At 30.9% G+C, this 141,300-nt stretch overlaps 16 protein-coding genes and 1 pseudogene across 32 annotated transcripts; 8 read left to right on the forward strand and 9 right to left on the reverse strand.

Moving 5' to 3' along the window:
- Nucleotides 1-13,350: 13,350 nt before the first annotated feature.
- Nucleotides 13,351-21,613, forward strand: LOC113853307 (serine/threonine-protein kinase PBL27). 2 transcript variants are annotated; one of them, XM_027483884.1, is made up of 6 exons: nt 13,351-13,459; nt 13,625-13,996; nt 14,786-14,988; nt 15,206-15,395; nt 19,862-20,253; nt 20,407-21,514. In XM_027483884.1, the coding sequence occupies exons 2-6, from the start codon at nt 13,861-13,863 to the stop codon at nt 21,016-21,018; spliced, it is 1,533 nt and encodes a 510-aa protein (XP_027339685.1). In that variant the 5' UTR covers nt 13,351-13,459; nt 13,625-13,860; the 3' UTR covers nt 21,019-21,514. The 2 variants fall into 2 exon arrangements, with proteins under 2 accessions (XP_027339685.1, XP_027339684.1); XM_027483883.1 differs by having other exon boundaries at nt 13,442-13,996; nt 20,407-21,613.
- Nucleotides 21,614-22,239: 626 nt separating this feature from the next.
- Nucleotides 22,240-31,493, reverse strand: LOC113863513 (ISWI chromatin-remodeling complex ATPase CHR11). 2 transcript variants are annotated; one of them, XM_027497120.1, is made up of 25 exons: nt 31,051-31,493; nt 30,634-30,762; nt 30,445-30,551; nt 29,739-29,842; nt 29,446-29,543; nt 29,082-29,261; nt 28,765-28,986; nt 26,650-26,784; nt 26,284-26,566; nt 26,114-26,187; nt 25,768-25,988; nt 25,586-25,673; nt 25,407-25,500; nt 25,133-25,321; nt 24,982-25,013; nt 24,779-24,855; nt 24,586-24,675; nt 24,438-24,507; nt 24,290-24,344; nt 24,145-24,203; nt 23,888-24,053; nt 23,383-23,561; nt 23,053-23,268; nt 22,875-22,970; nt 22,240-22,779 (listed from the first exon to the last, which is right to left on the reverse strand). In XM_027497120.1, the coding sequence occupies exons 1-25, from the start codon at nt 31,285-31,287 to the stop codon at nt 22,762-22,764; spliced, it is 3,219 nt and encodes a 1,072-aa protein (XP_027352921.1). In that variant the 5' UTR covers nt 31,288-31,493; the 3' UTR covers nt 22,240-22,761. The 2 variants fall into 2 exon arrangements, with proteins under 2 accessions (XP_027352921.1, XP_027352929.1); XM_027497128.1 differs by having other exon boundaries at nt 22,340-22,779; nt 22,884-22,970; nt 31,051-31,350.
- Nucleotides 31,494-37,164: 5,671 nt separating this feature from the next.
- Nucleotides 37,165-43,785, forward strand: LOC113872383 (lipase-like). 4 transcript variants are annotated; one of them, XM_027509922.1, is made up of 11 exons: nt 37,166-37,353; nt 37,534-37,605; nt 38,380-38,459; nt 39,069-39,134; nt 39,279-39,326; nt 39,546-39,613; nt 40,375-40,447; nt 40,528-40,689; nt 42,085-42,279; nt 42,954-43,042; nt 43,201-43,785. In XM_027509922.1, exons 2-11 carry the CDS (start codon nt 37,539-37,541, stop codon nt 43,421-43,423), a joined length of 1,071 nt encoding a protein of 356 aa, XP_027365723.1. In that variant the 5' UTR covers nt 37,166-37,353; nt 37,534-37,538; the 3' UTR covers nt 43,424-43,785. The 4 variants fall into 4 exon arrangements, with proteins under 4 accessions (XP_027365731.1, XP_027365723.1, XP_027365714.1 ...); XM_027509913.1 differs by having other exon boundaries at nt 37,166-37,387; nt 43,201-43,694; XM_027509905.1 differs by having other exon boundaries at nt 37,166-37,328; nt 43,201-43,694.
- A 1,052-nt stretch (nt 43,786-44,837) lies between these two features.
- LOC113852142 (FK506-binding protein 5) lies at nt 44,838-46,438 on the reverse strand. The gene is made up of 3 exons (XM_027482390.1): nt 45,748-46,438; nt 45,525-45,610; nt 44,838-44,903 (listed from the first exon to the last, which is right to left on the reverse strand). Exons 1-3 carry the CDS (start codon nt 46,436-46,438, stop codon nt 44,838-44,840), a joined length of 843 nt encoding a protein of 280 aa, XP_027338191.1.
- A 4,029-nt stretch (nt 46,439-50,467) lies between these two features.
- Nucleotides 50,468-54,458, forward strand: LOC113873654 (E3 ubiquitin-protein ligase MIEL1). Of its 2 annotated transcripts, XM_027511874.1 has the most exons (12): nt 50,468-50,606; nt 50,680-50,767; nt 50,869-50,925; nt 51,029-51,061; nt 51,140-51,217; nt 51,552-51,595; nt 51,683-51,723; nt 53,073-53,155; nt 53,273-53,364; nt 53,456-53,525; nt 53,648-53,689; nt 54,038-54,458. In XM_027511874.1, the coding sequence occupies exons 1-12, from the start codon at nt 50,557-50,559 to the stop codon at nt 54,161-54,163; spliced, it is 804 nt and encodes a 267-aa protein (XP_027367675.1). In that variant the 5' UTR covers nt 50,468-50,556; the 3' UTR covers nt 54,164-54,458. The 2 variants fall into 2 exon arrangements, with proteins under 2 accessions (XP_027367675.1, XP_027367685.1); XM_027511884.1 differs by lacking the exon at nt 51,029-51,061 and having other exon boundaries at nt 50,487-50,606.
- Nucleotides 54,459-55,597: 1,139 nt separating this feature from the next.
- LOC113852143 (CASP-like protein 1E2) lies at nt 55,598-59,243 on the reverse strand. Its single transcript, XM_027482391.1, has 2 exons — nt 59,005-59,243; nt 55,598-55,937 (listed from the first exon to the last, which is right to left on the reverse strand). The coding sequence occupies exons 1-2, from the start codon at nt 59,241-59,243 to the stop codon at nt 55,598-55,600; spliced, it is 579 nt and encodes a 192-aa protein (XP_027338192.1).
- A 10,332-nt stretch (nt 59,244-69,575) lies between these two features.
- Nucleotides 69,576-71,470, forward strand: LOC113874660 (CASP-like protein 1D1). Its single transcript, XM_027512875.1, has 3 exons — nt 69,576-69,793; nt 70,833-70,959; nt 71,245-71,470. Exons 1-3 carry the CDS (start codon nt 69,576-69,578, stop codon nt 71,467-71,469), a joined length of 570 nt encoding a protein of 189 aa, XP_027368676.1. The 3' UTR covers nt 71,470.
- Nucleotides 71,471-73,054: 1,584 nt separating this feature from the next.
- Nucleotides 73,055-74,766, reverse strand: LOC113874649 (divinyl chlorophyllide a 8-vinyl-reductase, chloroplastic). The gene has a single exon (XM_027512867.1). The coding sequence runs from the start codon at nt 74,601-74,603 to the stop codon at nt 73,347-73,349; it is 1,257 nt and encodes a 418-aa protein (XP_027368668.1). The 5' UTR covers nt 74,604-74,766; the 3' UTR covers nt 73,055-73,346.
- Nucleotides 74,767-76,541: 1,775 nt separating this feature from the next.
- On the reverse strand, nt 76,542-80,198 carry LOC113852578. The gene is made up of 8 exons (XM_027482891.1): nt 79,802-80,198; nt 79,304-79,476; nt 78,941-79,034; nt 77,919-78,029; nt 77,702-77,791; nt 77,262-77,347; nt 77,074-77,138; nt 76,542-76,822 (listed from the first exon to the last, which is right to left on the reverse strand). The coding sequence occupies exons 1-8, from the start codon at nt 80,123-80,125 to the stop codon at nt 76,716-76,718; spliced, it is 1,050 nt and encodes a 349-aa protein (XP_027338692.1). The 5' UTR covers nt 80,126-80,198; the 3' UTR covers nt 76,542-76,715.
- Nucleotides 80,199-89,127: 8,929 nt separating this feature from the next.
- LOC113852144 (uncharacterized mitochondrial protein AtMg00810-like) lies at nt 89,128-90,135 on the forward strand. Its single transcript, XM_027482392.1, has one exon. It carries the CDS (start codon nt 89,128-89,130, stop codon nt 90,133-90,135), a length of 1,008 nt encoding a protein of 335 aa, XP_027338193.1.
- Nucleotides 90,136-96,825: 6,690 nt separating this feature from the next.
- LOC113869152 (inactive beta-amylase 9) lies at nt 96,826-100,003 on the forward strand. The gene is made up of 3 exons (XM_027505333.1): nt 96,826-97,590; nt 98,276-98,761; nt 98,852-100,003. Exons 1-3 carry the CDS (start codon nt 97,354-97,356, stop codon nt 99,734-99,736), a joined length of 1,608 nt encoding a protein of 535 aa, XP_027361134.1. The 5' UTR covers nt 96,826-97,353; the 3' UTR covers nt 99,737-100,003.
- A 2,174-nt stretch (nt 100,004-102,177) lies between these two features.
- Nucleotides 102,178-106,263, reverse strand: LOC113869739 (tubby-like F-box protein 3). The gene is made up of 6 exons (XM_027506200.1): nt 105,824-106,263; nt 104,494-104,581; nt 104,213-104,342; nt 103,951-104,130; nt 103,238-103,722; nt 102,178-102,913 (listed from the first exon to the last, which is right to left on the reverse strand). The coding sequence occupies exons 1-5, from the start codon at nt 106,118-106,120 to the stop codon at nt 103,251-103,253; spliced, it is 1,167 nt and encodes a 388-aa protein (XP_027362001.1). The 5' UTR covers nt 106,121-106,263; the 3' UTR covers nt 102,178-102,913; nt 103,238-103,250.
- A 7,156-nt stretch (nt 106,264-113,419) lies between these two features.
- Nucleotides 113,420-120,233, reverse strand: LOC113867635. Of its 9 annotated transcripts, none has more exons than XM_027503079.1 (13): nt 119,825-120,233; nt 119,521-119,623; nt 119,233-119,319; nt 118,799-118,845; nt 118,272-118,329; nt 117,901-118,014; nt 117,497-117,619; nt 116,740-116,851; nt 116,103-116,191; nt 115,162-115,260; nt 114,785-114,999; nt 114,252-114,444; nt 113,420-113,792 (listed from the first exon to the last, which is right to left on the reverse strand). In XM_027503079.1, exons 2-13 carry the CDS (start codon nt 119,600-119,602, stop codon nt 113,740-113,742), a joined length of 1,272 nt encoding a protein of 423 aa, XP_027358880.1. In that variant the 5' UTR covers nt 119,603-119,623; nt 119,825-120,233; the 3' UTR covers nt 113,420-113,739. The 9 variants fall into 9 exon arrangements, with proteins under 9 accessions (XP_027358880.1, XP_027358900.1, XP_027358860.1 ...); XM_027503099.1 differs by having other exon boundaries at nt 113,564-113,792; nt 114,252-114,380; XM_027503059.1 differs by having other exon boundaries at nt 113,566-113,792; nt 116,740-116,827; nt 117,479-117,619.
- A 1,254-nt stretch (nt 120,234-121,487) lies between these two features.
- Nucleotides 121,488-124,502, reverse strand: LOC113852655 (vesicle-associated protein 2-2-like). 3 transcript variants are annotated; one of them, XM_027482985.1, is made up of 7 exons: nt 124,281-124,502; nt 124,063-124,215; nt 123,878-123,993; nt 123,658-123,777; nt 123,048-123,227; nt 122,398-122,475; nt 121,488-121,713 (listed from the first exon to the last, which is right to left on the reverse strand). In XM_027482985.1, exons 1-7 carry the CDS (start codon nt 124,327-124,329, stop codon nt 121,600-121,602), a joined length of 810 nt encoding a protein of 269 aa, XP_027338786.1. In that variant the 5' UTR covers nt 124,330-124,502; the 3' UTR covers nt 121,488-121,599. The 3 variants fall into 3 exon arrangements, with proteins under 3 accessions (XP_027338786.1, XP_027338788.1, XP_027338787.1); XM_027482987.1 differs by having other exon boundaries at nt 123,048-123,215; nt 124,281-124,448; XM_027482986.1 differs by having other exon boundaries at nt 121,488-121,710; nt 124,281-124,448.
- A 1,836-nt stretch (nt 124,503-126,338) lies between these two features.
- Nucleotides 126,339-128,294, forward strand: LOC113852145 (annotated as a pseudogene).
- Nucleotides 128,295-133,099: 4,805 nt separating this feature from the next.
- On the forward strand, nt 133,100-135,404 carry LOC113869638 (acyl carrier protein 1, chloroplastic-like). Its single transcript, XM_027506072.1, has 4 exons — nt 133,100-133,256; nt 134,005-134,118; nt 134,375-134,497; nt 135,067-135,404. The coding sequence occupies exons 1-4, from the start codon at nt 133,200-133,202 to the stop codon at nt 135,193-135,195; spliced, it is 423 nt and encodes a 140-aa protein (XP_027361873.1). The 5' UTR covers nt 133,100-133,199; the 3' UTR covers nt 135,196-135,404.
- A 2,249-nt stretch (nt 135,405-137,653) lies between these two features.
- On the reverse strand, nt 137,654-139,610 carry LOC113852146 (sugar carrier protein C-like). Its single transcript, XM_027482393.1, has 4 exons — nt 139,475-139,610; nt 138,983-139,308; nt 138,201-138,830; nt 137,654-138,091 (listed from the first exon to the last, which is right to left on the reverse strand). The coding sequence occupies exons 1-4, from the start codon at nt 139,608-139,610 to the stop codon at nt 137,654-137,656; spliced, it is 1,530 nt and encodes a 509-aa protein (XP_027338194.1).
- Nucleotides 139,611-141,300: the final 1,690 nt, after the last annotated feature.

Genomic DNA, 141,300 nt, shown 5'->3' on the forward strand with positions numbered 1-141,300 from the left:
ATATTTTGAAGTTTCACGTTGGATAGAGTTAAAGATAAAAATAGTTTATAAACATTTAATCAAACTTTTAAAAGGTGCTTTGTACGTTATCTCATCCAACTCACCTTTCAAAGTATTTTTCAAGAGAAAAAAAAAGCATAAAAATCTTAGAAATTATTTTAAACATGAAATATATATATATATATATATATATTCGATTTTTATTAGTATATTATAGCAATTAACAACTAATTATTTACTATCAATTTGTTAAATAATAAATTTAATACATAGCCTATAAATATTTTAAAAATAGAACAAGATATTCAAGCACTACTCTGAAAAATATCATTAACGATATTATAAAAATTAACAATATTAATACAAATTCAAAGTTATACACGCTTTTAAAGGTCCCATTGTTAACTTCATGACAAAAATTACAACGTCTATGAATGTCAATTTTTTAAAAAAATACAATTAATCAAATTCCAACACTTAAAATTTATTGAACCTAAATTAACATTAGAGTTTATTTATAGAATGATATTTGCGAAAATTCTACCATTTATTAGTAATTACAAATATTTCATCTTTCAAAGTCTCACGTCAGATAATAAGAGATGAAATTAAAAATAATTTATAAACATCCACCTTTTTTAATTTTTATTAGTACCTTATAACAACTTATTCAACTAACTATGTACTATCGATTTATAAAATAATAAATTTAAAATAATATAATCTATAGATTTCAAAAAATTAAAATGTTATCCTAACACTACTTTGAAATCATCATTAAAGATATCATAATAATTAACAATATCAATACAAATTAAAAGTTATACAAGCTTTTAAAGTTCTATTTTCAACTTAATTATAAAAACACAAAGTCCAAGAGTGTCATTCTTTAAAAAAAAAAAAAAAAATACAAAACAGGAGAAGTATTCAAATTCCAATTCTTAGAGGTTGTTGTCCAGAATCAACGTTATGGAAGCAGAATGTTTATGGATATTTCATCATATATTAATAGTTATAAATTTTTTATCTTTCAAAATCCAACTTCAACAAGAATTGAAGTTTAAAATAGTTTATAAACATTCATCCAACACACCCACCGAGGCACCTTTAAGAATAAATTCTGAGGTCCGTGAGTTAAGTTCAAATCATTATTTAAAAAAATACATAAAAACCCTAAAAATTATTTAAAATAGGAGAAAATTAAAAAAATTATTTTTTATCAATACCTTACAAAAACTTATACAATTAACTATGTACTATCAATTGTAAAATAACAAATTTAACACAGATAGTCTATACATTTTTAAAACAGAGTACAAGATATCTAAGCACTATTTTAAAATCATCATTAAAGATATGATAATGATTAACAATATCAATACAAATTCAAAGCTATAAAAAGCTTTTAAAAGTATAATTTTCATCTTAAAAATAAAATACATTGTTTAAGAGTGTCAACCTTGAAACAAAATACAAGAGAAATGTGAAAGAACAATAAAAGAAGAGAAAATTGAATTTAAAAAATGAATTTGTCCTGATTAGAAAACACAATACAAGAGTATTTATATATAAGCAAAAAAAGTAAATTAACTAACTTAGACAATAACAGTTATGATGCCAACTCATTCACATTGAAATAATATACTATAACGGTTACAACAGAATGATGACTTGATATCCTTTTTATCCCCCTTCAAACTCAGTGTGGATTGTTTTTCTACAATGAGTTTGGCTATTAGATCTAGGAAGATAGTTGAACTTGGAGACTTAGTCAATAGATATGCAACTTGGAACTTGTCAATAGATCTGTAACTTGGAACCTTGCTGGAATATGACTGACTTGAATTTGTCCCTGAGCCACTCTTTCTCTAACAAACTACAAATCTAATTCAAAGTGCTTAGTTTTAGTATACAAAACTAGGTTGGCAGATAGAAGAATTGTCCCTTGATTATCACACCAAATTAGAGGTTACTTTTTACTTCTGATATAAAGCTCTAAAAGAATATTTTGAATATATTGAATTTCTACAACCAGACTTGCCAAACTTCTGAATTATGTCTTTGTGCTAGACCTAGATACAACTCTTTGTTTCTTTGCCATCCAAGATACTATATTAGATCCTAGATACACACAATTCCCTAATGTTGATCTCATATCTTCTTGATCACTTACTCAATTTGAATCACAATAAGTATGAATTTCAGTATCACTTGATTTCTTTTAGTGTAAACCATGTTGTATAGTACCTGTAAGATGCCTTAGCAATCTCTTTATTGCTTTCCAGTGAATCTCAAGAGGATTGTGCATGAATTGACACAACTTATTTACTGTGTAAATAATGTCTGGTCTAGTAATTGTTAGGTACTACAGAGCACCAAGTACTGACCTATAAAGACTAGAATCCTAACAAACTTTAGTGCTATCATTTGTTAGCTTTGAGGAAGATGCCATTGGTGTTTTGATAGGCTTGGCATTAGACATGTTGAGTTTGTCAAGGATATCGGTAAGATATTTGGTTTGAGAAAGATGCATGCCATCAGAATCATCTAAGTTGACTTATATTCCTAGGAAATGATGGAGTCTACCAAGGTCTTTGAGAGGAAAGGATTGATGGAGATTCTGAATTAGATTTTGTATGGCTATAGATGAATTGTTGGTGATGATAATATCATCAATATATATAAGAATGTATATGGCAGTGGTTTTAGATGTAAAGATAAAAAATGAGTGATCTGATCTAGCTTGTATAAATCTTAACTGGAGTAATGTTATAGTGAGTTTCTTGAACCAAACTCTTGGAGCTTACTTAAAACTATAGATTGTTTTTCTCAATTTGCAAACAATATCTGAATTCCCTTTATGAAATTCCTATGGCTAATGCATGTATATTTCTTCCTTTAGATCACCATTTAGAAAGGCATTATCCACATTTATTTGGTGGATTGACTAGCCTTTCAAGATTGCTAGAGCAAGAACCACTTTGATGCTGACAGGTCTGATGATAGGACTGAAAGTATTTGCATAATCTAGCCCTTGCTGTTGATTGAAACTTTTTGCCACTAATTAAGCTTTGTGTCTGAGAATTGAGCCATCTAATTTATACTTGTTCTTGAATATCTATTTACAGGTTATTGCTTTTCTTTGTGGTGATAAAGGGACTAAATCTCATGTATAATTCTTCATCAAAGCATTGTACTCATCTTGCATAGCTTGTTTCCACTGTTTGGTTTCAAGAGCTTGGATGGCATTTTGTTGGTTTAGATGTAGCCAGGAGGGTTTTAGGTTTTCAAAATGTCAGCTTTAGCTCTAGTGGTCATAGGGTGTTGATTTGTCAAAGGTTGATTTGTTGCTTATATTTCAATTTGTGTTTGAGCTTATATTGTTGTGGTAGTTGATGGTGGATTGGAATGAGGAAGAGGTGTGATAGGGTCAACATTTGGAATATTAGTAGTAAAAGTAGTTTGGGCATTTTGAAGAAATTCACAAGGTTGAGAAGATGATTGAGCTGTATTGGATGAATTAGGTGGAACAAGTAATTGAGATGGCAGAATAGGTATACTTGACACTCCTTGTGGTATTTGAGATGTAGACTTTCCTTCAATGTTGTTAATACTAGAAAAAGATGTACCAAGAAATATGTTTTCATCAAATAGCACATTCCTAGATATAAATAACTTTGCCATTAATTGTAAAACATTTGTACCCTTTATGTTGCATGCTATAGCCAATAAAAATGTACTGAGATGATCTGAAATTCATTTTACAACTATTAAAAGGTCTTAAGTGAGGATAGCAGACACAACTAAATGTTTTTAATAACAGATAATGTGACAGATTCTTAAATAGAACTTTATATGGAGGTTTTTGTTCAAGAGTAGGTGTAGGAAGCCTATTTATGACATGAATGGCAATATTAAAAGCATCTGACCAAAACATATGTGGAAGACCAGAAGAGGATAAAAGAGTTAAACCAACCTCTGTGATATGTCTATGTTTCCTCTCAATTATCCCATTTTGTTAGTGAATATGAGGACATCTGAGTCTGTGTATGATGTCACTTTCATTAAAAACCTTTATAAGACAAGTGAATTATTTTCCTCCATCAAATTGGAACATTTGGATCTTTCTTCCAAATTGATTTTCAACCATAGTTTTAAAATGATTGAAATGATGTGCAGTTTTAGATTTATTATGCATAAAATAGATCCATGTATACTTTGATAGGCATCAATAAAATGAACATGGTAGCTAAAACCTTCTTTAGAGACATAGTGAGAAGGTCCCCAAACATCATTATAAACAAGTTCAAGAGGAGAATTATACACAGTAGATGAATTAGGAAAAGGAAGAACATATGATTTGCCAATGTAACAAGATTTACAAATAAAGATCTTTATGATTATTAACAGACATAGGAACATTATTATGTCATACATCTTCTACTATTTTTCTAGAGGCATGAGCAAGTCTATTGTGTCATGCATCATAAGATTTTGTAGATCTTTGAACATTCAGAATAGTAGCATTGATTGGAACATAAGCAACAGTATTCATATAAGCATCAGGTTTTAGAAATTGCACTTCATTAAAGACATATAAGTCATTTTTAAGATTCCCTTGCAGAATAGTTTCCTTCAAATCCTGAGATTTAACAAGATAATAATTGGGGTAGAATTCAACATATACTTCATTATCTCTACAGAATTTAGATACACTTAACAGGTTTTTGGTTATTTGAGGAACATGTAGAAAATCTTTTAAAGTAAACACTTTATAAGACATAGGAGTATGAAAGAATGAAGTGCTTGTATGATTGATCCCTATTGATTGGCCATTTCTCATATGAATCTTATTTTGGCCTGTATAGTCAGTTCTTTAACCAAGATTATTCAAGTCTAGCATAAGAAGATTAGTGGCTCCTAAATTTGGATACCACTGATCATCATACACCATATTTTGAGAACCAACAAACATAGCTTGCATCTGTTGTTGGTTTCCTGAGTTGTAAGAGTTAGTATTATTATTGAAATTGGGTTCATTATATTGTTGATCATACTTATGTCAGCAGTGAAAGGCTATATGGCCAAACTTACCACAAACTTAACATTGTTGCTTGTTGCCTCTACCAGAATTCTAATTGAATCTACCACAACCTCTTCCTCTTTGAGAATCTCTTCCATTATTGTCATTGTTATTGAAACCTCTTCCTTGATTGTTAGGTTGTTTTCTTGTTTGGAAATTACCTTGCTTGAAGAGGGACATTTGTCACTTCTTTTGTGTTTTTCTAATCTTTCCTCTAAAGCCATTAACAGAGCTTTAATTTGTTCAACAAAATATTTTTTAGTTCTTGTAAGAACAAAAGTGATGAAAGGATCATATTCTTCTAGCAGTCCATCGAAAATAGCATCTATGTGCTCAGTTACATCAAGAGGTGACTCAATTGCTGCAAAAGTGTCCACAATCTTCTTAATTTCAAGAATATACTAATTTATGGTTGTGGATTTTTTTGTTGCTCTTAGTTAAATCTTTAGTTGTTTCACATAAGCTTTGGTTTAAGAGGCAAAATATGTCTCTAGATTGCTCTATATCTTATGACCCCACTCATATCCAACCATTCTTACCAGCAGATTATCTTGTTGATCAAAATTTTCATATTCTGAACTAAGAATTCTTTTTGCTTCTTCGAACTAATACTTGATGGAACATGAATGGCTCCATGAATATGCTTCTTTAGATGGTATCCTCTAATTGTAGATTCATCTTATTTCCTCCATGTGAGAAAGTTATCCTCACTGAGTTTAGATGAAATAGGAGTTAAGAAAGCTTGAGGGATGAACTGTTTGGTGGTTGTGGAAGCCATGAAATTTTCCGAGAGAAAAATTAGAAGCTCATGACACCATGTGAGAGAACAATCAAAGAAGAGAAAGAATTAAATCGAAAAAATGAATATGTGCTAATTAGGAAACACAATACAAGAGTATTTATATATAAACAAAAAAGGCAAATTAACTAACTTAGAGAATAACAGCTATGATGCCAACTCATTCACATTGAGATAGCAGATTATAACAATTACAACAGAATGATGACTTGATATCATTTTTAAGAAATAATCAAATTGCAATGCTTTGAGGGTGTTATCACGAAATAGCATTAGAATCGATTTATATAAAAAAGATATTTATGAAAATTTTATCATATATTTATAATGTTGAATATTTTCTTTCAAAATCTCACATCGAATATAAGTTAAAGTTAGAAATAATTTATAAATATCCATTCTCTTTAACTCATAGAAGCTAACTATATACCAAGGTGCTTTTTCTAATAAATTATTTAAAATATAAGATAATTTTAACAAATAATATTTTTTTTTACTTCCAAATTTTATTAATACCTTATTATAACTTATATTGTATTGTCAATTTGTAAAATAATTGATTTAACACAATATAATATATAAATTTTTAAAAATTGAAACAAGATATTCAAGCAATACTCTAAAATCATCCCTAAAAATATCATAATAATTAATAATATCAAGACAAATTTAAAATTTATCATGTTGATGCTTTAATGAATTATTTTTTATTCTATATTCCTTTTTTAATATACAAATAAGTGAAATACAATCATTGACTATTCAATCAATGGAACAATGAGCAACACCATAATAATAAGCAATTTAATAGAAGGAAATAACCAAAATAACATAAAAGAAAAAGGATACTTTGCTAATAAAAATGATGCAAACACCAAATAGAAATGCATTGGATCATCCGAACATAACATAGTAATTGAATAGGAGATGTACTAAATCAATTGAAAAAATATTTTTTATTATAATTAATTCTTAAACTTTATTATTTTAACAATTAACTATTTTGACACATTTATTTGGTTAACTTACTATGGAAGAGTTATTCTAACAATTCATTTACTTTAAATTTTAATTAATATTTTTTATTATTTAGTTTTTGTCACTAGCCTTTTTTGTAAATGATGAAGAATATAAGTATAAAAGTCATTTTTTATTCAAAATAAACATAATACCTTATGACAAATATCCAAAAAAATAACATAATATTACATTTACTTCATAATACTCAAAATACATAAAAATTTTACTACATCACTCCTATATGTGGTCTCAAAATATAAGGAAAAAGAACTTTAATGCAAAATTACTCGACTCTAGCTTCTAACATTTCTCTACTGGCCTCTCAGCCTGTGAAGTAGATATAACATTTGCTACATTTGTTCACGTACTATCGTACGATCATCGCAGTACACACGCACACAACAACATAGACAGAAATGCAAGGGTGAACTTACAAAAATAAAATAAATTCATATATATATAACAAAATATTACTCACAGTAACAGCCCTATGCATTTTCAACCTATCTAATGCACAACATGAAAACAGTTTCTAATTGGTTTCACAGCCTAAGTAATCCAGAAGAAACTGAGCCGGTTCGGGAGCAACCTATTATGGTATCTTGATCCAGACAGCACAACACAACACAGTTCAGCATGTTCCATCATTACACGTCTACCCATCTAAACGTGTAACTCGGCTTTATAATGATGCAAGATATATATCTCAACATGATGCAACACAGTTAAAATCATTTCAACAGCTCAGTTAAGACAAATTTATAATAAATCAGCCAAATTTCAGTGTTATTAAATCAATTACCAGCAGTTACAATATAGAAAAATAACTTTCAAATATTAAATCTTTTATATCTCAGTTTTTATCAAAGAGATCTAATAAAACCAACTCAAACCTTTGTTTAATAGCATATCAAACCGTTCAAAACATAGTTCATAGGCTAAAGTAAGCTCCTCTTACCTTAGAATGATAATTCACACCAGATCTACCGAATATTACTTGTTTTAACGCAATATTTACCAAAGATTTAGCTTTAGAACGAAGTCTCTCCTAAGAACACCATAAACTTCTATGAGAAAGAGAAGGAGAGAAATGAACGGTGAAACTAACTTCAAACTTAAAGAAACTTACTTCAAATCCCTTAGAACATACGCAAAATCACAAATCTGGAGAAAAATATAAGTTTAGGAGGGTTTAATATGAGAGAAAATGGTGGTATATGGCCTTAGAACCTTTGAGAAGTGTGAAGAAGTGAAAATTTTTTGCAAGGACCCCTATTTATAGAAAAAAAAAATTTGGCACTATTCACGCCAAAGTACTATTCACAATGTTTTACTGTTCGCCGACACTATTTACGCATTTTACACTGTTCATGCGTACTGTTCACTTTTTTTTATATATAAATTTTTAAAACTCTATCTAAATTTATTTCAATACCAAATAATCCTTCAATTAATATTTAGTTAGTACAAAATATTACAAATTTTCTCAATAATATATTACAGGCTTGACAATTTTTCAAATATTAAAATAAACTTTTGAATAAAAAATAAAACCAAAAGAAGATAAACGAATAAAAGAAATTTACATAACAATATTAACACCCATTTTGATTTTTTTTTTCTCTTTTTATGATGTTGCTTTTCTTGAATTTATAATTTAATTATGCTTAATGTTTGAAAAAACAATGAATATGAGAAAAGTATTGAATGATTGAATTCTAAAGCAAATAGTTGAAATCACTTCTACGTCAATAATTTAAACTCAACTTAACTGAAATGATTAATTTTTAAAGTATAGAGTTTAAGAATTAATTTAGAATGGCAAAATTAGTCTTTTTATCCCTTAATTTTAAAGTAAAATTTACTTTAGTCGTCTAACTTTTTTTTATTCAATTTAGTCCTTAAAGTTTTTTTTTCCTAAGTTAGTCTTTTCATTAACTCTATTACATGGCCTAACAGAGATGTCCTAGGTAGCACTGAGATGGTCTAACGCCATTTATTTAATCTAACATGAATTTTTTTAAAAAAAAATATTTAAAAATAGTGAGATTTGTCTAGATGGTACTGACTCCCCACTTTCGCTTCCCGTCTCCTCTTTTCTCCTCCCACATTAGCTCTTCCTCCTTTCTCCCACTACAGTTCCTCCTCCAGCTGTTGTAGCTCCTCTACCCCTTTCTCCCAAACCCACCAGCCTTGTCTTTCCCTCTTATAACCTCCATTTCCCTTTTCCGAAGCCCCCTCCCCTCCCTTTCCTCCTCTTGTAGCTCCTTTATCCTTTTTCTCCCAACCCACTAGCTAGCAACCTCTATTTCCTCTTCCCACAGTCTCCTTTCCTTTTCTTTTTATTAAAAAAAAATACTAAACAATAAATTAATTTCTTATTTCTCCTTTTGTTTCGTTTCTTCTTTAATATACTTTTTATCTTTTTATTCCTATTATTTTTTTAAGTCTGGATCAGCCAATAATGCTCCTGCATTTTTTAATGTAAAACCAATCCTCACTTAAATTTCTAAGAACATTCCAATGGAACATTCTTTTGTGGTAATGTTAGTTTCTATATCCTCTATTACAAATAAAGTTTCTTAATATAATTTTAAGTTTTTTTTCTAAATTGCACATATTTTTTATTAGAGGGCATAACTTTCTTATTATTATCTAATCTCATATAAATAATTCTTTTAATGATTGTGATTATGTTAGTATTTACAAATGACTTCAGACTTATTAAATTATGAGTCAAATTTTTGTGCTGATTTTTATTTGTGATAACTATTGAAAGCCTTCAGATTAATTTGCTTTTAATTATGGGCTTTTATCTCATTTTGTGTCATTAGTATATTTTATAGAAGATAATCAAAATTGGTCAACAATTTTCAACAAACTTCATCTCTTGGTCCTACCTGAATAAAGATGGGCAAAACCTCTCATTAGTATACCAACAAAGTCACTCCATGATTTTGGTCAAATAGAGTGAGATTTTTATTCATTGGGCAAGTAATAAGGTCAGCTATTTCCCTGAAAGCAATAGCTAAGCCCAGGCCCAGTTCATAAGTAAATATGGAGCCGAAAATGCAAGTGCTCTCTGATGGGTTTGTGTTTGGGCCTTCCCTGGCCCGTTGTATTTTCACCCACCACCAAGAAAAGAACCGTATAATTTTGTTTGTAATAAATATATTTTTAGTTCATCTAAAATTACTGAAATTTATTTTAATTTTTATAAATATTATTTAAGTCACTCATGAATATAATAATATATTTATAATTAATCATTTTTATTACACAGTTTTTATTAATCATTGATTTAATTAAGGAAACTTTATACTGAACTGTTTAAAATTGTTAAATATATTTTTAATCAATATAAAATTATTAAAATTTAATTTTAGTTTCTGTAAAAGATTTATACTTTAATTTTTACTTAATTGAAATATAAAATATTTATAATACCAAATTTTTTAACAGTTTGTTTATTTTAAAATATATTATTAAGACATATGTATATTGAAAATATATAAAATTATATATAATATAAAGTTTACATATATTGAAAGAAAAGAAAGATTATTTAAATAACACAAAAAGAATTTATATTACTCATACAAAATATTAATTTTGCACGATATACTCCAGAGCTCTGCTTTTAAGAACAACAATAGAAGGCTTACTTTGTAAAGGTCTAGATAATATCAAACTAGATACTGACTTTCCGCCGTCAAACTTTGAAAAAGTACACTGTCAACGGTTTATTTTCATTTTCTTTTTTGGATTTTGATTTTCCCCTTTTTTTCTACTTGTCTCGTTGAATTTTTTAGCTTAACATTTTTTACAAAGGTTGGGTGAAACACAAATTTGAAAAACTCTTACGAATTAAAACATTGTTTTAATAAAAGAAAAATATAAAATGAGTTTCTAAATTAGATTAACTTATAGGAATTAAAATATTGTTTTAAAGTAATTTTTAATGTTAACTTTAATTTAAAATAATTTTTTAAAGCAAATATAAAATAACGTGACGCTACCGCAATACCCGACTTTAGTCAAAGAAAATGAATGTGTTTACGAAGTGCGAATGGAATTGGACTTAATATTGTGATATATGTATTCTTCATTTGGTTTTTGAAAACGAAAGCCCAAGTTTGACCTCAAAATAGTAATGGTAGACATGTAGGCCTCGTCTTGGGCTTAAGACCTTGTTTGGTGTGACTGTTTTATTTTGAGCTCAGGTGTTTTTTTGTCTTTTTGTTCTTTATTGTATCTCCATTATTTATCCGTGTTTATTATTTTGTATTCAATTTATTAGTTAGAGTTAGTACTTTTACAAGAATATATTTTTAAGATGTGCAACTCACTATTTTAGTTAACATAAAAATAAAAAATGAGATGATTTGATTGCTCCAATTTAAACAAGTTATCATTTTGAAGAAGACAATTGAATATTATACTATAAGCAATTCAAAATATTTTTTTATATATTTCTTACAAAAAGGTGATGCTTAATTGTTTTCTTCAGAATCTGGGTATGTAGAACACCTAAAGTTCTCAGAAAATACATTGTGATGTTATATTTGGAAATTTTGAAGAATTAAATATTTAATTAAGATTGAAAGTAAAAAAATGAAATGCAAGGTGGGGTGAAAATGGAGTTTTCTTTGATAACAAAACAATTGAAATCATTTACTAATTAAGATGAATTCTATCCCATCAATTTTCAATCTGAATAAAACAATTGAAAGAAAAACTTTGTGCAGGTTTGCTAATTATATGTATCATCGAAATCGGCATCCCAACTAACTAAAGCGACGTATTATAGCTCAAAGGAAAGTCTTCCATCATAATAATGATAATGATATTTATTTGGTTGACATGAATTCGCCTCCATACGCAACTATCTCATATCAACTTATAATGCAATACAAATACAGGTGTATATATACACCTTTATTACTATTATCCAACAATGTTTATACCATACGTGTGTACAAAACATATTAAAGTTTTATTAAATCTTCATAAAAAAAGTTAATTATAAGAATTATATAAAAAACAAAAGAAGGGAAAAGGGAAGTAGTTGTGTATGTGAAATTCACAGCTATGTTCAGTAAACAACTCCGTGATTCACGTGTGAACTTGTAATGGAACATAAATAATGAATACGCGTGAACAAAATTACAAATTAGAAAAGGATGACAAATTGTTAATAAAACAAAAAGGATATATAGCATCGCATGAAAAGAATAATGGGGGCAAAGGGAAAGAAAGAAAAAAGAAATTTATAGAACAAATTAGGTGACCCACTCATAGTAACAAAAGGAAAAAGGTGTGAATAAAAAAGTAATTCCAATTTCTTAATTAACATTGTGAGCATATATAGGCCCATTCATGCTCACCACTAAGCATTTCAAACCTTGAGGACTGGTCAACAACTTAGCAAAAATTCCTCTGTTTCAAATCACATAACATTTTTAATATCTATAGTAACAGTAATATTGAAATTTGAAAAAACATGGGGTATTTATTTGGAGAAAGTTTACATCGAGTTTCTTATATTTTGTTAACATTTTTGTTCAATAAAAAAAATAACATATAGGTATTAATTTTAAATTCTGAAATGTATATTTAATAAAAATTGTTTTGTTGTTAAAAAAATCTACATTTTATAATTTAAATAAAAATTTGACAGAAAAAAATTTAAGGAAGTTATTTTAAGCGAGTCATAAATGCATGACTTAATAGCTAATATATCACTTAGGGTGCAAGTGAGTCATAAAAGCATGACAAGAGCCAAACTCTTTGCTTTTTCTAATTGCTCTGAAGAAAACGCATATGTTTTTTGGCACCGAAAATATTTAGGCAAGTGGCCAAAATAATTCAGAAATTAGCTATAGATCGGTGACTCTTAAAATGAATTAGAAGGGTAATTCTAAATTTTGAAACGGTAATTTATTTTTTAAAATGTATCTCACTTTTTAAGTTAAAATATATTATCTCTTTAGTTTGTTTTTTTTTTTTTCAAATGTTTATTGATTTTTAAGAAAATCTATGCAATTTACCGAAACACATTAGCATCATATAATTTGGCCTAGTCGGTAGATCAACCATCACCAATTGGCCCCATCCTTTTCCTTCCCATTGTCAGTGGCTATTCTTGCGAAGAAATCTGAGATCAAATTTTCTCTATCCTTACAATCAGAAATATAAATCAAATAGTGATGCATAAATTATTGTAATTTTAAATACATTATTGAATTTAAAATGTGTACATATTATTGTTCAACTTACAAATTCAATGATAAAAATATAAAAAAGTTAATATAAGTTTTATGCTGTTGCTATTGTTGAACATGTGTTAGCAATGTCCATCACACATCGAAGGGGTGGGACCCGGTTCCCGACCACGATGATGATTATTAAAAACTACAAATGTACATGTACATGTTTGTAATTATTGAGAATTGCAGGGTGAAAGTGAAACTTCGTAGCAACTCGGAAAATCCAATGGCAACCTCGTAATAGAGATTGTGTAACGCAATTGTAATCGTGCTAGCGTTCCCTAATTAGTAATTACCCCCTTAATGACAAGTCTTCATTTCCACTTGAAAGTTCCAAATTTGAAATTCCTACATTTTTATTTTATTTTATTTGCCTTTCTTCTATTTTAGTTATTTATTTATTTATTTATTTATTTTTCTTGCTTTACCTTGTGTTGTCTTTCACCACACCAGTTTCTTCGATTGGTTGATCTGCTTCTGGGGCATGTTGGTGTCGATGAGGATCATGTTCAGACACATCAACAGTGAGTTATAGAAGCAAAAAGGGAAGTGCTTGGTGGTGATTTCTGAGATGGGTATGTGACTGACATAAAACTGTGTTGGAGGCTTTGTGAGTTTGAGGGGTTTGTTATGAGAGCCATTCCTTGCTGGGTTTTGTGAGGGGTGGCTTTGATTTGCTTGGATTTGATATGGGTGGGTGTTTTCCTTGTTTTGGATCATCCAACAAGGACAATAATGGGGTGAAGGAAGTGCCAAACAAGGATTCTTTCAAAGAAACTGCTTCTGTTGTTCCTCAGTCTCACCACCCCAGCCGGGTTAGCTCAGGTCAGACTCCAAATTTTGCAACTTTTTTTCTCAAATTTCCTTTGCCCTCTTTCATTAGTGCGTTGTCTTGCTTTTAATTGTCCTCAATTTTCACTTTTCTGGGCGTTTTCTTAGTTTTTCTGGCCATGTTTTTCCGTCTAAGTTGTTGGTTGCTTTGATCTGGTTCATGTGAGGGTGTGCTTCTACTGGTTCAGCTTGTGAAGTGATTTGATGGGTAGTGGATATGTTTTTGCTTCACTTCATTGAATTTCATTTTTACTAAGAGCTTCTAGTAACATCGTTGGAGATCTGTCCTTGCCTTTGGATATGACAACCACATCACATTGCTTCATGGCGTTTTCCATTTTTTCATAATTTTGGGGTGCAAAACAGATGCAGGGTTCAATCCAATAGCTGCATTTTTGGGGAACTTTTCAATTTAGTAGATAAAATTATATAATTTTAACCAAGATGATAGAATGCCCATATCCAGTGTAACATTTAGTTTGTGTAGAAGATAGATACTGAATACTTTACAATCCAAGCCTGGTAGTGTGGATGGTTTTATGATTTAACAATTAAAAACTAGTCAATGATCAATTTAATATTAAGATAGTTGCTGGTTCACTTTACAATAAACCAGCATACCTCACGCTGTTTATACTATTACGTGTAATTACACCTACACACCTAATGCGAGTGCATACTGATTAAGAGTATCAACATCATGGTATCACCTTCTCTACATATCTTTTTATCTAATTTATCCCGTGTGATTTCACTCTTACTTTTCTTCAATTATCCATTTAGATAAATTAAAATCTTCACGAAGTGGCTCGGATACTAAGAAGGAAGCGCCAGTTCCAAAGGATGGGCCAACGGCCCATATTGCTGCACAAACATTTACATTCCGAGAGCTTGCAGCTGCTACAAAGAATTTTAGGCCGGAATGTTTATTAGGTGAAGGAGGTTTTGGGCGTGTTTACAAAGGTCGCCTTGAGAGCACAGGACAAGTAAGTTGTGATTGATGCTATGAAAATTTTGGATTTATCATATACTGAAGTTCAGTTTAATGCCTGTTGTATGGAAGGGATTTATAATTTCCACTCTACATTTTTCAGCTTGGAAAATTTATCTGACTGCAGTCAATTATCCATTTGATTATGGTTCTTTTACCATAACTCTGCCTCTCCATCTTAATCTTTGAGCATGAAATCATTTTCTTTGCAGGTAGTTGCTGTAAAACAGCTTGACCGAAATGGTCTTCAAGGAAATCGAGAGTTTTTGGTGGAAGTTCTCATGCTCAGCCTCTTACATCATCCAAATCTTGTAAACTTAATTGGTTATTGTGCTGATGGTGATCAGCGGCTGCTTGTTTATGAATTTATGCCATTGGGATCTTTGGAGGATCATTTACACGGTCAGACTGCATTCCTTTTTAACTGAAACCCTTACTTCCTGAATTATTGTGCCTTCATATTATTATAAAACTATAAACATTAAATGTCACACCGATTCTAATATACTGTTTCTTTGGCATCAAGTGTATGTGAGAGAGAGAATGCATCACATTTTTGTCCTTTTACAAATCAATTTTTCTTCTCCTTTGGCTAGTCAAAGTGTGTTGTTTTTTAGAAGATCATATAATCTTCGAATAACCATCATAGTTTCCAATTAAATTATAAAATTCCCATGAAAATAGATAAATATTATCAATGGTTACTTTGAACTATTAGATGGTGGATGGTTATTCTTTATCTTGTTTACATGATATTGCATTGTTAAAAAGATGGCATGGCACTAGACTGTTATTGTAAGATGAGCTGGGCATCTAGGATTCAAGGAGTAACATGAAGTTTTGAGAGTATAACTATTGTAGATACGCATACATAATTATGATTTACAATATTGTAGCTGGGTATCAAGGATTCAATGATATATAATTGTGATTTTTGACAGATGGTAATATTCTTGGTCGTTGGAGCACCAAAATCATTATGTGACTGTTGTTGAAATCTGTTAAATAGACACAGTTCAATTTTATATTATACAATTTTCTTATTACTTTGGATCATTATTACCTTCCATGAGAAAATCATGTATCATTTGGATAGGAAGTTGACAGCTGAGGATTGGTTCTTGATTATTGAGTTTTGATTGGCCATTTCATTTGGATTTATACTTTTTTTCACTTTGTTTATCTAGGTGGTGAGATAGAAAGGAAATTTAATAGTGTGACTGATATTCATTTTTTTCCAAAACTAATCGGCAATGATATATTATATATGTAGCCTTTGGAACCTACAATATTAAAAATAATATTATATGTAAACACCAATTAATTATATAGTGATTTTTGTAGTCAAAATAACTCAAAATAATTTTCTATTATATAGTGGTTTAAATAATATTTGTTACATACAATGATTTGTATGATATTATTAAAATAATAATATTTGTTATCTATAGTGATTTGTTTTAAAATTAAATCTACAAGTGGGTATGAGGTGGGTCAGGTAGTAAGGTCCCTACAACCATCCACATCAATTTGTGGGTAAAATTACCTAGACCTAAACAACTAAACCTAGACTCATTTAGTGAATAGTTGCCATCCCCATTATGGGCATTTTTTTGGGGGTACACATAGGGTTTGGGTTCAATAGTTGCCATCTCCATTATGGGCATTCTTATCCCATATGATATAAAAGCATTTGTTAAGGTTTCTGAATAGTCTGTCAGACATTCATTCTCAGCTCCAGCTTTTAGCTTCATGGGATGTGTAGGTTTGCAACTTTTCATGGGGTGACTGCTAGTGAAGACCATAAGTTGTCCTGACCTACATTCCTTGGGTATGCGAGTAATTCACATTGAGGCATAGACACACATGCTTTCAGCTAAATACATATAATTTGTTTCTGATCAGCGAAGTTTTTTAATGCATAGATGGTTATTGAAGTCGGAAAACCATTAGGTTTAATGCCTTTCTCATTGCAGAGCAAAAATCTTGGATGAATGGCTCTCATCCTAGAACTAGATTGTCAATGCAGACTTGATATAGTAGCAGTTAGTTCTAGTTATTAGAAGCAGAGTCTTAAATTGATATATAGAACTGTAGGAGTGGTGATGCTTTTAGTTGAATTTAGCTTCAATGATGGTAGGAATGAACTTAACTGATAGGATTTACTTATTCTGGGCTGGCAACAATAGATGATTAAGAATGGTATTTAACTATGCATTGTCATGGTGACCTCATGGCAGTCCCCAAAACTTGTTAATAAATGAAGAGTGGACAATTTCGAAATTTGATTGCTCAGAAAGTATTACCCTATTCCCATCTTTGGAAGATGCCTAAACAAGAGATTATTAGGGGCAGCCCTCATATTCATCTATTCAGAAACATCGTAGCATTGTTGTCAATCATGCTAAAAGTTATTGCTTGCTACATGTCCTACCACTATTTTATTTCTGAATTTAACTCATCTAAAGTGAAGAAATGTATAAAGTGAAAGTGGAAACCTATCTACCATTGATTTAAATTCAATATTTTGTAAACACAACTAACTTTAAATCAATAGTGGATAGACTATCACTTTCTTACTTTACATATCTCACTTTATAGGAGTCAAATCCTTTATTTCTATTATTTTAAATTTTCATGCCTTGTTTGGTATGCTTTCTGGGATTTTTGAACAAAATAACAAATAAATTCCTTCACAACTCTTTACCAATACTCTTAGAATTCTATTTTCATAAAACAGTTATTAGTAAGATGACATTATGACAATCACATTGTATGATAACTCCAGTCACTCTAGCTTAATGCACCATTAATCCTGCCGTTGCCTTGCCTTCACCTGTTCACTATCACCGACTGCCACTCTTTGCCATAAATATCACTATCATTGTTGTTTTTCCCTTCCTCCACTGTTGTCACTAATGTCACCACTTTCCATTTTTACCACCATTGATATTACTGTTAAAATGTGCTACATTGGTTAAGAATAGAGTTAGAATACTCTTTATAAAAGATAAGGTAGTCCTTTTAGGAGTGAGTTAGGTCCAAGTTTTTTAACATAGTATCAAAGCCTATTTGGAAAGACACACAAGTTACGCTCACCTACTTTGAGAGATTAATGTGTTATATTTCAGTCCATTTTAATATGAATGAGCCTTCTTGGGTCATTTTTCTTAGTATCATTGGCTACTAGTCAATTACATGAAGATTTTGGGTCAAGTTTGAAAGCCAATAGTAGGGATGTTTAAAACTTCATTTCATTCTCTAGTTGTAAAAATGATAATATATACAATGTTCAAAATTGTTGTTGGTGACACTGAAAGTTGCAAAGAGATAAATAATGGCTCTGATAGGTTTATTCTCCATTGCTCATCATTGCTAAAAGGTTCATTTACATTAAAAGAAACTGAAATATGGTACACTTCATCTCTTGGGAAGATAGTGTTACTTTTTAAAAGTAGAGAGTAGTGAAGTGTAGCATCTCTTTGGAGAAAGTAGTGTAATTTAACCTACAGATTATAATTTCATCTTCTAATTTATTGTGCAGTCCAAACAAAATTTTAGATTCTGATCTAAGTCCAACTTTGTAGAATTAGAGTTGAAATCTATAATTCTAAACATCAATCTCAATTCTGATTGGCAAACCATTTCTATTGAAATCCACTTTTTACCTCAGTCCCTAGAAATCTCTATTTTATTCACTTGTCATGGAAAAAAATTTCCTCCTCCCTTTTTATAAATTGGCCTTAGAGGAGTAGTTAACTTGTATAGTTCCTGAATTTGCTATTTTTTCTTGGCTATCTTGAGTGTGTCTTGGCATCTTATCCTTAGGTTATTACTTGGACTACTCCCTTGCAGAAATTTATTTCAAGCCGCTGAATTTGATATTTCTGTAGGTTGCCAAATAAATATATTCCCATATGGATCTATGTTTTCTCTTACATCTATAACTGGATAGCCAAGGAAAGTTCCACCAAAAGTTGATGTATGAGGATAACGATTAGATCATGGGTGAACTGTTACAGCTGGAACCACCGTGAAGTTCTGGGGCTTTATCAGCATCAGCTATACTTTATGCTACTAAATTAGCATTGTGTAATAAACTGGCATTAGGAAGCTGAATCCAAGGAATGTTAGGAAAAGGATTCAATTAAAACCCCTGTGAAAAGTAATAAACAGATTGGGATCAACCCCACTTATGTATAACTTAACACACCAAATAACTCCTTAAAGGATGTTTCTCACTGACCTAACTGGTGAATCATGAGATATAATTATTGTGATTATACATTTCAAATTTCAGGTAAATTTCATGAGATATTATTATGTTAATTTACTACAATTTTTATAAGTATATTGTATGCAAAAGTAAAAGATAATACTTTGATTTTGTCAGCATAATCTGCATAATGGGAACTATTCGTGAAAAATTAATTTGAAGTAATGCTGGCCTTGATCATTGCTAACTTTGTGGGTGTGTTCGTGTGAATGATGAACTCATGTGAATCCTCAACAACCTTACTGCCAAAAACTTCAAACCCTTATGTTAATGGCACCTAGGGATTAGTAAAGCTACTAACTAATGATTCAAGATAAGGTGTATTACCTATTACTTGCTTGATATAATCCCTGATGGTTTATATTACTGCAAATATGATTATTTACATCTAAAAACTGGCTAGGTGCCGTAAATTCTGCTAATCTTTTAGAAAGCCTATCATCCATATAAGTTCTTTAGAAAGCCATTTTAATGTTGGTTTGCAATTTGCACATCAATAGACATTGGTTTCAGTTGTATGCCATTATTAGAAACCCATATAAGGTTTCATTCTATACACTGGAGAAATTTCTGATTCTGAATCTCATTCCAGATCTTCCTCCTGACAAAGAACCTCTGGACTGGAACACTAGGATGAAAATAGCAGCTGGAGCAGCAAAGGGATTGGAATATTTGCATGACAAGGCAAATCCCCCTGTGATATATAGAGATTTAAAATCATCCAACATCCTCCTAGATGAGGGTTACCATCCCAAGTTATCAGATTTTGGGCTGGCAAAACTTGGTCCAGTTGGTGACAAGACTCATGTATCCACACGAGTAATGGGAACATATGGCTATTGTGCCCCAGAATATGCTATGACTGGTCAGTTAACTCTGAAATCAGATGTCTACAGTTTTGGAGTTGTCTTCCTTGAACTTATTACTGGACGTAAGGCTATTGACAATACACGTGCACATGGAGAGCATAATCTCGTTGCTTGGGTAAGTACCTCACTTGATCATCCTTGTGTTAGTTTTTGGGCCATACATCATGTAAATTGGTTTGTATATTGATATTTTGACTGCCATCTAAATTAGCACAAACTGAATTTACAATCATTTATCTTCATTTTCTTGGGCCACGGAACCTTGTAGGCACGGCCTCTTTTCAAAGACCGTAGAAAGTTCCCCAAAATGGCTGATCCTCTACTGCAAGGCCGGTATCCAATGCGAGGACTGTACCAAGCACTAGCAGTTGCAGCAATGTGTCTGCAGGAACAAGCTGCTACAAGGCCTCTTATTGGGGATGTCGTGACTGCTCTCACGTATCTGGCCTCTCAGACATATGACCCAAATGCAGCCAGTCAATCCAACAGGGTAGGTCCATCAACCCCTAGGAACAGGGATGACAGAAGAGGCATGGCAGATGGTGTGGATAGCCCAGACCGTGGACGGCTTGGCTCTCCTTCCACTCACAGAAACTCACCTGACTTCAGAAAGAGAGACAGCAGAGATCCAATTGTGGGAACAGAGTTAGGCAGGAGTGAAACTGGTGGTGGATCAGGGAGAAAATGGGGATTGGATGATTTAGAAAGGCAGGAATCTCATAGAGACAGCCCTGAAAATACTGGAAGAACGAGGGAGACTCCATGGAACCGTGACCTGGACAGAGAACGTGCAGTTGCAGAAGCCAAAGTGTGGGGTGAGAATTGGAGAGAGAAGAAGAGAGCAAATGCCATGGGTAGCTTTGATGCCACAAATGAGTGAATAGACACCAGAACACCAAATGAGCTTGCAGCTTGTTATTCATCTTCTAGTGAAGAGATGTATGATTGAGTCACAGGAGAGAATATCTTGGTTTTCATGTCTATCAAGTGTCTTGAATCCAACTTTGACTGTTCTCCCACATCATTCTGGTAGGTAGTCATCATGTGAAGGAAACAGTACACAGTTAAAAAAAACAAAAAACAAAAAAATAGAGGTTGGGGGCCTTGGGGAGGGTAGTGTGGATTGGCTATTTAAATGTAATGATGCTGCAGAATGTGAATTCAACATCCTCGTCTATGTACTAACGGTTTCTAGGTTCATGTGTTGCACAGAGCAGCAAAGGCGTCTAATTTTTGGCCCCTCATATTTGCTTGTATGATGAGGGTAGCTTAGTGGATTTGGTGTGGGTGTCATTGCTGTCACATGTTGTACTCCTACAGTATCTGTTGTATGTCTGAGTCTATGTTTCCGGCTTATACCAAAAAAAAAAAAGTTATTTTCCGCATGATTCCTATCTCTTGCACGTGCAATGGCGAATGTATGCACGTAAGTATACATATTTCAATGAATAAATGTTTTCTACTAGGGAATTTGTCCACAGTACAGTTCAATTACAGCAAAAACATTCCCGAGCGAGAATTAACCTCAATCAAATGTGCAAGCACTCGTGAGGCGCGACAAAATTTGAGAAACGGTTTCCCTTAATAGAGGCGACTTTGAAGATAACAAGACACCGAACGGGCAAAACTGAATACTCTTTGTTCAGACGGGGAAATTGGCTCTATCAAACAATTTGAAGAAACACACAAAACGAGCGAAGGTGGAAAACTCGAATGTCAAATGACAACTTGCCAATTTTCTTGATCCAATTGGTTTCAGTTGAATCAGACCTCCATTATCGTAAGCCAACCTGAGTTTGTCTGCTGACTGATCATAAACTCCACAATTGAACAAGATAAATTTATTCTTATTATCATTTACTAATATCTGATTACGCATGCCATCCAAGAATACAGTTAATTTCTTTAATGTGAGGGATTTATACCAGCTTTGAACATATCGAGTTCTAGTAAAGACCATTACAACAGAGAAAGCAGCCGGTAACTTTCGTGCTGCCATGTTGCCCTCATTTACTGAAGTACAAAACAATTGGTTTAATTTTCAAACGTATTGGTGCTTGTTTATCAATAAATGAAGTTCAAGTTGCTTATGCGCAGTGATGGAAGCCAACTACTTTCACATTCATACCACACTTGTCCCAGTTCAAATTGCAATTTGCAACCATGGTATAGATATATTCATACAACCAATATTTCTCTCCAGAATTTCACTTACATAATCATGTAACTCATAATACAAAACCTCATTTTGACCTCAAAATCTCGAGGCTTTCCCCTTACAAATTCAATGGCCAACCCAATTATCGAAACATTAGCCTAATACATGTCTACTTCAAAGTAGGATAAAGTTAGAATTACATATTAATTTTGAGCTAACTGTTAAAATCTACGGATATGTTATCAGATTTACATACTTTCAACATCCGATTTCTGCATGATATTCTCTAACTAGCCATTCAAACTGAGATTTGGAGCCTACACAGATCTAAAAAGGGAGTTGGTAGCACGGTCTTTGGAAAGTAAGCCTGACCATCAATCATAATGTCTGGAGTCTGGACCACATCAAAATGAACGAGACTATTTAAACCCCTTATCCTATGCAAAATTCAGAGCATATGTTCATTTATTTTCTCCTCTTTCCCTGCCACAACAGCATGAACAGCTTCAATAAAAACACAGCAAGAAACCTTCTACATAATCAAGAAGGAATATAAAACATTTAAGAAGTATGCATACCGTGTTAGCATAATCATCCATGGTTAACTGCTTGCGTTTCTTCAAAGACGGACTCTCAGTCTGTCTTGCCAAGGCACGCTTTGATGGGGTCATGCTCTGAAAGATTAGTCAAATTTGAGTGTGAGAAAAATTAATATATAAATGCAATATTAACCCAAAAAAATGGAGAGAAACTAACTTTGGCAAGTTTCTTTTCCTTGCGAGCCTGCCTTTCCCTCTCATCATACTCTTGGTTTTCCTTTTCTACCAAACGAATGAGGGTGTCACACCTCCTTGCAAGTTCCTGAGTTGTGCGAGACTTAACAAACCAATCAAATCGAAACAAGGGTGATGTTCGAAATGCTGCCTTTAATTCATCCCAGTTCCCATAGCCAAGTTTGTGAACCATGCATATCTGTAAATTTATAGCAAAATAAAAAAAAATAGTTTTGATTTTAAAAGCATAAAAGACCAGTGGAGCTAGACCTAGAAAAAAAAAATTTGAAAAATCAATGGATAAAAATTGTACCATGAATCTGTCACATTCTTCATTGTATAACTTCCCTTTGTTTTGTCCATACTGTATCTTCAATTCTAGCCAAGGATTCTTGTAGCGGTCCAACTTCTTCCCAATAGCTTTCATGATCTCATCTTTCCGAGAAATTCTTGCTTCCCCCCTTTCGATGTTTTTAATAATTCTATCATAATCTGCAGACAATGATTCAAAATGTGTGATCAAGGAAGAACCATGACATTTTAAAGAGAAATTAATTCGAAGCTAAAATTATAAGTCAACACCAACGTGCATAATTAAAGGACCCAATACAGAAATGTGTGGCATTTTAGCTCAACACATCATAAAATAAGTGCAAAAGAAAATATCTATTACTCAAGTTGTTGGTTATATGAAACAACCAAATTAATTTTTTGAAAAAGATTACTGCAAGCTGACAGACAAAAACATTCAATTGACATTGACCAACTATTTGCTTCCATACTCATATGTTTAACAGAAGATTGTTTTTATAACATACCATTTAGTTCCTTGTATCTTTCTTTGAAGACCTTTGCATATCTTTCAACCTCCTCCTCAGTTTTCCCTTCCATTTCAGAAGCAATACTTTTTATATCGTTTCGGCCATATTTTTCACAGGCCCTAATGAAAGTATTAAAATCCCTTCGGCTCCATGATGAAAATCCCTATATTAAACAAATAAAAATAAATAAAGGTCCCCATAAAAACCTACTTTGCCAAAATAAGTTTGGTGGGGGGGGGGGGGGTAGTGTTCACCTCTTCTAGTAAGCGTTCCTTTTCTTCCAATTCCTCAGCAGTCAGTGGGTCTCCCACCTCTAAATATTTAATACATCATTATTAAAATTAAGAATATATATGTGGAAAAGAAGTCAAAATACTAGTCTGGTGAGTACTCATGTACCTTCTGGTTCATCAACATCTATCGAGTCCTTTATCTGATTCTTCTGGTGTGTTTGCTGCAATTTTATAAAATAATAAGCACTAAATAACAATTTATTGAGCTAAACCTTGCAAACATGAACAAGCAAATTCATTTTTCCTACACCCACCATGAGGTAACGTACTTCCTTTTCATATAGCTCACTCAACCTTTGTGTGTTAAAAAACTGGAAATCATGCCTGCAGGTTTAAGAACGAAAATCAATAAGTTAACAATACCAGAAGCACAATGTTAAAAAATGAAGTGTACAAACTTACAACTGGGGCATCCTGGGAATACGGGGCTCTTTCGGTTTGGTAGGACCACCTTGGCGCATTGTTTGCTTGAAGTATTCAGATTCTGAGTAACTATGAGCAAGAAGCCACAGAAAAAAGAAAACCAGCACATCATGTCATAAACACAAAATAGTGAATCAATCTGGACGTAGAAAGTGTAAAGAGCAAAGCTTACTTGCGCTTCCGCTCCCTTTTTGGTGGTTCAATCCAGTTTTCACTCACAATTTTTTTGAAATCAAATTTGTTCTCATCCTTTATTTAAAAAGAGAAAAATGATATGCCAATGTCAGTTCAATAGATGAAAAGGAGGCAGGGAGAAAGTTGGCGCAAAGCAATAAAAGAAAGTTTCCCAAGATACATAAAAAATGTCATCTTTACCTTTTCATCATCAAAATCATACAACTCAGCAGCTACAAAAAGATCAAGTATCAGTATAAGTAACTCTAAACAATAAACAGAAGATAGCATAAAATTTGGAAAGATCAAGCCAATACAGTTTTCAATTCTAGAACAGTCATAGGTTACATACTGTCATCCATCTTAAATTTGATTGCATCTTCAGTAAATTTCTTCATCTTGGCATCAAGCTCTGCAGTTGCCTCCTCTCCCTTAGCAATAATTCTATCAATATCTTCATCCGTAATTGTACTATCCTTGGAACTGAAAACCATTTCAGCCCCAAATCTAACCATTTGAAGCAACTCATCTTTATTTACCGCTGCACATAACAGCCAATGGAACCATATTAGACAATCCATACATCTTGCAGCAAAGAAACGAAAAACCATTCATCGAATCCTTACTCTTCTGCTCGGCCAATCGGCCTTGCTGAATCACCAGAGCATCAAGTGCAAGTTTTTTGTAAGCCCTTTCAATGACTTTCTCCTCAATTGTATACTGTACCATAACCATGGGTGATGAGATACTAACGTACATAGTGAACAATGAATTGAAAAGTGAACTACAGTTTAGAATAGCAAACCTCGGTACAAAAACGGAAAACTTGCACTTCTTTCTTTTGACCAATCCTATGAGCACGATCCTGAGCCTGTAAGTCAACTTGTGGGTTCCTGTTGTAAAATCAACATCCATTAACAAATAATAATAACTATGGTTATAGATAAAAATCAGACAGCTGTGTCCACAACTATTTGAAATACTGACCAGTCACTATCATACAGAATGACAACATCAGCAGTAGCAAGATTAATACCAAGACCTCCAGCTCGGGTTGATAACAAGAAGACAAATTTCTCACTTCCTGGTTTGTTGAAAGCATCAATGGAAGCATCTCGATCATCCCCACCAGTATTGCCATCTATGCGACAATATTGATATCCACGAAACATTAAATAATCTTCAAGTATGTCCAGCAGCCTAGTCATCTGGAGGGAAATCACACAAATTAGGCAAAGACGGAAGAAATAAATGAGAATAAAAAATCACAGGTTGCAAAATATTCATAATCATCATTCATCAATGCCAAGAATCACATTGTGACAGCACTGACCTGTGAAAATATAAGGACCCTAGAATCCCGCTCTTTCAATTTAGGAAGTAACTTATCCAAAAGAACCATTTTACCTGGAAATGATTTTTTAAAACGTGAAATACCCTCAAGATTTTACTGATCAACCTAAAAAAACTTCTGCAGAATCTCTGAATGTAAATAGAATTTACCAGCATTTGTAATGAGATGATCTCCTGTTGTGTAGGGAGGACCAGGTTCAGCACCTTGAAAAAGATATGGATGGTTACAACACTTGCGTAGTTGCATAGCTATGTTAAGGAGGCGTTTTCGTTCACCACCAGCATTTACAACCTCAAGATCCTTCTGCAACAGTGCTCTATAATACTGTTTCTGCATTTGGGACATGCCTACTTTAAGAATGGTTTCCTTTTTCGGTGGCAACCCTTTTTCAACATCTGACTTCAACCTCCGAAGGAGAAATGGGCGGAGAACCTTAATATATGTGGAAAATGTCACTTACGTATCAGGTTAGCATAAAAGGCTCTCAACAGTGAAAAGAAGGTTCTGTAATTTACCTTGTGTAATTGTTGAACAACCTCCTGCTGGTCATTGTCACCAGATATTTGAAACCACTCATCGAAAGTTTCAGCAGAACTAAAAATTTCAGGCAAAAGAAAGTTGAGAAGAGACCAGAGTTCATGAAGATTATTCTGCACCATTAACAGAGATAACAGACACCAGTAAATACTTGAGGATGCATACAACCAAAAAAAATATTATAATTCAGATTTCAAAATAAACCAGAAAAGCAGATAGTTTAGAAATTTTAGCTGCAAACAAAACAAGTGAAAACCAACAATAAAATCAAACAATACTAAAATTTTACCCAATGCAAACTTACAAGCCCTCAAACACCTCAGTCAGCTTAATCAACCTTAATTGACTATTAATGAAAATTCTCAACAGAAACAAATAATGTGCAATGTCTCATCTCTAATGAAGTTTTGTTCCACACTTCCACATAGTAAAGGTTCCCCAGAAAAATAGCTAATTGATTTTAAATACCCTCTCCTTAACCTAACAGCAATTTCCACAGTTAATGCTATTCATTTCTAGCCTCCCCAAAAGAGAAAGAAGTAAAAATTCAAAATTGGTCTAACCAACTACATCTAATGAAGATAATTAAAAACACAAATATAGAAATTCATCAATGCAGACCAACCCTTCATCACTACTAACAGTTTCTTAATTTGAAGATTCACTGAGATTAGTATAAAATATAGATGAGATGTAGGTTGTCAGTAGTGCGCGATTGTGCTGCTATAGTAGCTTTGCTTGTGTCACATTGGCTGGGTGCTATTCTCAGGCTGTTGCATTGCATTTCAGTGTCATGGCTGTTGCAGTAGCTATAGCAGCAAAAATCATGGTGTCTAAAACTCAAATATGGCCTAAATTTTTAAAGTTAGTTTGGAAGTATTTTGGGGTTTTCAGGTCATAATAAAATGGGTTTCAAAAGGGTTTGGGAGAAATGTCAAAATTCTTTGTTCCTCTTCTGATTTTTGCGGTCTCCCTTCCCTCCATCGCTTTGTTACTGTGCAGTTCATCAGCCCATTGCTCTCCAACAACCTTCCAGCCATGACCTGGTATTTTCTGGTTGGCTCTTGTGTGTTCTGGTGAACCCATGCTCTGTTCACTGACTGCATTTTTTACCAAGAGCCCTGCTTTCCCTTTTTGTTCTCACTGTCCTCCTGGCTGCTGTTCTTCTCTACTTGTCCTCTTTTTTTTTATTATTCTCTTTTTGTTGCAAACCACACAAACGCGAATACAAATATAGAGAACAGAAACGAAAAAAAGGGCTGCAAATATAGGAAGAATATTATTTATAATAAGTAACGGACAAACAGAATAAAATGCACTAGGTGAGCAATATCTCCTAATGCCCCAGAGCTAGGCTCCTAATAGAGAGCAATCGCTGCTCTATCCTGCAATACCGAAAGAACAGAATCAACATAACCTCCTACCCCTGTCTCATCATGCCTAAATAATGGAATATTATTCTTTCTCCCTAACTAACTCTGCCAGCACAGCATTTCATTTGTCATTTTTTGATTTCTTCTTTCTTCTCACATAGACAAGCCATTCTTTGGGCCGTGTAACTGCTTCCTGGACAAACATTTCCTCTGGCCCAACATTGCCTTTTGGGTCCCCATCACTTTTTCTTTGTGTTTTGTTGGTTACTGACTTGCTATTCTTTTTGTGTTCTCTCAAGTCTGCGGGTTTTTGGTCATCTGCCTCCCAAAGATCCAAACTCTGTATTTGTCTAAGCTCTTTCCTTGCTATTTAGTATTTACTTGTATGTTTTGCTTAAGATTATAACTTTTTATTGTTAATTATGAATGTCATGAATTTAGAACTTTAAGCATTAATAAGTATACAGTATAAATTATGCAATCTGTATAAAAAAAAATAAATTAGAATAACAGCTTTCCTACTATGCACTATACTGCTATAGCATTTTTAGAGTCGGCTCAGCGACTGTCTGAGATTGATAACTATGGATGAGATCACACTATTTGAATTAAAATTAGCATGGCACCACTTCCATGTTTAGAATAGACCAATAATTAAGCTAAAAATTATAAAAGAAATTCTTAAGCTGACTACTCTATTGTGGATAATACAAGTCATACCTGAAGGGGTGTGCCAGTTATAAGGAGTCGATAGTTTGTACTGTAGAGTCTCATTGTTTTGGACAGCAACGAATTCTCATTCTTGATTCGATGAGCTTCATCAATAATTATGTAGCGCCAACTAAACCGACGCAAAGCAGACTTCTCCTTGATTGCCATTTCAAAACTTGTAACACAAACATCAAACTTCCCAGCAACCAACAATTCCTCTCTTATATGTCTCTGCATAAATTTGAATCCATTAGGACAAAACAGTCAAATTAAGCATTAATTGGAACCTTTGCCAACCTAATCCAATCCAGCAAAGCTGGTCTTACCCTTTCATCAGGGTTGCCAAGAAACTTTATTGCACGAAGAATAGGGCAAAAGCGTCGAATCTCATTCATCCAATTTCCAAGAGTAGATTTTGGAGCAACCACCATATGAGGACCTTTGATTCCTCTGAACTCATGCAGATAACCCAATAAAGATATAGTTTGCAATGTTTTACCGAGCCCCTGCAAATCACACAAATTTGTCATGACATATCCAGAAAACAACCATCAATGTCATCTAAGACGCACCCTTGGAGTGAGGCATCTAAATAAGTTCAGTTTATCAAATTACACATGATGAAGCAATTGCATCCACATGCAGTTAATTCAATTAGACACAACTGCAAGCGCACCATCAGACACCTACCATTTCATCAGCCAGAATTCCATTTATTCCATTTTCATACAATCGTATGAGCCAGTTTAGTCCAGCCAGCTGGTAATCCCTCAACTTCCCTTGGATACCTGCAAAGAATTACAAGCCAACAGTTCACATTATCATTCAAAAGTTTGAATATATTAACCATGAATAGAAAGATCCCCATATTTTATACATACAGAGGGAAGATCTAGTGGCAAAACTGCAGAATGTGAGATGCTAAAAATAGAGTCCAGTAATCCATGCAAACAAGCATATGCACACAGAGATTGAACACTTACATGATGGTTGTGTCACCAGGCGTGTGTTTGCTACACCATCTTCTTCTTCTTTTAGGTATTCTTCGTCTTCTTCTTCCTCAGTCACTTTTGATGCATGGCGGCCCCTAAAATAGACAACATCAAATACTAGGATAAGTTCTTTTATACAGAACAAAGTCAGTGTGACCTCTTAGTACTTGCTGAAATTAGAATCTTATAGAACTACAAGTAGAAATAGCTACAACATTAAAATAAAAGACCAATGTTTACACTGCACTATCTTTGACACTAAAGAGTATATCAGAACTGACTGTTTATCAATTATTCAGTTAATTGATGCTACTTTACTTCTATGATTTCTGTAAGAAATAGGAAAAGCTATATCTTTGTAATAATGGTAATTAAATAATTGTATATTCTTATATTTAATTAGTGTATTAATGATTCCTATTATAAATATATGCTACGTTGTATAGGTAAACACAGTGATTCATCTATGTCTCTCATTCCTTTTCCTTCTCAACAATTTCCTTGACCGCTTGGTGTATATAAGAATTTATATATCCCTTTAAAAGAACTTTCAACTTTGACAGTATAATTTAGGATATAATCTGGATGACAAATGTAATAAAATTCAGAGCAAGAGCAAAGACAAAACAAAGGGATGGAGAATTATCAATTTGTCATAGCATAGTATGCATGAAGCTTAGGAATGTTCTGAATGTACCTTCCCCTCGACTTCTTTTGAGATGAAGATTGATCACCTTTTGCAAAATGTGCAAACAGCTCAGTCTGCTGCAAGAGATACTTCAGGCGCCCCTTTCCTCTGTTGTTCTGCATTAAATGCGGTATCATTTACTTACCAATCATATCAGTAGATCATAGTACTAAGTAGAGTTATCACAACTACACCCACCATGTCGGCATCGATAGCCGCATTTTGCGCATCTAGTATCTCCTGAATCTTCTGCTTCTTCATTTTTTGCATTTCTCTTAGCCTAGCCTTCTCTCGTTTGCTAACTTCGGGATCAACATTATCCCTGCCCTGAAGTCAGACAACAAGAGCTTTTGCTTTCAACTAAATTCTTTGTTCTTAAAAACAAAAATACATGCCAACTAAAAACGAGTTAATTCATTCGTGAGCACGTTGCTTCTCACTGTCCCTCTTCATTATGCACCACATTCTCACACACTTACAAGGCAAGTCAACTAAACGCAACTTCGAATGCATACCACAGTCTCGATAACCACTCATGCGCGACCAGAGAAGCAGCAAAGTATAAACCCTAAGCAAAAAAGGAGTACAAACAACAAAATAAACGGTGACTTTGACCTGGTCATCGTCAGCATCTTCGGCGGCAGCAGGATCTTCATCCGAATCCGGCGGATTGTCATCGGCGACTTCGTCGTCGTCGTCGTCGGAACTGGCGGAGCGCCCCACCGCCTCAAGCTCTTCCTCGTCTTCCTCTTCGTTGATCTGTTCATTGACCGGCTCTTCCTCCGACGACGAACTTGAAGCATTGGAAAGAGCTTCGTCAGAAGAGAGTTGTGGCTTGGAAGGTCTCGCCATGGATTCTGGATTCAAGCGAAGGTTTGATTGAGAGATAATTCGAAAGGGGGTTTGTGCTTTGCAATCACTTGCAAAATTGGGAAAGTTAGGTAGTTTCAGGTTTGTGTGTTTATAGCCGTCCGATTACGGCCATAGATGTGCGGTTACGACGTCGAATGGACATGGATTTTCCCGCCATTCGTGCAGAAATGGATTTTCCCGGCTTTGTATGGACTTGGGCCGTTCATGACTGGCTCTTTAGCCCAAATAATGAATACGAAGCTCACTGAAGGAAAGAGCAGGTGACGGACAATTTTTTTTTATTATTATTTTTCATCGTCTATTTAAATTTTAAATTTTAATAATGCATTTATTATTTTAAATTATAAAAAAATATAATAAATATTTGTGTTCATACTTAGTATACATCCTTAAGTTTTAGACTAATCATATATCCGTGTGATCAAATAAAAATTTATAATTTTAAAAATTTAATACTCTTAATATGAGTTAGAAGCAGAAAGAAATAATAACTTTAAACGAAAGTTTTCAATGATCAATTTATTTTTTTTTATGACGATAAACTAAAACTTTTTCTTCATCTTCCTATTTGCATAGTGTCTCTAATAAAACTAATAGAAAATGTGTTTCAGAGAAAAAAAAGTATGGAAGAATTTTACTAAATTGAATGAGAAATATTTAAGCTATAAATAACCATACAAAGCAAAAGTAAACAGGAAATACGATAAATAAAAAGTCCACTACCAACATACTTTCAAATAGTGAAGACTCGTTATAAAACAAAAAGATCTCAAATAAAGTGAAATTTCATTTACTCGCTAATATTGACAAAATCCTAACAATTTCTATCATACTTGCCTGTAAGAGTTCTCAAAGGGAATAGAAACGAATATTTATATGCTTGCTATTACTATGGATTACTGGGTTTCTTAAGAGCTTGATTGCAGAACTACTTATAACAAGCACACACAACAACAATAATAAATCCAGCTTCAGTAGTAGACAAACTCACAATAGGTTATTTATTAGAAAATCATGATACAACTCCTAAACCAAAGAGAAAAACAAATCCTGATACATTTTTTTCTATCATTTAAGTCACTTGCATAATCACTATCAATGTATGTTATAAAACCATCATTTTCTCCCTTTTATAGAAAATTCCATACTCTTGTTCCTTGCAAATACCTTATCACTCTATTTACTAGTTATAAATGAAGCTAAGTAGGATTCTCTATATATCTCAAGAGACTTACTACAAATATCATTTGGATAAGTGCAGTAAGATACATAAGACAACCAACAATTTGTTTGAAGTGAGTCTTGTCCACCTTAATTCCCTCTTCATCCTTGCAAAGCTTGAAACCAAGAACCATTGGAGTTTGAACAAAATTGCTTTAATTCATTTTAAAATGTGTAAACATCTCCTAAGCATACTTTCTTTGACCAATAAAAATTTCACTTGATTTCTACAAGACTTTGAGACCCAAAAAAATATTTCATTTTATCAAGATCAGTCATATCAAACTTGTGCTTCATCGAGTTCTTAAACTTAATAAACATCAACTCATCATTTTATGTGAAAAGAATATCATCAACATATAAACTAAACTTATGATGAGCATGTTCTCCTCAGTGTTTCGTTTAACAAAAAAGGTATGCTCATATTCACATTTTTAAAAACATTCCTTCATGAAATATGGTTACCAAGCACGTAGAGTTTGTTTAAGCCCATAAAGAACTTTCTTTAGCTTATACATTTTCTCATCCTTTCCTTTTTGAATGTAACCACAAGGTTGCTCAACAAAAACATCTTCAACTAGTTCTCCTTGCAAAAAGGTAGACTTCACATCTAATTGATGAATAATCCACCCTTTTTGTGTTGTTAAAGCAATCACCAATCGAACAGTCTTCATACAAGCCATCGAAGCAAACACTTACGTATAATCTATACCATATTTATTAGCATATCCTTTTACAACCAACCTCACTTTAAACTTGTCGACTTCTCCCTTTTCATTGAGTTTAGTCTTGTAAACCTACTTTACTCCAACTGTTTTGACTCTTTTGGGTCGATGGATTAATTCCCATGTGCCATTTTTCTCAATAACCTCAATCTCACCATCCATGGTACTTTCCATCTTTCACTCTTCACAGCTTCTTCATAATCAAGTGGATCAACGACCTCTGTACATGAAGAAAAAATGTTATTGCCTCTTTATCAGATAAACCTTCACCTAATACATAATCTTCAACCAAGTTGATTGCTTCCTCCCTTCCACATAATCTGGAGAAGTTTCTTGATTAGTGGCAAAAGACTTCTTTGATTGTGTATCAACAACAACTTCTTCTACAAGAGATTCTTCAATCACATCCTTGTCATCATTTTTGCATTCCAGCTAGCAAAAAATGACTAATTCATGTTACTTATCCCATTCTCATTCTTCACTTTCTTCAAAAACTATATCTCTGTTCACTAAAATCCTTTTTGAGATAGGAAGCCTATAAGCCTTTGATTCCTCACTAATTTTGAGTAAAACACACCTTATGCTTTTCTAATCTAGTTTTGTTCTTGAATTATCAGGCATGTGAGCATTAGAGACGTAACTAAAAATTCTAAAATGTTGAAGTGATAGCTTGATTCCACTCTAGGTTTCTTCAGGTGTTTTGTCTTTTACAACCAGCATTGGACTACAATTTAAAATGTGCACAATCTAATTTACTGCATTTGGCCATAGAGTTTTGGACACTTTCTTTTCAAATAGTATGCAACAGATCAAATTCATGATAGTTTAATTCTTTTGTTTCGTAACGCTATTTTGTTGCGGTGAATATGCAACTGTCAATTATCTTTGCACTCCATGTTCATTGCAAAAATTATTGAATTCTTGAGATGTAAACTCTCTACCATGATCCCATCCCTTTTAGAGATATATATGTTGCTCTCTCGACATGTATCTTAAAGCTCTTAAAAATAGTAAAAGCTTCTAAGTTTTCTATATACTCATATTTTTGGGCTAAAATCATAAGAAAAATAATCAAATACCTTTTATTGGTATTCGAGGTTGGCTTAATCAATCTACAAATATTGGCATGAATGAGCTACAAAACCTTTGATGCTCTCTAAGTACTCTTCAATGGAAATGAGTCTCGACGTTGTTTCCCCACAAAGCAATCTTTGCAGAGCTTTAAGGGCGGCTTAAGTAATGGTAAACCTTTCACCATTTGTTTTTGCTACAAAGTTTGTAAGCCTTTGAAGCTTAAATGCCCAAATCTGCAATGCCACACCTATGTCACATCTTTTGTGACTCTGTTAAAACAAGTGGGTGCTATAGGCAAATAGATGACATGCAAGATAAACATTCAATTTGCAAACATATTAGCTTTCATGGTCAAACTTTTATCAGAATGTTATATTTTGCATTGCCCTTGTTGAAACAAAATGCTCAGCCCCTTCTCTTGCAATTGTCCCAGACTCAGTAAATTATTCTTCAATTCCAGAACATAAAAGACTCCTGAGATGATGCTAACAACTCCATTAATTTCCAGCCTTATTTTACCCTTCCCATTGACCACTATGTTTGAATTATTTTCCAACTTCACCAAATATGTAAATTTTTCATCAAAATTCAAAAAAATTCTCTTTTTCCACACATGTGATTATTGTACCCAGAGTCAAGAAACCATGTCTGTTATGTATTGCTCCTTTTCTTCAACATAAGCCATCAACATGTGTTCTTCACTCTCTACTTGACTCTCTGAAAAATTGGCCACTCCTTTGTTGCATTCCCATTGAAATTGACCAAGCTATTGGCAAGCATAACATTCCATTGTTGCTTTGTCAAAGCTTTGTCTTCTTCTTCTACATGTATAGTGTTACTCATGCGTTGTTTGTGCACGAGCAAATTGCTTTGCAGCTCATCAATTAACAACATACTTGTATTCTTGGATTCTTCAATTGAACACACGACATAATTAAACTTAGGTATTATTGACCTCAAAATCTTTTCCACAACAACAACATCTTTCAAATCCTCACCATTTGCTTTCATCTTGTTGGTGATGATAAGAACACGAGCAACGTATTTGTTCGCAAATTCTCCTTTGTTCATGTGAATAATTTCATACTCCTTTCACAAAGCCTGTAGATGAGCACGCTTTACTCGCATTGGTCCCTAATATTTCTACTTTATGGAGTCTTAAATTCTCTTTGACGTGTCTTTGTTAATGATTGTCTCCAAAATAGAGCAATCTAATGTCTAAAATAGATGTTTCTTAACTTTTAGATGCTTCAACTTTTGCTCTTTACAAATTTTTTTTGGGCATCAGTTAGAGTCACACTTTTCTGCTGTTGCAAAAACTTCATTTTCTACCACACCCCAGTCTTCTTTTGATTGAAGAAAATTTTTCATAAGTACCACCCAATGATCGTAGTGACCATCAAACTTCGACATTGCTGGTTGAATAAAGGCACCCTTTATTTCCATTTTTATTGTCTAATTTTTTTTTAGAAGATTGCTTCTACATAGTCTTGCAAACAAAATAATAAAAGTATTTTTCTAAAGCAAAGAATTCTAAATAAAGTACAATTTTATTTACGGGTTAATATTGAATAAATCCTATCTTTCTATGATTCTCCTTAGCTTAAGCTATTTCAATGCAACGTTATGCATTTATACATTGTTGTTGTTCTTCGAAAGCTTTAGCATGGAAGAGTAAAATTAATAAGAAATTTGGAATTTGAGTGCAAGAATTTGAAACGTGCCAGAAGTTGCGTGAAAGAGAAAACAAAAGAGAAAATGTAACGTAGATGAGGAAGCAATTGCTGCAATTGAAAGAAAAAGTCAAAAAAGAGAGTCACATTATCAAGCAAAACAAATTATGAATAAACGATAGTTCAAATAATAAAGTAATATTTCAAGATGATCTAGATCAATAGGAGCAACACAGTAATTTCACAGGAAAAAGGTCAAACTCCAACTTTAAAATGTTAACATAGATTTCCAATAATATTCATTAAGTATTAGTTGGTCCAATGGTGCAACCATGTTATTCCTGAAGTAATTATTGTTTTTTAATTTTTTTAAGAAATAGTTTTTTTGTTTATTCTAAGCATGCGTAACTACATTAATTTAAATAGTTATAAATTTTAAAAATATTGAGTAATTTTTCAAGAAAAAAATATTATTTTATAATTTAAATTTGTAAAAATTATTTTTTATAAAAAAATTCATATAATTATCTTCTTTAAGCAAAATAAACCAAAAGAAAAAAAATAATAAAACACTTCATCTAAAATATTACCAATTTATTTAACAAAGAAAATTGTATAACAATTAGTCTCTTTATAAATATGATAAAAATTAATAATTTTACTGACTTAAATTAATATACTGGAATTTTTCTAATAATTTTTAATTACACGACAACAACTTTGAAATTTATTTTTATGATTATTTATTGTAAAATTTTGGGTTAGTTTTGATTCATTTAGTTTATATTTTCATTATATATATTTAGTCGTATAAATAATAAAAAAATTTAAATTTAATTTAGTCTCATGTATTACTTTTAATAATTATTTTTTCTTTTTATAAATTTATAAAAAATATTAAATATTTAAAAATACATATAATAATTTTAATTTTTATTTAAAAAATTATTTCAATTTAATAATACTCAATGCAAAAGAATATATTAATATTTAAAATATAATTATAAAATTTAATCTCTAAAAATTTTTACTAAATCCAATTTAATAAAAACAGAACGAACAGTAAAACACGCAATCTTATCTTTCCACGTGGCAAATACGCGACAGATGAGCCCCGAGAGCTCGAATACGGCAAAGTAATGACGAAAACAACCCGTGCGACGTCGTATTTGCCCCAGCTCTTTCTTCCCTCTTTCTTCCTCTCTTTTCTCCAAAACCCCAATTATTGTTATGACTCGTTGACTTGTCCTTCCTCTCTTCTCGCCGGAAAAACCCTTTCACCGGAAAACTCACCGTGCAAACTTTGCGGCTCAGGCTTCAGATCCTCTTTACGCCCTTCTCCTTTTGCACATGTATTTTACTCAACTATGCAATTTCCCGCTAAATGTTGTTTCCTTTTGGAACGTGTTCCTTTGTTTTTGTTTATTTTTAATTCGACGAGTACCTATTTTGGGTGTTGAAGTAATTGATCTTTTCTTTTTATAAAATTGACTTACTTCGTTTTTCCTTTGATTTCTGTACTTCAATTGCAGAGTATATGGGGAAAACTAGGTGGTTGATATTGGTTACCTTTCTATGCCTGTTTGCCTTTTCTGATAGTAGAGGTAAGAGTTGAACTTGTGTGTTAATGTTTTTCGATTTACAATATTGCATGCTTTATCACTTATGCTTCTCTGCTGTTTTCATATTCGTTGGATTATTTAGTTTTATGTGTCTATCAATGATGTTGAATAGGATGCAGAGGCAGGTGCTTAGGGTTTTGTCTTGAAAGAGATCAGAAAAGGAAATAAAACCAATAGGGTAATAGGAAATAAAGCCCAATTAGCTTGATGGTGGTTGTTGGATTAATGTCAGAAAAATTATGGGAAAATCTGCACAGTAGTGGGCTGAGACCTCCAGGATGTTCACTATCAGTTACCCTAGGCTAGGCATGGTGTTATTTTGCTTCCATTTTTTGGGACTCACAAAACAAAACATGGGGCAATGAATTTATCTGTATCTAATTCAATAGCAGAATACCCAATTTAAAAGGTATGACCTGGAAGTGGATCATGTTGTGTGGCATTCTAAGGTATGCCCTTTTATTTTTACTGGTGTAGATAATGGATGCGTGATGCGTATTTGGGAGCATTGTCTGATCCGTGGTAATTATTTGGGGGCATTATCTGATCTTTTATGCATGCCACAAACACAATCAACAGGATCTTTCTTTCTTTTTTTTGTTTTTGAAAAAGCTAATGAATGGTTTGCATTTGCTGATGAGTCTTTTGCAGAGATGACCAAATATGAAGTCGTGAGACACAAAGAAATTATATTTTGAATCATAGTTTTGTGGATCATTTACACTTGTAATTTGCTAATGTCTTTTCCATTTTCAGAATTCAAGGTTAGGCATAGAAGGAATTATTACGAGTACAATCATACACTTGCTACAATATTAGTGGAATATGCTTCTGCGGTGAGTTCTACTTCTATGAAAATTTTATATGCTCAACCTTTACAATGTGTAGGCAGAGGATTTGTAATTATTTATGTGTATTATTTGTTTTCCAATCTTATCGTCGAGGACTGGTCATGAGTTTGGGATTGTAATGAAACTTTCGAGTTTCAACTGTCTCTTGTTTAAGCAATTTTTGATAATATGGCTTTAATTATAAGTCTGATTCTGATATATAGTTTTTCATGTTTATAAGAATTCCAAAATAAGTACTCAGGAAGGCTTTAAGTAGGCCACTTTAAACCATATCCTCTGTCTTTTACTGATAGAGGAAGTCAATGAATTTATACATGCTTTGCAGAACTAAACTGATTTAACAATTGAGGAATTTCTAATATGCCAATCCTGATGGAGAGACTACACATCCTGGTCAGACTTTGGTCAAAATAAGTCAACATGGGATTTATTGAAGTGTATCATAATAACTTGAGTTTAGCTAATTTCAGTAGCCTGATGCAGTGAATCTGAAATCGCATTACATGAATTAGCCTAGCTCCTGTTTGTTCAGGGTTCTGTGTGAAAATTCTGTATGAATTATATAAAGGACTGATGTAGGTTTGGTTCTTGCAGGTATACTTGTCAGATTTGACAGAACTTTTTACTTGGACTTGCTCTAGGTGTTATGACTTGACCAAGGTGCTGAAATTGTGAATGTTGTTTTTAACTTTACATGTTCACTTCAATCATGAATGAGCTTGAAATTATTTACATTATAGTGTTTGATTAACTTGTCTCTCCTTTTAAGATAGTTTGGTCTAATATTCTTTAAAATGGAAACAGGGTTTTGAAATTATAGAGTTGGTTGTTGACGTTGAGCATTGCTTACAGGTGGGTGAACTCTCACTATAGAAGCATTCCTGTAAAGTTTTAATTATAAAACTGATGATTACTAAGTCTCTTAATTTTTTCTCTTTTACTCATTAATTACTTCTATTGGGGCCCGGTGTATAGAAAGGGGACCTCGCCATATTAAAAACCAACCATAGAAATGGTAGAAGCTTTGTAATAATGTACTCTATTTTTATGTAATTATCTCTCCTATTCTAGGCGTTTGTTGGAGTGGCTGAGGATCCTCATGCCATTATCATTGCATTCAGAGGAACAAATGAACGCAGGTGGATTTACTTACTGGCTTAGCTCTTTTTTGTTGCATTTTGGTCACATAATAGTATAGGTGCCCTTAAAATGGATCTATTCTAATGTATTGTTCAATGTGATGCCTAGACACAGATGCCAACTGATTTTAGAAACCAGAAAGAATGTTTTACTTATGCGTTTCAGTTTTATATGATGCTCATGTGCAAGCATATGTAATTGTAAGCTAAGAAAATGCATTTAATTTGATTCACTGTGTATGCAATGTATTATTGGCATAACTGCATCTTGAATATTTAAAGCATTGGTGGCTGAGTAATATGTCTTGTTTCCATATTAATGTGCGCCAGGCATGCCATTTCTTTCATCCAAATTGATCAGCAACTTTCTTCAGCTTTGAAATGCTGTAGATGGCTTATCCACGTGTCCAATTATATTTGAGACCTAGTACATTGTAGATTGTTGTGTTTAGGACACAGCATATGTCCTCATTTATTGGCATTTGAGAGAGTCAGAGCATAATTATCTGTATATGAAGAAAGCATGTTTTGCCAGCCATGATTTAGAACTTGTAAATTGTAGATTTTTGTGTTTCGTAGGAGAACATAAGTTCTCTTATATGGTGACATTTGAGTGAGCCAATTATTTTCCTATGGAGAAAACATTTTGTTCATAAATACATGGTAAGAAGGAACAGTTCAAGTCTATCAGATGTATGGCTCACCTTTGACACAACTTGAGTTTTATTCTGAGATAATTTGTTTGTAACCATTTTTAACAGCTTACAGAATTGGATTGAAGATTTATATTGGAAGCAGCATGAAATAAATTATCCTGGCATGGATGATGCAATGGTGTGTGCTGTGAAATGTTTAGCCTCAGTTTATGCTCTGTGTTGGTGTTATTTCTGATATATTATTATCATTGTCTCCAGGTACACCGTGGTTTTTATACTGCCTACCACAATACAACAATTCGACCTGCAATTTTAGATGCCGTTGAAAGAGCAAAAAAGTTTTATGGAGATATTCAAATTATAGCAACAGGACATTCAATGGGAGGGGCAATGGCTTCATTTTGTGGACTTGATTTAACAGTAATTATATTTTAGCTGTCTGAAATTCTGACTTCTTTGCATAAGTGTTGTCTATAATTTGCCTCAGGCAGGGGATTTGGATTTCTTCTGGAAGTATCATATTTGATCACCATTTTTTTTTAATTTTTGAAATTTATTTAGCTGGTCACGGGCTTGGGTAAAAGTGGTATTACGTAAATGGTGGCTAATATAAAATCTTGTCAAATCATTTGTTATGGATTGACAATGTTGGAGTAGCAACACTTGAGGAGAAAATAATGGAAACTTCCCTAAGATAGTCCTAGTTTGGTCATGTGAGAAGGAGACCAGCAGAAGATCTAGTGATAAAGCGGATCAGATGGAAGATAGTTTAAAAGGGGTAGAAGCCTAAAATTTTCAGGAAAACCATTATAAAAAGACTTTACTGTGGAACTGATTTTTCTGGAAATTTGGTGTTTTGATAGAGTTCAATGGCATTATAATCATTTAAGTGATTGATGGATAAGTAGGTGTTTATTGAACTTAATTAATCAAACTGATTAATCTAAGTGAAACTGTCACATTGTTTCCATCACATTCAAGAATTGGGTTGGTTCAGTTTGTTTTGAAAAAATAACTTCTAGTTCATGTCATTGTTTTAGGACAATCCCTTTGGTCGGAAATAGAACCACATCTAAACAGAGTTTAAACTCTTTCTTTGACATTCGTTCAACAGTTTTTATGTATTTTCTATATTTTTGTGTTATTTGTGCTGAGGGATTATTCAAACATTTTGTATTTTCTATAATTACACATTTAGGCCCAATTAATTTAAACTACTAGATAAGTCCTTATAAAAGAAGAAAATCAATATAAAAAATGAATATAACTTTTCTCATAAGTTAAAAGTAACTTATACTTCATAAGTTTTAGAAAAGTTAAATGAGAGAGCTTTTAAAAAATAGAAAAGCACAAGTTGATTTTAACTTATGAGAGAAGTTTGATTCATTTTACTACTTGATTTTTTACTTTTATTAGTACTTATCAAGAAGTTTATCTAAATTGGCCTTAGTAATGAACCATAGTGTGGGACAAGTAATCTGGGAAAAATAATGGGTTGTTTGGTCTGTTCCATGGGTTCTTCATTTAAATCTGACTTGTGTATTTTGGAATTGGTGGAAGCATATAAGTTCAAAATTCAAAGTTAAAGTTGAAATTGAACTGACTTGGTGCTTTAACACCCAATTCATTAAAGATTTTTTTTGGATGTTTTTCAATCTTTATAAACCTGTTCCAAGTAATGTCCAAAGTCCAAATTGCAAACTTCTATTATTTTTTCTGTAAAGATCACTATTTAAGTTTGTATTTAGTCATTTCAAGATTTTTCTATTTTCTAAGGATGAAATAGTTACTTGCTTTGATTTTACATTCTTGCAGGTAAATCAACATGCAAAAAATGTTCAGGTTATGACATTTGGACAACCTCGTATTGGCAATGCTGCTTTTGCATCTCTCTATCACAAACTAGTTCCAAATACATTCCGAATCACAAATGACCATGATGTGGTTCCCCATTTGCCTCCATACTACTATTATTTACCACAAAAGACATACCGCCACTTCCCGAGAGAGGTAAGGGATGGCATCATGAAATGATGAAATTTGAATATTATACCTATTATATTATGCTTAAATTAAAATAAGTTTGCATGCTTTTATGTGGAAAGTTATGACTGGCCATGTCATCTGCTATTTCTCCATTGGTGGGGATTAGATATTTTTTGTGTACACTGAACAATTTTTGCACATCTGTTTTAATACATTAAATTGCACCTATTTGTATTACAAATTACAACTTGCTTCTCTATATTCATAATAAGTTAATAACTCTCATTGCCTTCATTGCAGCCATATTATCCCTACTTATTCAAATTCTGTGTTTATTTGTTACTAAAATAAAATCACTTTTCATCACTTCTAATAGTTTTGAAAGCAAGTTTTAAAAAACTTTAGAAATAATGGTTGAGCTAATTTGCAGTGACAATTGTAGTTTGGTATTGGTGTATCATTTTGGTGTGACCTAATTTAAGATACCATCTCTCTCTTCTACAAGCCCACCAATGTGATTGAAGTTCCTATTTCCAAGCTCTTAATACATCTATTTCATGCCTTGTCTGTTAGCTTATTTGTTGATTGGACAACACAAGAACTTTTGGTTTATTTATATAGTTAGGAATATGCAATCCTGTGGTACTTATTTAATTTGTTTCTAGTTGTTCAGGAACCTAAGAAATTGTGTACTGCAGGTATGGCTTTACAACATTGGATTTGGTAGTCTTGTGTACAGCGTTGAGAAGATTTGTGATGGATCTGGTGAGGATCCAACTTGCAGCAGGTTAGTGTATCTGTTCTGTCATAATGCCACAGTAAATTTAGACTTCATTGAAAATTTTGCCACTGCACGAGTGTTGTGAAATTTAGAGTTTCCCTTAATTTTGGTATTAACTATTATGATGGAATGCTACTGAAATTTGATTTGGTTATCTTATGCAGGTCGGTGAGTGGGAATAGCATTACTGATCACTTAACCTATTATGGCGTTGACATGGGATCAGATACACCAGGATCATGCAGAATTGTTATGGATCCTCATATTCAGAATACTAGCATAAAAGATTCAAGAGGAAACTTTATCTTGTCCAGAGATCCTGCAACTCCCCTCATCAAATTGAGTAGAGAGATCGACAATCAGGAAAATCCCATTAATGTTGATTGAAGTGGGATGGGATATATCTTGCATGATAGGTTCCAGAGATTTGCTGTGGGACCGTTATACTAAAGATTTTTACTTTCTTCACGGTCCTTCCAAATGGCGTGGACCATACAGTTGAAATTTTTTATTGAAATTGGCTTCGAGGTGGAAGGAATTTGTATAGTCTTGAACTCTTGTATATGCCCATCCTTGTGTATATGATTAATAATTCTTGATACTGTGTTAAGTGTACAATTCACTTTCCAATTCTACTGAATTCCACACGACATTTGGGGTAATAATTCTTCTACCCATTTGACATTTCCATAGTTTTATTTTATTTTTTTGTTTCTCTTATATTTAAACTTATTTGGATTTTTTGTCCTCACTCTTTCCTTCTATTTTAGGCTAATTATTTTTCTTTTTAAATGTTGTTTGGAAATAGTCTTTACATTATCAATTCAAATATTTTGTGGATTTATTTGAGATTGGCAAAACAATATCGCAACATAAAACATGTTGAGTCACAAAATGGATGAAATGGAAATAGATTCTCTCGTGCATGATAGTGCAAGGTTCGTACCTATTTTTCTCTTCTTTAATTTATATGATTTTGTTTTTTATAATAATGTCGATATAAAATTTGCACATTGCTTCTTTGGATGGGGATTGTATATGTTGATTTTAATGGGGCTGCGTGGGGGTTGGGAATCAACGTAAGAATATTCACTCCTTGGATGAAATAGATTCCATACATATCATAAAGACAATTGCCTCAAATTTGTTCAAAATAAAATAAATCTTGTAAGCTTACATTAGGACTCTGAGAAATGCCTCCCTTCAGAAAGTATAGTTCAAATTGGCACAAGAAATTAAAATGACTAGGGTTATTAACTCATTAAAATCGTATTGATCGATAATGGGCCTGTTTTGATGTTTGTATTTGATTTTAAATAAATCAATTTACATTTTTATGTCATGACAAAAAAAATATAAATTAAATTTCACGTAAGAGTTTATTATTTCTTTCTACCAAATTGATCACACAAATCATTGAGTAAAATAATAATGAACAGTTTTGTTATATTAACTGAGTTAATTTTAAGTATAAAAAATAATTTTTCATTTAAAAAATATTAATTATACTTTTATATTTACAATAAAGTAAATATTTATTTTTTAATAATATTTTACCATTTTTAGATACTGAAAATCAATTTAAGAGGGTAATATTAACATGTTTTTAAAAAACTAATAAGAAATTTGATGGTACAACTACTAATTGCTAAGGGTTATAGAGCCCCCATCCTCCTTGATGACACTGCAATTTTTTTTTTTGGTGGGTAGGATCTTATTTTTGTTCATAAATTATTTATAGTAAAGGGGTCGATTTTTTAATTGTCTTTCTCTTGAAATTTTTAATAGAAATTTCATTTATTTATCTGATTTCACAAGTGATGAAAGATATGCCAATGACATTGTTGTTGGTTGCACCGTGACTATGCTTTCAATGATACAGAATATCCAAAATAGAATAACCACTTTTTAGGTCCCCATAAGAAAAGAACGAAGGATGGAAATGAAAGTACTATAACTGTTCCAACTTTTCATTATATAATGGAAGATCAAGATCAACATAGATGAACAAAGCTTATCACTTTAAGTACATGCATACATAACACTTCAACTTAGCTATTTCCAACTTTGCATGGAAACAACATTAATTTTCAAAACAACCAAAATGGTTTCTGACTTTCTGTATTTACTCCAACTTTCCTTAATATCATATTTTCTTCATCTCTTTGCTGCTTGTTGGATTCTCTATTGTCTCTGCAGCACAAACACCTTTCCATTAATTCCCTTGTTAAAAACAATTATCACTTGACTAATTATTAAAGACCAATAATACATTTTTTCAAACACACTTTTTAATACACTTTATGATTAATTTTAAAAAAAATGTTAAAATACTTATCTAATAAATATTGAGTACTTTTTAAAAATTATTTTAAATTTTTAAAAAAATTAGTCAATTACAAAAATTGTATTGATGAGTTAAAAAAATATGTTTAATTAGCATTCGCGATTGTTTATTAACATGGGCGCTTTTGTTTACACCACATACCTCAGCTTTCAAATCCTTCTCCTCGCCTTCAGATTCAGTGGTTGTAACGTTTGTGTCTTTTTTGTCTTCTTCCTTCACACTGACGTCTGTGCACATATAAAAGCAAATTAAAATTTTAGTCAACAACTTATTCTTAACATCTTTGAAGATTTTTTTTTTCTTTCAAAAATAACAAAAGGGTTCAAGGGAATAATTATTAAGGTTCATTTTATCCTTTCTAAACCTTTTTCATTTTCTGCTGGTATTTTCTCTTCTGTAGCAACAGGAGTATCAGCATCATTGATTTTCTGATCATTCTCTTTCAATGAATCATCTTTTCCTCCTACAGATTCCTCAGACTGTTCCTCAGCAGCAACAGTTTCCTGTGTCTTTCCCTCTTCAGCCTGATCAGCTTCTTTCTCTTCTTGCACATTTGTTTTATCAGCTTCACCTTGGACATTATTAACTTCATCAACTTGCACATTTGTTTTCTCAGCTTCTTCTTTTACATCGTTAACTTCATCTACTTGAACATTTGTTTTCTCAGCTTCACCTTTGACATCATTAACTTCATCAACTTGCACATTTGTTTTCCCAGCTTCTCCTTTTACATCATTAACTTCATCCATTTGCACATTTGTTTTCTCAGCTTCACCTTTGATATCATTGACTTCATCTTGCACATTTGTTTTCTCAGCTTCGTCTTTGACATCATTAACTTCATCACCCTTACCTTCAACACCAAACTTTTTGACACTTTCACTTTCCTTCCGTTCCACTTGCACCCCAGAACTTACATTGTCAACATTGTTGTTGCTTTTGTCTTTACTTTCTGTCCCATTTTCGTGGGTTGCCTTGGATTTGGCACTGGATTTCTTGCGTTGGAGGACAGCGTTTCCTGAGGCCACATCATGTTTGGATTTCCCACAACCCATTTCTTTTATTTATTTATTGTTTCTACTTGTGTTAAATGTTTGAGGTAAGGTAAACACAGAGAAATAGAAGGAAACTTGAATGTTGGAATGATTAACTTTCTCTTTTATAGGAAAAAAAAATATGCAAAGATGAAAGGGGTTTGTGTTGTTATGGTTTAACGTTGGAACTATGGCTTGCATGGGTGTAATTAGGTGTCATTGGAATCAGCTATTTTTTTCTCTATGCTATAATTGGAGCTTTGTGTTGGCAACTAGTTGCCTTCATTGATGGAAAAAGACAATACGAATTGGTTGTAACTAGGCCTAGGCATGTAACGTTGTTATCTGTTTTTCGGTTCCCTTCTTTCTAAAATTGGCAATTTTGAGATTTTGTAGGTTCACTAAAATCATGAGAGAAAATAATTAGGCTGTTATATGCTTATGTTTGATTTTGATTATTTCTTAGGCCGTTATGAAGATTTTGCTTATGAGCTATTTTGTATTGAAGATTTAGCTTATACAACAAATTTCAATTGAAAGTTTGCTTGCGTGATCGTTACTACCGTTCATGAATTGCTCCAAGAGCACATTATTTTTATTTTTAGTAAATAGTTACGTTGTTGTTTTAGCACAACAGAGAAATAAGATTACTGCTGAACACATGGATTGCACACACCATTTTCAAGAAGAGTTAAGGAATCTTGCTAACTAGTGTTCGAAGCTGATTAAGAAATAAAAAAAAAATTATTAAAATTATGTTAAGAATACATTAGAAGTGTATTTATAATATTTTTATAAAAGAATTCTCTTTTAATTTTTCAACTAGTATCTTTAAGACTCTGGGCAACAGTAACCAAGATTAAGACTTAATGGTAACGAAAATTTTACCAAATGGTGCAGACATTCAGCTGTTGCGACACACCTGCAAGAGTTAAAATCATAAGTTTATTATTATGATCGAATTATGAAAAGGATAATATAATGTCCAAAGTTGGTGGAATTCTTCTTAATGGCATTTGGTACAACTATGCAAGCTCGGAGAGTTTTAAGGGTAGGAAGACATATTTTTTGCGATGATGATGTTGAATAACAAATAAAATATAAAAAAAAAATATATATGTATAACTGCACATAACATATTGAATGTATATTTCCTTCCAAGTTTTCTCCTGAAAACTTTCATCAAACTAAACATGATAAAGTATAAGATGAGTCTCCCTATTCAAACTAAGGATGGCAAAGTGAACTTTAATCCATTGGATCAGCTCGTATATTCTACTAAAAATAGTGGGCAAATGTAGGCCAATAACGGGTCAGCATAGGTCAATAAATATAATATAATTATTTAGTAGTTAAATATTAGTTTTTATTAATATAAAAAAATATTATTTAGCTATTTTTTAGTAATTTTTATGTTATTAATATAAAATATTGTTACTCATCCTTAAAGAAGTTTGGATAGAATATTGAGTCTAACTACTTTGAAAAATAGACATAACATATTAACTCGCTTTATCATCTCTAATTCAAACATTAAAAAAGTACATCAAATTAAATTGAGTAGTTGGTAAAGAATGATAAACATGACTTTTTTAGAATCTTTTAAATAAGTCGTGCTACGGCTGATTCATCTAAATCTTCAGTAATTTTGGAGAGAACTGTAGCCTGCAGTTAAAATTCGTTTAAATAAATTTAACAAAAAAATAATTTTATCTTAAGTTAAAAAAATTTACATAAATGTGATCACATGATTTTACACAAATTTTTTTTAACTTTTTTGCAATTTTGAAAAAAAATTTAAAATTTTTCGTAATTTTAACTTAAGCTAATTTTTTAACTTAAGTAAAAATTACTTTTTAACTAAATTTGATTAAGCAAATTATTTTGTTTAAGTTAAAATTATTTTTGTTAAATTTACTTAAATAAATTTTATTTCACTCATTTTTCAAAACTGCATAGTATGCGGATCCATTCATACATGCATTGAACTTGGGCGGAAACTTTAATTATTTCATCTATGATCAAGTTCCAATGCAAAATTATTTTGGGATGAGATGCTTGTAATACAGCATGATTACTCATGTGGACGTGGAAATGGTATTATTTGGGTGACACATTCTGTCATGAGTACAGTGCATGGTTGAAAGAAAGAGAGAATCGTGAGATAAGACAAGTGATACATCAGACAAATAAAATAAAAAATGTGTACCAATTATTATAAAAATTTATTTTACTAATAAACCACATGGTATCTTCAATATTTATTGATATATGGTTTAAGGTGTGACCAAATCAAACAATTTTACAAGAACTGATATCAAAACCCGTGCTGTAGTACATGTTGCACAATTAAATAATCTCGAGTGAATTTTTTTTTTAAAATATTGACATATGTAATAGTCATTCAACCTTTCATTGGAAAGAGCCAATATTTAAAATTAAAACAATTAAATAATAGAATAAATTTATATTTCTCTATATTTTAGAAATTCTCTATTTTAACTTATGCAAAATTTTGAAAATATAAATTATTTTTTAATTTATAAAAAAAGTTATTCACTTTTTATATTAATTTTTTTTCTTATAAGTACTTTTTCAAGAGCTTGCCTAAATTATACTTTATTTTATTTTATTCTATAGTTCTATATTAAAATCAATTATCAACAAAACCCAATGGATAGGGTTTAGAAAATAAAAGTAGATCAAAATTCATGAAATTTTTAAAGTAATTTTGCCATTATTTAACATTCCAAACATAAGCAATTTTTTCAACATTCACAATACAATATAATTACGCAGGAATTAACATTTAGTGCTCATTTCACTGACTTTTTATTTAACCATTTATCTTAATACATCAGAGTGTGGGACTTTGGCTCAACTGGGAAGAGAAAAGAAACAAAATGGAGTTGTTGATAATAATAAAGATGGGTTCCAAATTTTTGAAAGAGGGATTATTGGTTGCCTCTATTCAAACCAGAAAAGGATATAAACTAAAAAGCCATTGGAACAGAGTGCAAACCAGAAAGTAAATTAGAGAGAGAGAATCCATGTCACAACGTTTCTCAACAAATGAACAATTAAACAAATAAATAAACAATTTCTTAATATATGTCTGAAGACATACAATAAAAAGTAATGTATAGTAAAATTTTATTAAAAAATATTATAGAATTAATGTATTATTAACATTAAATGTTATAAATTTTAATGAAAAATTATAAGTTTAAATTTCTTAATGTATGGGTTCTTAATAACACATAAAAATTTGATAAATAAATAAAAAAATCCATGATGGGGTGCTACTTGATCATAAACTTGCCGTGATGGCTTGTGGATCACGACGCCCAACAATAAGCAAGTAAACAAACACGGCAGAACCCATAGTAATTTTTATTTTCTCCCTAAAAAAATTAATAAATGAATAATTGATCAAATGACCCTTGAGATCTTGTGGGGTCATGATGACGTGGGATCACATTATTCGTAGTCCACCCAAACAATTCAGTCGCTTACTTGTTTTATAAGGATTTCTTTAAGTTTTTATATATATATTTTAATTTGTAGTCAAATAATACGCATTACTCTGCAGCGTATAGACAATACCTTACATCAAGGTAACTATTTTTTTCAAGAAAGAAAAAAAAGTGCCATCTTTTGGAATTTTCTCAATAGAAAAAGAAAAGCTTTGGATTCAGGCACATTTCAGACCTTAGTTGGGAACAACATATCATGGTACTGCCACAACTGCTCAGTTAAATTGTCTTAGAAGACAGTGAAACACAACACAACAGAAGGGTTTAGTTGTGACGGTTGGTGGGCTTCTGTCACATCTCAAATCTCATTCTTCATCCAACGGTCATACCTCTGTCTGTTAATTATTGCTGAAATTCATCACACCCTCTTCTGCCATGCCAATCCATTCCCACCACCACCTTATCCTCTTTCTTTCTCTCTCCTCCCAAGTGGGTAACAATAACATTCTATTTCATTATCATTTTTTGTAAAAAACTATATAATAATAGTAATAATAATAATGACTTCCTCATACTTTCCCTTTGTGGATCAACATAAACCAATTCCAACGAAATCTTCCCAATTCAGGAAACTCCCTTCCTTCCCTCTCTCTTCCACAACTCATGGAAGGCTCTTTCCTTGAACGTCTTGATTTTGGGAAGATGGGATATGGGTACCCCTTATTCTTATTCTTCCATGCCCTTCATGGGGTTCCAATTCCTTGGTTTGATGATGACCTTTTGTAGGTGCAAGCATTACAGGAGAAGATGCAGGATTCGAGCTCCATGCTGCAATGAGGTTTACTCCTGTCGTCATTGCCATAACGAGGCAACGGTATTTCTTTTTCTCTCCCTTTGTTTTTATCTGTGTTTCACCTCAAAAATCTTGTCTTTTTGCTTTTATCTGATATGGGTATGTGTTATTACCCTCATTAGAGTGTACTTACCAACCCTTTTGATCGACATGAACTCGTTCGCCAGGATGTTCAACAAGTAAGAATAATTATTATATGTTCCACCTTGAATTTCATTTTCCGCACTGTTCCATATTAACATGAGATGATATTATGGTTTTTGCAATTTTTTGCTGTTTCAGGTTGTTTGTGCAGTTTGTGACACAGAGCAGCCAGTGCGTATCTTTTCCCAATTTGATTTGAATTTATGTTATGATCTTATATCTGGTTTTTTCTTATTGTTTCTTTTGAAGGTTGCTCAAGTTTGCACAAACTGTGGCGTCAGAATGGGAGAATATTTCTGCAACATTTGCAAATTCTTCGATGATGATGTAATGGTTCACTGAATAAATCTGCAGTATCTGATTAGATTTTGCCTCTTCAATATGACTGTATTACTCAGCATGTGTGGTTCAGTTTAAGCCTTAAATTTAGAAAAACAATTGTACTTATTTTTTAAAAGCTCAGTCGAGAAACTGAAAGAAATAAGCGATTATTTCTCCAAAATAAGTTGAACCAAACATGAATGAACTACTTGGGTTCTTCATACATCGTGGAGATGAACTAGACTGAGAATTTGACATTTGAATTTTGATGCTGGCTTGTGACTCTGTTAAATCTTATTGTTTTCTATTTGATGCTGACTATTGGTTATCCATTATGTAGACGGGGAAACAACAGTTTCATTGTGATGATTGTGGGATCTGCAGGTGTGTTGGCTGTGTGTTTGAGTAAATCCTTCCTTAAGTTAACCAACTTAATGAGATGCTAATAATTTTGGTGTTATTTGGAAACAGAGTTGGGGGTCGTGATAATTTTTTCCACTGCAATAAGTGCGGTATGCATTAATCATCACCATATTGTATCTATCGTTGCTTCAGTATAAGATTCCATTTTTTTTTCCAAATTAAGTTATGCTGCACATTGTTAGTTTCGAATTGTTAGCAGATTCAATTTTTTCCTTCCTTTGCATTTCTCGAACTTAGTACCACTTCATATATCTCTCTAAGGTACTGAAGTTCATATTTGATAGAATTAAATAATAATCAGTAGTTTGCATGGTAAGTGTATATTCCATGATCTGAAAGAATTAAAAAAACATGCTATTAGCCTCCTAGTGACATCAGAAGATCAAGAGCACTGCTGTGTATCAATTAACCCTGCCATTTTTCCTGTAACCATTGATTTATTATGATTCTTTTTCTAAGGTATTAATTTGTTTTATTTTTATAGCTTTCAGAGTCAACTTTTTGTCTATGGAATGGAACCTTGGTTTGTTATTAGTGTATGCTGGTTTAGTCCTACATATTGTTCCTATACTTCCTAGCTTTATATTTGTTTGTGATTTCTAATTTCACGTGCTTGCTAATGCAATGGAACTCATTGCCGTTTGATTTGGATCACTAAGTATGAAGAGTGTTTTGCTGCCCATTTTTTCCATGTAAGTGTAACCAATTTCACTAAGTGGGATAAGGTTTGATTGTTGTTGGTTCTCATTAATCATTACAACTCTTTGGAATTCATTTTGAGTAGCCAAAAGTGGCCCCTCAAATGCAAAGCATTCAGGGTTTTGTTTGCCAAAAGAATATTTTTGAAAGTCAGTTCTTGATCCATGGCGTCTTATAAACAGTGTGTTTTAATTGGGATATAATTTCTGCTGAATTTCTCGATGATAGATTGTTCTGTTACCAGAATCTGGAGTCATATCTAATGTTCCTGTTATGGAAACACTAGTCTTAAGTCTAAAACGGTGACGTCTTTCTGATTGTCGCTGATGTAGGGAGGATACATGTAAAAGGCACTCCGATGTTGAAGTCAGGATTCGGTTCTGAGTAATAAATACTATTTTAATAATGAAAAGTCAACCCTTTACCTGTATTTCCTATCTTCCTTTTATAAGCATCGTTATGGACTAATAGGTCTGCTGAGTCAGCCTTAATCTTGGCCCTTTATTTTAAAGTAAATAATGTTCTGATTATTACTCTTAATTGGATTAATTACCTTCTAATCATAACAAAAAGTATTCGGCCAAACTGGATCGAATAGGTACTCGGTTTCCTTATCCTATATATAGGACCGAGCAGTTCCCTATCCAGTATCCAGTACATCTAATAATTTATAACATCAGTTGTTGAAATAAACTATTTTTTTTTTTCTGTTAACAAATCAGTTGGTGAATAATGACAGGGTCTTGCTATTCAATTGGTCTGCGCGATAATCATTTGTGTGTGGAGAACTCCATGAGACATCACTGTCCCATTTGTTATGAGGTGTGTGCTTTATTCATTTCCTTTCTCTGTCTCCGTTTTCAATCTAACGAATAATTTCTAGCTTTCTGTCCTTTGGAAACATGAGTATTCTGATATGATTTCATTATGTCGGTGTAGTACCTTTTTGACTCATTGAAAGACACTACTGTTATGAAATGTGGCCACACAATGCATTGTGAATGTTACCAAGAGATGATAATGCGTGACAAGTGAGTATGTTAACTATTTGAGAGTTCCTTGGTCTATATAAAACTTTGTTATCTTTGCTTTAATATTAACTTGAATTTGTATATGGCTTAGATACTGTTGTCCCATATGCTCCAAGTCAGTGATTGACATGACAAGGACATGGAAGAGAATTGATGAAGAGGTAGCTGGTTAAATTATAACGTCTAGATTTTTATACTGAGCAATTATTTGGTCAAGATTATTACTGGCAGATATGTTCTGCTACAATTATGATTTCTCACTTATTTATTTATGCTTTATTAGATTGAAGCAACTGTCATGCCTGATGATTATCGGCATAGAAAGGTAAAATTTTATTCTTAGAAATCTTTGGTTAATACATGCTACCTTTATTTATCTCCATTTCATTTCCTTCTGCGAAAGCCTAAAGATTGGACATGAAATGTGCTTTTGAAGTATGAATGCACCTTTTGTAGAGCAATGAACAACATGCAGATTTTATATGGAATGAAAAATGTGGATGAGTTTGACTTTTTTTGTCTAAAAAATGATTATTGAATGTTTGGTTATGCTCTTCAATTATATAATTTTAGGATGGTTGAAATGTTTAGGAATCCTGCTTTTTACATCAATGACATAATATATCATGGTTCTATCAGAAGATTTCAGAAAACTAAGCAAGATCCATTGCAGGTTTGGATACTCTGCAATGATTGTAATGATACAACCGAAGTTTACTTCCACATTATTGGACATAAATGTAGTCATTGCAGTTCATATAATACTCGTGCTATAGCTCCTCCTGTTCTTCCTCAGTGACCAGATTCTTGCGGTTCTGGAGACAGATCTTGTTACCAAATCTTGTAGAGCCTTATTTAATTCATCATCAAGATTAATGATGTATTATGCAATGAAACTTCTCTTAGGTTATTCTTCCTCCACCATTTGGAGTGAACTAGTGGTGTTGTTATGAGCCATTAGGCTGATAGAAACGTGTATACTGTAATATAGGGAAAACTGTTTACCCATCATGAGCTACTGGTAATTGTGTTTGCTAGATTTGTATTGATATTTCCATTGAATCTATTAAACAAACTCACTGATTTCTTCCTTGCATAAATCAGACATATGCTGTTCTCGCCTTCATAGGAATTCTTTGTGATTGTTTTATTATGTTGCTTCATATTTTTGTTCCAATGTGTTTATGTGAAAATACCATTCCATTTATCTTTCGGAACAATCTCCTTCACCTTTGCTCACTGCCATAAGTTTATCAGCATAATCTAAACCACGCAGCTTTTGGTGGTTTTACTTTTGAGATCATACGGTTCCTTGACCTGGTAAAGTTTTGCTGCTTCTGCACGCAATGCTATATATGAGTATGACACTTCTTTTTCTTCAAGAAACGTGGGTTATGAGAACTATGATACATGGATGCCATTTGAATCTTGGATGCTCCTTGTACTGTTTTACATATACAATTTTTAGCAGTAAGAAAGCGAATCATTCGAAACAGGTACAAGGACATGCCGGCATAACATATGAAAAACGAAGCAGCAGAACAACCTATATGTATATAGTAAATTTAGAATGACTTAGTTTGACTTGTATTGGTCAGTGACATGAAGATGGAAATATAAAAGACAAATGTTAAGGGCATTGATTAAGGAATTAAATTAGAAAGCTTTTGTCAGAAAATGACATTGTTCCTCTTCCCTCTACCCAACCACCCCCAAAAACAGGCTGCAGTTGTACTTATATATAATCATTATGAAATTTAAATGAGTAAAAATGACATTTGAATATGATTAGATGGCTGCCTTTGTTAGAACAACATCTCTTTTCATCTTGTTACTACGAGTTGTGTAGAAAACTTGTTAAAGGGGGCTGGAGGGGGATTATTGAGCAAATGTGAAGGTTCATATGCCGAAATATTGAACTACTTAATTTCTTTGAATTAAATGCCCCTCTCAATCCCTTAAAATGCAACTTGAGAGAGAAAACCGAAACATAAAGAGTTCCACCATGCATATAGAAAGTTATGATGTATAATAACGTGCATACATGTATAATAATTAATAAGCAATAGCGTGCATTATTATGCTTCAATCCAAACCAATCACACATTTTCCTGAATAAATAGCTCTCACATATTAGGATTAAATCTATGACTTGGGGTGCCACCGCAGCAACATTAATTCTCAGACATAACAAGGTTGTGTGACACGAAACTAATTGATAATCCAAAGCAACTTAGGCTGTCGGCTTAGGTGTGATAACATGAGGAAGAACCACGAGCAAAAGGAATGCTATTGATCCAAGAAGTGAGATAAAAAGGGAAGCTGCAGCTTGGTCACAAAAATTTGCAAAAACATTGCAAACTTTGTTCCAATGCACATGTGAGTTTCCTTGCAAGCCAAGAACACCAACCGCTATGGCAGCACCGTCGCTAGAGAAAAGCAAAGCTACCATTGTTGCGTCAAGTACAGTGATCATTGTCCCCATACCTTTGCTTTTACGCCTATATGCAAGAGTAAGCAGCAGAGACACTGTTGCATACGCACATGCTATTGCATTTGCCACCACAAAATACCTAGTACATCAATTATTTCATTTTATGTTAGTCATCCTGTCAAAAGTATTCCCTTTTATTTATTTATTTATTTATTTATGGATTTTATTTAAATATTTTAATTGATAATTTTGTAATGGTTAATATAAAAATCATATCTATAGTGTATTTAATTAATTGACAATGTAAAAATATTTACACTAGTGCACCAAAATTAAACATTTTATTTATTTACATATCTATTTAAAAGTTTAAGAAAATATTATTTATTATTTTTTAACTATTTTATTAAAATAATTTCTTAGAGTTGACTTTCAATAAATAGGATTAGTTAAAAAAAAAGTGTTTACAATAAAAAATAAATTTAATAAAATTTTATTTTTAATTAAAATTTACTATTTTTATATGCTTAAAATTAACTTTAAAGAAAGACAAATGTTGTATATTATTTTTATTTAATGTTTTCATATTTTATACACTTATTATAAATAACAGAAAAATACTAATGAACGTAATAATATAGAAAGTTAATTTCTTTTCAAGAAAATGCTAACAAGTATTATTAATATATTAGTTAAAATGTTAAAAGTGACTTTTCTTTTCAATGACAAATTGTTGCCAATGTACTCTTACTTTGATTTTTTATGCACCTTCACCATAATTTTCATATTTTTTTATGTATTAAATTTTTATTTAATGTGTTCAAGACTCTTATTAGTTAGACCCACAGTTTTCATATAAATGCAAATATTAATTATATTTCTTAATCTATGTCCTACTTTTAAAAATAAATAAATAAAAATAAACCATAAAAATTTATTGATAATATCAAATATTATATTTAATTTTGATATTACAAATGAGATTACTCTACTTATTAAGTGAAACTATTCTTTTACCGGTTATCACATGTATTTTTAAGATTAAAATTGTTTTAAAATTTATAATACCTAATGTAATTTTCTTAAATCTTTATTATTTTAAATATATATTATTTATAGTTATAAAGTTAAATTAAAATAATTTTAAAAAATATTTCAAATGATTTTATTATATATTGTATATAACACATGTTACCAACTAGTTTTTAATAACTTTTTAGTTATTATATTTAAAATAATAGATAACAAAACGTAAATAAACATAGGTAGAGCTATCAATTTTCAGTTCTTTTAATGCTATAATGCCTACGTCGAAAAAAAATCATAAATAAAAAGTTGTAATAAAAGGAGCGTGTATATTTTACATAAATGCACAGTGCATTCTGTTTTTTTAAGAAGAATAATCATTTATAACTTAAGATAAAAATAAGTTTGCTCACAGCTTAATAACATTAGTTAAAACAAACGTGTTATAGAACACGTGTTTTAAAGTTTTAACCTTAATATTTTTTTTTTTTGTCTAATTATTTAAGTTCAAAAATCATCTTTGCTAAGCTAAAAAAAGAAAGAAGATTAAAAAAATTATTTAATTTTTTTAAAAAATATACATTTATGGATTTTGGAGAATTTATTAAAAATTCTCCTTAACCTTTAAAAACTTTTAACAAGAGTTATCATCAAATAATATTTTATTTTATTTTATTTTAAATCAATTTCCAAATAACAACTAATCTTTGCTCACAATTCAATAAGTAAGTTTTGCTGACTCAAAATTTGACACAATTTTTTTATTAAATAGATCAAATATATTTATATAGATATATATAATACTTTAAAAATATAAAAACATTTCATATTATTATTTAACAATTAGAAAGATTGTTACGGCATATATAGTTATTTTGGTAACATGATTTAAAATTATTCATAATGTGGTATTGGAATATTTTTAATCCTAGAAAAAGAAATTCACAATAATAACATAAACATGGTTGGATGAAATAATAGATCGGCAACGGTGAGTATAATGCCTGCATTTATGGTGATAACTTGTTTTTGCCGAATGATTGGAAAATTATTATTTTTTATGACAAGATTCCATCCACAGCCACTATGGTCCTCTTTAATGTATGAAACACGTAAATTTTATTGTAAAACTGTTCCCCTATATTTTAATTGCAGTGTTCGGTGTATAGAAAACATTTTTTACTTAGTGTAATGATAAATATGTACATTATATATTTTGGCTACTCCAAAATAGCAATTTAAAAATAAACCAACACTAATGAGCTTTTAACCATTATCAAAATTGAGAATAGAAATCATTCAAGTTGCTTGAGGACTTACGGTGTAACTCAAGTTATGTTAAAAGTGTTTTAAATTAAAAGAGTCAAACTTTCTTAAAAACAAACTTTTAAACTTAATAATTGATTTTTTATGTAAATAATAATAACATTCTTATTCTTATTATTATTTTAGACTTGTAATGATTTAAAAAAATTTTAGACTAAGTCAAGTTTTTAAACATATCAAGTCAAGCCTTATGAAAAAAAAAGAGACTTACATTGTAAATAAGTTTTAAGAAATGAAATAACTCAAATCTCCTAAAATCAAAAGCAACTTAAACCATTAATTCCACCACATGTTACCCAACAACAATATATATAACAAGACTTTTTCATTTCATTATAATTTTTGTTCTATTCCATGTTTTCAAATCTCCCTCATAATAAAAGTAAAATATTTTTGAATAATCAGTGAGGATAATTAAAGATATTTTATTTATATCTGAATTATATATTTATATAAACCAAATATAAGTGAAAAATAAATTAATATATAATACACGTGTAAGATTAATTTTTAATATTTTAGAAAATAAATTAAGAAAACTGTGTTCAAAGCAAGGGAAAATCCTTCATATAATTAACACCACGTGGACAAAGATCAGCTAACTTATGGGGGCTTAATATGATATAGGTTTTCTGATTTCCCTATATATGAATACAAGAGCCAATAGCTAGGTAGAAGAGAACTTACACTAATGCTGTCATTTAAATAAATGAATAATTCTGTTATTTAAATTATTAAAAATTAATATTATATGTACGTATATGAAAATATATATATAAAAAACTAAAATTGTTCTGAAAAGTAATTCAAAAAACATTTTCTTAATGAAAAGCACACTGTAGAAGAGAACTTACAGTAATGCAGACAAGTAATGCCACTTAGCTGTAACAGAAACATTGAAAGGCGACATAGAATCGACGAGCTTGAATGGAACAATGGTGGTTTGCTTATCTGCCCCAATGACTACAGCAGCCACAAGTGTTAGTACAAAGGCCAAAAGCCTTAGAACCAAATCATAAGTTCCACACTTTGGCACCACAAATTCTCTTCTCTCTTCCATCACATTAAAACTTCCCTTACTCTCGCCCTCCATTCTAATAACCAAGGAGCACACAAAACTGTGTTGATGCTGAGATGAAGAGTTTGCAAAAGGAAAGGTTTTTATATAGTAATTAGTGGGCAAAAGAACTTGGCAATGTTAACGAACTTGTCTCCATACTGTCTGTGTGGAATGGCATTTAAGGCGGGGAAAAGCATGCACATCTGACACCAGTTGTTGTTGGAAAGTTAATTAGGATGGAGGAATCACCAAGCTATGTATGAAAGAAATTAATAAAGTTATTTTGCAAACCAAATAATAAAGAGTTTATAAATTTTAACGGATAAACTATAACTTTTAAAAGTAAGTTTATAAAAAAAACATTTTAAGTAGTTCATTTAACATTTTCTATTTAATTATATAACGATTTTATCAAACAACTATAATTTAATTAACTAATTATAGACTATAAGATTTTAGTTCATTTATAATTACATGTTATAAACTTTTAACTAGTTTTACAAATCAGGCTAAGCGGATTAATAAAATTGAAATATTATATTAAAATTTGTATAAAATTTATAGAGAAATTTCGTTAATTCACTTAAAATAAAGTTATGTATCTCACAAAGTAACTTAGATAAACCCACTATAGACAAGATTGTTTAATGTAAAATGTACAATACTTATGAAGACAGCCTTATGAAGAATATCGTAAGAATGTGTGCTAATTAGTGACTAATTCTCCCGAAGAAGGGAAGATTTTGCTTGGGTCTCTAAGCAAAATGAGTATGAATCTGTTTAATCCGTTATTTTTTATTTTTTTATTGGTTGAGTTAATGTATATTGATTCACTGTCATCATGACTCTTCCTAGATAAATCGACTCGTGGCAGATCGAGTGGGATAGATTCCTAGTTGATTTTTTTAGGCCAAACTCAAACTTTATTATTATTATTATTATTTAATCTTTACTTCCACTTATCATTTTCATTTCTTATATTCACTTCTTATTTGTATTTTTTAGTGTTTATTATTAAATAGATTGATCCACCAATTAACCGGTCAATTTAAGTGGGTACTTATTTTTCTTTTTGTTGTTTGGACAAGTTGAATTCATAGCGTGTCTTTTGACTTATATTTTTGTAGAAAGATTATGCAAGTTGACAGATGTAAATGGAAGGCTAGTTACGATTCAGCAAGTTTTGATTATTGCTGTGTGCTACGCTGTTTATCATTGCTTTAATTTCTCTTTCTCTCGGTTGTGAGTCCTCGGAGAAATTGTATTTGTTTAACTCATTTTATAAAATTTGTTTACAAATTAGGAGAGAGATGCAGAGAAAGAAGTATGTAAGATGAGTTATATGATAAAAATAAATAATGAAAACATTGTTGTTAATTGAAAAACTGATCAACAATGCAATTGCAAGCTGTGCCAATTACATTCTTCTTAATTTTACATGACAAATGCTAACTGATCAATATTCTTAGAATAATGAAAACCAAATTGTTAAAAATAGTATAATTTTTTTAATTTTTTTTAATATCAATCCTTAAGACTGAGATTAAGTATATATAAATTATAAAAAAATACATATATATTATATTAAAGTTATAAATGTATAATAAATATTTTAAAAAATAAATATTTACTATTATTAGTTGTTTAAATTCAACCCTAAAAACTGATTAACAAAACTTTTTTTTATAATACTTTTATGTATTTTTTTAATAAAAGTAATTTATTAAGCACAAAATAATGGGGAATTTCTGGAGCTCTAAACATGCATGTCAGTGTCTCACCTCTACAAATTAAATTCGGTGTCATAGTATTCAGATAGCAAATCTCTGGGAAGATATGCTCTTCCACACAAACAATATTGCAATCCTATTCTTTTTGCTAATATAATCAAAAGCATTTATGATCATGAACTCTGGTGGATGAAGTCTCATGATGTCATCCATTAATCTAACACATTTCATGTTAGATTCTAAATGATATAAAGACAGAGAGATCGAGGGAGAGAGATCTAGAAACATTTATGATCCAAACTTCCCAATTTAAGCATAGTGCATAAGAGCATGACTTTATAGGCATGCAATGTAACAATAGAACAAGCCGCGGTGTTAATAATTATATAAAACTAGTGATGGTGTTTTACAGGAAACGAAAACATGCAGAAAATTATATAAGCAAGTACTTTGAAGTTGAAGCATGGATAATATATATACTAGTTATCTCAAATAGCTCTGCAATAGTTTATACAAACACTTTTTTAATTTTAAAAATGTTATAGATTGTATACAAATCAATTTTGTTATATATTAATGTTTTAATTTAATAATATTTTTTACTCTTTAATCACGAAAGTAATATTATTTATCTAGTAGATTTTCAATGAGCTCAACCTATAACTAGCTCCTAATGCCTTCTTCAAGTCAATAAAGTAGGTTGGTGATATATATTTTGAATAAGAAATGGTGAGGATATATTTCTATATAGCACTCTTAACACTCAAACAAATAGTAATAGTAGTAAATTAATGACATCCCTTATATAAAACTTGGATGTGAATAATTTACAGTGAAGGAATAGAAATATGTTTGCATAGTCAATTTAACTTGGTGCAGACGTCAAAATATCATAGAGAGGTTGGTGCAAGAGATGCTACCTGTATACTATAATTTCTTACTACACATAATGGAGCGTTAACGTAGTAAGTTGAGGTGCTTAAATAAACCTGACATAGTATATTTGACTCAATTTAAAAGCAAGTCATTCAAACTTTGGCTGTTAATCAATTTGGACTAACTTTCTTAATTAGCTAAGTTTAACTGTAGACTATTAAATTAAAACATTTTGTATTTGCCACGCCATTATTTCAATTAAATATTTTGACTACAGATTAAGATAGTCTATTCATGATATACTAAAATAACTGGTATTGAATTTAACTCAGTTAAAAAGTTAATTAAGATAGTATTTAGGTAATCTTTTACCGGACTTTGGTTTATTTTAAAATATTTTTTCATAATTAACATAAAAAATTAAAAAAAAATAGATTTAAAGTTAAATTGATTGGTAATTTTATAAACTTTTAAGATTAAAAATTTTACAGTGATATGTTCTCAGATTTTACGATTTGAAATAAAAAGAAAAAATATATCAAACTAAAAATTTAAAGTTGTTTGGAAGTCTAGAGGAAGAAAGAAAAAGAAGATTTAAAGAGTAAGAAATGAAAGGAAAACGAACGAGAATAAAAAATCTTTTAATTTGACAAAATTTAAAATATAAATTTAAAAGAGCTTATCAAAACTTTTTCTGACATTTAAAAAATTCCAAACAAAAATTTTAATAAAATAAACCTTTATCTTTCCTTACTTCTTAATCTAAAATAACTTCAAAATAAAGAATAATTTTAAAAAATTTCTTATAAAAACAAAATATATTTAACTTAACTTCTCTATTTTTTCAAAGGATTCCAAAATAACTTTTTATATATATATAATCTAAAAGCTACGATTTCAATGATAAAAGTGTAGGAATTCAATTTTTTCATTATACAGTCGGGAGTTCACTAACAGAAAAGAATTATTAAACATAATTAAAATAGACTTAAGTTAGTATATTGATTTATTAAACTTTGATTTTTTTTATATTTTAATTTATAAAAATATTTTTAAAAAATTTAATTTATTTTAACAAATTTTTCAATTATTTTTTTTCTTCTATTTTCTTTTTCTGCATTCTTTTATCTCTTATCTACGTCTTGAGGATCCATTTTTCTCTCTTTTTGAACTCTAATTTTTTTTTTCTCGTTTCTTTTCATATTTTTCTTCCTTCTTTTACCTTTCATCTATACCTTTTTTTTCCTTTTAAATTCTAACAAAAAGAATTTCTTTTTTCTTCCTCCTCTTATCCCTATTCACAATGTTTTTCACTCCCTTTGAACTTCAATAAAAATAAAAAATTTGTATGTTATAGAAGAAGATGAAGAGTAAGACAACAAAGGTGATATCAAGTACACATGAGATACCATCTTTGATGTTGTAATCATTGCCTGTATATCTTTTTTATCTTCTTTTATAATTCAATTGAAAAACTAATAAAAAAGAAAAATTTAAATTTAAAGGGAATAAGAAACGAGTTATAGAACTATGAATGAGTGAGGGAGTAAGAGAATGAAAAAAAAAAATAAATTATTATAGTTCAGAGAAAAAGAGATGTAAATAAAACGTATGAAGAAAAAAAAATAGAAAGATAAAGAATTTTTTTTTTTTACAAAGTTCAAAGGAGAAAAATATAGACTGCGAAGACATATGAGAAGTAAAAGAAAAAAAATTATAAATATATTATATTTTTACTTAGAGTTTAAAGAGAAGAATACAGAGTTAACATTTTCTTTTAAAAAAATATTTAAAATAGTTTTATAAGTTACACTAAAATAATAAAAAATATAAAATCAAGTTAAAACAGAATTAAAGGTAAAATAACCAATTTATTAATTTAGTTATTAAAATATTACATCTTTTTCTTACTTTTCATTTTTGAGGTAGGATGTAAATTGTAAAATATTTCTCAAGAAACATCACAGGAGTCCAAAGAAAATAAAAAACCAAAATATGCTTAATGATATAGATTCAATTTAGGTAAATTTTGCAGAAATTTTTATAGAAAAAATATAAAATTGAATATAACATATTTTATAAGTTAAAAATAAAAAAAAAATTCAATTTTTAAAAATATTTTTCATTTAATTTCTCTAAAATTTAATGAAATAAGTTATTTTTAACAGAAAAATTTTATTTATTTTGTATACTGTTCTTTTATAAGAATTTCTTTAATAATTTACCCAAACTGAGTGACAGTGTTTATTATGCATACCAATATTTTTACTTACCTATATGGTTGTTTAAATTATTTACTTACTCATCGATCATATGTACATCTAATTAATCAGCTTTGACAACAATTTCATATTCAAAATAACTACAAAGCTGTAGGTATAAATTAACAGTAATAATCTTATATGATCTTAACAATTAGTGCGTGATCCATTAGAAGTTTCATTCTAGAGGTCACCACCATTTTACCAAAAAAATTAATTTTAATCAACATCGCACTTTTCTCACTTTATAGTATACATGCGTTGATGCATCACCATTCATGAAGAAAAAGACGAAGATAATTTTTATGTGTGGCTGAAGTGAGCACATCCATGATTGAGCACTTGAATTTAGCCAACAAAATCCAAAATTCATGATTAAATTAAGTACACCTTTGACTATGAGCATCATGTTACTGGAAGCTAAGTCCTGTAATAGGTGATGGAAACCAAATAGATAATGAACCTAACTTCAAATACCATGCGAAGCATTTCAAAGTAAATTTTCAACAAGTAAAACGCTAAAAAGAAAGAAAGAAAAAAAATCCCTTGTCATCGTCCTTCTTGTCCATCACCATGCATGTGTAAAATAAATGATCGACTTGTAGCCATGAAATGATTGTCGACCTTCTATTGATTTTCCTTTTTAAAAGTTTTTAATTCTTATTTTCCTTTTAAAATTCACATGAATTAAGCTAATTAAATTATGTTAAACTCTTTCCTACTTAAGACATACCAATCAAAACATTACATTTTGCCTAAAATCAGAAAAATTAAATGTTTATCATCTTTAAAATCTTAACATCGCATACTATATAAATGCATTCAATTTTCTTACTTGAGAATCCTTTAAATTATTTTCTATATCAAACATGACCTAAATCTTTATTTTTTTTTGAATAAAAAATAAGAATGTGAGAGTTTTGGGTAAAAAAAAAGTTGAGAATTTGATTGTAATAATTAAAGGACTATTCATAAAAAAAAAATAGAAGACTAAATTTGAATAAAAGATTATTAAGCAACAAAAACTTCACATCAATCTTATAAGGAAGATAGGGAAAAAATTGTTAACCTAAGCTTTTAGTATTAAATTTAGACAACTAGTAATAGTAATATTTTATTAAAAATAAGTATTCATTAAAATTTTATAATTTTAATATAATAAATGTGTTTTTTTAATAATTTTTTATGCATAGATTTAAGCATAACTGAGGTTAACAAAGAAAAAAATGCAACTAAACTTATTTACTTAACTTAATTAGTTTGATAATATTTTATCTATTTAGCCACTCCAAAAAAAATAATTTCTAGCTATGCCCTAGTTGAAATCACTCGTTCACAAGGATAAGTTGGTTAGTACGTAAATGATCATTATTGATCCGTAAACACAACCTTTGATTTCATGAAGGTTCATTTTGCTTTTGAAAGTCTACGAATAATGTAGGAAAGGGTGTTATGTTTTATAATAATCCAAACTGAAAGTTGATCAAGATTAGCAAATTTGGAATTACATTTACTATTGGACTCTTTCTTGATGGGTCAAATAATTTCAAAATAGAGGGATTAGATAAAAGATAAAACAAAATGGTTTTTCAATTATTTCTTTAAAAAAGGAAGAAAAAAAAAACCTTCTACTATACACAACCAAAAGGGGAAGAACTATAAAACAACTAGAATTAGTGGAACGTGGACTAGCCACACTCATTTTTATTGGAGTCCACAAGTGAATATAATGTCTTTGAGTCTAAATTGACCAGCTTAATTTAACAATGCACATCCCAATAACACTAAAATTTTAAAATATGTTAACACATTTTACATCGTTTTCCTAAGTTATTTTCGAACAGAAGTGGAAGGTGTGAGAGCATAACACAAGTAGAGTCAACATAGTTATCCATTGTTACTTAGTCTTTAATGCTTTCCATGGAGAGCACTAAATTTGAAGTAGCATTCAAATTTTCATCAAAACAGTAAAGAAATAGACATGTCAAATTGGTTCATTTAATTCAACACAATCTTAATCTATTTGGGTTAGGGTTAAAATAATCTACTGCCCTAAAAGTTCACCCATATAAAGTTCAGAGAACTAAAAAGCCATTAAACCTTATGAGCTTGGGCCAACCTACAGTTTTAAAATTTTAAAAATAACTTATTAACATTCAAATGATTCAACTATGCTCATCCAACGGGTTATCGCACTCTATGGGTTGATTGGCTAACTCTAAAGCCTATTTAATTAATTTTAATATTTTCTCTCTGAATTATTATTTCTTATTGAAATTTTCTTTCTCTTTTTTTTTCTTCCTCTCTATAAATTGTTTCTCTATCTCTATTTTTTTTTTGTTTTATTACAAAAAAAAACCTGTCCTCTTTTAATTGTTTTTTAAATTATCTCTCTCATTTTAAATTCTCTCTATATTTTAATTCTTTTATATAAACTATTTTTCTCATCTTATTTTTCCTTAATCCTCTCCCTGTTTTTTCTTTATCTCTCAAATTGTCTATTTTCCTCTCAGTTTTTTTTTTCTCTCCAATTAATTTATTTTTATCTTCTTTTCTCTCTCTTTAAAAATCAGAGAGAGAAAATTTATAGAGAATAAAGTATTAAGACAAAGAAAAAATTTATAATAGAAAATAAATTAAAGAGAGAAAAGAGAAAGATAAATAAGTTAGAGAGAGAAATGATTTTTAAAGAGAGATTTTCAGAAAAAAATAAACTTTTGGTGAGAGAAAAATTAAATAACTTTGTTCTTTCTCTCTCTTTTCAAAATTGTGTTCTCTCTCTATATTTTTTTATTTTTCTGAATTTTTTTCTCTCAAATATTTCTTTTTCTCAAACTCCATCTACCTTTTAGTATAATTTTTATTTTATTTTTTTGTCATTATTTCATTTTTTATTAATTTTTATATTTTAATTATGATGTAATATATTTACAATTTTAAAATCAATATAAATAATTTAAAGAGAAAAATTTTCAATAAAACTTTTCACTCTTTAGTTGTAACCTCCAGTATAATATTCGGTAAACAAATTTAACACAATTCAACTTACTATATTAATTATCTTTTCTTTTAATCATAAAATTAAAAATCCAAAAATATCATTTATTATAAATTATTAAGAATATGAGTTTTAAAAACATGGCAAGATTTACAAATTTCAAAATACAATGCATATTTGAATAATTGCACTTTTTATTTGTAGGTTGATCCATGGATGAGCCTTATTTGTGGGTGGAGGCTTAAAAGCTCTTGCAATATTATGAACTAAAAAAATAGGGTTGTGATATGTGACATGAGTCATGGACTAAGCGCTTAATTGACAAGTCTATTAAGAAAAGATGTGAATACTCATTATTTCTTTTGTTCATCTTCATTATTCAAGTCCAAAAGTAATTGTAAGGTTGAAGAAGTTACTTGCATTTATTTTATAATTTTAAAATCAACTTATAATATTTATTTTTTCTTTCAAAAGTCATTCTTTTACGTAAAGATCACACAATATTATTTGACTATAACATATTTCCTTTAATTTTTGTCAAACATTGAATCAAATTTACACGGAAATTGTTAACATGATTCATGTTTCAAAAATTTTTTTAATACTTACGCTGGCAACTTTTATTTCAATTGGAATTACGAAAGTTGAAATGAGAAGAAACCATCTCATTTTCTACTAATTTTTAATCATAATTAACGTTGAGTAAACAAAAAGTAAACAAAACAAGATGTGTGGTACTCTAAAAAAAATTTAAGATACCGTATCCAAAAAATTTATACCAATAAAAAAAAGACACATGTCAAGTTAATTTTTTTATTATATATAATTTATTTAAAGTTATATTATTTATATTATTTGCTACATAGTCATATATATATATATATATATATATATATTATATTTAATTTCTTATTTTATTTTTTTATCATTTTTTATAAATTTTTAATTTTAAATAAAATATAATTTATATTTAAGTAATTTTTATTTATTATAAATAAAAATAAATATAATATAATATATTAATAGAATAATTAAATAATTGAATATTAATAATAACAGAATTAATAATATAAAAAATATATTAATATAATATATATTTTTTAATTTTAGTTTATTTTGTTTTGATTGCATTTTATTTTTGTCTAAAAACTTAATCACTCTCTAACTTGTTTAAATATAACAAATATAATAATTTATTATTAAATAAATGTATTATTTAAACATGTCTATAAATATTTTAGTTTCAAATAAAATATAATTTCTATTTATTATAAATAAAAAAATTATAACATAATATATTAATATAATAATTAAATATTAATAATAATAAAACTAAAAATATATTAATATAATATCATTATTTTATTTTTTATTTTTAGTTTATTTAATTTTAATTAGATCTAATCCTATTCGAAGACTTAATCACTCTTCAACTTATTTAAATATAATAAATATAATAATTTATTATTAAATAAATTTATTATTAAAACACGTGTTTAAATATTATTTGTTAAATTTTTCATGTACAGTGCCCTAAATTCTTTTAACGATACCAAAGAATTTACTATGAAACAAAGCAACACAAACATACACACTAAAATGCGGCCAGAAAAATAAAGAGAATAAATTTGTCTATGCATAAGACATATGAAACTCATTGTGTCTAGACACGCATTTATAATATTAGCTTCTTTTTATCTCTTCATTTTCTCCTCTACCATATCATTCTTAAATATCTATTTATTCAATTATATATCTTATCAATATTGTACAAATGATAAAGAGGACAAAAACCATGTAATGATTGTTATATATATATATACTAAAGAGGATTTTTTTATACAAGTGTAAATCTAAAAACTCTTATATTTGATCTAAATTTTTTATTTACAGATTATAATTTATTATTTTATTAGCCGTTATATTATATTAAAAAATATAGTACCATTTAATCTATTAGTGGCCAACCTCAAGTCAACAACAAATTGAGCAAGAAAATAATTACAAGAGACTATTATAGGACCATAGCTTAGTGACGGATTTAACACTAGTAACAATTATATACATGTCTCTCCTCCTGGTCTTGTAACACAGTGACATCTTGTTACACAACTTGTAATAACCATGCAATAACTAAATACAATAATCAGAATCCAATAACGGCTAAGTAATTGAGCTGACAAAAAATGTCTTCAGTGAGAACCTTGAGCCAAGGCATATCCAAAATTCTAAGGTACAATATAGGTCATTAGCAATATGACACATGAAACTGTTGAAACCAGATAACTTAACCGGCAGGGAACTCCAATTAATTTGTTTTTACATCTTTTTTGGTTCAATTAGCCCCCCACAAAGTTCAAATCCAACTATTAGTATAGAATAAGCAAATAGATTACTGCTTAACTATCTGTATCTTGCAACTTGCTAGTCCCACTAAGTCTAGTACTAGAACCATCCGTTCAAATCAAATTCACTAGCTACCTTGCAAAAGACTTCATTCATGGCTTCTACAGATACTGAGTACAAATCATCTTCAACTCCACCACCTCCGGCCGCCGTGGATTACTTTAAATTTGATGTGATCCTCAGATTTGTGTTGTTGGCGGCATCAGTGGTGGTGATTGCAGTGATTGTCTCTAGTGATCAAACAGAGGTAGTGCTTTTCCAAAATACGCTTGAGCCACATCCAGTAAAGTTCAAATACTCACCAGCTTTTGTGTAAGATAGAATCATTCAAATTATTTGCAGATTTACTACGTTTACTGCAATTCTCTTCTTTCTATTTTCTGGCAAAACTGCTAACTCTCAATTTTTGCCTTTTGCTTCTCTATATTTGTTCAGTTGCAGTATGAATTAAGATATCTTGATACAAAGAAGAATCAAGGGTGAAAATGTGGAAAATCACTATGATTATGAAGCCTGCTGATAAAAATTTTCCTTTAACTGCTTTCAATTCTTTTTTTTTTTTCCTTTAGTGATTATGTTTTCTGAGATCTAATTAGGGATGTAGAAGTATTGAACATAGTATTTCTTCTTCTTCCTGCCATGTGAAAATCCCTTTGAAATTTACCTCTTAGCTTGACTACTCTAAAAAATCAAGGATGTAATGTGCTGGCCTTTCTTTGGTTATATTTTACCAGCATGATTCCATTAATTGCTTTGCAAGTAAAGGTAAAATCCATGACGGCTGTGCTACTGCATAGGCCAAAATTCTTTTTTCTTTCTTGGTGTATACTTTGTTTCCCTCTGTTCTATATTCCTGATGTCATGCTCCTCAAGTATTTTTTTTGTTCACGTACATTTACTATAAGAAAAATATAACATAAATGTTCAGAGTTAACTTTAAGATTTATTAGTAATAAGTTTTTGTTAAAAGAAATATTTATTGCACTTATATATTTATAATATAATGATACTTTTTTCAATAAAAATTAAACACTTCTATATGCTTAAAATCAGTCTAAGTTAGGACCTTGTTGTGGTAGTGCCATGAAGATGGTGGAAACTATTCCTGCTGAGTTATTTTTACTTCTTCAACCACATGAGGCAGGAACCTTGTTCCTAAGGATGTAATTTTATTTTTCTGTTTTTTCGTTTTTGTTTCCATCTTACATTACCAAAAAAAATCAGTCTTAAGATAACAACGCTGTTGTTTTAAAGCCTCATTCTCGTTGGTTCCTTTTTCCTTGTCAAATCGATCCTCTTAATATCACTTGTTAAGAATTTTAACTTCACATATAATATGATATGCATGCAGATATTTTGTGGCTGCATTCAGTGTTTCTGGCCTTTATGCTCTCATTTCAGCCCTTGCATCAATCTCTGTCATCCAGAAGCCAGAATTCAAATTGAAGTTCCTCCTCCACTTTCTTTTCTGGGATGCGGTAATTAATCAATAGAAAATGCTAACAAGTATCCTTAGGACACTGATCAAGAAATATATAATTGTTCTATTGAAAAATGTAATAGTGCACTTACCTGATTTTCAATGCATCCTAATGTGATTTTAAATAAAAAGTTTATCGATTCTTTAACCAAGGGTGCTCGTTAGCAAGATCCTTCATCAATTATCCTTTCCTTCCACCTTGTTATTCATCTTCTCTTCTCAACTTTCGTGCTTTATATATCAAAGCAACTTATGATATATTATTTACCATGACTTTATGCAGCTGATATTGGGGATAACAGCCTCAGCAACAGGAGCAGCTGGGAGTATAGCATATCTTGGATTAAAGGGCAACGACCATGTGGGTTGGATCAAAGTTTGCAATGTCTATGACAAGTTCTGCAGGCACCTTGCTGGCTCCATAGCAGTGGCTTTGTTTGGAAGCATTGTAACTGTCTTGCTCGTCTGGCTTTCAGCTTTCACCATTCACAATTGGGTCCCCAAATAAATGGAAGCAATATGGATCATTCAGCACACACATGAACTCAACTAGAGTCGCATCGTTCACAAAATCATTCAGTGTGTCAAGTTAATATTCATAGATTGACATGAATAACTTCTGTTTTTATGAGTGTTTCTTTAGAGGTGTTGACTATATATAATGAGAAATGTTAGCAACACAGAATTTGATACACATTCTTTATGGTTGGATGAAATCCATGTGGATCTAAATGATGTAAGCTTACTAAAGTGAGCTTAACATGGGAATTTCATCTAATAATAAAGAGTATATTGAAAAATATGCGTCAGGTAATGTGTTCCTGGTATTTCTCATGTGTAAACGATGTCCTCCATGGAACCCAGTTCTATTTGCATTCTACTCATGTTGAAAATTATTCTGTAATTACACGGTTCTATCAAAAATTAAAAAAAAAACACTTTTAATTATGTAATCAGGATAAGTTATATGATTAATACGTTATATTTTGTGCAAATTCTACCACCCCTACCTTCCTTTGGGAAGTATGGTTCGAGAGCATTTGCCCAGGAAGAGCACTCCTAAATCGGCTAACACTACTTAAACAAAGATTGATATTGAAGAAGATAGGGAATGTTTCATGTCCAGTTTTGAGAATCGGCTAACACTACTTAAACAAAGATTGATATTGAAGAAGATAGGGAATGTTTCATGTCCAGTTTTGAGGATAGTTTAGAGGTGCGAGCCTAAGGCCCAAGCTTAAAAGAGAGCCCAAAGTAAAAATTGTATTATACTTTTACTTGAAAAAAAATTTCAGCTCTTATAATTTGCAGTTAGAAAAAATAAAAAAGACCTTTTAATTCCTCGCATCTCACTTGCTATAAACGTTCGACTCATTGATTTCTGTAAACTCAAAACTTCATTTAATTCTAAAATTTTACTATTCTTAACATTAAAGCTCATGGAGAATTTTAATTTTTCCTAAAAAATTAAACAGTTATTGAGTTTGTCAAATCTGCAGATTATTATTTAAATGTTTTAATCACTTATAGAATTTATTTTACGGTCCCAGTGATTATATCATCAACTGAAAGAAGTTTTTTAGAATTAAAGTTAATCAAAACTTACCTAAAGTCATCAATGTCACAAGAACCGTTGAATGGTCTCACAATTTTATCAATCAATAAAGAATTTTTTAAAAATATTAATGTTAATGTTATCATTAATGATTTTACATCTAAGAAAGCTTTTAGAACTTATTTTTTTATGATTTTTTGTATTTTTGTAGTTAATTATAACATAGAAGTTGTTTGAATGAAAAATATTTTTTTATAATTTTATTAGAAAAAATTATAGCCACTTAAAAAAAACGTATTATTTTAATAAAATTATTAATATATACTTTTATTTTATTTATTATATTTTATAATTTTTTTAAAGGGTCCTAATCTCCTATTTTGTCTGGGTGTCAAAAAGGTTAAGAATGCCTTCCTTACGGTTTATGAACTTAGTAGGTCAAGTTGGCACATTTAGCTCTACGAGATGTTTTATTCGGAATAATCTGAATATGTTCTCATTTTGAGTAACCAGTTTACAATGGAAACTAGGCCTGTGAAAATTTATGGAATAGTATATTCAAGAAAATATCAACAATACACTCTTATACATTCTTCCATTTCTTTTTCAGCTGCCAGCTGCCAATAAGCAATTTAACAGGGGAATGACAGTGGTACGAAATTGAAAAATGAATCCTCAATAATTTATTTCCAGAGACTTGAATTTCTTTCAACAATGTCTTTACTTAGTGTAAATGTTACAGTGACTCTGTTGAACACATGCATTTCCAGAAACAAAACTGGTTGCTCTATTTGACCTATTGGATTCATACATATTTAAACACAACCATCTTAAAATATCGTTTGCTCACCTAGCTCCTGACCAGCCATCCCTTCCCTAAGAACCCTGGCAAAAAACTCTTCTAATGTATCATTCCCATAGCTAGGTGTCTTCTCAGCACTATACTCTCCAGTCTCAGGATCCAAAAGCAACATACTTTCGGCCGCATAATACCTTCCAATTTTTCCAAACTCAGCAGCATCTTCCAGTGAAGGAAATATCTTAACCATAAAGTCAAGAACCCCGATGACAAAATCCATAATCCCTATTGGAACTTTCAAGAACTTAGGCTCTTTCCCCAAAAGTTTAAACAGCATTTCCCCTTGTTCCAACGGTGTCAATGACTTCCCTGGCCCTCCAATTGGTAAGATCTTGTTAATTTTATCCTCACTCAGCACACAATCCACAATGAAAGAAGCCAAATCTTGCTCACTTATGGGCTTACAAGCACACAACTTTCCATCTCCAAACATCACATAAGGCTTCCCATCTTTCACCAACTCAACCTGACCACCCAAGCTCTTAAAAAATGCTGTTGGCCTCACAATGCTATAAGTGAAGCCATCATCCTCAGCCTCCTTGATTAGCTCAGCCTCAAATTTCAACTTGGCACGCTGAAATTCAAGAAGAGGCTTTTGCACACATATTGCTGAAAGCAACACAAAATGAGAAGCTCCAAGTTTCCTACCAGCAACAAGGCTATTCTTTGTTGCCTCATAATCAATCTTCCATGAGTCCTTCACCCCTCCATTTCTACTGGCAAGGCATGACACCACAACATCAAACGAAGCCCCAAAACTATTCAAAGATTCTTCCAAAGCATCCAAATTGGTCACATCTGAGAAGCACACATTGGCCCCTCTTAACTGAGCCAAGGTTTGATCCTTGTCATTGCTACCCTTAATTCCACTCCTCTCTCTGGCAATGGCTGTGATGTTAAACCCTCTTTTAACCAACTCTTTCACCACAAACTTTCCAATATACCCAGTTGAACCCACCACCAAAACGTTAACATCTTTTGGGTCCCTCTTTCTAAATGTAGATGAGGTGCTCTCAACAGCTTGAGATGGTGTCAGGGAAGCAAAAAGTTTCAATCTTTCTGTGCTAAATTTCATGGATTCATAAGATTTTGCAGGCCAAGAAGGTAGAGCATAAGGAATTGAGCTTACCCGGAATAGGTTGATGAAATGAGAAGAGTGTGAAGAGAAACTTAAGGAAAGCTTCTGCTGGTTGAGTGAGATGAAATTGGAAGAATAACAAAGTGACATTTTGGCAGTGCTTCTTGAGAAATTATGCAGAAGATGGTGTTTTAGATTGTGAGGAGATCACAGTTAGATTGAGAAGCAGAAAAAGAGTGTAAAATAGAAAGAAGGGAATTGTGAGGTGGAGAATGAGGGACAGGGGAAAGACATGCTGGTTTCTCGTTAAGTTGGTAATGAAGTGGAACCTGTTAGAGAGGGGAATCCAAATGGATGGTGGCGATAAGATGACGTGGGGTTCCAGGTTGCATCCACTGTTCCATATGATTGGAGTGCAACTTTGTGAAATATCGCCTTTTCTGCCTATTTAGTGTAATTTTATACAGAAACTATCAATTTAATATAAATTTTTAATTTTTAATATAAATAGAGTAAGTCTATTTATCTAAGGGTAACTTATCATTATTTTTTTTTACAAAATCAATCAAGTTTTTTCAATGAGACAATCACGTTTTATGTCATTAATTTAGGTTAGTTACATAAATTACACGATAATGTTAAACTCAGTTAAAAGTTATATTTTAAAAATATTATTAATTAAAAAAATTATTTTAATAAATTTATGTAATTTTTTTGTTGTCTTTGTTTGTCTTTTTTTATTGGATCACAACATCTATCTTTTTCAATAGTGTCTTAATCTTTTCTACATATGATGTTTTTTTTTATTTCATAAAAGTTTTATATGTTATATACGATTTATGTATTTTATCAAAAAAAGTGTATGTTTTAAAAAAATGGATTAATAGTTAGTAGGATTTGCTAGCATATAGATAATATTTTAACTAAGGAATATAAGAAAAGTTCATGCATCTTTTGAAACTAAATATAGACATTAAGCAAGATTATGGTTGGAGGTGTAAAATAAACCAATTTGTTTATGATTAGCCAAAAAATAGGTTAACCCAGCTTGGTTTATATTTAAAAATTGGTCAAAAATAGCAGCTTAATAGGAGTGGGCCTCATGAGCTTGCCTACCAAAAAAATTATTAAAAAAATGTTTATTATATTTTGTATTTTGATGGAATAAATACTTTTTTTTTAATAAAAGTTACTATATATGAGTCGAGGTTAAAGAAACTGAAGAATAAGAAGGATTCTATTTTTCACAAAGAAATAATAAAAATTCAATTTTAATAAATAGAAATAATTAAAGAAACAAATCTTTTAAATTGAAAAAATATTAAAATAAATTATTTAAATTAAGACATGTCATCTCTTTGCCTAGTAATTAATTTAATATGATATGTCAAAATTTAAATTTAAATTACCTAAATTTAAGTAATAAGACTTTTCCATCTTAAATAATTGGTACCCAATTACATAACACATTGGACCCTAACTAATTTAAATACAGTCACTTAGACCCATTTAAGGTAACAAAGCACTCGTAATACTTATTTTTCTATTCACAGCTCTTAAAATCCACCTTGTTTAAATAATGGTATTTGAAAGAAATAAATTATAATAAAAAAAATATTTGAAATATAAAAAATCACATGATAAAAAAATTAATCCTAAAACTCCTCTTGTTTAAGAGTAAGTGTTTTGCTTAAATAGATTTGTTCGGTCTCACAAAAAGTCATTTATATAATTTGAAATTATTATTCATTTACAGTGACGTAACCAAAATTTTATTAACCTTTTTTTTTCTAAATTTGAAAATATGACTACCTCTATTTTTTTTGTTGGTCAAAGTCATAGACACTCCTAATCATACAATAATTTCTAGAATGCAAAGAGAAATGATATCCATCGATGGCATTTGAAAGTTGCGATGATATTTCATAATTATGCTGAGTAAAAATGATAGACAAGTCTATGTGAATGATGCTATTAATTATTGCTGTTTAGTTTTTGCCTTCAAAGAAAATTATAATTGTCATGTAGCTTCAGCTAGAGGATTGTGTACTTCTAAAACATTGATAATATATAATAACAAGCAAAACACGAAAACGTATCCGTCAATGCATCTCATTTACTTTTTACCCCAACACAGCAAAGCTTACAAATCTCGTCAAGCATACATACATGGATAAAATAATTATTTCTGCTTCCATTTAACAACATGATGAATAATAATATTTTCTATACAATGTCATCATGGAGAAAATACTGAGGGAATCATATGGTCTCAAGGAAATGAGCAAAGCTAGAGTACTTGGGTTCCCACCCTACTTCTTGGCGTGTTCTAGAGTTGTTTAATCTCTTACCTAAAGGATCATCAGTTCCTGCAAAGAAAAGATACAAAGGCTCAATTATAGTGCTTCCACAATAAGGAGTGACATAGTGCATGTTTGGATTGATCAAGGATTTACGTTTATACCAATAATTTTCCACGTATTTTCAAACACACAGTGATAGCACCCAAAAAAAAATGTTAACAGAAGAAAGGTTGATTAACTGATTATGTTTCGTTTTTGCTTTTGGTTTTCAATCTCAAATATACATTTACAAATCAAAAGAATATTTATTAATTTACCTGTAAATTTCTCAAATTTTTTACTAAATTTCCCACTTTTGTTGACTAAATCCATCACTTCTTGCCTGTCAACATTTAGAAAGGGTTAGAGAGAGAAGTTAAAATATATTGGCATCACTGTCTCAGAAAGAAAGAATCAATTACTGCCCCCATTATAACAGTTGCAGAGTCAAGGAAAAGCATGCAACCTGGACAAAGGATGATTATCACAACCCAAGAAAATTCGTCCACGAAATTGTTTATTCAAAATTGCAACCGAGAGGGAAGCTGCATCCTGGTTTTAAAGCGGGATGTTAAACAAAACATTCAACTTTTCATGTTTACAAATACTAATTAAATGACCAAAAGTTAGAAAAATGCAATGTTTTAAAGAAGCTATGACCAGAAGTTCCTTAAGGGACTAGAATTGGTCTCGTAGTGAAATACCAAAAATGAATCAAAATATGCAAGTATGATGTGAATAGAGAAACCACATGAATGAAGCATCTTTTGGCTTTTGCTGATAAACCCTGATTAAATGAACTTCTATACCTCAATATATATAACAAGCCAGGTTGAAAGATGCCAATTGCCATGTTGATAACATGTACTTATAAAAAAGAAGAAAAAGAGGGAACGAAACTCTAACCTCATAATGTATAAGATTCAGGATGTGATCAGGACGAGATTCAACAATCCCCTTTTCTAACCAATAAACATGTGCACCTTTATCTACTTTGTTTAAATTGTTAAGATTTGACATCAGACATAAATGATAAAATTAACATAATAAAAGAAATACTGAAAAAATCATTCAAATAAATGCATCATTGAAATCCTAGTAAACTGAATTATGAAAAGGATATATAAAGTCCAGAGAGTCTTAAAACAGAACCACCAAACTCTAGCACCACTTTTTCAGCTTTTAGAAGGACATCAGTCCTGGGGCTCCTCCCAATTGGCACCACTGGACTATCCTGCAGAGAAATAAATCTAATCCCATAACCAAGATAAAAATTGACACACCCATGTCACAAAGTATGGGAAACATAATTCTACACGAAGATTGGAAAATAAGCGATTCTCATAGCACAAATTAAGCAAAAAAAAAGTTTAAACTTATATTTGGATTAAGAAAAGCCATGTCTTGATGTATCAAATTCACCCACACTCCCACCCGAAATAAACAAAGATAAATGTTAATCTCAGCCCTACGGGTTAAAGTAATTTTCATTACCTTCAGAATAAAAATTATTACTTCCAGTTTAAAATAATAATTATTTAAGGTTATGGCACAAGAACTAAACAACACATCTAATAGTCTTGTTTTTATAAAAAGTATTATTGAATTTCTTATTATACCCTTTGTGTCTCATTTTAATTGTTCTTTTATTTTAATTTCTCACGTTGAGTTCTTTCTGAATGCTAACTCCCATTGACTCCTCGTATATTGTTTTCCACTAACTCAAAATTTAAAATGTCTAATAGTTTTAGTGTATATATCTCAATTCTAAGGTTCAGAAAAATCAAATCTTGTCATAGCTTTTCTGACATCTTGAAATGTACGAATATATTATATGCAAAGCACAATGTGATATACTCCATGTACAGCATTGAAGCAAAGGTCCATTTGAGGTAGTAGAATATTTTGGAAATGACTATAGTAATAAATAAACCTGTAGAAGAAAAGAGTAGGTGGTTGTTAAGAAAATAAAACTAATGTATCATTGAAACTTTAAAGTAACAAACAATTTGAAAAAAAATAAAAGTTACTAAAGTGACTATTATTTTGAACCGGAGGAATTATTATTTTTAAATACTTAAATTGAGTCTTAAGGATTAAGATAATCAAAAACGATAAATAAACAGGGAGTGTTCAAAGAATTACCTCATCACACAACCCATTGTCGTTACAGTCATAAGGAGCAGAGCTTGATGTAAACAGGAAAGAACCTTCACCATTCCAGCATGATGCAGCCAACCTGATTCGTTGACAGTTCACAACACATATGTTCAGAAGAAAAATGCAACTCATAAACTGATTCACTTTTCCTTTTTCCAAGGAATAATTTTACTCTCACACAGGAGATAGGGGGAAAAGCAGAATGGTAGAATTTGCAAACTCAAATGCAGAGTGAAAATAAGTAACAAGTTGTGGACAACATATGGCTTGAGAGACATTGATAACATAAGCATGTTACCCACTACAATTCCTACCAATCATGGGATCAATAACCCTAAGATTGCTCACCTAAGATCACCAAGGTAGTCTGAAGATTGGGAAGGCGGGGCACAGAAAATGACATTGGGAAATTTGAGCGTGCCTTTGGTCCACTTCAAAGACGGATTAATACCAATTTTAACCAGCTCCTCATGATGATTCGTGGTTACTGTTTGTCCAAAAACTTGACAACCTGGATATTCCTACTTCAATACAACAAACATACATATATATTGATAAGTGATAACAATTGCCAAGAAACCCGTGCAAGACTTCGCATCTAACAACACTATTTCAATTCCAAATACTCTGTCAAGAATGATATACAAACACACTATTTTTCTAACCTCTATCTTCTGCAATATTGTTCTAGATAAGAAATTAATAAATAATCAATAATATTAATGTATTGAATTATATTATATTTATAATTTAAAATAAAATTTTATTGTATATTGATTCCTATTACATGTAATGTTGGCAAGTTAAGAAGAATGCATTAGAAAAACGATTTATATAAAATATTACCTCCCTCCATTTGTGAGCGACCAAACGGCCAAGAATTCCAGGACCAACGATTAAGAGGTCGTGTTCTCGAATTGGAAGAGGAGGGGAAGGCCCAAATTCTTCAATGGGAGCACCTTCTGAGACCTGAAAGTGGGTAGCCATGAAAGGCAGAGAGGAAGAGAAAGGTGCAGACTTCAGGGTGATTCCGGAAGTGGGGTGCGTGGAGGATGAGAGTAAGGAAGTGTTGGAGTTGGAGAAAGCTGAGCAATGGGAAAAAAGTGATAGCCTTAGTGTATGGTGCATGGGAGTGAAATGGACAATGGTTGATAATCCCATCAACGGCATTGATATGCTTGAATGTGGATGATTGATCTATCTCGGGGGATGTAATACACCTCTCTCTCTCTCTTCTTACCTGACATGAGTGATATAAAATTAAATTTAAAAAGAAATTGTATAAATATGAGACCAAAAAAATAGCAATGGAACGGGTTTTTAATAAAATAAGTTAATTTAACGATTTTCAAATTTTAATTAAATTTTAATATTTCTGATTTTTTATAAAATTTTATATTTTCGTATATATTATATTAAGATACCATATATGTACACTATGGATTAGATGTTGTGACATTAATAATTGATTGGTGCGAGGGACCAATCAGAATGCTAAATTTTAAGTGTCTACTTTGGCCCCATGTCTCTCACTCTTGTTTCATCTCAAACTCTTGCTAAATTGTTTTTTATTAGTGTCCCAACCAATTCTTCTTCTTCTTCTTCTTTCAAGATTAAAATGCGGCTTTTTTTACTCAAAATAATAATTTTTTTTAAATAAACTACTAGAATGGATAAATTTTAGAGTGTCACCCATTTTTCATTCTTGATATGTAAAGAAAATTCAAAATACATTATTTTTTATAAAATTTCATTACCGAATGAGTTTCAATAAAAAAAACTTAAAGCGTGTGACATCCTTCTAATTATGTCATACACTAATTAAAATATAATTTTTTGTTGATGTAATAGTTGTCATTAAATTTAATGGTATAAATTATTTTTTTTTTAAAATAGTCAAATTGTTCTTATTTATTCAAAGGATAGAATATACAAAAAAATATTCTAATGTTTGAAAGTAATAAAAATAAAGATTTTATTAAACTCGGTCAAAGCTCCATAAATAAAAAAAAATTTATGAAAAAATATATGTTATTGTATTAAAGTTATAAAAATATAATAAATACTTATCTTTTTAATGAAATTTTATTATTATTAATTATTTATTATCAATTTTATCAATTTTATCGACTGAAGTTAACAAAATTTTAAAATTAATAAATGTAATATTAGTATAAATAAATTTAAATAAAAGACTTGTTTAAAATTAAAACCTTCAAAAATTAAATTATTTTTATATAATTAGTATATTTACAATATGTCATTAAATATATATATATATATATATATATATAATAGTTTTTAAATATGTGATAACGAAGATATTAATTAAGCAATATGATAATATTTGAATTATATTAATATTAAATTAGTTGATAATTTTATGATAATGGTTGAAACAAATATTATTAATTATTAATTGAAAAAGCACACAAGTGCAAGAGTTACAAGTAACTAAATTTATTTTAGGTTTTCTATCGTATCTTACGTTTACTTGTTTATGTTGTTGAAAGTTGCTATGTTAAAAATGATAGTCTCAATTATAATTTGTCATATATGCAAGAAATAAACAATGCGAAAATTTTTTAGTTAATTGAAAGGACAAGTTTAAGAGATTTTGGTGGTTTAATTTTGCCACCAAATCTAGTTGGTGAACATCCATTACAAGATTAAGGTTAAACTATATCGACTACCTATAAATTATATTGTTATTATAGATTAATAAATTAAGAAAAATATTATTACAATATTTTTATTGTTACATAATAGATGAACGATAAAATATAATTTAGAACTTATGATACATTAATTGGTATCATTTTACAATCTAAAAACAGAATATTGAAGCAACAACTATTTAAAAATCAATTTCATTTAAGCATATCTAAGATAATGAGTTTAAATATTTGCATTGTACGACTTTCATATAATTAATTTACAATTATAAATGATAATAAGTTACAACACAATTATAAATAGATGAACTATAAAATACAATTTGGAATTCATCTTCACACTTTCGATACATTGATATTGATGGGTGCCATTCTGCAATTTAAAAACAAAATACTAGAGTAACAATTATCTAAAAATTAATTTAAATTAAGTATATTTAAGACAGGGAGTTCAAATATTTAAGTTGTACGACTTTTATATAATCAGTTCACAGATATAAATAATAATAAGTTATAAAAGATAAAATATAATAATTTGTTGTAATAAGATGACAATAATTTTTATGCAAATCTCAATTTTTTTATTGTTTCAAAAACATATCTATAAAATGTTAAATCTTTCTTAATTGCTTTAAATGAATAATTCACAATTCATAAATATTATAACTTAAATATATACACTAAAAGATATTATATCTATACATATAGTGACTCATAAGATTTTCCTATCTCTATAATCATCAGACATGTGTGTGCAATGTGTGAAAATATATTCTAGGTACATAATTGGATCAATTATATTAATCAACATTGTAATGGTAATTTACAGAGACCGGTAATTGTCGATATAAATTCATTAATGCAACAAAATTTCAACTATATTTTTCACATTCATCCAAAATTATAACAAGTAAACAAAGATACCTTAACAATATTCTATTGCTTAGTGATCAATGACTATTACACGATGCAATTCCTCTTTCGGGGATGATACAACAAATAATTGTTGTACATTAGGGACTACATTCTACTTGATGTATTTTTAATTATCATAAGGATAACTACAATTATGGCTAGTTAGCATTCTGTTATGATAAATCTTGTGTAATATTAGTATTTATTATATTGTAATTAAAAAATTAATATATCGTCATTAGGATACGATTGTACACAATTTTCTTATTAAAAAGGAATTGTACTTGTGATTGTTTTCCAGAAAATAATATAAAGATAATTCTGTTTCACATATTTCTCTTTCTGAAAGTTCTTTCCATAACCTCCTCTTATATTGTATTAGCTTGACAGATCTGCATCAATGGCTTCTGCATCCACTTTCATTCTGTAAACTTTTTCTTATGCCATTTCGTGCAAACTCAATGATGACAATTACCTTACATGGATGAATCACGCAGAATCTACCATTAAAGGTTTTCGGTTGAAAAAGCATATTCTTAGACAAGAATATATTACAGTGCAGTATCTCTCTAAATAAGATAAGGCAAAAAACATTGTCAACTTTGAATTTGAGAATTATGAACAACAAGACTCTCTTGTCAAATCTTGGCTACTCGAGTTGATGGAGTCTCAATTCAAAGTTCGCGCGGTAGGTTACATTTGGTCGTATGAAATTTGGCAGACTTTAAAGGTATATTTCTCCTCGCAGAAGCACGCACGGGTAAAATAACTAAAAACTCAGCTTTGTTCAATACAAAAATAGGGTTTTTTGACTGAATTTCTGGTTCAAATTAAACAATTTGTTGAAACCTTATTTGCAATTGGATCACCGTTGACCCCAGAGGAACATATTGATATGATTTTTTACAGATTATTAGAGGAGTACGATGGATTTATTACCTCCCGTATTACAAGGGCTAAACCTTATTCTGTGTCAGAAATAGAAGCTTTCTTGATACATCAAGAAGAGCATTTGGAGAAGAGGAAATAACATGACACCACTCTGCTTCAAGCTAATGTGGCAGAAAAACAAACTTACAAGAAAGGTTATACCACTCCAAATTGAGGTCGTGGCCAAGGCAGAACTTCTAATCACAGCAGAAATTGCGGGGGAAAAACAAATAATAATAATTCTAGTCAAGGAAAAGGAGGGAGAGTTCAGTACCAGCTCTATGGAAGACTTAGCCACATTGCGTTTCATTGCTAGTGACGTTTTGATAAGCAGCTCGAAGAACCTTCACTTACAAACAATCCTTCATATTCCAACAATCAGCAACCTCAAGCCATGGTTGCATCCTCTACTGCTCACTGATGAATCCACATATTATTACATTTTTATACATCATTTATTATTTTTTATAGAAAAGAATAGACTTAGATAGTATAAATAAGATGAATATTATAATTAGGCTAAATAATATAGGTTTCTTAGTTTTTGGTTAATTTATATTGATTTAGATAGTTTATTTTACATGTTTTGATAATTTAAATAATGTGGCAGGAATCCCCAAGCTTATTTTGAAGAATTATTAGATTTTGAGGAATTTGAGGTGAAAGTAATTACTTTCAAGATTGACAATGACCACTACAACAAGCTACTTTCAGCAAAGGGACCAAAGTGATCACTTTCAAAGCTAAAAGTGACGATTACAGCAGCCCAGAATCCACTAAGCCTACATGTGGCTACTATGAAAGTTCATAGTAGTCACTCTAGAGTGTGCAGAATTAAAGGTGTTGTGCGTAGCTACTATCAAAGTTGATAGTGGACACTACAGAAAAGCAAAAATCAACTGATGCTGCGCGTGTCTACTATGAAAGAATTAAAATAATCACTTTGGAGGGCATCAACCTTAGTATAAATAGAATTTTGCCAAATTAGGACAGAGAGCTCTTACACTTTTCGTACATTTTCTCTTCTTTACTAAATTAGGACATTTTCCAAAGCTTAGGGCAACCTTGGGTGACAGCCAAGGGTCCAACTTAAAGTTTGGTTTCTCATTTCTCTTACTTTTACATTAATGCCAATGAGTTTTCTGCATTTCCAAACTGTGTTTTTGACCCTCATTTCCATGGAGGGCTAAATTTTGTATAATCCTTAGTGAGTTCACATGGATTCTTGAGTTCCTTGATTTTAATGATAATATAACTCCTTTCTTTTCATGAATTACTTCTTCCTTGCCTCTTGAATTGAATTAATGGTGAATAATGGGGACATTGCTTAATTAACCCTAATTCATTTTAAGGAGATTCTAAACTAAGGATTGCTTAATCCTAGGTTTAATTCTAAGGTTGCGTAATCTTGGGATGAGGGATTAGAGCCTAACAAATTGCGTAATTTCGTTGGGACCATAAGGTTAATTTTCGCTTGTTAAATTAACATAATTAATGAGAGAGAGGATGAGTGTTAAATCTTGAGTAGAATGAGGATAGAATCTATGTGGATGAACTAAGGATTGCTGTTTTCTATTGTTTGAATTAATTAAACTTGTTTGATTGCTGCTCCTTATATTGATTTGAAACTACAACACCCCCCTCTATTTAATTGCTTGTCTAATTAATGCCTTCAACATATTTAATGAAGATTAATAGTCAATGTTCATGGGAGACAATCTAGGGTAACCCTAGTACTACATTAATTTGTTTAAATTTTGATGAGGATTTGCGACAAATCTTTTAAACACAACATGAAACTGCATCATCACTCACGCCAATATTGATGAAATTTGGTACCCAGATACAAGAGCAACGAACCATTTTACCCATGATCTTAATAACCTGATGATCAAATCTGATTACAATGGTTAGGAACAGGGTTCACATGGGCAACGGTAACAGTCTAAGCATTTTTCATGCTGGCCACACCTCTTTCTCCCTAAACACACTCAACTTTTAAATTCAATTTGAATAATTCACTGCATGTTCCTAATATCACAAAGAATCTTATCAGTGTAAATCAATTTGTTCGTGATAACAATGTTATTTTTGAATTGGTGCTAATGATTTCTGTATTAAATGTCAGAACACAAGGAAAGTTCTTCTTAAAGGACCAGCAAGATAAGGATTATATGCTCTAGAGGATAAGGACTAACTAGTTCTAGTTCAAAATTTTCTATTTTTCATAGTATTGTTTCCTTAAATAATGTTGACCTATGGCATGCTAGATTAGGTCACCCTTCACACAAAGTTGTATCACATGTGATGAGACTTTGTAATATTCCTGTTCACAATATTAATAAAATATTTGTTTGTTCTGCAAGTTTTTTAGGAAAATCGCACAAATTGTCTTTCTATGATTCTGATACTATTTACACTAAGCTTCTTGAACTAGTATACACTGATATCTGGGGTCCTTCTCCAAAACCTTCTAGACAGGGTTATAGATACTATATATTATTTTTAGATGCGCATAATAAATTTATATGAATTTTCTTTTTACATAATAGGTCTGAGGCAATGACAACCTTTTCCAATTTAAATCTATGGTTGAGTTACAATTTGATAGTAAACTAAAGATTCTTCAGTCTGATGTTGGAAAAGAATACATTGCAATGACAAAATATCTCACTGCAAATGGCATACTCTACAGGTTCAGTTGTGCCTACACACATGAACAAAATGGAGCTGATGAAAAGAAGCACAGACATGTGACAAAAATAGGATTGACTTACTTGTAGCCTCTTCATTACCTGCAGAGTATTGGGCTGATGCTTTTGGCACTGCCACATTCATCATCAACCGTCTACTAACTTCAGTTCTCAATAGTATATCTCCGTATGAAACTCTATTTTCCAAAGCACCAAAATACTCTAGGTTCAAGCCTTTTGGCAGCTTATGTTTTCCCTACCTAAGGCCTTACAATCGGCACAAGATGGATCTTCGATCACAACATTGTGTCTTCCTGGGTTATAGTTCCAAACATAAAGGTTATAACCGTATCACTTCTTCTGACCAAATATACACTGTCAGACACATGGTGTTTGATGAATTCACTTACCCGCTACAAATCAATCCTAAGTTCTTTGTCGCCAATTCTTAAACCTCACAAACTACTTTCACTACTTTCACCTATCCTCTCACTACACCCACGATCTAGCTCCCAATACATATTATCTCTCCTCAAACCTCAACACAACCTACTAACACCTTCGACAATCCTGAACCATCCATACTTCAAGTACTACAATCTCATGAACTCACTTCTCCACCTATTGACACAAATCACCAACAAAATCAACCTCTTGTCAACACTCATTCTATGGTGACTCGGGCTAAAGTAGGGATTTACAAACCAAAGGCACTTCTACTAGAAACTACTCCTACCAATGTCCATGAAGCAATCAAGAATAAAGAATGGCTCAATGCCATGACTAAAGAATATAACGCTCTTCTTAGAAATCAAACTTGGGAACTAGTTCCATTACCACCTCACTGAAAAGCAATTGGTTTAAAGTGGATATACAAATCGAAGTATAAATCAGATGGTACCATTGCCAAACGCAAAGCAAGACTTGTGGCTCAGGGATTTTCTCAACAAGCAGGACTCGACTACAATGATACTGATAAATCCATATTTTACCATGATTTTAGCATTGTTTTTGGTTAATAATTAGGAAAATAATTCTAAAGTAAACTTGAACAGATCACAAAAATAAAATAATTAGTATAAATTGTTATTTTGTTGAAATATTAAAAATTGTTTAGATTTTTGTAGGAGTTCATGCAAAAAGATGGAAAGTTGTTGAAAGTGCTTAAAGGAAGGAGTAAAAGCTGAAATTGAAGAAGAATAGTCAAAGAATCAAGCTTGAAGAAATCCTAAGAGCTGGGTGTTACAACTCCCAGTGATTGGCGTTTGAACATGGAAAGAACAAAATATAGCACTGGGTCTGCGTGACTACTCTGAGTGATGCGCGTTAACACTCCAGCAACTGAAACTGGATAACTGCCATTGCGTTAAAATGCACATCACCTGGCGCTTTGGCGCACAATAGAGCGTGAAAACGCATAACAGATGGCGTAGCAACGCAAAGCTAAACACATAGAAGAAGCATTCATTGAAGTGTTGTGCGTTGAAACGCACATTACTTGAAGCCTTGGCGCGCAAGCGCGCGTTGTAACTCATAGTGTAGGGCGTGGCAACGCAAAACTAAGCATCCAAGTAAAGCCTAAACTAGAACTTTGCGCGTGACAATGCACATCAGTTGAAGCCTTGGCGCTAAGAGCGTAGGAATGCAGATCACGTGCAGCCAAGGCGCGCAACCGCACGCCTTCACTCCAACTAATGCGCGTTTTGGCGCAAAATTCTGCAACTTTATAACTTCTTCTTTTTGCCAATTTTTGGACGTTTGAAGCTTCTGTATCACTTTTAGAAGATTCCAAAACACCTCGGGATAACTAACTATCAGAATTTCAAGGGTTAAATCGAAGAATTAGGAGAACTCTATAAATAGGAATTAGAAACTTAGAAAAGAAGCTTTTTTGTCATTTTTAGTTTTTGGTATTCATTTTGTAACCGTTTTAACTTCCAAGGGAAGTAAGAGGGAGAAGGGAGGAGCGACTTTTGTTCTTCTTTGCTAGAGGAATCTGGGGGAAGGCAAAGTTATGGAGATGGCTTTCTGCTTTTCATCTTTTTTTTTTTTTTCGTGCTTCTCTCCATTTCATTGTAATGTATTTCTAACTCTTTTTGTTAGGGATTTATGGATCTAGAATTGATATATTAATTTCGTTTTGACTTTGAACTTTGAGTATTTGATTTGATTGAGGGATTAATTCTGTGTTTAATTGATCTTTGAATGGAAATTTAATTGATTAATCAAAAAGTAACCTTCACTAATGGAAATTGGGTTTGTTGCTTGGATCTGAATTAATCACCAAAACTATTGATTTTCTTAGGGATAAGTGGTCTTAGCTTTGCAATCTTTTGGTTCTAATTCGTAATGCAATATTGAACTAAATTTGGCCTAAGGAATTAGGGAGATTTGGTTGAATATTAGGACCAATGAGTTGAGGAATCAATCTTTGGTTATTGTAAAGAGAAACTGATTGTCAATCAATCAATTGCTAGAATGTTTAGAGGAAGATCTGAATTAATATTGATATTCTAATGAAATAAATTCCTAACTTTCATCCATTCGTAATTCATTCTAATATTACAAGTTAACATTCTGTTTTTAACAATTTCTCATTTCTTTAATTTTGAATTTTACTTTCTTGCATATTGAAATCTGTTCAATGAATTGTTTGGTGCAAATGGTTATTATCTTGTGAATTGATGATTAAAAATAAGATCCTAGAGAACGATACTTGGAACTCAATCTGATTTCCACATTTTATAACTTGCTACAACTACCTAGTACACTTGCTAGTAGTGAATTATACCATTTAAGTACTACGATAGAAAAGTATGTATCAGATACTTTTAGTCTTGTAATAAAGCCAGTAACCATCAGGACTGTTTTAAGTATTGCAGTAACCAATGGCTGAAAAATCAAACAAATTAACATCAACAACACTTTCTTGAATGGTCCTCTTCAAGAAGTAGTGTATATGAAGCAACCTGCTGGTTTTACGAGCAACGATCAGAATCTAGTCTATAGACTTGAGAAAGCCATTTATGGTTTAAAGCAAGCTCCACCTACATGGTTTGCGAAGCTCATGAGCACTTTCATTCAACTCAGCTTCCACTCGGCAAGGTGTGATCCCTCTTTATTCATACATACCACTTCCAAAACTCTTACATATATTCTAGTGTATGTTGATGAAATACTCATCACTGGCAACTCTTCCACCTTCATTCAACATTTTATACACAGGCTACATCTGTTTTACCCTCTCAAAGACCTAGGGGTTCTACATTGCTTCCTTGGATTAGAGGTAAAACCCTTGACAGACAACAAATTGATGTTATGTCAAACAAAGTATATAACTGATCTCCTCGATAGGCTTCATATGAGTAATGCAAAACCAATCAAAACACCCCTTCCATCTAGATGTAAATTTCAAGATGATGACACCAATCTTTTTAAGGACGCAACCCTCTATAGATCTGTAGTGGAGGCCTTACAATATGTCTCCATCACTAGGCCTGATGTAGCCTTCTCTATCAACAAGTTATGCCAGTATATGCATAGACCCCTTGAATCACACTGGAAGTTTGTTAAAAGAGTGATTATATATCTAAAGGGTACCATCACTCATGGTTTGGTGTATAGTCCCTCTGAAAATCTACATTTAACTAGGCATTGTGATTCCAATTGGGCCTCAGACTCTACTGATATGAGATCCACATCTGGCCATTGTGTTTTCCTTGGCAATAACATCATCTTCTGGGTAGCTAAGAAACAGAATGTGGTTTCACAAACTAGTATTGAAGCTAAATTTAGAAGTATAGCCTCACTTGTAGTAGAAATATGTTTGCTAAAGTCTTTACTTACTAAACTCAAAATCAAAGTCACCAGACCACCATTGATCTGGTGTGACAACTTAAGTGCAATAATACTCACTGCAAACCCAGTTTTACACTCAAAGTTTAAACACTTTGAACTGGATCTCTAGTTTGTTAGAGAAAAAGCTGCTCAAGGCACAATTATAGTCAAGCACATTCCTTCTCAATTTTAGATTACAAATTTATTGACCAAGGCACCAGCTAGTCTACTGTTTCTTAATTTGAAATTCAAACTCAAGGTTCACTCTCTAGCCACATTAACTTTGAGAGGGGCTGATAAGGATAACTACAGTTACAACTAGTTAGCATTATATTGTGATAAACCTTATATAATATTAGCATTTATTATATTGTAATTAGAAAATCAATATAGTGTCATTAAAATACGGCTGTATAGAATCTCCCTATTAAAAAGAGATTGTAATTGTAATTGTTTTTCAGAAAATAATATAGAAATAATTCTGTTTTACATATCTCTCTTTCTAAAAGTTCTTTCCCTAACCTCATTTTTCTAAAAGTTCTTTCCCTAACCTCCTCTTACATATGAATTGACAATTCATTCATAAACCAGCCTGAATAGAAACATTAGGTAAAGTCATTATACACTAGAGACAAATAAAAAGTATGTATTTTTAGTCTCCACATCTTTATTAACGTTAAAATAGGTATTGCCTCTATTTAAAAGAATAATAGTTAAGCAATTCATATAAATTCTCTTGACTTAAGTAGAGAATTATTTGGGAAGATAAATTATCCTTGTTATAATGTGGATAATGCATTTATCTCAACCTTAAAATACGATTAACGTTACCATTTCAAATGTAGGAAACGCTTTGAAATTTCAATAAAAAAAAATCTTCTAATTCAAACTTAATATCTTATTTTATGATGTCATTCTTATATTAAATAACATATTAATTAATATATTTAATTTCAGATTATAAATTACAACTATCTGTATCTACTGTAAACATATTGTCAAAATAAAATAATGACATTTGTTATAAAATAAAATCTCACTGATTTAAAATTCGTCGGTGTAAGATTTTAGTGTCACTGAAACTAATGTTTTTAGATCAGTAAAATATTTAATATATGTTGCCTTCCCACAGATTTTGAGAGATGGAACGATAATAAAAATTCAATCTTTAATCAAAATAAAGTAACATATATCTCACAATAATTATAGAAATATTAAAGTAGATGGTAACGTACGAGTTATCCACGTCAAACTGTAATTAGTGTTCATAAATAAATTTTTTAATAAAAAATAACTAATTTAAAAATGTTAAAAAATAATAAAATCAATAATCATTTTAAAAATAAATTAAATTAATTAGCATTTAATTATCCTTTACCCATTAATCCGTTACCCGTCATCATAGATTGCTTTTCTAAAGTGATTGAAGTTGATATTTGCTTCTTGCATTAATATAAACATAATTTTATCAACTATGAGGGACTTTTTTTTGGGAGATTTTCTCTAATTTTAAAGATTATTTTTCTACCAAGTTTTTTCTTCGATGTATTTTCTGTGAGATGGGGGCTCAACCTTTTCATAGACAAGGCTTAAAAATATAATCTATGATGTTGAATTGGCACTATATCCTTATGAAAATAACGTTACCAAATGGCTTATATAATTAAATTAAACAATAGCATTTCCCTTATAATCTTTGCTCCTTTCCTTTACGTGGGGTTCATTTTTTCAAACCATTGCTCTCCATTTTAGTTAGTTTGGAACGTGTATAGGCCCAGTAGAGCTACTATTCAACATCAAGTGATTATTTTTCTTGGAAACTTTCCTATACTAAAACACTTGCACATATGCGCTCCCTAAAAACTTTCCATTCATTACATTGCCAATTTGTTGCTATTTATATTTCATGATAAAAAGATTCAGCAGTGACCTACCCAAAAACAGAAGGGTAGATTGAATTATAGTTGTGGGTGAGTTTGACAGTTAGATTCCAATTTTTTTAGGTGATTTCAGAACACGTACTTTCAGAATAGCTACCACTCATATATATATAGCTGAAGGTCTCAACTCTTAGCCTATCATTAATTATAGGATTATTCAAATGAGGGAGTAAATAGGCGTGTTTGGGTCATCTTGAGCTTGGCATCTTGATGAAAGTAAGTGTTGATGAGCTTGCAAGATTGATGACAGCTAACAATGAGAGCCCAAGAACCACCACCACCACCACCACCTCATGGAGGGCCTGGACCTTCGGGCTTTCCAGATTCAAGGCCCAGACAGCCTTCCATTCTTGCCAACTTCTTCCATGGACTCTGTAATACAATATCATCATGGTTGGTAACATAACATTATTTTCTTAATGCTCCGAATATTATATTTATATGTTGTGTCTAGCATTAATGCCAATATAAAATCTAAATTTAACTCTTAGAATTTAGTTTAAATATGTAATAGTACCATTTTTTTATATAAAATAATTTATATTTTTAATATTATTTTTATCCTATTTATAAGAAATAATACTTAATATATCATAAATTTATATTCTATTTTAGAAATCTTATAGTATTAAGAATATAAAAAAATGCAACAAATAATTTGTTATATATGTATTACTGTTTGATTTTTTTTTTTCCAACATTTTATTACATAGAGACTTCATAGGATGATCTTATTGACTTATGTGAGATTTGACCTAATAACTAGGAAAACATAGATGGGGCCAAGAAAAAAAAGTGGTACTAATTATCATTTATGCAAAAATCATGATATCATCTTTTGAGAAAATATACACCTAACACTATAAAAATGAGAAATTCACCAAATTTCAAATGTTATGTTTTGACAGTTTCTATGTAGTATGCTATTGCGGGTTGGTACAAGATTGTTTTGGTGCAGCACCTGAACCACCAACTATTCCGGTGGCTCCACCGCTGCCTGTACCGGATCCTGTTGGTCCACCGCCAGTGCCTAGCCCACCAGGACCTCCGCCGCCACCACCAGCTCCTCCTGGCCCTTATTGGTCTCCAGCTCCTCCTGGGCCTCCAGGTGGGCCTTCCGATGGCCCACCAGGACCACCACCTCCTTATTAAGGAATAAGACGTTATTGTACTGGCAATCTCACCTACCATAATTTTTCCACTCTGCACGCTAACCAACGGCAACAACTGCATAAACAAGGAAAAATTTCTCAAGTTTAGACTTGTATGTTTATTGTGACGGCAACAAAGATAGAAAAAATTATGTTAAAAAATTATTAGTTTTAGAATAATTTTTAAGAATTGATTTTTTAGATGGTAATAAAAAATCACTTTGGAATGTAAATATAAACGTTTTTCATACTTTTGTGGGTCTTATTCTCAAAGTCAATTATCATACCCACTTTAAAAGTTACGCTTTCATGCTTTGTTTTTTTAAAAATAAATTCTATTCATGTAAAGTTAATTTTGAAAATACAAAACTTTACCTTAAACATTGTGGGTTAATTCCTTATAATCTACTTTGTTAAGGAGATAAGCTAGCTATAGCCTAATGATAATGTTTTAACATTTTCTTGGGGTGAACGGATTTCTATGACTAAACAAACATTATGCTTCATCCGAGGATAATCGTTGAAAACGTGAAAAGCACGAGTTCCGTTTTCATCGAAGGAAACGTTTAAAGGGCTTTAGAGAAAACTGAAATAATCAAAACTTAATATTTTTTCGATATCGTTTTTTATTTTAACCTGTGTTTAAATAAATAACAAAATAAATGTTTATTTTAAAAAATAGTACATGTGAATTTATAATATAAATTTAACCTTATAAAAAAACTTTAAAAATATTTTATAATTATCATAATTTTTAATTTAATTTAATAAATAAATTAGTATCATTTATTAAAATAGATTCTTTGAAATTTATTTCAGAAAATTTTGTAATTATATTTCCGCCATAAGTATTCGTTTCATAAAAGTTTATTTAGTAATTATTTGATTAAATTATTTATTTAAAAATTTACTATAATAAATTTAAAAATATTATTAAAATTCTTAACTATTTTCATAATTTTTTCACTAACTCTTTCGAACGTTTCTTGATTTCTTACAGAAAAAACTATACATCTTAGTTATAATAACATTATACTTTCTCCCTATACTTACAATTTTTTTAGTCATTGTAATGCACTTTATTTTGGTTTTAACGCTTGATATATTATTTTTAAAATTTTATTTTTATATAAAAAATCTCTCATAATATTATAACTTTAATAAATCATAGAAATTAATTTATAAATAAAATTTATGTATGGATTGAAATATAATTTTTTATGTATAAATCAAACTAAAAAAAATACCAACGAACGAATTATATTTTAATCTAAAATAAATATTCATTAAAATTAATTTTATGAAAAAATAATACTCATAGGGTAATTTTTAATATAACCCTACTATAAATTTTTAATAAAACGTTGAGCAAGGTCTTAAGTTTATTACAATTGCTCAGCTACATACATTCCAAGTATTAAGTTACCATAACTCAAACTGCTACTCCCTAATTGGTTTTAAAAAAGCATCAATAAGAAAATAAAATATATTAGAGAAAATGGATACATTTTTATTCTTTTATGCTAGAAACAACTTCAAATCAAAGGCTCAAATAATGTTTCCAGAATTTGAGTAATCACAAGCAACTTGACCTATTGCCATGACGAGTAGAGCTTAAATGGCTAAGGATGATAGATCCACATTTCTTTTATCGCTTTAATATTTTTTTTAAAGGACTTGTAAAAATAATACTAAATTATTTTAAAATGGATAAAATCGAAATCGCAAGATGTACCAAAAATGAAATCAAATACGGAAGAACATAAGATAAGGAAACAAAAAACTTATCCATTATTTTGAATAGTTTATGCAAAGTATATAAAAATGAAAAAAGCTTCATACTGTGTTGAAATGTACAAGTCATAGTCGCGTATAAGTGATGAGCATGTGAAGGTCTTCAGATGAATGATTGATGTTTGAATTCGATTTATGAATTGGGTTGTCGTCACAATGATATATATATACACCTTCAATGTTTTGTACGCTACGGACACTAGTGAGTTGTCCATTATGGGCCTTAACAGGATACGTTAACAAACAAATATTTTTTAAATTACAAGTTATTTTTTCAGTACAATTTAATCAGAGAAAGCTTCTGTATCTCTGATTAGTGACAAAAGTTGGAGGTCCACAAATCTCAAACGCAATTGAAATTATGATAATAAATATGCATTATATCCAAATTATTTATAAAGTAAGAGACGATGAAGGTTCAATTTGGATCTTTCCCTTCTCCATATATTTCCACGTACCCAATGAATCAATCAAACAAAAAAACACGTTTATCTGCACATCTACGATCATGACACGTAACTTGATGAACCCAACCTAATAAATACCACACAATTTGTTTCAATCAATTTAGCCGGCCACAAAATTACAAGAAACTGCTCAAATTTTCCGGCTCGATATAATCATTTTTTTCACAATAAAATAGTCACTGCAAATATTTTGGCATGCCCATTCCTTTTGTCTTCGATTATCAGCCAGTAGTTTTGATGTGTGTGTGTGTGTGTGTAATTGAGTAGAAATTGTGTCTCTGTCTAACACAATAATATTTTCGTTATTCAATTTGATAATCAGAAAATTAATAAGTAGAGTATTTTATAACAGATATAAACTTACTTTTATGAACAGATTAATCGGAAGAAAGTTGCGTTTACGAAAAATTACAACATTAAACAAACAAAGTATATTTGACGTACAGATTCAACTTACACGACTCTTTTTGTTCATATTTTTAAATCAGTTCAACTGCGAAATGATACCTAATATTAAATTTCTAATTGACACTCTGAGTTGGACTTATAAGTTTTGGAATAAAAATTAGGCGTTATAATTTTAAACATTTTTTCAAATTCTTTATTTAAAGTTGAATTAAGAATTAGATTCTAATAAGAAATACACTACTCAAAGTGTGGAAAGCTTCCATCGCTGGCATGCTACTAGGTCCACGTAAAAGATTTGAATTTAACTTGTGTCACTAGTATATATGTGAACAATAATAAAGTGTTACGGTATATATTTAAACTATAAACCAATTTTGTATTTGCTTTCAAAATTTGTCTATAACCTAAACAATAGAAAACAAGATTTTCTTATCCAGAACCATAAGTTGCATAGTCTGATCCGAGTCATAGAAGGAGGGATCCAAAACCAGTACTGCAGAAACAGAAGCAGATCCTGAAACCCGGACCAATGAAGTGAATCTGATTCAGAATCTGAAGACCCCACATGAACACCACACCACAGAGCACATAGGATATGAGTCAGCACACACGCAGCATAGCCAGAACCTTTGCTCCACGCGTGATGCCAATCCACAACATATCATTCAATCTATGAATCTTAACGTTGTGTTGTGTACCTTTGCCTTCACGCCCCCAGCAACTTTTCAACAACCAATTGCCACTTGCCATTTTTTCTACATAACACACTACAAATTAAACCATTAATAAATCCACAGTTAAAAGTGCATCCATAATTAATTCATTTTGGATAATTGATGTAACATGTTTCATGGGACAGGATTGGAATCTATCCTTCTGTCGGTCTGGTGAGTGTAACATCATCTTTAATATTTTTGTTTTAAATATATACTATTCTAAGTAAAAAATTATAGGTCACAGATTTGCATAACATCAGAACCATAAACTTACAAATTCTTGTTAATCAACGGGTATTGATTATAGAATTAAGAATAAATTAATTTTATTAAAAATGTCTTGGTGATATTTTTTATTTTTTAATTAATCCCTATATTAATTAGTAGGGTTGTCAAATCTATATAAAATTATTTTCATAATAAAATGCAATTTTTTATATTACTTATATTATTTGCCGTACAATTTTTATTTTTCTCATATAAACTTGTTCGTTGATGGGTTTGTTTGGTCCTTAATAATTTCGACTTTTTTTAATGAAAAAATCAACAATAGTATTCTGCGGCTCAACTTTTGCTTCCTATGATGAGGACACGTGGCTCATTTTTTTGAAGCTTCTGTCTCTCTTTCTTTCACTGGTCGCAAAGGGAAAAAAAAGCGCGTTTCAGGTTCCATGTCTTTATATATATGAACCTTACCCGCTTCAAATTTCCCATCTTCAAAATCTCTTCTTTCTTTCAAACCCACGTTTTTCTGCGCAATTTCTCTTGGAAATCTAAAGTGAACATCCTGAAAAGGCTGGAATTTTGATTCTTTTGGTGAAAAAAAAATTGTTGTGTTGTGATTATTACGCTTTTCATTTATCTTCTTGGCCATGGAGGTTTCGGTGATTGGGAGTTCTCAAGTGAAGGTGGGAAAGTACGATTCGGCATATAGGGAACTTGGATTTTGTAATCTGAAGGATAATTTCAGGTTTTCGAGTCATAGAGTTTGTTTTGATCGGAATATAAGGTGGAAGAAGGCTGGGATACGCTTCACTTTGAGGGCTCTTCAATCTGAACCCGTTGTAGAGGAAAAGAAACATTGTGGATCTGGAACAAGATCCAAAACGGTGAGTTTTCTGTTTTGTTTTAATGTTGTTTGCTGTGTTTGGTTGCTGAAAAATCATGGGGGGAAATTGGGATTTTTATTGTGTTTGACTTGGAAGGAAATGATATATTAGTTAATTTTTTTATTTTTTATTCTTTGTAATTGGTTTGACTTAAATTTTGTATCTGTTAGCTTGAAATTAAATGAAAATATCAAGGCTATCCAAAATCCAAATTAGCTTGTTAAACACTTAAAAATTCTTCATTTATATTGTTAAGCATTGTTAAATACTTGAAGTCAACCCTTTTAAGAATTTTTTTATACTTATTGGGTGATCATTTTTCCTTGAAATTGTTATCCTATGAGTTTTAGTGGATTTTCTTTCTTCTTACTCTTTTGTATGAGGGTTGGAATGATTTTGGAGCTATTCGCCACAATTAAAGGAGCAACAATGAATTTTTATTTGGTTAACTCTGATTGCATTGTATCCATTGATAAATGAAACTGTGAAAAACAAGTATTTGTGTCTGAAGTGGATGTACATAATAGAGGTTTAGAAACTGAAAAAGGAGTTTATTGTTCTTCTTCATTCAAATTTCATGCAATCATGCTACGTGTTAGGTGGCCAAATACACCGAGTTTCATTAGATAATGGGTAGCTCAAGGCATTAGAAAGTAACTGATATGCTTAAAATAATATGTTGCAGGTAGATGGTGTAAGATTATTTGTGGGGCTGCCCCTAGATGCTGTTTCTTATGACTGCAATTCAATAAACCATGCTAGGGCAATTGCAGCTGGCCTAAAAGCTTTGAAGCTATTAGGAGTTGAAGGTGTTGAGCTCCCAATTTGGTGGGGAATTGTTGAGAAAGATGCCATGGGAGAATATGATTGGTCAGGCTATCTTGCTATTGCTGAGATGGTTCAGAAAGTGGGTCTCAAGCTCCATGTGACACTTTGCTTTCATGGGTCTAAAAAACCAAATATTCCACTACCTAAATGGGTATCCCAGATTGGTGAATCTCAACCCAGTATTTTCTTTACAGATAGGTCGGGACAGCATTACAAAGAATGCTTGTCACTGGCAGTTGATAATCTTCCTGTTCTTGATGGGAAGACTCCAATGCAAGTATACCAGAGTTTCTGTGAGAGCTTCAAGTCCTCATTCTCTCCATTCATGAGCTCTACAATTACAGTAAGAATTCTGGATTCCAGGACCTCTTATGTATCCCAATATCCACTTTCAGATTATTTATATGACTGACAATTTATTCATATACTGCAGAGTATTTCCATGGGTTTAGGACCAGATGGCGAGCTACGGTATCCATCTCACCACCAGCTACCAAGTAATGGTAAAACTGAAGGAGCTGGAGAGTTCCAGTGTTATGACCAAAACATGCTGAGCTTTCTCAAACAACATGCTGAGGCATCTGGAAATCCTTTATGGGGACTTGGAGGTCCACATGATGCACCTGCCTATGATCAATCCCCATACACCAATAGCTTCTTTAAAGATGGGGGTTCTTGGGAGTCTACATATGGGGACTTCTTCCTTTCCTGGTATTCTAATCAGCTCATAACTCATGGAGATTCCCTCCTTTCCTTAGCAGCTTCTACTTTTGGTGACACTGGAGTGACAATTTATGGGAAAATCCCTCTTATGCACTCTTGGTATGGAACTCGAGCCCATCCTTCCGAGCTAACCGCAGGGTTCTGTAACACAGCTAACAAGGATGGCTATGAACCAGTTGCAAAGATGTTTGCTAGGAACTCATGCAAAATGATATTACCTGGCATGGACCTTTCAGATGCAAACCAACCAAAGGAGAACCATTCTAGCCCTGAGTTGCTACTTGCACAAATTATGGCAGCATGCAGAAAGCATGAGGTAAAGGTTTCAGGTCAAAATTCATCTGAGTCTGGTGTTGCAGGTGGTTTTGAACAAATTAAGAAGAATCTATCAGGAGATAATGTAGTGGAGTTGTTTACATATCATAGAATGGGAGCATATTTCTTTTCTCCAGAGCACTTTCCTTCATTCACTGAGTTTGTTCGGAGCCTTAAGCAACCTGAACTGCATTCAGATGATCTACCTTCTGAGGAGGAAGAAGGTGCTGAATCCGCAGTTAAGAGCCATGAATCAAGCGTGAGCATGCAAGCAGCATAATTGTTGTAAATTTGTAATGTATGATAATCATGTATATAACATGTAGTTATACCCTTGCACGGGGACAGGTTATTTTGTAAGCACTAGATGAGGATGCCTTTTCTTGGTTTAAACCTCAAGCAGAGACATTATTATAGTTATTCCATATAATGTAGCCATTAGCCAAGGTGGGTGGCAGATTACATTTTTGTCATTTGTGCTCATGTTGTGCACATTTCTATTCAATACTGCTTAGTTTAATAAGCTGAGGGTGTGTTTAAAAGAGCTTACAGAGAGTTTATGAAAATAGTTTGATAACTTTTTTAAACTTATTTCAATAAGTTTTTTTATATAATTTATCAAAATAAAATATTTAGTTTATGTCAATACATTTTATGATGAAATTTATCCTATAAATCTCTCGTAATAAGAGTTTTATTGAATAAGCATTGAATTAAGTTGCCATCTGAATGTGTATTAATTTTAAATTTCTCATTTCAAAATATCACTTGATTAAGGATTTTACATAATAATTGTGTAAGTTATTGAAATATTTTTAATTTTAAGCAACATATAATTCATGTCTTAAAATTTTCTTCTAAAAAAATAATCATATGAAGGAAGATTTTTATTTTTTTTTTGTTCCTAAAACTAATAATATTTTGAAATAAAGGAGCAATGCATTATGTAATATAATATCTAACAAGGGTTAATATTTGATCTTCTCCATAGTGGTCTCTCCAATTTTCTCTCTTTCACTCCATCCCCCATTCACAACAGTTACAGTTGCAGCAATTTTGTGTTACATTGCTGCCTTGCTCCTTGTGCTTCTTTCTTTGGTAGTATGGTTTACGCATAACTTTCATGCAAGCAACAAAGTTGCAAGTGACTAGCTAATATTGCAGTTTTGCTATATGTTTACGAGTTTTTTTTTCTTATCAAATTGATTTATTTATGTTGTGCTTAAACTATAAATATCATTCATACGAAGCAATCTTACTCAAACTAGGTCGAACGAATCAATCCTGTGAGTTTCTTTCTAGTATAACAAATTGATTTGAAATTAAAAATGAATATTTTTTTATGTTAACTCGTTTTACTTTTAAAATCGTTTGCATATTACAATGCAAATGTTTAAGAAAATTGTTTAATTGAAGTCTTTCGATTAAAAATGTAATAGGCATGATATTTGACTGCATTATAAATTGTAGTTTCGAGGATCAAAGGCTGTAACAATTATTAATTTTCTAATCAATGATTGAGATTGTTATTTAGATACAATTAAAGTTCTTTAACTAAAATTATTGCATGAAATTTATTTTTATTTTAATTTACTAAGACAAACGAACAAGTTAACAATCTTTTTAAAAATTTATAACGGTCGAGATTTATTTATTACTGAAGAAGAAGTGGCACCAGAAAAATACAGAGAAATTGGAGAGAATTCAGAGCAGGGACCAACTAAAGGCCAAGAAACAACAAACAAGGTCAGAAATCAGATAATACATAGCTGAGAGGATTCATCAGAGGAAATTTCATAGAATTGCAGAGAGAATAAAAAAAAATTATGGCCTAAATTTGAAGGACGGTAAAAAAGGTTTTGTTAATAATGGTTCTTTTCAACATGGCCCAAAGTTGGGTTTGCGGAGGAAGTTTCACTATCATTGTGTCACAGCGATCAAATTTTCTTACTTTAGCTATGAATTCTATTTCTGTTTGTTTTTCCTTTTCTTTTGTTGTAGCATTTGTTTGTCGTTTAATAGTATATTTATTGACATTCAACAAATTATGTTATTGATTATATGACATATATTGACAATTTAGTAGTCCATTTGATTATTGGTGCTTATTACTGGCATTTTGTTTAGTTTGCATTATATCATCAAAGGCTCATTCATGCACATGTTCGTTGGATATAGCTAGTGTCTGGTTTAAATGTCATACATGGTGCAAAATCCAAAAGTAAACACCTTTTTTTACACCGAAAGAAAAAACACTATTTATTTATTTTAATGGCTAAGGTATTTCTGCATATTTAAATTAGTTTACTTCAGATTAAAACAGTTCATAATCAAAATCTTACTTAGAGATCTCTTGAAGAAAAACATTTTCTTCAAAAATTAATCAAAATCAAGTAGCTGGTCAGACACAAATGACATGATTTTTAAGGGGCCATAGATTTGTTTGAATTAATTTTTTAACAAATATTTATAAGAAAAAAGAATCAATAAAATAAAATGAATCAAATTTTACACAAATTATAATTAATTTATGTAGTTCTTAACATTTTCAGAAAGTCTTATTTAACTCCTTCATAAACACATTAAACATAAGAGAATTTAAGAGACTGTTTGATTTTTTAAGAAAATGTTATAAAAGTATCACCTTTTTGTATTTTTTTTTTTCTGTTTTAAAACTTTTTTACAAGATAGTTGATGGGTTTTTTTTTTCTATTTTCTTATATTTTAAAAATATTTAAAAACAAGAAACAAAATGAAAACAAGATAATTTACAACTAAAAGTGAAAGAAAGAAAACATTTTCTGAAACCAATAATTAACAACATTCTTATAGACATCTCAACGACGAAATTTTATAATTGGAAAGTTCCTAGGAGTTAGAAACTAACTCAAAATGGTGACAGAGACTAGATTACACATTCTCTCGTGACGTGCTATGAACTGCTGAAGCATTGTGTTTAGTGCATTCAAAAGATCACATTATCTCATTTTTTTTTGCTGGGGGGGGGGGGGAGGGAGGGTGTTGAGTGTTGATAGCGAGTTTTTATGCGTTTGTGTCCTTGCAAGTACTAACATGTTATGAACAATAACGTTCTCAACTTGAAAATCGCCGAAGTTGAAAGCTAGAAACATCAGCAGACACCACCACTATATTAGCATAGCCATAAACAACAAATGATTAAAAAAAGCAAGCTTTTAAGAAAACAAAAGAAAAATTGAGTGAATTTATGTACACGAGGAATGTTCTAAGTAATGTTCCAATTTCAAGTTATCTTCCGGAGAAGTGGTGATTTGTGATCCCAGAAACTGAAAACTCTCAACTGTGCAGCACTGTCCCTTAAAATTTAGTTCAGTCCCATCCTTACTGAACACTTTTCATTGGTCTGCTTCCCAACAAGTCACATTCAAACCACACTTGTCCCAGCACCAATAGAGATAGCTATATAATCTGATTGAAGCTGGCATCAACGAGAAACAAATATAACATGGTCAGTTGCCGAAAAGAAATCACAAATATAAGTGTTTTATCAAAGCTCCTAATGTAAATGCTGATCTTTTTAGTAAATGGTGATCTTAAAGGTGCTTTTAGGCACTAGTTAATAGTACCCAAATTAATTATATTATATGGCACGCTGTTGTATAGTGGCACTAATGTAAGCTAAACCAATTAACTAAAATGTAATTGCTTGGTGATCTAGCAATGGAATTACAACAAAATACCAATTAGCTTCTACAGCTTTCTATTAATCAATGTTAAGATTATTGAACTATCAAATGAATACCTTTATACACACATCATTCACAAGCAATCTTGGTATCAAAGCTGCTGAGGCAGATTGCAAATGCCTGAAATGCCGAAATAGGGTACCGGTAATCCATTGTAAACAAATCCTTCCCAACTTTTCCAAATTGGAGGATAATCTTATCATGTTCTGGTCCAGCAGGTCCATTTTCTGCAGAAGCCACCAGTTGAAAGTTTTTAACTGAGGCAATTGTCACCCGACCATGAAAGTTTAAGCACCAACACTGTAGCTGTTCGTGCCACCTGGGAGCCTTGTTTTTCAACACTAGCATCCCATCATTTTGATCCCCCAGGGGTCTAGACACGGAATTTTCCACACGCTTTGATTTTGATCGAAAAAAGGGGAATGAAGGAAACATATCTATGCTGCTAAGACAAAACTCGGTCTGTGTAGGGGCTACCCCTCCAGGTTCAATCGCTGAGGTAGGAATGGAGTCCATGACACAATGCATTCTCCTAGGCCCCCTGCTTACCAAATAAAGATTGTAAGTATATCATAGTAGAAATATTAAGAGTGCACCATAAGCTTGTATGCTTTTATCAAACACCTTGGAAACTCAAAGTTAAAATACTATCGTCCACCCAAAGATACTATGGATGGCAGAACAAAATTAATGCAAAGAAAATTATGGTATAACTGTTAGTTGCTTTCATGCAGGATGATTATGTACAGATACAATATGAAAAACTCACCTAGAGCCTAGCACATTCAATTCATATGAAATGTGTGCCACTGGATAATTGCCTGTAGGGACCTTGGGTGAAACTTGCTTTAGATTCACCAGTCTAGTGGACCGACTCTTCATAATCTTTGCCCCTGCATGAGGTGGCTGGCCATCATAGATTGTGAACTTGGTTCCAAGAAAATTTGATCTGATCAAAGGGGAAGAAAAAGATAAGTCTCAGCACTAATAAACAAGACAAAAATGGTCACAGTGCATAAGTAGCATCACACCTTAGTTTCCCAACATAGGTGTTGCTTCCCTTTGACATATCATCCGCATCTAGAGAGATTACATAATCTGTGCAAGTGGGACGTCTGCATTTGCGTGCAGCCAGAAGGAATTTCCCATCATCAGATAATGCTGAATTAAAGAAAACAATGACCAAAAGGAACACACTATTAGAATCAAATCAAAACCTTTCATGCTTCAAAAAGGAAAGGAAAGAATGACGGAAAACAAAGAAACTAAAGTTTTTACTGGAAGTGTTCAACAAGTTGTATTATATACTCACTACTAGATAAACTGAGATACAAATAATATGTTTGGGTGGACCGGTTGCGCTTTATAAAGCACTGGAGGAGATTCTCCCTTGGGCCAGGCTGCCAAAATTATTCACCAATGAAAGCATGTTAAAGTAATGCAAAAGGGCAGGAAACTAACAAATTGTAGAGCTTAGCAATAAAAAGACAAGTCCAACAGTCACATTAAATTATCATGCCTTTCCTACAAACAAGGGAATCTTTAGAGCAATACCAAGGAGAGTAGGAAAATAAAAAATAAATCAAAGCATTCCACACCAAAGAGGCATCTTCTAGTGCCCACTCAATTTGCCCAAAAGAGTGATCTATTCTTTTACTTTTTAGCCTAGTGTATACGACAAGAACAAAGAAGTTTCAGCGGCCACTATCCAATAGAAGATAATTGAATTAAAACAACTAGGCACTAGGCAGCACAATACAAAACACTTCTTGATGTAAGTTGCATTAAGGCTGCGAAAAAAAATACTAAACGTGGTCCTTTACAATGTCTAGAAGGGAATTGCAGAGTAATTTCCCATGCAAAGTTTCAGAATAACTAAAAAATTGACATCACTATATAGTGGTCCCAGCCTCCCAGGTGATATAGAACATTAATTCTAGTGATGTCTCAAGAATTATGCCAAAAACCCAAGATTATCCACAAATACGATGGACCAACCAAAACCACAAATTACCACACAGAGATAAAGAACCCTAATAGGGGTTGGTTTATACAGGGTAAGCAAGAATTACACATTTTATTTTCCACAGGGGATAGTGTTAAGTCAAAATCACGAAAAGCAGAAACTGAAAAAGAGCACAAAGGAAAATCTTATTAACATCCCACACAAATGAAGTTAATTGAATTACATATTGGAAACTCAACAGAAAAAAAAAAAAAAAAAAGAGGTTCAACTCTACCCCTCAGCTCACGATTTCGTGCACCCTTGCCTTCACGCCAAGGGTAACCGTAGTATCAATATCTTTATTTTATTTTATTTGTCACAAAACAATCTAAGCACAACAGGAAGGTTAAAGTATTGAAATCAATTTTCACAAAAATCAATAACAAAAACTACAAAGAAACAAAGTAGTAGTAACATAAGAAATCATAATAAAAAGAATTAACTAGGAATCAATATCATACAAAACCCAATTAATCTAAATGCCACAAAAAAAAAAAAGCTTTACCCTCAGTAAAAGGTAAAAGCCACCCAACAGAACAGAGGGTAGATGAATACAGTCAAATAATAATAAAAAAAAAAATTAAGGAGAAAAGAGGAAGTATATGGAAAAGGGACATTGTGGGAAAGGAAAAGAAACCTGTTTAACAGAAATGGGGAAGGTTATCTTGGAAGAGAGTTGTGGTGTTTTGACGATGTCTTTTGTGATCTGTCTCCAGCTACGGCACACTCCAGCACATGCCACAACGTTCTTCCTGGGTGGCCACGTGTCCTCGGAAGCCTCGATTCGAAGGAGAACCTCACGAAGAAGCTCTTGTGGCATGTTGGCCCAACAACTCTGCTTCATGCCATCATCAATCAGAACCTCCTCTTGCTCCTGAACCACTCGATGCGACCTTGATCTCATCTCCTGAATTATGCTCCTTATTATCGCCATCTTCAGCTCAAAGGTTTCAACTTTCACAAGGGTAGTGAATGCGTCAGAACAAGAGAGAGAGAAGATGAAGGTGGGCAAAGGGTTATTTATTATTTAAGCTTTGCGTTGATTGAGGGGAATTTAAAAAATTTATTCTTTTTTGGTGGGTTGCGGAAAGGGTAGAGAGAGAGAGAGTGATGGGATTCTGATGATAGCTGATAAGGGTGCAGTGGTTTTGTGTGTGTTTTGTTTTTAGGATAGAGAAAGGGAAAGTAATAAAATAAAGGGTGATGCTGTAAAATGCAATGGAATTATGGTTTGGAGAGAGAGAGAGAGAGGTTAATATAGGAGTTATTTTGTTGTTCCAAGGTTGGTGATTTTGTTGTTTGCTGGTGCTGCCGCAGGACTTGAGTCTTGCCTGTGTCTTAATTAAAATCTAAATTATTAGACCATTTAATGATTTTTACTACTATTTTGTTCTACCGTGATTGAATAGTCATTTGTGATTGTGAGATGCATCAGTGCTTTAATATTTAGGAAAAAGTTATGAGATATAATTTAAAAACTAATAAATAAAATATATTAATTGAAAAGGAATTAATATTATTTTTTAAAATCACCTTTTACTTCTTAGATTATTAGTTAGCATTAGTTAAAAAAATTATAAAGTATTTTTTTATTTTGCCTTTCTATGTATTATTATTGGTTGATTTGTTGACGTAAATAATGATTTTTATATAATGTAAATTTTCTTTTAATTATTATGTTTTTTTTATTACAAGTATTTTAGAATGTTAGAAACTTGAAAGTCTTTTTTTTTTCAGTTTTAACAGCATTTTCTCTGCATATTAGGAAACTTATCTTTAGTATAATAGGAAATCCCTTATCCAAAAATAAACATTCATTGGCACTCTTTTCTATCAACTTCTATGAGAGTACACTATTTAACTTTTTTCATAATTTTTATTAATTTTATTTTAAATTTTAAAAATAAAAAATATTATTTACTTTATTATTATTATTTACAGTATTTTTAATTAAAATTCTCAACAATATAACTCGTATTTAGTTTCATATAAAAAATTAATTTTTTTACTTAAAAATTTTAAAATTCATCACTTCTATCTTAATTTAGAATCTCTTGTTTAAGGGGGAAGGTTTCTCCACATGTCAACCATATCTAGCTTTTGGACACTGCTTGAAAGGCAATAAATCAGTACATGCGTACTTACAAATTTATATTCAGTCAATAGTCGCATTAAAATTTGGAAGGAAATTTTATAATTTATAATTATTTCATTTAACTTCATTTGAACTAATCAAATACTTAATGTGATAGTGAATGATAATTCTAGAAAAAAAAAACCGAAATCTCTCATTGCATATGAAGATATGAAAATAAATGTAAAAAAAAAAAAGTTGCAAAAATTAACAATGAACAATCAACCTTGTACAAGATGGTTACGTTCATGGCCCGCTTGCATGCATTAGATTTTTTTTTCGTAACCATGACATTAATTTCTTAAATATTATCATACATTATATTAAAACCTCGGACATTTTTATAAAACCTGTTTAAATATTAAGGCATAATTTTATTTTTCTTTTAAGTTAATTTAATCTAGAATCATTCACTCTCGTAACTGGCCCTTAGAAAAACAAACAAATCGATAACCTTCGTTTACAAGCAACCCAACACAGTCATTTTTAACCTTTTTTATACAATCTACCCTTCATTATTTTCTTAGGAAACGATTGAATGATATGATGAAATAACCCAAATTCAGTTGCATACTTATATCAATGAGTAATTAAATCACTAATCACATGTAGTAGTTGTTAACAGGACATTCATATCTATAACACTGAACCCATACTAAACAACAACATCTATCAAGTATCATTCACTTCCACATCTAACACATTTAAATATCACCAAAACTGGACAACTGCAGCCATCCAAAAGATTCAACATTGTTTAGTTACTTGTTCAAGTACTTTGGAGTGGATTCTTTGTTTTTAGCAACATAAAAAATGGCATCAATATTTATTTCATCTTAAATACACCTTAAAACCCTTTAATAAAATATTATTTGTATTTTTTAAAAAGTTTTATAATCCCTAATATATATCCTTTGGTAATGACAGTAATTCATCATGACCAATATGTCACTCGTTAATTAGTGATCCTTGTAAGTTTCAATCCTGTAGGAGATTCTTCCCCTTTTACAAAATTAGAGTACAATCAAAACCAATTGCTTAAAAGCTTATTGTCCGTGATGGCATTATTGCGGAATTGATAAAATATAGTGAAGAAGAAGAAACAAGAGCTCATGTCCTTGTCCAAATGGGGTGGATAAGTTTAGTGGCACTGTTCTTGGGCTTCCTACCACAACTTAGCAGTAGGTAGAGGTCATCCTACCCCACCATACTAATATCTATACGCAAAAACAATGGTTTTCATTGCATTATTAGAGTCCATTCTATCAACTACTACAATTAATTTGCTACCCATTTTTGCTTCTTACATGCTCAAATTGTTATTGATGTAAATCAACCCGTTGCCTTTATAAGCTTTGGAAATTTTTTTGTTTTCTCTCTTCCATCAGAGAGAGCAACTTCTTATTAAATTTCTCTTCAAGTTAGGTTAATACCACCAAACATTAACAACGTACTATGCCAGTTTTTTCATCCTTTTTTCAAATAAATTTCAGCTTTTAATTGTATTTTTAATTTTATTTAATTTTTGTGTAATTTAGTCTTCTAATTTTAATTATTCATATTTAATTTCTAATTTTTTAATTGTTCAAATTTAAGTTTCTTATTCCAAAATATCATCCAATTAACAAAAATATAACAAATATAATATATATATATATATATATATATATCATTGATTTATACAAATCTATAAATAAAAAATATAAAATAATTAAATAAAAAAATGCTTTATTATATTTTATATATTTCATTTAGTATTTTTATTTAAATAATTTATATATTTTTCTTTACTAATTAAGTTATACAAATCAATAATATGTAACATTTCTATTATATTTTTGTTAAAGATTGGATAAAATTTTGAAATAAGAAACTGAATTTAAAAATTAAAACGATTAAATGTGAGTAATTAAAATTAAAAGGACTGAAAGTATAATTAAGCAAAAAATTATTCTCAAACATTCTATTTGCCTCTGTAAAAAAAAAGTAGTTAGACGTGAATTAGTAGCAAAAGATTTGAATGATTTATAAAAGTAAATATATCTAAAATTTTCAGTCCAGAAAGAAAATATTATAGACCATTTGAATTAACTTCTATTTATATTTATGTTAAAGATATATAAATTTAAATAATAAAATTTAGGGAAATTTTAGGTGTATAAATAAATATTAATTTATTTATGAAATTTAATTTAATTTTTGTTTTTATTTTTAAAATATTTATAAAGAATTTCATTCATCCCACTCATAAATTTTTAAAAAATAGGCTATTATATAGAATAAATTTGTTTAAAACTTGTTCTGAAATATTTGCTAAAGTAACATTATTATACATTTATGAACATTAAATTAATATTTTTTTATTTGTTAATTTTGATTTTACTTTTTTTTGTCAAAATCATTACTCCTTGAAGAAAGCTTATTCTGTATCAGCATCATCAAAGAAACAGTAGTGTTTTGTGACAATAAAACATCACAAAACACTATAGAGAACTAAACCCAATAAAGAAGTTGCAAAACCTATTATTATTTTGCACTTTCAACAATGCAAAGCAAACACCTCACAAACATTTTATGTTATCTTAATAAGAACTTTAAACGTTAAAACATAGAAGCTAAAATCTTGCAAAGAAAAAGTTTCAATTTTAGGTATGAAATCTCCTTTCTTTTGGAAGAAATTTTTTTAGTTGGCTTTCCATTACATACAAAGGATGTTAACAATGGTTTGTGAGTGAGGCTCTATATATTTATTTTACATTTATTTTAGTTTTCTTAAATTTAGTTATCTATCTGCTCAACATACTTTTAGATATTTAATTCCCAACTAAAACTGTATTTACGGCGTCAATGCAAGTAAATGCCTTGTAATTCACTTTCATAATTGAGTGAAGTAAAAATTTTGATAGAAACAATAAAAGTTAAATGACTAAACAATATATTAAAGGATTAATTTGGAAAAAAAGATATTTTATGAAATTGAAAAAAATTAATTAAAAATAAGAAACATATTTTAACCATTAACTTAACTATGTTATAAAATCAACTTGTATGTTAAAATATTCAAACAGTAAAAAACTAATATTACTGAATAAAACTCAATGAAGCAACGCGTCCTCCATCCCTCCTCCAAGTTTGACAAAAAGGGATCATCATCTTATAACGTGGGACGTGGGAAACTGTATAAAATTGAAAAGAAATAAATGAAGTTGCACAATATTTAAGACGTCAAGTGCCTCCATTCACACTGTATTTCCTAACAATCTATCAAGTGCCTCGTAAGATATTTTTAAGTTGAACTTTAGTTCCTTTCTCTATGACAAAGAAGCTTTTAGCTGTATCTGAGTTTCATATTATATACAAGTAAGGGTGTTTCCTGTCACTCTTAAGTCTCTATTTTTATTTTTATCTAAATTATTTTTCTCTTATAACTATATCAGTAATATAATATTTTAAATAAAATTATTCAAATAAACGTAATAATAAACACTCCAAAAATTGATTGAAAATTTGAAAGCACATCGTGGCTGAGATGAAGGCCAGGTGAGATATGGGCAATTTCCTGTTCTCTTGAATTCTTAACGTATTATTTTCACATTTGTAGCTTAGCGAAGGGATGACGCAATGTTATTTGTTTATGTATCGTAGCAGGTAAAGATAAATTCTGACATAATGTAAGGTATGGTTAACTATCTCAGATGTTAGATTTTTGAAAACTCAAATTGTCCCCCAACTTTAATATGTCAGTGACCAGTTTATCCAACATCTTATTTAATTGTTCATAAGAGCGTAGCTGTTGATAGAATTACAGACAGAACAAATCAAAAGCAAAGATCAATCGTGACTAAGAAAATGACAAAAGGACCACATCACAGTAGGAGACAGAAGTTTAAAACACCTTTGGCGAATATTAAAGATAAGAAAGAGAACTGAGATTATAAGTTGAGTCATTTGGACAGAGTTGCACTAGCAACTTCATCTCCCGCAAAAGACATCACTCAACTCTCCTACGTCCTAAACACAAAATAAAAATTATCTTAACTGAACTTTTCGGCCGATGCACGTTGTTTGGATGAAAAAGGGAACCAAGTTAAAGTGTGACGCTATCCCATATATGATAAAAACATGTCCGTTTTATTGTCGCACAAAATGAGTTTTTTTTCCTATCATGATTAAAAAAATCTTTTTTTTGTGTTTTAAAATTTTCAACTTAATATCAGAAGCAAATTTTTAGGGACAATTTTTTATTATAAATACAAGTTTTATTTTTAAAACTATCTTTCTTTTCATAACACTGAAAGAATATTTAAAGCTTCTCATTATAAATTTAGACCATCTTACATTATTCAATAATAAGATATGATCATGTTTAAAAAGCTATCAAATATAATTAGCTAATCCTACAACCAATTATGATAGGATTTAATAAAAAAATATTTTTCCATCATTAGCAAAGTATTCAAATTCCCCTCATTGCCATGTACTGGCTACGAAACTTTAATCTTTTAGTTGAAGTATATATTTGATCTACACAGTTTTATTTTTTTTTATAACAAAATTACTTAATTTTCATACGTCCGACCATTTTTAATATGATTTTCACAGCTTATTATTCTTACTCTAATGTTTAATAGTTATAAAACAGTACAAATATAGATTAAATTAAGATATCATACACAAAAAGAAAAATTGTATTTCATTTCTATACATATAAAATATTTATAATAAATTTATATCAATCTCATGATAAAATTACAGAAATATTACATTAAGAAAAATTAAACACATAATAACTATTAAAAAGTCAAATTAAAAACAATTATTCTTGTTAAAGATTAAAAATAACATCTATAGAAGTCAATTCAACTGGTAAGGAACGAAACTATCTCAAGTATTTCAAATCACACTATCAATGAAAATTTTTATCAATGAATCATCCATAAATACCTATATGTAAAGTACTATTTAAGCATATCCTAATGACCACTTAAACTCCAACACGTTTAAGACGTGTTTCCAAAATAAATCCAACGAAACATTCGCTTAGTTGCAATCAGTCTTGCGCCAGCAAGTCATATGATGCCATCTTATCTAACTTCATACATCTGTTGATATTTTTTTTCCAGAAAGCATAAAGAAAGTGCTTTTAGATATTAAAAGATACGCATCAAGTATGGACAATTCTCCCCATTAGAGACAAACCAGTCCATGTCTACCGCCATCACGCACAAGGACAGGACCACTTAATGAAATTATTTGCGATTGACTCCTTACCAATTGCCATCCCAAACAACACCCCTCCCCTATAATATAAAAAGTTTGAAATAAATACTCGATTTCACAGTGATTTGGAGCACCAATTCTCCACTCCTATTTAAACTTCGACAGATAAGGAGAATGTGGTGAATATTCATAGCATTTATGAATATGCTTCAGTGTTCATTTCAGGCATGAAATTGCAAAAAAGACCAGTGACCGATGCGGACTCTATTTCTGATAATACTAACTTTTCTCTAAACAAAAAATACATTCTAAATCCAAGTATACTCAACCGAATTTTCAAATGCCCATCATAAATTCTCAATTTCATTTACGTACCATAATTTGCAGCGATGCGGTTCTTTGCTAGTCCAAAATAAATTCAAGAGTAAAAACGACTTGACACAACTATTGAAAATTTGGAAGAGTCGTACAAAATTGAGAGATAGGCCTTTAGTTTAAACAGGAAATGTGAAAACACAAACCCGTAAATACCACAATCATTTATCCATGGTTAATACCTGATACCTGGCCCTGACCATACAAGGAATGGACTGAACAAACCAAAAAAGAGAGATACTTGCCTGGCTGGTTACTTTTGGATACAATTTTCAGAATCCTCAGAAAACAAATACAAAACTGTAATAGGACTTACTAATTTAGCATTTCTGTGATCCTGGATAAATAAGGTAGCAGATTATCTCAAGAAGAATGCTTTCTAAAGAAACTGGAGAAACAGACTCAACAGAATCATATGATGTTTTAGTCTGATTATCAACCGATTATATAGATAACCAAGCCCATAACAGCTGATAACAACGTAAAATCTTCACGTCCAATTACAAGAAATATACTCTTGTATTGTGAAACCTTGAAATATCAAGAATGATGCAAATCTGCTATGCAATGAGCCTGACTAACAGCATACAAGTTAAAGAATAGATAACAGAGAAGAGAAAGTACCCTGACTTAAATGATATAGAATCAACAATTTCTTCATTTCCATCCATTGTATAAAAGAAAGAAATTTTCATTTACAAAGCAGATGACAGGATAAACAATTTCAGTAATTTACTTTATCAGCTTCAAAAAAGGAGCTAAATCCTAACCTCTTGTATTGGTTACCTGTACTTCACCTACGCAAAAAAATCCCACCAAGGTTACTAAATAACAGGAACACTCCCATTTGATTGCTGCATTGTTCTCAGTGGATTTCCTACAAAACAAAACACATCACTCTTACTAACAACTTATTACCATAAACATCATAGTGTAAATTAAAATAACAAGACAGACAGAAAAAGAAAAGGTACGACAAGTAAAAACATGCTATATGGCTTATCTAAATGCAATGAGTATCACTGCAGCAATTGTTTTCCTCATGCCAAAGCTTGAACTTCAACTAGTCATATCACAGTTACCACCAAAATGCAGGTGAATCCACTATATAACAAACAACAACAACTAAATTTTATCCCAGGAAGTGAAGTTGGCTACATAGATCAGACGACACTATTAAGCTCAGTCAAAATATAGTGAATCCACCATCAGTCATGTAATTAGAGACAATCTTTTGATGATTTCCTTTTCTTCTCTGAATTTAGCATATGCTATAATTGGCACATGCAGCTTACTATAACAATAAAAATAAAAAGACAACTTAATAAAAGGTTACCTGTGTTGCTTGCAAAAGAAAAAGAAGTTGGAAGAAAGTTGCTTCTTGTCAAACCAACATGAGTGGCTGCAGGCCTTGAAACATTATCAAGAAGAAACTGATTTGACAAGCCACCACTTGGCAGGCCTCCTGCTTTTAGCAAGCAAATTTCTGAGTTTTTTGCATGATCAGATTTTTGAGCAGGAGTGCAGCTCTGTTTTTAAAAAACAAGCACATAATCAGAGTCAGTTACCTTGGAATGGAACTACAATTTTTTTCTTGGTGGGTATTTTTGGGGGAGGGGGAAATGGCAGGTATTTCTACCTTTAGCATTCAGACAGAAAGTTATATAGCAAGCAAGTAGAGTGCAGAGCATGATCTTTTTAATGACCAAAAGACTAAAATATATTTAGATCTAGAATAAACAAAATTTTAATATTAAATTATATCTGTCTGATGTGTACATCTAACACTTTGAACCACATAACTTGTGTCACAAGACTCAACCTAGAATTCAAATAAACAGGCTCAAATAAGAATGAAGAATGTCATACCTCATCATTGTGCACATTGGTCACTTGATCAAATGAAGGGTTCCTCTGAGATGAATGTTGGAATGCAACCATCTCTGCATCTGATGTCTTTGGACATACAACATCAGTACACAATTGCTCACTTAAGTTCTGGAAGAAAAGATGACGAATTGTGGCACGCAATCGATTGGTCCTCTGAGAATAATATATCTTTGTAGCAAGGGGTGCAGGAAAATCTAATTCAACAAAAACATACAAGTGTTGTACCAACACCAAGTCATATTAGAAGCACTCAAAACTAATGAATCAAAGGAAATAAATGAGCTATAGCTTCCATTTCACAACAGTTGCTAAAAGGTTAATAACTCTCAAAACAAAAATATATAATTCCTTTATACCATTTTTCATTGTGTGTTGATGTTGCACATGAACCTGGCCAAGGTTTTTATGGTTAGGATCTCCATGTTCTGAAATAGTTCTTTCAGGAAAATCCTTGCCTAAATGCAATAAAGAAAAGTAATTAGGTTATTTGTTGCATGGCCAGGCCCCAAACCCCCAAAGAGATAACAGCATAATACATTAAAAGTAACAGTAGTTATCATTAATGCCCAAAGTTACAAGAAACAAAGTCTGCACAGTCTCAACAAAAATGCAATTGCAAATAAATTGAAAAAAAAATCAATTCCACTATTATCTTTCTTTTTTTTTTTTGGGTAAAAAGTAGAATATAACAAGAAAAATCTATGAAAAACTACAATTCATTTGCTCCAAACAGCCAACAAAGAAGGCCTTTGATGGCATCTATAAAGAATATTATGAAACAATTGTCAAGTAGTTTCCCAATAAAAATTTAGATAACCTTCAATTTCCAGATATAAAGAATTTTAAAAGTATGAAATGTACTTTTACATTTGAACACAATATTTCTTATTAGATGGATCCATTGATTGGAGAATTTTAACTTTGGGCATATATGGAGATGACAACTACTTGAATACAAGGTTAAATTTATGAAAGCAGAACTTGATTTGATTAAAAGAATATTTATCTAATTGTAATTTTTTGAAAAGGAAAGTTTAGCTTTCATGCTACCTCTTTTGAGTATTGATTGATTTTCTGGCATTCAATCTCTCTTCTGTTCAAACTAAGATGTTTTCAAAATATACATGCTCCTGTTCTAGTGCATCTAAAATAATGAGATATGAAGGAAACAAATTGATAATTGTGTTCATACATCAAGAACAGCTTTTATTTTTCAAGCTCTAACTCATTAGCCAAAACCTACAAGGAAAAAACTGCAAGAACAAATGACTTACAGCACACAAAATTGCACACTTACGAGTAATTCCATCTGTGAAACTCACAGTTTTTGTCACTCCAGATTCTGCTCCATGGCTTTCTAGTACAGGTAAATATGCGCTTGCTATCCTGCAATAAACATAATAGATTGGAGATAAATTTAAGAGGGATGATCCGAAGTCACAAGAAATGGGAAGAAATATTGAATTCCAAACTTAATTTTTAAGCAAATAAGTGAATTAACATTATAGATGGGATAATATAGTTAGTAATAAGTAATCAAGATTTACACAACAATTACAATTAGGGCAAGCACACTAATCATAGTTCATCCTGTTTCAGTAAAGGTAACATATACTAATGAAATGACAAACATAGATCCCAAGCCAAAAAGACACTTGTGGAATAAAAGTATTGAACAAAAATTTAATTTATCTCAACACACCCTTAATAATATAATACCAAGGGAAAGGAGAGAAGTGGAGGAAATCAGCAAGAAATGAGATTCATTTTATATTAATTATGCTCATTTTCTGCTAGTTGAGGCACATCCAAAATCAAGAGAATCCTCCAAACATCAGTAAGTTTTCAGGGCACAAGATCAATGACAATGATACCAAAATAGCCATACTACAACATGTGTGTGTGCACATATCAGATGAACTAAGAAACCATACAGTTTATGACGTTTTATTGGAGGATGCATTACAGAAGCTCGATGATCTCTATTTCCAGGATTAATTCCAGTACCATCCATCACAGATGCTGCATCTACACAAGTTGAGTGTCCTAAGGAAATTGGAACAAAAATGAAAAAAAAATTCAAAATGATTAGCACATCAAGGGTATGGCATAACAGACATTCATATCTAGAAAGTAAAATTCTACTCTAAGATAACAAATTTGAGATATACATTCAACCCTACAAGAAAAAAAAAAGATAAGAAGGGATTAAATCTGTCCTGACTTACAAAATTAATTGTCTAAACTATCAACTTAAATATTTGTCAAAAAAAAAAATCTTTGTGACCAATATTACCAGAGGTTTATAGTTAAATCTGAAAGCAAAGAAAATTTACCAAGAAATACGTAGGTATAATATTGTTTTCTGCATGCACACATATAATATAAGTCTAATTTTTAGTTCCAAAAATTTATGCAAGGGCGCAACTATGTTATTGGGTTGCTGGGGAGGGTCAAAGTGAAAGCTAACACAAGTGACCAAAATGGCATCAATTAGCTTAAAAATCAGACTAACACCTAGATGCTTTTATTTGCCCAACAAATAATTGACAAATTAATTTAACCTTAGCAAAACTTAATACAAGTAGCAATCTTGGTTAAAAGATGTGTATAAGAAAGCCAAGCATCAACTTCTGAGTGAGAATTTCAATAAATTAGAAAAAGGGAACTCACAAATGTTTGGGCTTTTACCTTTTACCTCATTGGAAAAGGGAGTCACTCTGATTTGACAGTTCAAGTGGGACTGTGACACAGCAGTGTCAATATTATCCGTAGACTCAGACCTTCTCCGCTCCCCAGCTGCAGTAGCTTGGTCTATGAGGGGTTATGAGGCACAAAAAGTAATGTTACAACAACCTATCATTAGAATGTATTTAGAAAAACTAATGGACTCCCATTTAAAGAGAAAATCACATTCAAGAAATCCAAATTACAAATTTCAAAAAGTGATTATTGTGAAGTATCTTCAAAAAATAATGAGAACAAGATTAAAGTACTAAATACTTAATTATACTAGGTAAGAAAAAATCTGACGGTATGAACATAGATCCAAACAGAATTTGCAAGTGACTAATTAATTCTAAATGTAAGGATACTCGCACAAGAATTTGATAACTTTTTCTTTTCTTTCCTAGGAGGTTTTCGATTCCCTGTACTGCCATCAAGCTCCAATGTAGTTTGTTCTGTGAGCTTTAATGACCTACAAAGTTCTGGCAAAATGGAAGGGGGGACGGGAGGAAAAAACGAGGAGGATTGAATATAAGTATCTTTTTTGAAACAAAAGAGGACCAAAAAGAGAAAGTGGTAGCAATCCAGCAATATATAAAGGTCAATGTGTAAATGAATATTTGGAAACTAACAGATAAATTTTATGAGCACACAAAGCCATGTGTAACTGGTTGGCAAGCCTCAAGATATTATATAAGGATCTAAAGTTTTAAAATAAATAGAAAAGAGGCCACCAGACCTGCATGAGCAGCAAATTGGCTGTCCTTGATTGGTTTCTTGCAAACATTGCAGCATACCTCACAAAGGATACCAAATAATTAGTTAAATGAATTGATTTAGATTATATTTCGCAACCAGCTAAAGCCTGCAGATGAAGATATTTATAATATCTTAATCAACTCCAATATTTACAAAGTTTATTTTAAAAGCAGAAAATGTCTCCAGTCCAAACTATGTCTGATGAGCTACTGCACCCTTCTGATGAATACTTCAGTAAGAAAGCAAAAATTATTCAGTATAGATGTATCAATAACTACTGTTTCCATAATTAAGGTATACTAAACATAAGGAAGCAATGACAGGCTATAACTATTATCCCATTATACCCAGTAACATTGTGATGGATCATGGATCCACTGAATTCATGTAACCCCAATACCAATAAGGAAACCTCACGAAAGGTTTAAGCAACACACTTGGGAAGAAGAACAAGAATACTAGTCCACTAGCACAAAAGAAAAAATAGAAACAAGAGGCAAACCTTACCAGCTGCAAGGAATCAGCCATGGGCCTCTCACCATAGACATGCATATCTGTGATATGAAAAATATTAAGCAACATTTTAAACAATGAAGATAGTATGCAGAAAATAAAATAAGACTGGAAAAGGAAAGCAAATTAAGAGTTATGCTCATGAAATCAAGCAAACTCAATAATAGAAATTAGAAAGCTAAAGCTGAAGAGCAATATCATGAAAACTAAAGATACAAGTACAACCATAATAGGCAGTTCCACATTGACGAAGCACCCCCCCCCCCAATCCATTTGTCAGCATGTGACAGTCATCACCTTTAAGTGAAAACTAAATCATATTGAACTAAATAAATTATAAATTTAAATAAATAACATATAATTGGGACTATCCACACATTAAATTAAAAAATGTTGATTCAACCAAAAAAAAGAGAGATTAAGACAACCTTCTTCATGAAGCAAATTTGCTTCATCTGCCTCACGTAGTTCTCTACAAATATACTCAGCAGCTGACTTCTGACGGGCAAAGTCATCTTCCAATGCCATGCAAGGACAAAAGATGTTAATCAGAAATAGAAAAAATAAAATAAAATCCATAAATTCAACAGGGACAGTACTCAGTATTAAGTTCCGTGAAACATATATAAATACATAAATCCATCAAACAATGTCAGGCAAACCACAAACGTAATAACCATGACTAAGAAAACCTAAGAGCTAGGGTCTCCGTCTACCTGCCATGCTCTGAGAATAACTCCCAGCAGCCAGATGTCTTGCCATGACCTCCATTCTCCCACTTCCCGGGGAACATACCATTGAGAAGCAAAAACAATAAACCTTCAACAACGACGAACGTAGAATTGTCAATTCTAGAAGCAACACACGAAATTAATACGACAGAGCAAACGAATCGCGAGCGATACAAAACGAATGATAAATACGAAACGCGAGAGACAACGATGAAGGAAGCCAGGGCACACAGCAAACAAGCATTCGCGAAACAAATCGGAAAAGATCGTAAACAGAGAATAGCCTTACCTCGAAGTGAGAAACAACGGATTCGGCGAGAGAGCGAAAAGAACCTTAAAAAAGAGAGAAGGAATAAGGGAATCGGAGTGAAATTAGATGATGTGGGAGCAATGCCTGTAGAGAAGAGTGCGATGGAGCTAGAGGTGAGGGCGGCAATGGCGGAAGAGAAACCCTAGAAGACAGATAAGAGGAATTGAATATTTGAATGAAGTTTAGGGTAATATTGGTGGAATCTGATATATGTATATACTTTTCTCTCCTCTCCTCTCCTTTCCGGGGAGAAGAGGGAGAGGCCAAAAATAGGAAGAGCTTTGAAGAAGCGAGTTTCAGTGGTGCGTATGCATTACAAGCGTTTTTGCTTGTCCAACGCGCTCTGCACCATACTGTACCATCACTTGCTTTTTTTATTACTAGTCTTAATCTCATTTGCGCATGCCATGCCTTCCCTCCATTTACACCACCCTACTAATTAAAAATTATCAGCGAGTCATCGTCAATTTATTTCTTCAAATTATCAAATACTACCCATTCTTATTTACCTGACTAAAAATTACCATTATACAAATAGATAAAATTTAATAATTTTATCAAAATTAATTATTTAATTTATTTATATTAGTATATTTTTTCTTTTAAATTACTTAAATAGTATAAATGTTTTTTTAGATAAAATGATGTTAATAAAATAATAGTAAGAAATAAATAAGAACAAAGATAGTATCATTTTAATTTATGAAATCATTAGAAAATTTTAGAGCTTAATTTTTTACATACAATTATTGTTTTTTCAATTACTTACAATATATGATAAATATAATTTTTAAATTAATTTTTATAAAAATTATTAAAATTTGTTAATGTAGTAATGCATAATTAAATAAAAATGTAAATTGTTTTTCATTATCAATTATTTCAATTAAATTATACATTTTAATCCTCTTTTTTAAATTTTAAAAATAAATAACCATGACTTGATATCAAATATTAAAATAATTGTTGTTTTGTAATTTTAAGAATCAAAATAATACTTATATTAATAACTAAACTAATTAATATTTATAATTTATAATTGAGTTTAATTCTAATATATAACCATCAATTATTATTAATGTAAAATTTGTATACAGTCAACTAATTAAACTTTATTATATTATAACTTAAAATAATTATTACAAAAGTTAATAATTCATCATGATAATTTATTATAAAATAACATTATAAAAAAATTTACACTTGTTAATATATAAATAATTTAAGGAGCAACTTTGATGCATGGATAGTCCATTTACATTTTGTAAGCTTTTATACTCATTGTACATGGCTCGTTCCCGTTTATGACCCAGGCCACGTTTGGGCCGAAACCCTCACATTGCGTCGGCACATTATATACGACTTGTTTTGTTTAAAATTTGAAGAAGGAAAAAAGACTAAAAAAGGTTGAAAAATTAAAGGGCTATTTATTTTTAGAAAAACTGTCACATTATTTTCTATTTTCAAAGATTTATATAAATTTTTTTCAAAGTTTTAGTAAAAAAAAAAGTGCTTCAATACAAATTTATGATTCTGGTCAATTATGTGAAGTCAATTATCAGATGGCCGGATATGATGCTTCTCTAGAGATGTAGTTCACTTTACATGCATTTCAGAAAGGTTTCTATATCATATCACACGTATCACATATTGACATTTCTTGAGTGTTACCATCACAATTCACGAGTTGCCCTCTATCGAATCATTAAGAACTCCATGATTTTAGAATGTCTGATATTATACATATTTCCCCCTTATGGGTGAATATAATATCCGAGTGCCACACTGAAAAGCGCAACCACACAAACAAACAGTAACGGAAAGCCCCCTTGAGCTCTTTTCATATTGACTGTCCTCTTCAGCATCTCCTAATAAAGAAAATTCAGAAACGGCTGTCAAATATTGAAAGTGGTCATTCAGTAACTAAAAATTGACAAAACTTTAAAACGAAGTTAAGGTTTCATGCAACAAAGAGATGAAGCATTCCACAGAAACCTCTACTTCTGGTTTGCGCCTTCACATCACAGTAATATCCACTATATAACAATATTTGAATATGAATATTCCACAATTAAATTGTTTAACAAGACAGGGAAATGCAAATTTATTGTTCATTGAAAGTGACTGATGATTTGCTTATATGAAAAACATATAGTAGTTATTAGTCCCTACCAAGTTAATCGCCATACATTTAGTTCTATTGCAGTTGCAAGCAAGAAATTATGTTGGAAAGAGTTCTGGAGATTATTCATAAAAGTTTTAGAAGTTATCGCATCTGGAGATTATTCATATAGTATTGATGCTAAAACAAAAGCCACTCACCTTTTATGTTTAGATCTTACTTTAAACAGGCAAGTAGAACGGTGTGAGATGAATGAAAAAAATCTACATTTCTATTGGCATTTTATTCCCTACTTTTTTATTATGTTGATCTGTACTGCCTCAATTGTTCCAATTCAACATGAAAAGGGGCTACTGAACATGAAAAATGGAATTCATGAAGATTTTAGATTTTAAATTGACGGATGCATCAATAAAATAAAAGTACCTACCAACTCTTGCTTGAGCAAATTTTTTTCTTGGGTGTTCCTGCGCTTCTCTTCATTCAGATTGATGATGGTTCTTTCAGCCTGCAAAAATGATAACTAATTGTTGGTTGCTTCCATCTTTGAGTTGAAAAATATTAAAAAGGTCAAATTGCAAGCAATCCAAGGAACTGATTACTAATTTAAGGAATTGAACCCTATGCTGAGATAACATCTTTGTAAAGCAAAATGATATTGCATAAGTATTTTACAACCTTATGCATTGGGCAGTAGGCAGTCATAAATACACGGAAGTGATAAAAAAAAATAATTTCAATGATAATGGAGGTGTTTGAGTTGGCATCAACTTCCCTTTTTGGTTCACTGTGAACTAAAAAAAAGTCTTACGCCAGCCTTGTTTCTTCTAAATAAAGCAAAATCCTAAGTTATTTATAGTAGACACTAGACAGGTTAAACATAATTTTCTTCAATTCAATTTCTCCATCAATTCCCCTCGCAGTTCAAAGTATAATTCAAGTTCAAATATTTGGGCACCGGCCGCAAAACTTGAGAGTATCACAGTCATATGAAAGTACAACCAACCAACAGATAGAATATGAAACTTGATATCAAAGTTACAATGAGATAACTGTTAATCAAAGTTAAGAAGCAGGGACCTCGCTTAGCTTTGAATCCATTACATTCAGCCTCAATTTCAATTCCTCGGAACCCTCAGTAAAAGTCAACTTGGCAGCATCATTTGCCTGCTTCATGCCACCCACCTTCTCAACACTCTTTGAAACAGTTTCCTCCTCCATATCCTGAGCTGTTTCCGGACTTTTTCCCTCAAAAACCAGCTAAAAAGGACAAAACAACGTGAGAGAGTAAGTCATATTTCAATCAAAGCCTTTTCTAACATGTAACTAATGAGACAATCCACATTTTTAATGCATTAAATTATGTAATTTTTAATAAAATCCTGTTGTATATAGATTTTTATTGTATATCCTCGTAGCACATTAGAAAAGGGGGAAAAAAAATTAAAATGCAGTGCCATAAATATCGTTCTCCAATCAGAATTGGAGTTTCACATTGATAAAATGGGCCGACCTTAAATGTCAACCTTACTATATAGTCAAATTATGGAGGTGCTCCAATTCTGATTAGAGAACGATCCTAACAACGCCTATAGTATTGCACCAAAGGCATAGTTTCTAGCATGTTGAATTGTATTGAAATGCTTCTGATTCTCAGTGTCACACATGTAACTGGCAATTAGAGACTCACTGAAAGAGGGGGAGGGAGGTTTTGATGCTCGAGTTCTGCATTTACAGGGGAAGAGGGTGGGGTTATGAGGACGACCCTTAGTTTCTTCTCCTCAACGCGCTTGCCACTATCTTTGAGGAACTGCGAAAGTGAAAGATTTTCGAATTATTTAACTTAAGGACACGACATCATAAGATGTGTGAGACAAAAAGAACATAAGCGTAAGTTGAGTGCCACTGACCAGGTGAGAAGAGATTTGGTCTTGGGTTGTTCCAAAGGGGACAACGGTGCTTTGAATGAGGAATTTGTCTTTACAGAGCAGGTGAGGTGGTGTTGTGCGTTGAGCTTGCATAGTAACTACAGAGCATATATTAACCGAGATAATAAGAGTAATAGGCGATTATTCATATAAAGAGTAATAATTACCAGTGAAATGAGATGTTGCGTGTGGGTTGATGATGCCGATGGTTGGCGTGACGCAGTATCTCTTGGGCGACGTCGTTTTAACCTTAAAGGCAACATGGTGAGGAGTGTTGTTTGCGAGATGAAGTAAGCATGAACTCTGTTTCTTCAATTCAACTGGAAATTAAGGGGAGAGAGAGTGAGAAGTGGAAATGAATGGAGGATGAAAATAGAATACTTACAGACAAAAGTGAGTTGAGAGGGTTGAATTTGGAGAAGCTCCGTAGCCATGTTAACAATAACAACGCATGTGTTTGTGTGTGTGTGGGTAAGAACTAAGAACTAAGAAGAAAGCAATAGAAATAGAGAGAGAAGGTGTTGGTTGCGTCGGTTACGTGTGGAGACTGACACTCACCCACCGCTTGTTGTCTGTAACACACACTCCCCCTTTCCCTGTCCTGTCTCCGCGCCAAATTTCTCCCATTCATTCTTTTATTTATTTATTTATTTAAATTATTCAACGTTCATGTATATAATATTATATTATTAATGTGTTTTTATTTAATTTATATAATTTTTTTACACATTTTTATTTATTTTTATACACATATTTTTAATTTATGTTAAAACTTATAAAAAACAAATCTATAAATATATTTATTAGATATTAAAAAAAACTATTAAACTTATTTTCAAATTTTCATTGTCATCCTTTACCATTTTTTTTTATCTCTTTTAACTTTTTTTTACCAAAAATTACACTAATATTTAATTCACATTTGAAAATTTACGAAGATTTATCATTTAAAATTTAAATAAATTTATCAATTTAATTAATAAGTAAAAAAGTATTTTACATAAAAATAAATTAAGTGGAGTAGAAATAAACAATTTTAAATGACAATATATTTTTTTATTATGCAAAGCTACTGGTGAACATCATTTTGGTAAGTATTAAAAGTTAGGCTTAATCGTTCTTCTAATTTAATATGAAAGTAATTTTAGTTTTTTTAATTTTAATTATTTATTTTTAATATTTATAATTTTTAAATGTTTAAATTAATTTATTTACACTAAAATTAAAATTTTTATTATATTTTATGCATTTTATTTTATATTTTTATTAATTATTAAACAAAATTTTAGAATAAAAATCTTAAGAATTAAACAATTAAAAAATTTACTGTAAGTCATTAAATTAAATTGACCAAAATTATTATATTAAAGTATAAAGACAAAAATATAATTATATATAAAAATTATTTAACGATATACTTTATATCATTTTATCTATCTATTTCTATTTATCAATCTATAATTCACTAAAAAATATATTTTTTTTATATTTAAAATACAATTTTTAATTTTATTAACAAACTAATTCAATACAAATTTAAAACAATATAATACACGTGGATCTTGAACAAATTATTTAATATATTTAATTTATTTTTAATCTATATATTTACGTATAATTCACTAAAAATTATTATTTAATATTTTACATATTTATATTTATATTAAATATTATATATATTATTTAAATTATAATTAATACATATTTATTAAAATTCATAAAAAATAACTGAAATTTAATTAGATTTAATTTTTTTAAAACTATTTAATGGTCATGTAATCATAAAAATAAAAATAAAAATATTATATATACATTGTATTTATATGCATAGTTTTGTAAGCTACTTTATTTTTAAACTAATAATAATATAAAGTACATTATTTTTTATATTTAAATATTATTTTTTAACTATTTTATAAAAATAATTCAATAAAAGATATAAATAAACTCGTGCAATTGTATATACGTATTTAATAAATTACTTAATATATTAATTTCTTTAAATTTTATAATGATTAATAATTTTATTATCCATTCAATAATATTAAATATATATTTTTAAAAAAACTAATAAAGTATACAGTATTTAATTAAATTAATTTAGTTTTAAAACGATAAAAACATATATTATAATTCACAATTTTTTATAATATAAAATATTTAATATTTTAAATATAATATTTAAAATTATTTTTAAACAAAACAATTTAATAAAAAAAATTAAACTGTAGGCAATGGAACCGTTTGATTCACTAAGCAATTGCATGTGCACCGGCGAGTATGTTTACTAGTAATTACTTGAAATTTGATCAGTGTATAAATTACAGGCAATGGAACCGTTTGATCATGCCGTGTGATATAGGATGGTGGTCGTCGTACAAGAAGCCATGAGAATGAACCCTAATTTGTAAGTTGGAAGTGGAGAGTAGAGAGAAGGAGGAAGATGAGGCCGTTTTTTATGGAAGGCCATGAGCGGCCATTAACATTCCTCAAATACAACAGGGACGGCGATCTCCTATTCTCCTGCGCTTTCAATTTTGATTCCCCGGCTAGGTCTGTTGATTTCGCCGTCGGTGATAAGCTTGTAGTTATCACTACTGACCCCTTTATGTAATTGCCTTCTGCAATCCACTTCAAACGCATTGCCAAAGATTCCACAGATCGTATGCTCCTTCTCATTGCTCATTTTGTTTCCTCACTCACAACCTCTAGCTTTATGAGACTGGGGAATCTCTTATTGCCATTAAGGGCCCTCAGGGAAGAATAAATAGAGCCATTTGGGGACCCCTCAACAATACCATTATTAGTGCCGGTGAAGATGCTGTCATTCGGATTTGGGATTCTGAGGTGACTTCACTTCCATCACACAGCACTCCTCTTCTTTCCTTCCTTTCCAATTTACCTACACTATTAATCCATTCTCATTCGCTTGTTTGCAGACTGGAAAACTACTTAAAGAGTCAGACAAGGAATCTGGCCATGAAAAGACTCTAACATCACTGGCTAGGAATGTTTTTAAGGGGCTAGGAATGGTTTTAGGAAGCCCCTTAAAAACATTCCTAGCCCCTTTCTTTCTTGGTACAGCTTTATTCCCCTTAAACCACTTTCACAATTGTTGCACATCCCAATTGCTCACTAATTCACTTAATAAATGCACTTCCAAACCTTTTGTCATTGATAGCACTTATGATGGTATTCTATCTGCTTTAGTTTCCTTCCTCCATTTTATTTGGGTCATATTGTTGTTGTATGATTTTCTGAATTCCATGCTCTGTGTGTAGGTGGTAATTGTAGGTGGTCAGGATGCATCAGCTGTTACAACTACTGATCATCGCGCTGGCAAGTTTGAAGCGAAATTTTTTGATAAGGTAAATTTTTTCTTCCTATACTATTTTGTGTTCTCTATCAATATTGAATGTCAGTTTATTTGGTATTTTCATTTGTTTAGATTTTTCAAGAAGAAATTGGAGGTGTAAAAGGGCATTCTGGACCAATTAATGCATTGGCCTTTAACCCTGATGGAATATTCTGTGTTCTTCGCCTCCCTTTTGTGTGGCATCATACGTACTTTTAATCATTGAAGCCTACCATTCGTTGGAGAAGCTGACACCCATGATTATGTTAAACCTTTTACTGTGTATAGTGAAAATGAGCCATTTCTTTCACACAACTCTTTAAAATGTTAATATCTTGCCTTGTCTGGGGTCAGATAAATTAATCAATCAAAACAAATTTTGTATAATTATAAATATATGTATACATTTCACCATTTGGTTATGGAGATGACCATTTACACGAATGAAGGACCCTGTAGTTGTTATGTATAGTAGTTACTGTGATGGCATTTGGATATAGGAAGAATGCATAATATGATATAAACTAGTGTTGATCTCGTCATTGATCACAAACTGACGAAATTATCAACATTCACTTGTCTGTTGCCAAATAATATCATTTTCCCTTCAAATTAGAAAGAACTTTTAATTTATGCTAAATATTGTACTTGTTCTCTGTATTATATAATTAAAATTATTATGGAATGACTTTAAAGAGACAACCTATTTGCATAGGACAATCTATGTAGTAAATCGACAAATTTATGATTACTATGTTGTGATTTCAATCATGTGTTGTGATTGTAGCTCTTCATTTGATTTGTGTGACATTTTATCCATTGTTTGGTATATATTTTTCAATTATAATTATATCTCTCGAAATTTCTAGTAGTTTCCTCGTGCACTTTATTGATAGAGTGCTGATTAACCATCTCGGGGTTTCTCTTGTTTGTTTACGGCCCTTTCATATTTATTTATTTATTTGTAGTTTTTCAAGTGGAGGTGAAGATGGTTATGTACGGTTGCACCACTTTGACCCGGATTATTTCAATATCAAAATATAATGCCGGTTTATTTGTGGTTGGTATTAGGTGTGGTGTTCCTGGAAGAATTTTATGAATGTAATTTTCCATTTTTGGTTTATGTTTGTCGCGTTAACATTGTCAGTTTTGGTTGGAGTGACACACATAAGTAAGGTTTCTTCGCACATCACATGATTTTGATGAGATTACAGGTGTGGCATCTGTTTGGGGTAAATGTGGACCTTTCTTAGCTGGTTTCGCTATTAGATATGCTGTGGGGAAAAGGTTTAAGCTCCTCCGTATACAATTATACGTAATTGTTTTGAATCCGAATAAATTGAGTCTGGTGGTAAACCATCAAACCATGCCGCATGTGTCAACTCTTATATTGCATTCTACCCTTACTTATTTCTCAATATATTTAAAACAAAATTTATTATTATTAAGATTTAAAATAATTAGTCACTTATATAATTGATAAAATAAATGTTACATTATTAGAAAAAGTTATTACATACCACATTGGTGACATGAATAGTTAGAAAATATGTTGATACATGTTAAAAATGAAAAATAATAAATTAATTATGAATTTTATTTAATAAAAATTTATCAAAATTAATTATAGTATTTTACATCACTTAAGAATTAAAACTATCATTGACTAATAATTATTACTTTTAAATTGTATTTAGAAAATTTTTATTAGAATTAATTTTATATGTACGATGTTAAAAAATATAATAACAAATTTGTTAAGAATAATATTTAATAAAAAATTATTAGAATTTATTATATATAAAAATTTGGAAAAAAATTCTTCAATAATTATTCAATTTGGTTTATAAAAATTCTTCCATCAGTAGAGTTGGTCCTGCAATCTCAAATATAAAGAATTCCAATTTCTTCTCCTTCTCCAACATTTCAAGGCAGTTCATCATTTTTCACAAGCACACAATGAAGAAGAAAGAAAAATAACCCTTTTTTTTTAATATCCAGGAGAAGGAGAAATTGGGCTTATTTATTTAGAGTTGCAACAACCAATTTGATTGGTTGAAGTTGTTTTAGATGCAAATACCAATTTTGAGAAAAGTTATCAGTTTTTAATCAAGTTAGTTGTTACTGTTATGATTAATTGTGATGCATGTTATTATATGATATTTAGCATATTATTGATATTATTTCGGTGGAAACGATATTTAGCATTTTAAATCAACATATTCAGTATAGCAATTAATCTTTGGCAATGATTGAAATTAAAATGATGAATGACTAAATATTTTAAGATTTATAATACAAATTTACTTAATTTAAAACTAACTTGACTTACTTTAGAAACAACTTAAGTGACTTTTCTTTATAGAAAATTAATTGCTATTTTAAATTAAAGCTACTCTTTATGAACAGTTATAAATAATGTGTCATTTTTAAAAACAATTCTTTTTACAAGACTTATGATGATGCGTGCTAAGTAATGATGTAACGATGTTAATGTTCTTGTATATGCTTATCAATAGTAGATTACATGTCCATAATAGGAAGGAAAACAAAGAATAGTAAATTAAGAGAGAATCTAAAGCAGGATCTCATATTTTCATTTAGATCTTCTTCCTTTCTAGTACACTTTCAAATCAATGCTGCAATTCCATTTTTATCGTGTAACAACTTCAACTTAAATAAAAAATAAAAAATAGAGGGAATGTTTAGATATTGAAATCTAAAATATATAAAAAGTTAAGATTCAAGGAAATAAAAAATAAGAGATTATCAATTTAGTTCAAGTTTTAAAATGATAAAAATAAGAAATTAAACTAGTTGCAGGTCAAACTTAAAATAAAATGAACCAACTAATCAAATTAGTTTGATTGATTTGATTTAAATTTATCAAATTCATTGAATTAAACCAATTATTTATCAACACCCTTAACTACCACAGTACGAATTAACAAAAGAGCTTTGACAAATGAGAAAGGACAAAGGTTGGAAAATGCATTTGTAAAATATTTTTTATTTACATGGTATCATAATCATGTACGCTTATACACAAAAATTCAGTACTTTAAATATCAAGAAAATGCTAACTAGAGCCTTTAAAAAAAACTAGTTCTTTTTTTAAAAAAAAATATATCAAAATTTCTATTAAAAATATATTTATCATATTTTAATTTATTTTTATAAAGTATTTGTTAATAAGTTTTGTTTTTCCTTAATTAGATCCTAAAAATACTAACTAGTTAGATTTTTATTGTGACTTTCATCAATTATAATTTCATAGTGTATCAGAAAAAAAGTTGTTGAATGGAAGTCCCATCTAATTATAATAGTTACTGTGATTTTAATAATTAATTGATATTATAATGTTCATAATTAGTAACTTATATTTTGTTTGGACAATGAAGTGACATAAATATTTATATATACAGTGAAAAATAAAATAAAAAGTCATGTTATTTTAAATAAGTAAAAAAATATATTCACTTATTTAGATAAGCAAAAAAATAAAGTAAAGATAAAATTATAATATATATATAAATATAAATTAAAATATTTTAATAGTATATTTTCCTAATGCTTTTAAACATGTATATTATTTATAAAACATTTAAAATATAAATAAACTAAAAAGAAATAAAAATCATCTCCTCCTTTTACCATTCATTTCTGAATAGAGAGGGAGAAAGGAAATTATGTACCTCACCTTCTTTTTATTTTACATTCACTGAAAAATAAAGCATTGAGATATAAAAAAGTTATTCTTTTCCCATAAAATTACCTTTTTTTTTCCCAAAAATTATTCCATTCAAAGAAAGCCTCGCATAAATGTAGGTGAGAACGTCACGAATTCTCCATGGCGCTGAGATTCTTAGATCAGAAGTTTCAGTTCTTCAACTTTTACCATCGACAAGCTGTCAACTACTTGCATCAAAATGTACTCTGGTGATTGCTGAAGGCTTCGAGAAAGTGATCGTACGGCTGCAATGAAAAATTGATAAAATAATTGAAATGTATATTAATAACATCAGTTTAAAAATACAAGTGAAAATATTTAAAATTTGTTAATTTGTACTTGTTCTTAAATAATTAAAAATATATGTATTGTATAAAAAATATGAATAAAATAGATTCGTAAACCAACCCGAAGTACTTTGAAATAGCTGGTTTTGGGTGCTGTTCGAATATAAAATCATGTTGGGTGATTCTGAAAATGTTGTCAAACTGTTACACCAAGAGCATTTGATGGAATCTATCAAAAGTTATGTTTGTCACAATAAAAAGGACGTGGGTAGTTCTAAAAACGTTGTCATCTTGTTATACCAAGAGCTTTTGACGCCATGTATCAAACGCCTAGCTTTTATGGCCTCCATCAAAAACCTTTTGTAGCATTTATATAAACTTTATTTCATAAAAGAATTAATAATCCAAACTTAAAATTCATTTTTAAATTATAAATTATTAGTTAAAGATTGAAAGCTGTTAAATTAATGTATTATTTTTTCAAACGCAGGTATTTTTCATATAAATTAATTCAGATTTCGGTGGACACACTGCGGCTACTAAGATTTGGGTTTGGTGGGTCGCAACTGATAACGGTGGACAACAATAGTACGCAATGAGGTGTTTTCTTGTAGTTAATGGCAGTGTTGCATTTATGCGCCGAGCCAACGTTAGCTGAATGTTTGGTGATTTATGCTTTCACAAATAACATCGCAATTATACCAATTTGAAATTTAAATTAAAAGAAAAAAAACACTGTTGATGAACTAATTAAGTGATATACACATGTCTATTTATTATTGTATCAATTATAATTGAATATAGATGTTTATTATGGTTTCTTAAATTAACGTAATTATTTTAATATTTTTAAAGATAGAACGCTAACTTCTGACTATTTCACGCAAGAAGTAAATAAAATATCTCCTCATAGAAAATAACCATTTAGCGATTACAAAGGACAGCAGCACTTGGTGGGCAGAAAGATAGTGGAGTCCACAACTATACTCCAAAATCGTCGCGCCGTCCACAGCTGCATTATAACGATGTCTTGGATACCTATTAATAAGACTTCTAAGGATTGTTTTTTTCTTTTCTTCTTCTTATTTTATGAAAAAATTAATTTTAATTTCTTTAAATGTATATTATTTGATTCAAGAAACCTAAATTTCACAATCGATGAGTCATAGGGTGAGAAAAAAGGTGAAACATAGAATTTAAAAATCTGAATCGTTACAAGAACAAATGTAATAAGGTAGGATAGCCTCTCCCCAAAAGAATTTAAATAGAAAAACGCAAAGATATTAGTGAAATGACAACCCCCTCTCCCCAACCAAAATCACACAAAGCAAATATGCACTGCAGGACTCACTGGATTTTAGGCATGGAAATAATATAAATCACAATATTAATTTGATCATCCTCATCACGTGCGTTTTCATCAACATTTTAGACTATCTTAAAACGAAACTTCTCTAAAATGTTATGTCAAAATTCATATAAATTAAATTAAAATAAAAAATATATTTTTAACGCATGTTTCATGATACATGTTTAAAAAATTAAAATGATAGTAAAATTGATACATTTTTAATTTTATTTATTTAAATTAATTTGTTGACAATTAGCGTATGTACTTTTAATTTAGGCTTAACGTAAAATTGATCCACTAATACAACATTTAATTCATCACATGCGAAGTAAACCAAACAAAGGAAAAGGAAGTCCCAGCATAGGAATGTGAATAGGAGAAATGAAACAAACACTTCCCACGTGCCAATCCTCGAAAGTAACGAAGCTAAACTAACCACAAAACAAAACCTTAAAACCCTGCTTTGCGCTTTCCTATAAATGCATACATTGTCCCTTCGTTCTATCATTTCGGACACAAACTCGCTTACACAAACACATCGTGCTCTCCGTCCTTCGATCTCAGATCTCTCTCTCTCTGCAATGGCTTCCGTTACGCAATCCTTCATTTCCCTCACCTCTCTTTCCAATCAAGCTCTGGTATATATACGCTTTTCATTCCACTTCGTTGTGTATGCTTCTCTCTTTTTCTTTTTTTTTTATTTGTTTTCTTAATACGGATTTTAGGGAAACCTGTTTATTCAATTGATTAATGTTGTGTGATGTTGATTTGGTTAAGAAGCAAGGAATAGATTTGCCCCCTTGTGTTTGCAGCGCTTGGTTTTTGTGTTATGTGATTGTATTTGCATGCGTTCGATTTTTTCTTTTCAGGATTTCTGAACGATTTCACTTGTCGATTGAACTTTGAATTGAAGGTCCCGACTCTAATTTTCTTGGAAGAGCTTACTTTTTATGCATTTTTATTTAAGTATATGAGATTTTTAGCAGCTAAAAAATAAATACTTTTGGTTTTTTTACTATAAATTTTTTCATCTGAAGATTTTTTAGTTAATTGCCCTAGATTTTGCTTGTCTATGTTGAAGCTATGCTATGCTAGCTTCCTTCAGTTTTAATCTTTATTAGTTTGTTTATTCATTTTGAAATTATAATTTTAGACCAATTCTCTAATTATCTTGTCAAACTATCCTGAAACAACCCTTAATCTGCCCTTAGAAACGAATTATTTTATTGATTGTGAGTTTCAGTAGTAGATGGTAACGTCATAATGATTTTATGATTTGCTTTGTGGCTGAGAATGTTAAACTAGTCTTGTGTAATATTTCGTGGTTGTTTCTAATGATATTCTGTTGCCCTGACTCATTTAGTTCTTGTTGGATACAAAAAACAGGCACCTCGTACCAGGATTTCCAGCCCAAGTTCAGTTTCCCTTTCAATTAAGGGAAGGAATTTCCCATCCATTACATTGCAGCCCAGAGGACGTCGATTTCAAGTCACATGTGCGGTATGATTTGCAATCATAACCCCATATGTTTCTCATTTCCTATAGTTGTTTGGCTCTGCTATGTGAGGCATTATTTGGCTTAATTTACTCATCTTTATATCTAGTTTAAAAAAACTATAAATGCTTGAAAAAGTTTTGGACTTTGTCATTAGTTTCTGCTAATGAAATTTAATATTGTATTAACTATCTGTGTGACTATTTTGTTGTTAACTATCGTAGAATATCGTTTATGCTCATATAATTTTATTTTGCACAGGCCAAAGCAGAGACAGTGAAGAAGGTGTGTGACATAGTCAAGAAACAATTGGCACTGCCAGACGATAAACCTGTTACTGGGGAGTCTAAATTTGCTGCACTTGGAGCTGATTCTCTTGACACGGTATTTTTCTATTTATCTATGAATTATTGTGTAAGATACTGGATATAATATAAGGAAAAAAGGCCAACCAAGAACAAATCTTTTATTGAATACGCTCAATTGGGATTGAAATGCCCAAACTGAGGAAGAACTATTTTTTATTTTCTCTTGTTAGTTCTTTTCCTGATATTCTCTCCCTCTCTCATGGAGTCGAAAACTATGAGTTCTTTACAACGAGAAAGTGGCAAGCCTTTATATTTGATCATGACATTTTTTGGTGCATTTATCCAGAGCCTGTAAACAATAAGCACGTCATATTTAATCACTTCTAATACATAAAGCACTTTGTTCAATGTTAATTATATATATTTTGTTCTTTCTCCGCAATTCCTGCTTTACTATTCTTGTCTCCTTCATGGAAGTTCTTTAAGCAAATTTGTTTTCTTTTTCATTGGTTGCCGGGAAAGGAAAGGGAGGGCAAGTTATTGCTGAACATTCTAGTGTTGGAAAGATCATGAAACAATGTCTGAGGTTTATGTTTTATGGTATTTTGTTTTGATTATTTAATACATGCCTTTCATTTTGTGCAGGTTGAAATTGTGATGGGACTTGAGGAGGAATTTGGAATTAGTGTGGAAGAAGAAAGTGCCCAGAGCATCACCACCGTTCAAGAAGCTGCTGATATGATTGATAAGCTTCTTGAAAACAAGGCGGCTTAAACAAGCCAAGAGGACATGTTGATTTTTGGAGTTTTTTTTTGCTATTTTGATGGAAGGAAGGTTTTATGTTCTCAATTTTATGTTTGCTATTTCAGTTTGATTGTTCTTCAAGTAACTGCTAGTTCTTTTCTGGATTGTACTAGGATTACTGTAATACTAGTTTTAACGTTATATAATTGGTGTTTTTCTGTTCGCGTTCAGTGACAAATCCTCAACGAGTGTTCGCAGTTTTGAGATACCTCATTCACTCATTTGTTGGGAAAAATAATTATGATAGACTTGCATGGCAAAAAAGCAAAAAGAAAACGGGACTTGCGAGAAAGGTCATTAATTAAGGACCTTCGAATGGCTGATTACCCATTAAATAAGTGGGTGCACAAACCTTATTGTATTTGTAATACGTTTTTAGTTTTTGTTCTTGTAATACTAAACTTACCATTAAGTAGGAAATTTAGATTAATGCTGATAACAGTACAAACCAAAAAGTGCTATGAACTGTGCAACATAGTACCAGATATTACATTGATATGAAATATGATTTATACTTTCAATTGTTTTACTAAATCATTGTACTAGTACAAAAAAATATCTTTTTTTAAAAATATTTATATGCTTTTAAAGTAATCAAAGTAATTTAAAATACAAATCGAGCAACAACCCAATTTTTTATTTAAGTATGAAGACATGCAATTTTGTATCGAAATTATTTCATATTTGGCTCAATTAATTAGACGTTCACTAAAACATACTATTTTATTTTATCTTAAGCTGGAAACTAAGAACAAAATATTAAAAATAATATAAAATCAGAAAATTGTGGCAATATAGGTAGACGATACCGAAATTTATTAAAGAAAGAAGATATTAGCATTTTGCACGTTTTTATAAGTTTTATAATTTTAAAAATATTTATTTAATCCAAAAATGACAATTTTATTATTTTAGTTTTTTTGAAAATAATTTATTCACAAAATATTAATTAATATCTTAAAAAAGGAAAAATTATTTATAAATTTATTTTAATTCAATGGATTAGTTACTATTCTTACATATCCTTGAGTCTAGGAAATAAAAGTCGCAGTTCTAATCCTTAAAGACCACTTATTAAAAAAATTTGAGAATAATTTTAAGATAAAATTTTATTTTATAATAAATTCATAAATAAAGTGTAATGTAGGTATATATAAACTTTATGATACTATAATTATAAAAATTCTCGCTTGCTATATGAAAGAAATTCTATTCCATCTGACCGAAGACAAAGTGACCCAATGAAAATGAGAAGAGGTCACGTCTCAGCCCAAGGCAACTTTACATAGTTATGATTCGCTCTCTCAAGATCTCAGATTCGGATTCTATGCTTTCCATCTCTGGTAACGAAAGCTAATCCACTTTTTATCCCGGAATGGAAGTCAGTCTCAGTCTGGTTCTTTGCTTTGTTCACTCGGGAAAGTGCGGATGCATACAGAAGTAACTTATTTAATTAATGAGTGAATTTTAATTAATTATATAAATGTGTTTATGTCATAATTTTTGAATTATATATATATATATAAGAAATTCACATAAGACGAAATTTCAAGTAAAATCCCTGCCATGTCACAGCGCATAAAACAGAAAAGCAGAAATAACATTTTCTTGAAAAATAAAATAAAATAATTACACTAACAAAAGCAATAACAAGACAAGTTTGACATTCCTTTTTAATTTCTTAAATATATTTACCTCTCTTATTATTATAATTTATATTATTTATTCTTATTGTTATTATTAGATGGCTTATATGTAAAAAGGGATTGAAGAAACGTTCCATGCTGCCGAGCAAACTAGAAATTTTATTCATAAATTTACTTTTTAACATTTTATTTAGGTTTAGAAGAAAACAAGAAGATATTAACGTTGAACAATATATTTTTATACTAAACTGATTTAAACAATAAAAAACGTTGCTCGGACCGGAGGACATTGACGGATAAGGAGAAATGCTCCAAGTGCTTTTTCTTTCTTAGAATAGATTAATTAAAATAAGAATAAGTATACATGAATTTCTGGTTGATAAGAACGAGTAAGATAAATAAAATAAAGAAATAAAGTCATGTTTACATATTTTGGAGTGAATTAAATGGATTAACAACATTCTTTTAAGTAAAATAAAATAAAAATACAAGTAATAATTTTAATACCTCTTTTATTTTTTTCTCTTTAGTTTTAAACTAAAGTAATAAAATAAAAATTATTCTTTTTCTTTTAAAAAATTAAATTAAATGACTTAAAAATAAATTTAACTAGCTCGAAAAATTAGATGATAAAAAAGATGTTGACAGTTGTATTACTAAAATTCAGAAAACATAAATGGGAAACTAGAAAGGATCCACTTAGAAACAAACTCCATAAACAAATACGAAATAAGAATAGTAAAAAAGTAGGAACCGTAGCAAAAACTAAGGAACTAAGAGGCCTAACATTCGGAGTCTTGAACAGGTTTAACAAATTTTTTCCAATAAGGGTGCTTCTGCCACACAACGGACATTTCTTCAATTGGAACCCCTTTAGTTTCTGGTAGAAACTTGCGGATGAATGCAGTCATCACCAAAACAAAAAATGCAAAGAAGATAAAGAGTCCAAACTTCATATGGCAGAGCATTGTGGTGAAAATTTGAGCAATGGCAAAGGTGAAGATCATGTTAACTGAAACATTAATACTTTGAGCAGCAGATCGTACTTCAAGGGGGAAAATTTCACTGGGCACCAACCACCCAAGAGGACCCCAAGACCATGCAAATCCTGCCACGTACACACAAATGCCAACCACAACGATAATAGCATACCACTTGGGCAATATACCCGGGTTTCCATCAACTCCAAATTTGCTTGCAATTGCAATAGTTATCACAATCTGCACCAAAACAACAAATTTATGTTACATCAGTAAAATAACATTCAAATTTATACTGATGGATATCATTTCAAATATTAAAAAAAAAAAAAAGGTTTTTAGCATATACCTGACATATAAACATTTGGACACCACCTTCTAAGAAAAGGGTACGTCTTCCAAACTTGTCAACAGTGAAAATTGAAACAAGAGTGGCCAATGCATTACAAGCACCAGTGATCATAGAAGACATGAGAGAAGCTGTGCCACCAAAACCAATGGTTTTGAACAAAACAGGAGCATAAAAAGTAATAACATTCATACCAGTGAGTTGTTGGAAAAAGGGAATGGCTATGGCCATCGTGAGTTGAGGCCTATATTCCCTCTTCAACAAAGTGGCCCAGGGGTGTTTCACAACTTTGGAGGCTTCACTAGCCGCAACAAGATCCTGAAACTCCTCTTCAACGTCGGTAGTTCCTCGAATTTTAATCAACTCTTCCTTGGCTTTGCCATCTTGACCACGTTCAATCAAGGAATTTGGGGAATCAGGAAGAAAGATTGCACCTATGATTATCATTACTGCAGGAACTGCAGCAAGACCCAAGCTATAGCGCCATCCTTCCCCGTTTTTCATTTTGGCAAAAACATAGTTTAGGACATTGGCCACAAAGATACCAATAGTAATTGCCAATTGGAACATCATGTTAAGTGCTCCTCTATACTTGTAGGGTGCAACCTCGGACACATATATTGGCACAGACTGCAAACCCAAAAAGAAAAAATTTTACATTAATTGAATTATAAAGAAAGTTAAATGAAAAAATGTTGCATGAATTCAAACTCGCACTTGTATATAGATTTAAAAACTTTAAAACAAACGTGAATACAGACGTGCATGTGTATGTTTATTACCTGATTTGCACATCCAATGCCAAAACCAAGTAGCATGCGGCCAACGATAAGCATCCAAACATGTTGAGCAAAGGCATTCAATGCAGCACCAGCAAGGAAAAGCACACCACCAGAAATCATAGTGAAACGTCTTCCAAAGATTCTAGTGACTGTGGAAGCCCCAACTGAGGCCACAAGAGCAGCCAAATACAAAGAAGAAGTGAACAGTGTTAAGGTTTGGCTATCAAATTTGCAGTATTGGCTATCAGAGGGCTTCATGTTGACCTCCATTTCATACACTTCCGGAAAGAATTTCATCAAAAAGGGATCCATAGATGTGACGCCACCTACATATACATATTCATGCAGTTAACAATTATGTTATTTCATAAACCATTATCAAAGAAGAAAATAAAGATGTTTTCCTTTAATAGTAAAAAAAATTGCTGAGAAAAATTGAAAAATGTGATGTATTAGAAGTTGTTGTCATGAGTGAGAGCATCACATCACTACCTGATATGCCAAGATCATAACCAAAAATTAATCCTCCAAATGCAGCAACCACGCATGTGATGAAGACCCTGAACGTGAGTTCGCCAGGATAATTTTTCCCTCCGGCAGAGCCAGTTACTATGACTCCACCAGCCATCGTGAATGTGACGTAAAAGGTTTGGTGATCGAAGTGAATGGAGTGTAGTATTTATAGACAGATTGAATGGAAATTCAGTTACACTCGAATTCTTATTCTTCTCTTTTGTTTAAAACTGAAAATGATTCAGTTAAGATTTCGTAATCTTATAGATAATCAAATTCAACAACTTTTTTTTTTGGAGTCAACTGTACAGTAATTAATGTTAAATATCAGTTGCTAAGTTATCTAACTAATAGAGTGATTCACAAACAAAATCCTAAAATTTAAAGTAAACAAAACGGTAAAATCAATTTCACGAAAAAGAAATATTTAATCTTCGAGAATATAAAAAATTTAAATCATAAAAAAAACCCCACAATGAAAGCAAGTTTCTTTCTAGTTTCATGTTTCTGCACATACCTATAATTTATTTAACAGAAATTTAATTGCAAGTTTGTTCTTTAATCTTATGAACCAGCTATAAAAGTTCATATGCTTGCAATATAATAACTAGCTTTTAATAAGTATAATCGTTGTATTTTTATTAAGTTATTATTTTTAACTTCTAAAAGAAAATAAATACTAATTTTTTTAAAATTTTAAAAATATATTTTAAATTCAAACATTTTTTTTTTAAATCATACAACTGACCTAACACTTTTTAAACTTACTTAGATTCAATTATTTATTCAGACTGTCCCCTTTCTTAGATATTAATTTTTCGTAAACGATTTTCTTAATGAAAAAACCAATTACATATTTTTATTATTAGCAAATGATCTAAGGACAATACACGACATAAAATCTCTTTTTTTTTTCAATCTGTTAAGAATTCTTATAAATTTAGTTTAAATTAAAAAATAAACTAGTATAACTAGTATTTATGTATAATTATTTTCACATTCACTATACAAATATTATTAAATGAAAATAATTTATACAAAAAATTTAAGATACACTATAAAACTACTTTTAATGTTGATAAATTAAAAATAAATATTTTATTATATTAAATAAAATAAAATATTTTTATAAATATTATTTATAAAAATTTAAAATTGAGATTGAATTAAAAAAATAACTGACTACTCTTTCTAAAAGAAACTACATGAAAGAATAAAAAAATTCCTTATAAATTTTTACTTCAGTGTAAATGTCTAGGTCATTCACTTTTTAATTTGATTAAGGGTTGTTTCCCTTTTTGTTTTCAAAACAATCATATGAATATATTTTTTTATATTATTTTTTCAAATAGTTCTTAAAAAAGTAATGCACATTTTTATTTTATCTATTCTGATGTACCTGTTTTTATTGTTAATATTTCTAGTTTGTATCATTTATCATGATTGCACACGTGAGACTTGAATTTTTTATTTTTATTTTATGAAAGATAGTACAGGAGTAACTCCATTGTTTGTAAAAGAAAAACAATTAAACATTTATAAATAAATAATGAACAAGAATGTGTGAACCAAAATTTGTCTCAATTTCTAAAAAAAAAAAAGTTTTTATGTATACGTTGTCTTTAACAAAATAAACTTCAGATGATGATGGGATTTTATGGTCTAAAATAATTCATAATTAAAATATTTAAGATTTAAAAAAATTTAAAAAAATATCCTAAATAAAAAAACTAAACAACTTATTTAGAGATTATTGAACATAAATACTTTTATGAAAGCAGGTTTCTTCATCATTTATTGTTGTC

The sequence above is a fragment of the Abrus precatorius genome, unplaced genomic scaffold (assembly GCF_003935025.1).
Source record: "Abrus precatorius isolate BTA unplaced genomic scaffold, Abrus_2018 Scaffold10, whole genome shotgun sequence".
NCBI classification, from domain to species: domain Eukaryota; kingdom Viridiplantae; phylum Streptophyta; class Magnoliopsida; order Fabales; family Fabaceae; genus Abrus; species Abrus precatorius.

What these genes read in the sequence shown, in the direction of transcription:
- LOC113852578 (XM_027482891.1), bottom strand. Translation starts at nt 80,125, where the DNA reads ATGCCGTTGATGGGATTATCAACCATTGTCCATTTCACTCCCATGCAC. An exon ending in TGAATCTTATACATTATGAG is followed by an intron (nt 77,348 to 77,701) that starts GTTAGAGTTTCG and finishes CTTTAAAACCAG; the next exon opens with GATGCAGCTTCCCTCTCGGT. An exon ending in AAAATTTGAGAAATTTACAG is followed by an intron (nt 76,823 to 77,073) that starts GTAAATTAATAA and finishes TTTTCTTTGCAG; the next exon opens with GAACTGATGATCCTTTAGGT.
- LOC113852146 (XM_027482393.1), bottom strand. Translation starts at nt 139,610, where the DNA reads ATGGCTGGTGGAGTCATAGTAACTGGCTCTGCCGGAGGGAAAAATTAT. An exon ending in GCATTGGATGTGCAAATCAG is followed by an intron (nt 138,831 to 138,982) that starts GTAATAAACATA and finishes TTGGGTTTGCAG; the next exon opens with TCTGTGCCAATATATGTGTC. An exon ending in TCCAAATGTTTATATGTCAG is followed by an intron (nt 138,092 to 138,200) that starts GTATATGCTAAA and finishes GTTTTGGTGCAG; the next exon opens with ATTGTGATAACTATTGCAAT.
- LOC113863513 (XM_027497120.1), bottom strand. Translation starts at nt 31,287, where the DNA reads ATGGCGAGACCTTCCAAGCCACAACTCTCTTCTGACGAAGCTCTTTCC. An exon ending in GAATTCTGGCTGATGAAATG is followed by an intron (nt 29,262 to 29,445) that starts GTAGGTGTCTGA and finishes TGTGATTTGCAG; the next exon opens with GGGCTCGGTAAAACATTGCA. An exon ending in AGGAAAAGAAACTTGCCAAA is followed by an intron (nt 22,971 to 23,052) that starts GTTAGTTTCTCT and finishes CTAATCTTTCAG; the next exon opens with AGCATGACCCCATCAAAGCG.
- LOC113874660 (XM_027512875.1), top strand. Translation starts at nt 69,576, where the DNA reads ATGGCTTCTACAGATACTGAGTACAAATCATCTTCAACTCCACCACCT. An exon ending in AAATACTCACCAGCTTTTGT is followed by an intron (nt 69,794 to 70,832) that starts GTAAGATAGAAT and finishes ATATGCATGCAG; the next exon opens with ATATTTTGTGGCTGCATTCA. An exon ending in ACTTTCTTTTCTGGGATGCG is followed by an intron (nt 70,960 to 71,244) that starts GTAATTAATCAA and finishes GACTTTATGCAG; the next exon opens with CTGATATTGGGGATAACAGC.
- LOC113869638 (XM_027506072.1), top strand. Translation starts at nt 133,200, where the DNA reads ATGGCTTCCGTTACGCAATCCTTCATTTCCCTCACCTCTCTTTCCAAT. An exon ending in CTCTTTCCAATCAAGCTCTG is followed by an intron (nt 133,257 to 134,004) that starts GTATATATACGC and finishes TACAAAAAACAG; the next exon opens with GCACCTCGTACCAGGATTTC. An exon ending in GATTTCAAGTCACATGTGCG is followed by an intron (nt 134,119 to 134,374) that starts GTATGATTTGCA and finishes TATTTTGCACAG; the next exon opens with GCCAAAGCAGAGACAGTGAA.
- LOC113852143 (XM_027482391.1), bottom strand. Translation starts at nt 59,243, where the DNA reads ATGGAGGGCGAGAGTAAGGGAAGTTTTAATGTGATGGAAGAGAGAAGA. An exon ending in CATTACTTGTCTGCATTACT is followed by an intron (nt 55,938 to 59,004) that starts GTAAGTTCTCTT and finishes TTGATGTACTAG; the next exon opens with GTATTTTGTGGTGGCAAATG.
- LOC113869152 (XM_027505333.1), top strand. Translation starts at nt 97,354, where the DNA reads ATGGAGGTTTCGGTGATTGGGAGTTCTCAAGTGAAGGTGGGAAAGTAC. An exon ending in CTGGAACAAGATCCAAAACG is followed by an intron (nt 97,591 to 98,275) that starts GTGAGTTTTCTG and finishes AATATGTTGCAG; the next exon opens with GTAGATGGTGTAAGATTATT. An exon ending in TCATGAGCTCTACAATTACA is followed by an intron (nt 98,762 to 98,851) that starts GTAAGAATTCTG and finishes CATATACTGCAG; the next exon opens with AGTATTTCCATGGGTTTAGG.
- LOC113852655 (XM_027482985.1), bottom strand. Translation starts at nt 124,329, where the DNA reads ATGGCTACGGAGCTTCTCCAAATTCAACCCTCTCAACTCACTTTTGTC. An exon ending in CGCAACATCTCATTTCACTG is followed by an intron (nt 123,994 to 124,062) that starts GTAATTATTACT and finishes TATGCTCTGTAG; the next exon opens with TTACTATGCAAGCTCAACGC. An exon ending in ACCAAATCTCTTCTCACCTG is followed by an intron (nt 123,778 to 123,877) that starts GTCAGTGGCACT and finishes TCACTTTCGCAG; the next exon opens with TTCCTCAAAGATAGTGGCAA.
- LOC113873654 (XM_027511874.1), top strand. Translation starts at nt 50,557, where the DNA reads ATGGAAGGCTCTTTCCTTGAACGTCTTGATTTTGGGAAGATGGGATAT. An exon ending in TTCGCCAGGATGTTCAACAA is followed by an intron (nt 50,926 to 51,028) that starts GTAAGAATAATT and finishes TTGCTGTTTCAG; the next exon opens with GTTGTTTGTGCAGTTTGTGA. An exon ending in GGAAGAGAATTGATGAAGAG is followed by an intron (nt 53,526 to 53,647) that starts GTAGCTGGTTAA and finishes ATGCTTTATTAG; the next exon opens with ATTGAAGCAACTGTCATGCC.
- LOC113852142 (XM_027482390.1), bottom strand. Translation starts at nt 46,438, where the DNA reads ATGGGTTGTGGGAAATCCAAACATGATGTGGCCTCAGGAAACGCTGTC. An exon ending in ACCAGCAGAAAATGAAAAAG is followed by an intron (nt 45,611 to 45,747) that starts GTTTAGAAAGGA and finishes ATATGTGCACAG; the next exon opens with ACGTCAGTGTGAAGGAAGAA. An exon ending in AGAAGGATTTGAAAGCTGAG is followed by an intron (nt 44,904 to 45,524) that starts GTATGTGGTGTA and finishes TATCATTGAAAG; the next exon opens with CATAGTCACGGTGCAACCAA.
- LOC113874649 (XM_027512867.1), bottom strand. Translation starts at nt 74,603, where the DNA reads ATGTCACTTTGTTATTCTTCCAATTTCATCTCACTCAACCAGCAGAAG.
- LOC113869739 (XM_027506200.1), bottom strand. Translation starts at nt 106,120, where the DNA reads ATGGCGATAATAAGGAGCATAATTCAGGAGATGAGATCAAGGTCGCAT. An exon ending in TCCCCATTTCTGTTAAACAG is followed by an intron (nt 104,582 to 105,823) that starts GTTTCTTTTCCT and finishes TAATTTTGGCAG; the next exon opens with CCTGGCCCAAGGGAGAATCT. An exon ending in TTGAATGTGCTAGGCTCTAG is followed by an intron (nt 103,723 to 103,950) that starts GTGAGTTTTTCA and finishes TTTGGTAAGCAG; the next exon opens with GGGGCCTAGGAGAATGCATT.
- LOC113852144 (XM_027482392.1), top strand. Translation starts at nt 89,128, where the DNA reads ATGAAGCAACCTGCTGGTTTTACGAGCAACGATCAGAATCTAGTCTAT.
- LOC113867635 (XM_027503079.1), bottom strand. Translation starts at nt 119,602, where the DNA reads ATGGTATGTTCCCCGGGAAGTGGGAGAATGGAGGTCATGGCAAGACAT. An exon ending in CCAATTTGCTGCTCATGCAG is followed by an intron (nt 118,015 to 118,271) that starts GTCTGGTGGCCT and finishes CCATTTTGCCAG; the next exon opens with AACTTTGTAGGTCATTAAAG. An exon ending in TCAACACACAATGAAAAATG is followed by an intron (nt 115,000 to 115,161) that starts GTATAAAGGAAT and finishes TTGTTGAATTAG; the next exon opens with ATTTTCCTGCACCCCTTGCT.
- LOC113853307 (XM_027483884.1), top strand. Translation starts at nt 13,861, where the DNA reads ATGGGTGGGTGTTTTCCTTGTTTTGGATCATCCAACAAGGACAATAAT. An exon ending in GCCTTGAGAGCACAGGACAA is followed by an intron (nt 14,989 to 15,205) that starts GTAAGTTGTGAT and finishes TTTTCTTTGCAG; the next exon opens with GTAGTTGCTGTAAAACAGCT. An exon ending in AGCATAATCTCGTTGCTTGG is followed by an intron (nt 20,254 to 20,406) that starts GTAAGTACCTCA and finishes GGAACCTTGTAG; the next exon opens with GCACGGCCTCTTTTCAAAGA.
- LOC113872383 (XM_027509922.1), top strand. Translation starts at nt 37,539, where the DNA reads ATGGGGAAAACTAGGTGGTTGATATTGGTTACCTTTCTATGCCTGTTT. An exon ending in AGAGGAACAAATGAACGCAG is followed by an intron (nt 39,614 to 40,374) that starts GTGGATTTACTT and finishes CATTTTTAACAG; the next exon opens with CTTACAGAATTGGATTGAAG. An exon ending in GAGGATCCAACTTGCAGCAG is followed by an intron (nt 43,043 to 43,200) that starts GTTAGTGTATCT and finishes TATCTTATGCAG; the next exon opens with GTCGGTGAGTGGGAATAGCA.